The sequence below is a fragment of the Drosophila mojavensis genome, unplaced genomic scaffold (assembly GCF_018153725.1).
Source record: "Drosophila mojavensis isolate 15081-1352.22 unplaced genomic scaffold, ASM1815372v1 contig_81, whole genome shotgun sequence".
In the NCBI taxonomy this organism is placed as follows: domain Eukaryota; kingdom Metazoa; phylum Arthropoda; class Insecta; order Diptera; family Drosophilidae; genus Drosophila; species Drosophila mojavensis.
The window spans coordinates 7,312,968-7,457,146 of record NW_025318907.1 but is presented as its reverse complement, the minus strand read 5'-3'; the positions used below and the strand labels follow the sequence as shown (position 1 = coordinate 7,457,146).

General features: G+C 38.6%; 4 protein-coding genes across 7 annotated transcripts; 3 read left to right on the top strand and 1 right to left on the bottom strand.

Annotated features, from left to right (window-relative positions):
• The first annotated feature begins 44,053 nt into the window (after window positions 1–44,053).
• LOC6580982 lies at window positions 44,054–111,760 on the top strand. Of its 2 annotated transcripts, none has more exons than XR_006357910.1 (6): window positions 44,054–44,894; window positions 95,300–95,667; window positions 95,730–95,951; window positions 101,236–101,471; window positions 102,276–103,921; window positions 103,983–104,621. XR_006357910.1 is itself a non-coding variant. In XM_002006739.4 (6 exons), the coding sequence occupies exons 1-6, from the start codon at window positions 44,405–44,407 to the stop codon at window positions 111,189–111,191; spliced, it is 1,782 nt and encodes a 593-aa protein (XP_002006775.1). In that variant the 5' UTR covers window positions 44,056–44,404; the 3' UTR covers window positions 111,192–111,760. The 2 variants fall into 2 exon arrangements, 1 of the variants encoding a protein (XP_002006775.1); XM_002006739.4 differs by lacking the exons at window positions 102,276–103,921; window positions 103,983–104,621 and adding exons at window positions 110,592–111,038; window positions 111,173–111,760 and having other exon boundaries at window positions 44,056–44,894.
• LOC122757766 (mucin-2) lies at window positions 104,675–108,443 on the top strand. Of its 2 annotated transcripts, none has more exons than XM_044011174.1 (2): window positions 104,675–105,103; window positions 105,182–108,443. In XM_044011174.1, exon 2 carries the CDS (start codon window positions 106,052–106,054, stop codon window positions 107,141–107,143), a length of 1,092 nt encoding a protein of 363 aa, XP_043867109.1. In that variant the 5' UTR covers window positions 104,675–105,103; window positions 105,182–106,051; the 3' UTR covers window positions 107,144–108,443. The 2 variants fall into 2 exon arrangements, with proteins under 2 accessions (XP_043867109.1, XP_043867110.1); XM_044011175.1 differs by having other exon boundaries at window positions 104,675–105,128.
• Window positions 111,761–112,878: 1,118 nt separating the features above from the next.
• LOC6580981 lies at window positions 112,879–116,960 on the bottom strand. 2 transcript variants are annotated; one of them, XM_002006738.4, is made up of 7 exons: window positions 116,335–116,960; window positions 115,896–116,272; window positions 115,433–115,725; window positions 115,032–115,368; window positions 114,354–114,979; window positions 113,743–114,292; window positions 112,879–113,295 (listed from the first exon to the last, which is right to left on the bottom strand). In XM_002006738.4, the coding sequence occupies exons 1-7, from the start codon at window positions 116,358–116,360 to the stop codon at window positions 113,021–113,023; spliced, it is 2,484 nt and encodes an 827-aa protein (XP_002006774.2). In that variant the 5' UTR covers window positions 116,361–116,960; the 3' UTR covers window positions 112,879–113,020. The 2 variants fall into 2 exon arrangements, with proteins under 2 accessions (XP_002006774.2, XP_032585732.1); XM_032729841.2 differs by having other exon boundaries at window positions 114,354–114,970.
• Window positions 116,961–119,941: 2,981 nt separating this feature from the next.
• On the top strand, window positions 119,942–120,850 carry LOC6580980. The gene has a single exon (XM_002006737.4). It carries the CDS (start codon window positions 120,014–120,016, stop codon window positions 120,677–120,679), a length of 666 nt encoding a protein of 221 aa, XP_002006773.2. The 5' UTR covers window positions 119,942–120,013; the 3' UTR covers window positions 120,680–120,850.
• The last annotated feature ends 23,329 nt before the right edge of the window (window positions 120,851–144,179 follow it).

The window sequence follows — 144,179 nt, the reverse complement described above, 5'->3', positions numbered from 1 at the left end:
CCACTAAACGAATGATGCGACTCATTTATTTATTATTATTATTATTAATGAGTGCATTATTATTTGAGATGGATCTTAAACTGGTTTATATTGTTACTTTAACTTAACTTTTTACAGTTTTATTTCTGACAGAGCGGTATAAACTGGCTAAACTTCCATTTCACTTGCCTATCAATGTGGATTTTTGCACTCAAATAAAAAATGTTGCTCACTTGTCAACATTTTGCATTTTTAAAATAATGATTTCCCATAGCAAATAAAATCAGAAAATCTCTGCTTGAAAATTATTTGCACAAGTGCAGCAACAACAAATCATGACAAGGATGAATACGTATTGTTGAAGTAGTTGACTAGAAAATACCCTGTATTTAGATATATATTGGGTAGTCTAAAAAGTTTTTTCGTATTTTGCCAATAGATGTCGTTGGCGTCGTATATCTCCAGTGCTACCAATCACATTGTGTACACATTGTGGTGTTCGATTGGTAGCACTTTAAGCTTCGATTGCCAAAAAAAAAAAATGTAATTCAAAGAATTTGAAAAAAGTTACAGCTGTTCAAAAATGAGTGAAAATAAAGAAGAAATTCGCTATATTTTGAAATTTTTGTATAAAAAAGGGAAGAATGCCACGCAAGCCACTAATGAAATTTGTGATGTTTACGGTGACGATGCTCTATCAGTTCGTGTAGCACAACAATGGTTCGCACGCTTCCGTTCAGGAAATTTCGATGTGAAAGATGCACCTCGCTCTGGTCGACCAATCTTTGAAAAAGTCGATGAAATTATGGAAAGGATTGACCAAGACCGTCACATAAGCAGCCATGACATCGCAAATGAACTAAACATTCATCATCAAACGGTTCTGAACCATTTAGAAAAGGCTGGCTACAAAAAAAGCTCGATGTATGGATACCACATGAATTGTCTGTGAAAAATTTATTGGACAGAATTAACATTTGCGATTCTTTGCTGAAACGAAATGAAATCGAACCATTTCTGAAGAGAATGGTAACAGGAGACGAAAAATGGATCAAATACGACAATAATGTGCGAAAAAGATCATGGTGCAAGAGTGGTGAAGCTCAACAAATGGTCGCAAAGCCAGGATTGACGGCTCGAAAGGTAATGCTGTGTGTTTGGTGGGATTGGAAAGGAATAATCCACTATGAGCTGCTTCAGCCTGGTCAAACGATTGATTCGACACTTTACTGTGGACAACTGATGAGATTGAAGCAAGCAATCGAAAAAAACGGCCAGAACTGATCAACAGAAAGGGCATCGTATTCCATCAGGACAACGCCAGACCACACACATCTTTGATGACCCGGCAAACACTGAGAGAGCTTGGCTGGGAAGTTTTAATGCATCCACCATATAGCCCTGACCTTGCACCTTCGGACTACCATTTATTTCGGTCAATGCAGAACTCCCTTAACGGAGTAAAGTTGGCTTCAAGAGAAGCCTGTGAAAATCACTTGAAGCAGTTTTTCAAAGAGAAACCACGAAAGTTTTACACGAATGGAATTATGTCTCTAGTGGAAAAATGGCAAAAGGTGGTCGACCAAAATGGTGCATATTTGATTTAATAAAGTTTATTATAAATATTTAAAAATATGATTTGAAGTTTCATTACAAATACGAAAAGACTTTTTAGACTACCCAATATTATATTATTATATACTATTAATTAAATATTTGTATATTCAAATTTAGGTATTTTCTTACATACATGTATTACTATTATGATACAATTTTGCATTATTTTTATTGAAATATATATAGATATAAATAAATATTCATTCTAATTATTGAGAAAAATTAGAAATATTTATGTACCTTCTCGCTGATTGATTACAAATTCGTGATTTGTTGTTTAGTTTAAGCAACTTTTCAGCTTAGTTTCTTTTTCCACTAATTCATAATAATTATTGTATTGGGTGAGTAGGGTACTTGCACCTTCCAGAGTCTATTATCCTTTAAAGTATACACGTATCGAGGAACAGAAGTGGATCAATAATAAATAATGTTATTAGAAAATCTCTATGAAGGTATATGTACCACAATGTATTAACACTCTAGCTCTTATATGTAAAGGATATAATTATGTATTGTAAGGCGGTTCACCGATCGCCGCAATAATCATAGTTTGTAGTATTTAAGCAGTAGTAATAGTTTGTAGAATGTAAGTAGTAGTAAGCAGTCTTAATTATAGAATTTGAATTTTGATTTGAAAAGGGCGCCAAAGCGCGCTTAGGATATCGGCGATCGGCCGCGCAACCCTGCGTCGAGAGCGCATGAGTAGAGAGTTACGTTGCCGACGCCGAGTGGAATTGAGCGTTTTTTAGTTTTTTAGAGAGTGAGAGAGCGTGGTAGCGGTCGGACGCATGGCGGAGACCGGTCGTAGACAGACAAGCAGCCAAGAGGATAAAAGAAACGGAAAATTGTCGAAGTTTGAAGTTTGTGAAATGGTTAATAAAGAAGAGTTAATAAGAAAAGTCGGCGAATTCGCGAATATTCCAGAGCTCGAATATCCCAAAAACGCGCCGAAATATAGCGTCGGTTAGCCGGTATCAACGGTACACATGCAAAGATGATTATCTTGCCTTTGCAAGTTAATACAAAATTAGTTTTATATATTGTGAACGTAGTGTTCATTTTTTAAAGTCCCAATTCGAGCTGGCTACAAAATTGATCTTATACTGCAAGTCAGCTAATGTTTATGCTAAAGCTTCCCTAAATAAAACTCAAAACTCAAAAGCTCACAAGATTGGTTTACGTGATTCTATATCGGAATTGTGAAATTAAGAATTGTTTACATTAAAGCCTAGCTTTCTCAATGAGCTCATGGACACTGCGCAGGGAAATCTTTTGTTTATATTGAAGTTAAAACTGCTTACCCTGTGGGAATAGTGCAAGAAATATTTATGTCTGAGCTGAGTTTGCGTGATAATATAGCTTTGGAAGTTGTTTACATTTATCATAAGATTTGCTTGAGATCGTCTCTGACTCTTAACGATTTCACATAAGAAGTTCGATTTGACTGTTTATAGTATTTAGCATATCAGAGCTTTGAATATTTTGATCATTTAACGGGTTTGAAAATAAAAATTTAATAGGATTAAAATTGTGCTTTGAACAAAATTTAGAAGCTTTATACCTCATTTTTATACCTTGAACCCATTTCACAATAGGAAATCAGGGTATAATGGCTTTGTTAAATGTATGTAACAGGCAGAAGGAGGCGTGGCACACCACAAAGTGTATATATTCTTGATCAGGGGGACGAGCTGAGTCGATTTAGCCCTGCCCGTCTGTCCGTATGTTCGAACGCGTCGATCTCAGAAGATATAAGAGCTAGAGACTTGAATAGCACGCACATATCGAATTTTGCTTTAAATATCGATAACTTGACCCGTTATTTTGTTATCGATTAAAAACATTATCGAAAACCAGTAATAAATTTATATCTGTTACATCTTTAAAGCTAGATTCTCCAAATTTTGTATGTATACTTATATGCATTTTATACAATTTCGATTTTTGTCAAAATTTACCCCCCACCTCTAATTCACCCCTCACCCTCACTTTTATAAAAGGCATGCTTCAAATACTAGGGACTTGTGCTTTGGCATGCACATCTATGTTATATTCATAATCTGAAAGTTTCATGAAGATAGTCCATCCACAAAAAAAGTTATTAAACATATTATCCCATAGTAACCCAACACTGCATCCAATGCGTGTTTCTGCGTGCGTACGTTTGTCTGTGTGTGCATATGCGAATAATTATTGAAATATCAGTTGCTCGAAGAGTTCAGGGGATCTCGTAGTCGAGCAGTCTCGACTAGAGCTTTCTTACTTGTTTTTATTGCAGATTTCGCAATGTCGTATGTGTTGTTTTAGAGTTTTGTATAGCTTTGGCCAAAAATAATATTTGAGAATTTGTTTAAGATTTTCATCGAAACCTCTATGTGCGCGAGCATGTGTTTCCTCTATCATAATTTCTTGGTCGTTTTTGTTTTCGATATCTAAGACGAATTTTCTGGCAAATAAAATTTTATTTGTAAAGGTGGTTTTAAACGTATTTTGAATTTCTTATAGGTCTTCAATACTGCAAAGGATTCCTGTAGTTATATTTGGCTATAGGAATTCTTTAAGTATTTTAATTAAGTTATCTAGTGTATCGTATTCTATAATGTCTTATTTTATTGAAAGGGTTATATTTATCATGGATAGTAAAATAATTTTTTGAAATGAGTAGTTGCTGCTCAAATTGGTTCGGTGATTTTCTGGTTTCTTCTAATATGTAATCATGCCTGCTGTCGGCTGAATGTATAGTTTTAATATCAGATGAAGATTCATTGTATGATGAAGGTTCGCTATCGGGCATTACTTTCAGTGGAAATTTGGTTTACTTCTCTGGATAATGCGTCAGCAACAACGTTGGTTGACCCAGGTTTATAAAGGATAGTCCCCCACCATACTTTTATAAACCTTCATTCCTCAATGAAGGCGTGCCAATTTTTTCATTTTTATACTCATTCACGAAAGTGAAATGAGTATATTGCGTTTGTGCAATGTCCGTCTTGCTGTCCGTTCGTCCGTCCGTCTGTCCGTATGAACGCAGTCTATCGGGAAAAACTGTGATTTGTTAGAATATCGTTTGCCCTACCAGTGACTTTATTTCTAAGTATCTTCTACTGCCTTATTTATACATTTGCATTGCCCGCAAGCTGCTTCGCACCAGCTTACATTAGCGTTCAGGCTTCCTGAGAACTCAGATAAAGATTTAATTATTAATTAACGATTCGTCGCATCGAATCGCGTCATTGATTACTGTTGCTTTAAATTCTTGTTCATTATTAGATGATAATGTTAATTGTGATTTTAATTCTGTAATTTGCTCTTGAAGTACTCTAGTTGCTATCACTTGAGCTATTATATCTGCTATTCGATTTTTAGCCATTTCTGAATTATTCGTACTTAATTTTAATTTTCCTAAATTTTTAATTATGTGTGTGTTGTTGGTGGATATATTACTTCCCCATCCCAAAGAAATTAGCCTGTCCTCAGGCGGGAAATGTCGGGTATAGCTGTGGAGTGGATTCCAATGGTTCAAGAGGAAGGTTTTTGGGGGGTAGTTGTTCTTCTGGTGTCGAATTGCTTGATTTTACAGTTGTTTCATGTCTTATGATAATTCTTTTTGATATAGACTTAAATTTTACAATGATGAGCTTATTAAGGTTATTAAAAATGTTGTGGTTGTTATATTATTAAATATCTTATTATCTTTTGTGTTTTCTAAAACTATTTGTTTTGTCGTTATATTGTTTGTTACACAAATGCTTTGGGTAAATTCTGAAAGTGTATTTACAATTTAAATGTTGTTTATTTGAACGCTACAATCGTATATCTTAATTATGTTATTTCCTTGAATATGAATATTATTTTTATTGCAATTTTGAGTGATTTTTGTCTGGGATAATTACAAGTTACAATTATGTTTGGTTCTATATAGATAATTTGGTGTGTTTGAAATGCTTTTGTTTATTTGCATTCTGCTGATGTTTGTGTTATTATACTGTTTATACATTCGTTTATTTCTTGCTTTTTTTGTGGATTTTATATATACTTTATTATTTAGTGTATAGTAAGTTTCATAGGTGTTTTCTATTAGGGTATTATTTTGTTTTGCATCTGGATAACACAAAATCTGATAAAAAAGTAGGGGATGCCATTGATAAAAGTAAGAGTAGTAACATGGTGATTTCTGAAATTGGTGTTATATTTGCTTTTCAAAAGAAAAAAGATGTTTTTTACTTTGAAGTTGGATTTATAATGTGTGGTTTGTCTTCCTCTATTAAAGTACCTAGATTTCTTATTATATATCACTGCCCCTGAGGGCAGCAGAGCGAGAGAGCGCAGTATTTCTTTATGTATATGCAAAGGGCATATACATTAGTTCAGGCGGTCAAATGCTGACACAGCTATATGAGCCGATGCAGCGGAAGGCAACAGTGGACATATGTATATGTAAATGTATATAACTGGCAGCCGTTGGCTTGCCAAGCGATCAATTGCTGACGCGGCTATTCCCAAGCGTCTTGCATATGAGCGGCCTACTTTTGTGACCGATAATATTTAAAGTACATTTATGATCGCTTCTTGTATATATGTATATAGTGTACATCACTATATGTCGGATGTATATTATTATACGAGACATACTACACCTCCCGTTTTAAAAAAATAACGTAATCTATGGAGTTATTTAATTATAATATATAATTATAGTAGGAAAAAAACATATTTTTTTTAAAAAATGTGTTTATGTTTGTGGCTTTATGAAAATAGGTAATTTTAAAAGAAATTAATTTGTATATGTAACAATAAAAATGAAAGGTAAATAAATGGTATGTTGAAATGTAAAAAAATGTTTTGTTTTTTTTTTTCCTTTGGTTGATCAGACCGATTTCATAAAACCTTTTAATTATTGCGATATGTGTGTTTTTTTTAGAATAAGTTAAAACACATCTTGTTTGGTTTATTGCATTAATTCTTAAATCTATGAAAATTGTCAAGTACAGTTAAAATCGGTTGGCTGCGCTGCCAGTGACGCCGGCAGAGCAGCGGTCCGCTTATGTATATATGTTGCCGCCGTAGCGGGTGAGTGAGGATGTATCATATTACTTATTGCGACAGAGTCTTGCGCTTGCAAGATCTGCCTACTCAGCAATGTACTCAAAGGGCTTTGCACTCGAATGTTATATGCATAAATATTGTATCAAAGTGATAATATATTAATAATATTTTAATGTGTTTCACTGCGTTTGAAAATGATATATACATTTTTAATCTATCTTTATGTACTATTTGTTTTTTATTTTTTTATTATTTGAAATTATTATATTATCATTGTCTTTTACGCTTTCTACCTTGTAAGGTCCAGTGTATTTAAAATCTAGCTTATGACCTGTTTCGTTCCTTAGTAAGACATTATCTCCTACCTTTAATTCAAAATTAAGTAATTTCTTATCGTAATATTTTTTATTTTTCTCCTTATGTTTTTCTAACATTATTCTAGCGCGTTTATAGGACTGTTCAAGTCTATATCTAGATTACTTAGCATAGTCTTCTATATTGTAAAGTGGTTTTATATTATCTACGGTATTAAAGTGTTTTGGTAAGTTTGAAGGTTTACCAAATACTAGTTCATATGGACAGTAGTCATGTGCCATTGGAGGTGTTGTATTAAAACAATATACGAAGTATTGTAGCCATACGTCCCAATCTGTTTTATCAACTGATATATATGATCGTATGAACTCGTTAAGTGTTCTGTGGTTTCGCTCCACGGTACCTACTGTCTGGTGATGATGTGCCGTACAAGTTATGTTTTCGATGTTAAGGTTTTTACATAATTCTTCAATTATTGAATTTTTACATTCTGTTCCCATGTCCGTAATGAACGTCTTCATTGGACCGTACTTCAGAATAAAATCTTCAAATATGGCTTATGACATTGTTTTTGCATTTTTGTCTCTAATTGGTATTGCTACCAAGTATTTTGTCAAATCGCAGATTAGTGTTACTGCGTATTCATTTCGTTGTTCGGATTTGGGTAAGGGACCGATCGTATCCACGATTACCCTATCGAAAGCCAGTTGTGGCGTTTCAGTAATGGTTAATGGAGTTTTCGTATGTTTAGTTATTTTTGACATTTGACATTTTTGGCATATCTTATCTTATCATATTTTTCCAATAATAATGCCTTTTTATTTTTGCTATTGTTCTAGCTATGCCTGTATGACCTCCTTGTATTGGATCGTCATGATACGTAAACAGTATTGTTTCTTTCTCTTTATTATTATCATTTGATAATTGGGTCACCGGCTTGAGTAGCGCTACTCTTAAAGATTTCAATATTTTATTGCCCATTAATTTAAAAGATTCTATTGAGATGATCTCAAAGATCTTTTCGCTCGGTGCCACTTTGAGTTGGCTGATATTCAGTATACCGGCTTCTGTTTGAAGCCTTTGAAATATACGAATATACGAAGCCTCCAAAAGCCTTCGCAAATTGTCAAATTCAGACGTGAATTTTTCGGCAGTTTTCCGTTTTTGCATTGTTTTAGACAATTTTGCTTTTACTACATCGGATGTTTCACCAACTATAGTATCTTACAATTTCTTAATTATTGCATAAATTGTTGTTTCATCTTGGACTTTGTATAGTGTTGAGCCAAAAATTTTTGATTTTATAACTTCAACAGTTATTTCTTCGAATGGGCCTTTTGTCAAATTAACTAACTTCAAAGCTCTTACGAATCTTTGAAGATGTATTCTTTGTCCGTTGAATTATGGAATGGCATTCGAAATGTCCTTTGGGCACTTATGTCCGTCATGATGTTTTCTGTGGATTCTTCTATGCTTGTATTAGAGACAATTTCTTCTTCCTCTCCTAATTCATTATCTTGACCCGAAAATTTTATCAGTGCAGGAATTGTAAGATCGTTCAGATCTCTTTCTTTTATTTCAGTTTCAGATTCAGATTCAGAATCTTCATCTTCCAGAGAATCTATCTCTATTGATTTTTGTTTTTTGCCTATGTCTATTTCTAGAGGGGTGTTCAAAATTGATGGTATGAATATATCTAATTCATACTTTTCTTTGACATTTATTAACTGCAAACGTAACTTGATCAAAAGTTTTGAAATGTTTGACCAGTTCGTTTTATTTATTGTTTCCCTATTATCATGCACTAGTATTCTAGCGTCGTTGAATGAATCGAAGAGAATTTTTGTATGTTTGTTTAAAGTGTCTTGTTGTATGGCCCTATTTTGTCCTAAACATTTGTATGATTTACCAAAGTTTTCTTTTATTTTACGGATATGGAGACTGAGTTGCTCCCATTCCATGGATATTCATTGCATATATACTTATATAATTAGATATATGTTATGAGTCGAATAAATGCCGCAACATATGCTAACAGCAACGCTAATGTAAATTAAAAGACGAAGTCAAAGTTAGATTGAACAATAGCTTAAGACTAACAATTGTGTGTCTATTGAATTATAAATTGAACTATAACAGAATGTTTGCAACTTTTTTGGTGATGCATGTTGCTGGAAACAAATGTTTATATGTGGATGATGCATGTTGCTGAGAACGAATTTGTTCTGATTGTGCTTTTATTTCGATCGCTGTCGATCGTGAGGAGAAGCGTCGGTTTGGCCGCTCTCTGTTTACAATTACCAAGCTTGGGAATGTTTACATTAGTATATTTCCATCGATGCCAATCGATGGGGGAGAAGCGTTAGCTTGGCTGCTCTTTGTTTATAATTGCCAATTTGGGGAATATTTACATTAATTATTCGGCTATGGGAACAGCGTTTGGATATTGTGGACGTAATCACTATGATTATTCTATGATTATTTATTCTATTTTTTTTTTTTAATTTAAATTTAAATTAATTTTTTTTTTTATTTTGTCTCGATTAAACCCATTGTGGGTATAATAGATATATCATTAAATTTTCTTATGCTATTATTGAACATGCATACATATATGTGTAGTATTTGGTTTTATTTTGAAAAATTTTTTTTTTTAATAATTATAATTATAAATTTATATAAATATATATCTATATATATATTTTTTTTATCATATATATATATATTGCTATGAAGCCTATTTTCACTACTCGATCATCGCATTGATCTTCCTACCTATTTGTTGTATGACTTCACGGGCCACACGCTAGCGGGCAATGCAATTATCGCTTCCGCTTTACAATAAAATCAATTTTGATTATGCATCGCAGTGCAAATTTTTTTCTTCTTTTTTTTTTTTTTTTGTATCGTTGTGCACACTATGTTGTGGTGTCGGTTCACTGTTCCTGGGTCTGACTTGACGCGTCAGACGGTGCCGGTGCTGGCTGCACAGGCTACTTCTTTGCTGGAATACCGATGCCGGCTGAACAGGTTGCCGTGCAATGTTTGCACGTGTAGAGGCAATAGGCGCTTCCTAGTGGTCCCTCGCATATTTTTTCGTTATTTGTCTCATAAGTATTAGTGTATTAAAGTATTATTTGTAATGTGTACTGTCTTATTATTACAGTTTTTATACAATTTTTCATTATTTGTGTTTTTAACAATTATAGTTTTTTCGTCTATTTCTAATATTTCTATTTCTTCTTTTTTTATTAGTGTACATTTTTTTTTGAATATGCAATGCTTACTTTTTTCATTTCTATTTCTTCTGTTCTTGTATCTATGAGTGCATAACCGTCCTGGTCAAGTATTTGTTGCGTTGTCAGTGTTCCTGTTACTGTTGTCATCGTCGTCAGTATTAGTATTGCCATTAGCAACGTTCTCGTATTCACTTTCAGATGACAGATCCTTTGGTAGATTTGGTGCGGCTCCGTGTCTGGTCTATAGCGTAGCTTAAGTGTTGTTTTTATCATCTCCAAATCGTCCGGGGCTGGTATATTGATGACGACATCCTTCGCTTGTGCTTGAATAGTCTTGTAGTATATTGATCTGGTCGCTTCCTTCATGAGTTCGGGGTCAACTATACTCCCTAGCAAGTGTTCCACACTGCTGAAGAATGAGTTAATGGTTATGTCCCCAGTGCCGGTAAACGTCGCCAGATGGTTAATATTTTTGAACAGTCTTTCTTTTTGCGCTGTATTGCCATTGTTAGCTTGGAGTTGTACGTAAGCTTGTTGTAATTGCTCCAGTTGGCGCTCCCTGATGGCCAGCTGTTCCAATAAATCCGCCTGAGGCATTTGGGTGTTGTCCGTTGTCATTCTTGCCTCGTCGTATTTATGAGCCCTCTGTAGTTTCCTCAATGCCAGGTTTGAAACTGTTTACAGTGGCACTTGCCAACTTATTTGTATTTGGATTTTGTGTATTGGCACTGATTTGTAGTTCACGTAGCACTTGCCTACTTATTTGTAGTTGGGTTGGCACTGATCTGGAGTTGTTCACAGTATCACTTGCCCACTTATTTGTAGTTGGGTTTTACGTGTTCGCATTGTAAATATATATATATTTATGTATATATTTATGTATATATTTATGTTATTATATTTATTAACTTTGTTTCTGCCGTTTACTTTTATTTATTTTTCGGTTCGAATGCTTATCACTGAATCCTTTTTGATGAAAAAGGATCCTACCGGCTGCGCCAATTAAGTAAACTGCAAAATAGTTTTAAAACAATAATAACTTCACGGACACGACGTGTATTCTTCAGGGGTCAGAATCAACTCACTCGTGTATTCGAAATGTACTCAATATAAATGTTACATGTTCTTTTTTTGGTGATATCAAATACAACAGAACTCTTACTCAATGCTAAGGGATCTTTTATACCATTATTGGATACAATTATTAATGTTTACAATCTCGAATATTCTCTGTGAGTTGTCTTATACAATTCTCTTCTACAAACGGTTATGTTTATACAGACTGCCTTGCAGCTGGGATATGCTAAAGTATGTTTATATTATGCAGCTGAGCTGTGACAATAGTTTATGTTTACAATATTGGAGTTAGTGTGTGTTAGTGTCCGAAATTCTTATGACACTTCTGGTGCTGTATTTTCTAATTCTAGTGACACTTATGGTTAATGGATTTTTCACATTAAAGAAGAATGTAAACCTTTCGTGTCAATTGTAGTTATCGGTAATGAAGCTAATGGTATGGTGTCAGCTGATGCTGCGTATGCATGTGTGCTTGGAGGGTTCAGGGTATCTCTCAGTCGAGACAGCCTTCTTACTTGTTGTTATATTGTTTGTTACATAAATGCTTTGGGTATAATCTAATAGTGTGTTTACAATTGAAATATCGCTTGTTTGAATACTACAGTCGTATATGTTAATTATGTTATTACCTTGAATATGAATGTGGTTTTTATTACAATTTTGAATTATTTTAGTTTTGGGATAATTCCAAGTTACAATTATTTTTGGTTCTACATAGCTAAGTTGGTATGTTTTGAATATTTTTGCATTTTGCTGGTGTTTGTGTTACTATGCTAGTTATACATTCATTCATTACTTGTTTTTTGTTAATTTTAGGGATGCTTTATTATTTTGTGTGAAATAAGTCTCGTGTTTTCTGTCAGTGTACTATTTTGTTCGTGTGGATAAGGCAGAATTTTATAAAGTCGAGTTTTAGTTATTTGTTTTGGTACGTGCGAAATTATGAGTAGCTCATTACTGTCTGATTTATAGTCTTGGATTAAAAATTCCTAATCTGGTTAACTGCATGCCTAGTTCAATGTCTTCTATGTATTCTGTGAAATGTTCTACATATATTGAACATTAGATAGTTTAGTTTTTTGTCTGATTTTTTTGAAATGCTTAAGACATTATAGAGTTCTATATTTTTGTTTACTGAGTTTATTAAATAGCTTAGGTTATTGTCTTGTACCAAGTTATTGACTTTGAGCTCTAATTCTTCTTGCTCATTTTGATCTAAAGTGCCAAAAAGATATTTATTTACTGTGCCTATTGCGTTTATTAAACCTCTTTTGTTTTTTAATAATTTGTATTCCGTTCATATGACGATTCAATTTTTCTATTAAGTATTCTATGTGAGAAATGTTTTTGAATGATTCTGCTTGTTTTAGTAAGTTGTCGTATGTAGTTTGTATGTTTGTCAGGTTTACTGTTAGATAGTGGTATTCGTAGTCAGATGGTAGGTCCATTGTTCCTGTCTTGAAAATTAGGTAACCGTTCGGTGCTTTAATGGGGTTGATTTCGATACTTTGGTTAAAAGTAGGGGATGCCATTGATAAAAGTAATCAATCAATCATTTCGTAATTGATTCTGCTTTTATTGAGTTTTAAGATTTTGTTTAACTTATTAGCTTGTATGTCATATTGAGGTGTGCCTGCGTAAATAAATATTATTTGTTACATAGATAGTTTGTGTGTAGTCTGATAGTGTGTTTACAATTGAGATGTTGTTTATTTGAAGGCTACAGTCATATATTTTAATTATGTTATTACCCTGAATATTAATATTATTTTTGTTACAATTTTGAATAATTTTTGTCTTTGGGTAGTTCCAAGTTACAATAATATTTGGTTCTATATAATTAATTTCGTATGGTTTAAATGTTTTGGTATATTTACATTCTGCTGATCTTTGAGTTATTATACTACTTATACAATCGTTTGTTTCTTGTTTTTTTTTGTGGTTTTAAAATATGCTTTATTATTTAAGATGTAGTAAGTCTCAAAAACATTTTCTATTAATGTATTGTTTTGATTATCAGGATAAGGTAAAATCTTATAAAGTGAGGTTTTGCTTATTTTCTTCGGTACATGCGAAATTATGAATATTTCGTTCGTGTCTGATTTAAACCAAGTAGAAGTTTTTATGTTCAGAATTTTTTCAGAATTTATGTTTAACATATGCTGATGTTGTAAGAGTTTGGGATTGAAAATGCCTAGTCTGGTTAGTTTCATGCCTAATTCAATATCTTCTACGTATTCCGTGAAATGTTCTATATTGAATATGAGATAATCTAGTTTCTTGCTTGCTTCTTGTGAAGTGGTTAAGTTGTTGAGCAATTCTATGTTTTTATTTACTGCGTCTATTAAGTAACTTAAGTCATTGTTTTGTGTAAAATTGTTAATTTTTTGCTCTAATTCTTCTTTGTCGTTTTGGTCTAACGTGCCGAAAAGATATTTGTTTACTGTTCCTATTGCATTTATTAAACCTCTTCTATTTCTTTTAATAATATGTATGCCATTCATTTGGCGATTTAACTTGTCTATTAAGTATTCTATATGCGTAATGTCTTTAAACGATTCGGTCTGTTTAAGTAGGTTGTCATACGTATTTTGTATTTTTGTTAAATTCACTGTTAAGTAATGATATTCGTAGTCCTGTTTTGAAAACTAGATAGCCGTTCGGTGCTTCTATTGGGTTAATTTCAATACTTTTATTAAGGGTCGGGGATGCCATTGATAGAAGTGATAGTAGTAATATGGTGATTTCTGAAATTAAGTGTCATATTTACTGTCGTTAGTCTTCTTTTTTCTTTTAAATTTTGATTTGTAATGTGTAGTTTGCCGTCCTCTATTAGTTTCTATGTAATGTTTTTCGTCAGTTTGTGTTATTTGTCCTGTCTTCTTGAATGGTGTCGTTGTTTTAGTTTTAACTAATGGGGCGTGCTTATAGTCTGTGTCTATTTCGAAGTCGATTCGGTTTTTGTTGAGATTTTTGATTTGATCTATCTTGTTTGCTTGTGTATTATATTCAGGTGTACCTGCGTATATAAATATGTCAGCTGGTGTTCTGTTTGTTGTCAAGTGTTTTGTCTTATGGTTATAAATATATAGAATAGTTTCAAATTTAGTTTGTTTTCTATGTCCGATTCTGTGTTAATAATTCCTAGTTTTTCATTGATCGTTCGGTGAAATCTTTCTATGTCGGAAATGCCATTTTTACTAGGGGTTATACTAATGTTTACTTTTTCAGACTTTAGTCAGTTTTGAAGGGCTGCTGAATCTTTGTCTGCTTTGATTTCTGTGGGTTTTCCCATGTCATTGAAAATTTGTATGATAGCTCTTTTGGTTTCGAGCCAATCACGGCCTTTGACTGCTACTAAATTTCCAAATTTTGAATATATGTCAATACAAGATAGAAATTGTTTGTTATAGATCAAATCGATCCCTATATACATCTGAAGTGGTTTCGAAATTTAATTTTGTAAATAAATGTTCAAGGGTACTTCGTTGAATGCTCTTTATTCAATGATCGAATCATAAGAATCAAAAAATGTCTTAAGCTAAAAGTGCATTATATATATATAAAAATAAGACCGACGTTATAGTTTGAATAAAAAAATATTTATTCTCAAAAACTTATAACGGAGTACAATTATTCTTACGCGATGTAAGAGCGGTCTTAGATCTGAATTGAAACTGAACTGATGATTGAACATTTGTTTGTCTTATATAGCTAGAAATGTATATCGATGGTGGCGTGATTTTGGTGAAGTGAGTGGCCTGATCGCTCCTGATTGGTGACTCCCAAATATGCTGAATATGCAGTTCCCACGAGAAGGGTTCGATGCGTTGGAGTGCGAATTGTTTATATGAGTTGGCTTGCCCAGCGATCTTGCATATGAGCGGCCCACTTGTGTGGCAGATAATATTTAAAGTACATTTATGTTTGCTGGATGGCTTCTTGTATATGTGTATATAGTGTACATCATTATGATTATATGAGACATACTACAGCATACGTGCATTCGTAATGTCCTTGTTTTGTTTAGAGTTTTTCAAATAGAATTAGAGTCCATTTGAACTTGATGAAATCCCTTTGCAAGGTCAATAGTAGTGAAATACTGGCATTTTACTAATTTGTCAAGTATTTCGTCCATGATAGGTATTGGGTATTACTCATCTATAGTTATTTCATTAAATAAATTAAGGTAAAATAAAGTAAAGTAAAGTAAAAGAAAAGAAAGATAAAATAAAAGAAACAAAAAAGAGGCGAGAAACAAAACAATTAACAAAATAAAGCAAAGCAAAATAAAAATGATGAAAAGTAAAGAAAAGCAAAGAGAAATAGAAAAAAAAAGAAGAATGAATAAATAAAATAAAGAAACGAATAAAGATAGAATAAGTAAATAAATAAAACAAGCCGTAATAGGATAAGACTAGAATAAGCGGATAGGAATAGAGACACCATCGACACACGAGAATGGAAGGTGGAGAATAACATAACCCAGGATTAAGCGTCGGTTGGATCTACCAGCGGTGCAAGGAGGAGCTTATCGCGATAGCTCGAGAGTTCGGGCTGGACGGCGAGGGACAATTAGGAGATCTAAGGAAGAGACTCTCGGCGTCTATTCAGAGCAATAACTACACGGCGGAGGCCAAGGCGAGATTGGCCGAGACTGAGAAACGTTTCTCGAAGGGGTCCGAGTTCGCTTTGGGAGGCGCCGCGTCAAGCTTGGGTAGCCGCGCCTACCAAAAATCGGAGCCGGACCTGCGTAGAGCCCAGGAGCATGGTCCCGCGCCGTCAGCATCATTTAAACTGAGTGTGCATGTGGCGAGCACCACGACCGGGATCCGGAGGTGTGAGAAGCAGAGGGATGGCGAGGAAGACGAGGCGCTGCCAACGACTCCAAAGGCTAATCGGCAAATTCCCGTGTCCACGCATCCGCTGGAAGATAGGATAAGAGCGCGTCACCAGCGAGAGGGAAAAAGTTTCAAGGACTACCTGATCGAACTCTGGTTGTTGATGCGCCAAGCAAGATACAGCATGGCACGGGAGTTGTACCGAGCGTACGAGAACGCTGCCCCGGACTACCGACTGTACGTAAGGCGTCATGACTTATCCACACTGACACAGCTTACGCAGATGGCGGCGGAGTACGAGAACGTTCAAGTACAAAGGAGTGGACAGGGGCAAGGCCGTCTGGCCGAAGCCCGTCAAAAATCGACCTAACAACCCGTTCCGCGCGCCAGCGCAGGTTTCTCAGACAAGAGGACAAGTGGCAGACCACGCGGCGACGCCGACGGCAACGGAGAGGCTGTCCATCGGATGATGACCCATCCAGCCGAGGCTGGAGTGGGATCCCGGCGAGCATGTAATCTGTGTGGGCAAGCAGGCCAAATCGCGCGGGAATGTCAAAGTGGACAGGCACCGTCTTGCACGCGAGAGTACTGCGAGCGAAACGACGCGGGAAACGGACTAGGGAGCCCTCCGCAAGAGCGGGGCGGCGGCGTCTAGATAGCGAAAACAAGACGAGGAGTTCCCTTACGATTGAGGAGGGGAGGATCGTCGCGGAAGTGGTTATTGGGGGTCGGACGATGACGGCCACAATCGACACTGGAGCCACACGCAGCTTCACGAATGGGGATTGTGTGCGCCGGCAGACTATTCGAAGCGAACTCCAAGACGTACTGTCACGGTTTAGATTGGCCGACGGATTGGAAGTAACGAAGAGGATGAACGTAGAAGTGAGTCTCGCAGGAAAGGTGGTAAAGATGACGGTGCTTCTCATGCCGACGATGCTGGACCATCTCATCCTGTGGATGGATTTCTTGTGCGCCATAGATACCACGTTGCGCGGTATCAACGCGGCGCTCACGTTGAGAGTGAAAGAGGAGCCGAACGAAGAGTCGTCCCTGATACGGTCTGAAGGTCTGAACTCGCTCGCTCGACCAGAGGCTCGTGAACGAGAACGGAAGAGAGGCCCCGAGGCGCCGTGCTGGTTTCCGAGGCGAAAGGAGAGTGCGGTGTTAGCGGGCGGAGGATTGCCGGTCGATGTGCAGGACACGTCAAACGAGGACGAGCTGTCCACCTGGTCAACAAAGAGATGTCGAGGACGAAGGATCTGGAGGAAGGGCCTGAGGAGCGCCCTCCGGAAGTTAATATACTGGAACTAGAAGTCGAGGTCGAAGGGAGGCTACGCAGCATGCCCATCGTCTTGGTAAATGATGAGACTGGCGAATGGCGCATGTGCGTGGATTACTGGCAGCTCACGCCCGATTTCAAAGGATTATCCTGTTCCAGTGATCAGTCACACTCTCGAGAAGCTACGGTACGCCCGGTCCAGAAAGCATTAAATGACATTGTGGCGATTGGTGCCACGAAAGAGCAACATGTGGCAAATCTGAGGGAGGTCTTCCGCAGGCTGAGAGAAGTGAACCCCAAGCTGAATCGGAGGAAATGCAGTTTTTCCAAAGAGTCGCGACAATGCTCAAAGATGTCGTCGTGGTATACACGATTTATACCGGACTTCGAATCACCGCAGCGGTATAGGCATCTTTACCGCCGACGGAAATTAGATGTGGTGGCCGACGCACTCTCCCGGCAACCACTAGAGAGCCGTGAGCAAGCAGGCGTGGGAGGATCAAGGACGAAGAGAATTACGTACAACATCACGGTGGTGGCCACACGACACGTAGTCGTCTCCTTGTTAAGTAGGAGGGGGTGTAAGGCGGCTCGCCGATAATAATTTAGGGTGTAAGCAATAATAATAGTTTGTAGGATGTAAGTAGTAGTAAGCGGTAAGCGGTCTTAATTATTGAATTCGAATATGATTTGTAGAGTGTAAGCAGTAGTAATAGTTTTTAGTATGTAAGTAGTAGTAATCGGTCTTATTTATTGAATTTGAATTTGATTTGCGAGCTTAGGATACCGGCGATCGGCAGCGCAACCCTGCGTGGAAAGCTCACGAGTGGAGGGTTGCGTTGCCGACGCCGATTGGAATTGAGCGGAGATGGAAAAATAGTTTTTAGAGAGTGAGAAAGCGTCGTAGAGGTCGGACGCATGGGAGTGCGTAAGACACCACGGCGGAGACCGGTCGTAGAAAGATAAGCATATGAGGTCAAAAGAAACGAAAAATTGTCCAAGTTTGAAGTTTGTGAAATAGTTAATAAAGAAGAAAGAAAAAGTGAAGTCTAAATACAGTGTTCTCTGGAAAAACAAAGGGGGAGGAGACGAAACCGAAGGTGGTGTAAGTAAGTCGCAATTTGTATTATTCCCGCTTCCCGAAAATCCCCCTAGTGTCAAACATTTACAGCTGAAAATGTACTTCTTTACAGTATTTATGTTACATATATATCGCATCTGTTTCGTAATTGATAATTTGAGCTATCCTTCGTGCCACTGTTAACACAGGGTATCATCAGAGCCCGCTTGACCCGCTTTGCGCAACTCTCTTAAGAAACACATTTTTCCAAGGGCAAATTGCAAAATATTTTTGTTTTTTCAGCTTGAATTTGTTTGGATTTAAATCACGTTCTGGCTCGCTTGTCAGAGATTCGGATTTGATTTATATATGGCATTTATGGTAAATGGGAGTTTAATAGACTGCAAAGGCTAATTAAATTTGCATTTGCGCTGCGCAGCGGGGATCAGACAATAAAACGCCAGAAAATGTCGCCACGTGCGATTTGTCAGCCACGTAACATATGAATAAATTATTCAACATTTCTGACAAGCCGCCAAAAGGAGGAATTGAGGAAGAGCGAGGAGAAGTGGAAGTGAAATGCAAGAAAAAGTACAAAAATCAAATAGGAAACTACAAGCAAAAGTTGGAGAAAACTTTGCGCATTAGCCAAAAATGGCGGCCTGAACTTTGTCGTTGGCGGCAAATGTAATTTATCAGGCCGGAAATAAGTAAATCAAAAACAATTTAAAGGGGAGCAGCAACGTGGGGGTGGTGCGAGTGCCGAGAGACTGCTGCCATCATTAGCAGAACGAGAACCAGAACCAGAACTAGAGCCAGAGCCAGAAGCAGGCTAAGTCAGCAGCTGAACCGGGCGGCAGCTTTAACTTAATTAGCTCGTCTAAGCCAACTAGAAATGGGGCTGGCATTGTCTGCAAAAGTCACGCCAATGGCCTTCTCTCGTTCTTTGCAAGCTTGCCAAAAAGTTCAGCAAACACACACACACACACACACACACACGGAGCTAATGAAATTTTGAAAATTTTCCAACACGCAGCCGACGAACCTCAAAAGCAATTAATCACCTGCATTAAAGCGCGTTAGGTGCTGACATCTGAAGCGTGTCTCCCACCCCTCGCCCGTCCACCCTTCGTGTGCGTGTGTGTGTGTGTGTGTGTGTAATGATGTTTGCTCAAGGACCTGCCACCCTTGCTGAGTGGCCTGACAAAACTGAAATCCTGCAATTCAACAGCTCCAAAGAGCCCCCGTCAGGCCCGCCCGCCCACCAAAAAAGTTGAGTGCTTTGTGTTATTGTTTGCCCAGCAGCCAATTGTGTTTGCTTTTTGGTAGTTAATCGTATTAATTAGCCAACTGTGTGGCAGCCAACAAAATACTTGCGTATAATGCCCCCAAAAAAAGCAAACCCTAAGACAGAAATCAACACAGGGTTTTCATCGGTTTTTCAGTTCCGACCATCAAATTGATTAACGGGCTGTTGGAAAAGTTTCGCAACAACTTTTTGACAGCCACGAAAATTAAAACAAAAATTTTCGATTGAAGTTGAAGTGTGAGTACCGTTAGCTAACTCTTAAATGCCTACACATTTTTAAATACATTTCATTTCAGTGCATGTATAGCCGTGAATGATACAACTGTTATCAGGGCTATGAGCTTTCAGTAAGATGTAACACCTGTACAAGAGAACAGAGGAGTCTGCAGAGTATCTGTAATAAATTACCCATATATCTCGAATTTTCTGCAGAGATGGAGAGACTGTCAAGTCAGTTAGGCCTAATCTATTCATTGTCCCAAGTACTCTAATTTCATCTTGAGCAAAAACCCTTTCCTGCTTATTGATTCGGTGGAGCATCGAGCTAGGCCATCCCAGGAAGATTATTTGCTTTCACTCGTCCTTGCCACGTCAACGTCAACGTCAACATCAGAATCAGCATCAACGTCTGCCAGGGAACAGCCGCGACGAAAGTCTTGAGGCAGCAAAAAAATCAACAACATAATTGCGTTTAATGTTTATTAACTTGGCCATCAAAGGCACGCACGCACACACAGAGAGCGGCCAAGAAGGAGCGACAGGATGCTCCGCTTGGCATGTTGAGGCAAAATCCAATTAGCATTTGCTTCCCCTTTAACTGTGCCACAAGAAAGTGGCAAGCGGCAGCTGCTGTCGCTGCTCCATTACACAGTTTTCCATTTTGTTTGATAAACGCGCGAGCATTTCAAATTAAATTACACGCAACTAATTTGTTTTTGTGATTTTCCATGCCAAACAGCCATGTGTGTGTGTGCGTGCGTTAGAGTTAAGTGCGTGCATGTGTGCATATGTGTGTGCGTGTGTGTGTACATAGCCATGCCGCCCACTAAGTCAACAGTTAAACCCACTGCCAAAGTCGCTGAGCAAACATTAATTCATATATTTTACAATGTTTCTCTTCTTCTTCTCTTCATTTGTAATTCCAAGCATGGAAAGGGATATAAAACACTGCGAATGAGGAAAATGAGGTGTGATCACAATTTGTTTTATTCCTGTTTTTTTGTTTTTTGCCTTGCAGCGCAACTTGGCAACGAATTGCTTTAAGGAATCATGCTGCAAACTGTTGCAAGTCCTGGCACTTGCCACCAAATCTCAACAGCGAGAAAAGACCGTCCTATGAATAGGGCTTACGGTTGACTAGAAGGCGCTTTAGACTGAGGTCTGGGTTAAGTAAATATTGCTTAAAATCAATGAAGGTCAAAGTTGATATGTTAGCACAGCAGATAGCAAATCGACTCTTAGATATACCAGAAAATACCTAAATCAAAATGATAAGGAATATGAATATCTTCAAGTGAATTCAAAATCTATGAATATTGCTGTCTTTGAGATGGGACACAATAATTCAAAACAATTAAATATATTTGATAATATTTTCTATAGTTGATCAAAATAATAACAAATCTTATAATGCCGGAATGAGGTCAGTTATGTTCAATGCCAAATATATTTTTATTAATTGCTCTTTTCATAGATATAAGTAAAGTTCATTCTATTCAATTCTAAGAAAGCAACTTGATAGAAGTTGAATTGTACATTTAGTAGTTTGATTTGAATAAGTGAAACGGATTTTATTTATAGATTATTAATTATGTGTATGTGTATATGCATGTGCTATTTTTTGTATAAGCGGGAAAAGTATGTATTAAGTATTCTTCTAAGTATTTCCTCTAAGTATTTCCTCTGTTTTTAATGCTTAACGATCGATCACTTCATTTCTCTTTACTGCACTGCACGACTGACTGACTCCCAACTGACCTCGACGACTGAAGAAATGTTTCAGCTGCTGCCCTTTATATAGGGCGACTCTCACTCAAAGCCTAAGTTGCTCTCAAATGTTGAGCCCGACGTCAGGTAGAGGTCGTTACACTCGAGCTTTAAGTGACCAATGGGAACCCTCTCTGCTGCTTTAAGGATTTCAGCTTCGATTTACTTCAATATAAATACCTATTGAATACTGCTGCATATTAATATATAATATATATTATATAATATATATATAGACTGATATTCTGTAGTTCTTCTTCGTCCCTTGCTTTTCTTGGGCAGACAGATCGAGACGGTGCGTAATAGCAGGGAGAAGTTGAAGATATATAGAAAAACAAAATCGGATTACCTCATACGCTGTTCAGTAAAATATATATTATATATATACATATTTGATTTCTTGATATGCTGAATAGCTCATGCACATAAATATTTATAATTAATTCTATAGTTCTCTTAAGAACTGGGATTATTTTAATCCATTTCATGCTCATTATACCTTGCACCTTTTGCAAATCTGAAACAATGGTTTTGTTAGATGTAGATAACAGACAGCAGGAGACATGACAGATCCTACAAAGTTGACAAGAGGAAGAAGTACATAAATAACAAAACAATATTCGTGTTTTATAATTATGATGAATTTTAAGTAACTTGAATGAATTTATTTGCGCAACGTTTTCAATGTTTTCTCTAATTAAATATCTTTATTGAATTATTATAATACAATTATAACAATTATAAAATGTGCTTAGCTGAGCAAAAGGAAAATGTTCTTATACTCACACTGATTCCGTTTGATGCAACTTGCTATTCACATAATTATCATACACATAATTGTAGTAGACAAAACCTTAATTTATTCAAGGCAAAATTCAATCCTCCGGCATTTCCGATTCGAATTCAAATTCCAGCCAAGGTCTGTCAACTCTTTTTTGTGGGAACCCTTAGCGGAATTAGCATTAAGTGTGCATAAGTAATGTCATATTACGGCAAATAATTACAAATGTCAGCTTACGGCGACTGCTGATAATAATTACAATCGTAGTCATAGCGATGATGATGATGATGATGATGATGATGATGACAATGAGTTGGCAAGCGAAATGCTATACGCTGATAATTATGGCTGGCAGAAGAAGTGTGCCGCTGGTTAGCACAAAACGCTCTGTAACCCAATATAAATGCCATTTATCATGGCGGAGCATTGTGGTGCGTGCATGGTGCGTGAGTGGGCGGATGTGCCACTGGCACTGGCAGTGGCAGTGGCAGGGGGCGGGGCGCTGAGCTAGTCTATGCGGTGACTGTTGCTAATAAATTATAGTACTCAGCCGGGCCTGGACATGTGCCGCACACTCTGACTGGGGAAAGGAGTAACCGAATGAGATGGACAGAAAGAGAGAGAGAGAGAGAGAGAGAGAAGCAGACATGTTGTAAACGAGGGACAGGACTCTAGTCCTCGCCTGTCGCTGACAGTTTTAAATTACAAACGTTGGCATTTGGTTACGCTTTGGTTCCTCTGGCTTTGGTCCTTGCCGGGCTAATTAAGCCAAACATTTGGCAATTGCAACTTGTGTCCTTGTCATAACTTCTGCTGCTTATTAGATTTTTAATTGGCCAGGCAAAGGTACCAGCCCCCTCGAGCCGCATTCAGCCACAACAAATGCGCACATCCAAATCAAATTTGTTATTTATTGACTGCCTCGTTCGTTGAATCGTTTGCCCTCTGACACATTTATTTATTTATACACACTCACTGGGCCACGCGCCCAGTCTCCTGGCCATCAGCTGCCCTAACCTAGCCTCATTTTTCACAGCGCGTCCATTGAATTGCGCCAATTATGCGTCGACAGCCTCAAAGCGCCAAATGGGCTGACCCGGCGGCTCTCTAAGTGGCAACATATGCCCGTACAATTGGCCCATTGTAATCGTGGCCAAGAGATTTTGCTCCTTCATCATCATCTTCTTCTTCTTCTTCCTCTCCATGTGAAGTTGCTGTGGGGCAGGCTGCCAGCTCATGCTTAGTGTAATCTGTGGCAATTGAAGCTGCCCATAATGACATCGGTTTGTTTGCCAAAATCCTTACCAAAAGCGGATCCAATTTTTTTTATTTTTTTATTCAAGTTATTCATTTTATTCAAGTGGCAGATGATAAAGAAAATCGTGAGCTCGAAGAAAATCAAATTGTTTGTAACTTTTAACATTTAAGATATGATTTTATAAATGGAATTAGAATTAAATATGATCAAGGAACACAGAAGTGGTTTTTGTTAATATTATTACAATTATTTTATTTATTTTGTATATTTCATAACATAAGTTAAACAAGTAAAAAAGCTCTAGACGAGACCTATCGACTAAGAGATTGATTGAAGCCTTCGCGGATCTTACTAAGATCATCTTATGCTCTTTTCTGTTTACACAAGAGACAACACCAGAACACACACACATACGACACGTTCAAACATGTGGACAGACGGACATATGGAATTGGCTATATCGACTCAGCTCGTTGCTCTGATCAAGAATATACTTATATACTTTTCGGAGTCACCCACACTTCCCTCGGTCTGTTAACTACATTTATCTAAATCATTATAACCTGTTTTCACAGTTTTAATATATATTATAAGGTTATAAGAAGTTTTTATAATAATCCGTAATAATAGTAAAAGTCCGTAGCTTGAGTCAGCATATGAGTTATTAAAATGAATGAATGAAAAGAAATTTGCAAGTATGATTGACTTAGGATATCTCTGAAAAAAATTTATATTGGACTGGAGCATTTGTTGATTGAAATTTTCTGGCATAAAAAACATTTATTTTCAAAGCTACTTTGAAAACATTACACAGATCATTCCAGTTCACTTTTCAAGTACAATTATGTACCCCAAAAATGTGCCTTGCATATTAAGTAATTGATGTAAATCACTTAACAGCTTCATCCATAAGTCAGTAAGAATTGCTTACATTTTTTTTTTTTTTTTAGGTACATTTGATATGTGATGTTTATTAAAATATTAAAATTGTCTGCGCATAAATTAACAAATTCAGTCTGTTTTATAAGTGAGCTGAAATGATGTGCTGAAACTCAAAGGAAAAAGTATGCATGCATACTTTAAATTGTCAAATTATAGATAGGGATTGTTCGTAAGGTTAAATACTCCCAAGTGAATTAATTTTTTGCTTATCGCATGCGTTTGAGAAGATAATAAAACACTGCAGTGTCAGATGAGTTGTGGTTCGATAATTAAAAATTGCGTGAAGAAGTGCCTATAAATATTAATATCTGATAACAGCGAACTGAAGAAAGTGCTTCAATAATACATTATTTTAAAGGCCAATATTCGTAATATATTTCTATTTATTACATACACATACACATTAATGGATATATCTATGGTCTTGACTTTTCGCATTTACAGATGCATTTTTTAGGCTAAATTTTAAAAGGAAAATCTACGTAATCTATTTTTGTATGTTGCACATATTTATACATATGTAGACATATCTAAGCTCTTCGTTACAAATCGAGATTCATTTCTCATTATTCTGAGATTTCCCATCATAATTCCGGTTCGATATTTTTCTTTTCTATGTTCGTTTACATTAAGACCACTTCGCTTGGAAGACGTCGAAAATAAATCAAGTATTTCTTTTTGACAGGATTGCCCACTGAGCTGTCTTTATGCGCTGTTCGAGTGTGCTATGAGTATGTGGCAACATGCAGCAGCAGCAGCAGCAGTGTGTGGCATGTCAAGGCTGTTTCCATGAAATGCTGACAAAACAGTTCACAGAAACAAAAAACAACAACAACAAAATTGACAACAATTTTGCAATTTGTTAGTGTGCAACATAAAAATATATGAAGTGCAAGTTGTACACTTTTTCATCTGCCATTGCCATTGCATTGTTTCTATAAACACACACACACACATATATATATGCATGTATATGCATTTGTATATGTATTTGTATTTATTTAGTTTTTCTATATTTTGTTAGGTTTTATTTTGCTGTCCGCAATTGTGTCATGTACTTCAATATGCACGTCCATTGTTTGCGCAGGGCCATTGCCGTGCTGCAGGCTCCGCTCAGCCCCTCCCATGTCGGGCACTGGGGATTCCCCGTTGGGCGCCGCAGTCGCTCGCAGTCTTGTTCGCACTCAACGTATTCGAGCATCATCAGAATCGTCGCTTTGATGTTGCAGCAGCCAGCTCTTGTGCCATCTGGGTTAATGGCACGCATGCCACACGCGAATGCCACGCCCGCATGGCGCCACATCAACAGAAACAATCAAAATTTAACACAGGGTATTTGCGAGGCTCCATATGCCCGAAATATTGAACGTGCGCTCCGGCTCAGCTTCTGGTTTTCTTCTCAAAAAACACGACATTTTATATTAAATTACGTGTTTTGTGAGGCGCAACAGGAGACAGGAGACAGGAGACAGCTACAAGCCCCGGCATACAGCCGGAGGAGACAGGTGCTAGGCGCGTGCCTTGTCATATAAAATTAAACAGCGCCTTGCAAAACAATTTAAGTAGCTGCCAAATACTAAGAGCAGCCCCGAGAGAATTCCGAGAGCAGCCGCAAGTCGCACATTGAATACTCTTACTCGTGAGAGATGTACGAAGTGGATTAGTTTCGAACTGTCAAAATTTGATAAGAGGATTAACTGGATGTTAGGTATTTCATTTATAATTTACGTTGCTTATTTAACGAGAGACTTCCGAGAGCAGCCACAAGTCGCACATTGAATACTCTGTTCAAAGATACATGTATGTCCGTGTGATTTGTTTTGATATACAAATTGAAATGAATTTGATGAATACCTTAACTAAATGTTAAATATTTGTGTATAGTGCCATGTAAACTTAACTTTTAAGATATATCAATGTTCTGCTTGTTAAAATTGGACTAAATAGTTGGCAGGAATATAAGCTGCTACATATTTATTTTAGTATTTATTCGTTTAACTGTCTGTTGAATCTTCGACATGATATTTATATTGTATTCAAATGACTGTTTAGTTTGAATGTAATTATGTTTACATATATTTAACTAAAAGATAGAATCCATAAATTTTTAATAAAAATTTGGCATCTTTAAGCAACCATAGAAAACATTGATTCAAGAGATTATTAAAAAATATTACATTCTAGATATACCAATGATTTTAATAATAAAATTTATAATTTTTTATAACTTAGAAATAAGATATAAGCTAATTTATTACGAAATATAAACGGTACAAGAAAACAGTTTTAAAACTTTACTTATTTTCTTTTTAGGTTCTCTGTCGCCATTGATACATGAACAGAGTATATTAAAGCATCGTATAACACTTCCTCAAAAATATATTTAAAAAATTTGATTATTTATTTATTTGTTGGTTTGCTCTCGATATTTAGAAGTATATTTAAAATTGATATTTTACCATTGAAGCCTTGCGTATTGCGTGCATATATACATGAAATATCAAGAGAATATATTAATATTATGGGACTGCAAGAAAAATATATTTTGAGTTGATATATAATTGTTCTGTTATACAGAGAAGTTGCAAGCTTATTCACTTCATGCTATTTACTCGATAAATTATAAAAATCAGTTTATTGATTTACTATTTCTGTCTTTACTTTGATCTAACGTTCAGGCCACTCTATTTTCTGTTCGTGGCACAGGCCAATCCCATAGCCCCATATGCTCCATGTCGAACCTCTAAAAAGGGCATTGAACGAGCCCTTAGAAAGTGGAAGTTAAAAACAAGCGCAGATTGACAGTTAATAAAGTGGCGACAAGTTGCCGCTGGGTGGCTTAAAGGGAACGTGGCAACTGTGGCGTTGACAACTTGACCCACTGTGTGTGTGACAAGGCAGCCCCGCCCCTGGCTGCCGCCCAGCCGCGTCTCACTCCGATCGACCAACAAAGTTACGGAGCCAACGAAAAAATTTGTAATAAAGCAAAATTTTGTAGCTTCAAATTTCACAAGCTGTCCAAATATTCAGTTTCAAGGCGACGCGGCATCGGCTTCGCTCTGAGTGGGGGTTGGAGTAGAGTGAGGATAAGTGTGGGTGTGGGTGTGGGCGTGGCCATGGCGGTGTCGCTTTCAACGTTTACCAACACTGAGGCAATCTTAGTCAAAGCACAAGCAGCTGCATAAATTAAATACACATTTATCAACAAGAGGCAAAAGGAAGCAATTAAAACAAACAATTCCACTCAATGCCACATGTCGCATGTCGCATGCCATGCTGAGTCATGGGCCGTCCGGCATGCGGCATGCGGTATGCGGCACGCACTGAGCAACTGCACGTTGACATCGAGAACTTCATTTGTGGGCAGCTCCAGGTAGTTGTGTAGAAGGATTACAATTCATGTGAAACCCTTTATGGGACGATTTAATTTAGATATGTGGGCGTTTCCTTGGCAGACCGCTTCTATAATTAGCTATAATTGGATGTTGAAGGGGCATTTTTAAAATTGAAAACTAAATTCACAGCTCCTGATATCATATGCAGTGAGTTAGTGAAGCAACTTTGGTTTTACTTTTAAAGAAATTGCACTCAATCTGAGTGCCAAGGGGTCGACATGTGTATCTATCCAGAATGAACTGTATATTTATATTCGATGGAGTTGAATTTGTTATCAGATTTATAAACTGCGAGCATAAGACATTTCAATGGAGGTAGCACTTTGTGTCCTATGTTACAATTATACACCATATAAAACCGTGGATTGCCATATAGGTTATTATTATGAAAATCAGTATGAATTATTTTTCTAGTATTGTTAAATTTAAATATCGATATGTGTCTGTTATATTAAGTTTCGAGTTGAAATGCCTATCGATGGTATACCAAATCTATATTTTTGTGACAATTGGCTAAGTCTGTTGTCCTTATATTAAGCGTCTATCGATCGTATATCAAATCTTTACGGTAAGTGTCTATCGATTGTATACCAAGTATCTAAGTTAAGTTTGATTGTTTTGGAGCGACGATCATTTCAGCATTCATTCATCTGATTTTTTCGAGGGGAGAAAACTCATTCTAAAATTCTAAATTCGTTGTACAATCCTTTCCTTTGTTATGTCCACAAAATCATGCTATTAAAGTTAAGAAAGTTTAAAAAAGCGGATATTAAATTTATTTTGAAATACGAATAGAAAAAAAAGGAAATATGAACTATGTCTACAATAGTTTTAATATAATTCCATAGGACAATAAATATTTAATAAAGAAAAGAAAATATTACTTTCATGCAATTAAAAAAAATAATTAAATTCATGATTAATATATTCAGCCAATATTAGAAAAGTCGCTGCTGATACAAATTTTTATTGTAAGAGTAGAATTTACAAAAATTGAATATTACAAAATATTATTTATTTATTTCACTCTATTAAATATTACAATTTATCACAATATTCACAAATAATTGTAGCATTCGATTGGAGGTTAATTTTAGCCTTCACTACTTAAATTTCAAACATATTAATTACAATGATTACAGGCCTTTGTATCTAGTGTTTTAATTTGATATTTTATTTTATTTTCTCTAACTTTGAAGTAAATAAATAAATAATTATATTTTGGTGATGTAACTTGACCAAGCCAGAATTAATTTTGATTTAATTGTCAATTTGATTACATTATAATGGGCTTTTCTGTGGCTAGATTCCTATCAAATTCTTTATCAACAGCTATCGATATATTAGTTTTAATATTTAAGAAATATTTGAAAATGAGTTGCATGAATTTGCTCACCTTTGAGTTGCACATTAATTGAAAATTTAACCGAATTCATATTATGAAATGAACACAGCTGGAAAATGCAATGTGAAATGAATTTCCAATTTGGCAATTTCATTTCGAATGACCAGAACATGTGACACAGAAATACTATACTGGTTGAACCTGGCCAACAATCGATAGTGGAGTGCAGAAAGAGAGAGAGAGAGAGATGGGGGCACTAGAAGAGCAGCAAGCAGAACAATTTTCACGCACTTTTCAATAGCTGCAACAGCCAATTGAAAGCATTTTCCTTTTATGAATTCAGTTGACATTTGCCGCAACTGTTTTCGCAGGAACTGAGAACTGGGAGCTGGCTTAGGCGATAAGCGAGAACCCATATCAAAAGCGATTCAGTGAGGGCGTGCGAGGGACAGAGACGGGGGCAGAGCGAGAGAGAGAGAGAGAGTGAGAGAGAGAGAGAGAGGAAGTAAGCTAGCTGACTGCACATTACACGATAATTTTCAATAAATAGTTTTTGGCCAAATCATTTGCTGCGTGCCACGAACTTTGTGGCGCTGGGCACAGAATGTGGCACCGCCTGTGCCTGATGTCCCAAACGTGACTGCGAGCGCACACGAGACGCTTAAAATATCATATTTGCGTTGTTTTATTTTCGCTTTGGCTTGTTGTTTTTGTTTGTTGTTTTTTTTCTTGGCGTGTTCGGTTTTCAGTGGCTGCACAAAGTCAACAACAATAAACGAAATGACAGCCGCCATTGTGCAAACTGAAACTGTGGCAACTCGGATTGCTGCCCCACTTGTCACTAGCAGTTGTGAGCGTTTTATTATTAGCCATCCCCGTTCCGAAAGACAGTTTTCTCTCTTCTTCTTTTTTCCGCTGTGGACTGGGCTCATATCGATACAGCTGGCTGGAAAGGGTATGGCAGTGCCTGTGGAAGTGTCTGCACGGCAGGTCGGGCAATTAGCCTGTCAGGGCAATTAAAATGCTAAAGGAAAAGGAATTGCCGCTGACAGGCGAGGGCAAAGGCGAAGACAAAGGCAAAGGCAACTGCGTCACGAAACAGCAGCGCCAAAGGTAGCTGCCCCACGTTGCAGCAGCGACGCCACCTTCGAAGTATTTCGCTCCATTTAGCCGGCCCACATAATTCCAAGAAATTAGCCATAATCCATTGCAAGGCGACTTGGCCTTGCGCTGACGCCAAAGCAGACTCATGCAGCCCGCATTGAGCTCTAAAAATAATATGCATAAGTTTACAAAGTTGTGAAATGGGGTGAGCGAAATGACAGGCCACAAGATACCCAGTGCATCAATATTATAGATCGAGCGATATTGAATGTTGTAAATTGTTATTAATTATGAATTAACTGATAAGTTAATATGACATTTTCCCGACTAATTACATAGCCTATAAATTCCTAGGAGCTAGAAAGATGAAAAAATAGAATACAAACCATCGAATCCTGAATAATTAAACAATTACATATCCAGTTCAATATTGTATACAAGTCATGTGCATCAGCATACCCTGCATGTCACTATTAAAATCAGCTCAAAGGGGTAAATGAAGTTATTAAAGTCTGTAGACTAGACTAAACTAGATCAATTCGGTTTAATAACTAATTAGATTTTCATTTGCTTCAAAAGACCTCTGCTGTGTTTACGTCACTTGAGCCTTCCCTTTTAGTGTGACTTGGTTTATCCAGGGTATGCCAATTAATTCTTGCCTTGCTGAGATTCCTTATTGCATACTTGATCGGAAAATGTGTCATTAAAGTTGTTCTCCGGCTCTCCAGTTGCTGCAGCTGCTCGACTGCATCGTCTTCTTCTGGGGAAAACAAATTTAGCTGTTGCAAAAATTACAAATATTTAATAAGTAAATAAGTAGCTGCAGCTGCAGATTAAGCACAAATATTCCCGTTCGTTCGAGTAGGGAAAGCAACTCGAAAATCTTTGTAAAATTTAAATTCGTCCAAAGCATTTGACAAATAAAATTATAGCTTTATGGTGGCTCGTTTAAAGGAACAGTAAACACTCAAGTGAAGCATCAAAAATCAATTATTTAAAAATATAGATGTGTATTTACGTAAATATAATTCATGTTTTAAAAAGCGTGCAATGTCCTTTTATAGAAAGAGTTTTTCATATATTATTTATGAAACTTCCTTTCTCTCATAATATTATATTTGTTATTGGTATATATTAATTGCCAATAATAATAATTTCAGCTATTTATTTGGATTCTATGGGAGAATTCGCATTTTGAATAGTTGATAATACATTTTAAATAATAATCATTTATATATTATAATATAATTTGTTTAGTCTTTAAAGAGAGTCCCCAGAGGATCTTTGAGTGGTATGTTTTTTAAACTCTATGCCTTTTTAACATAATATTTCTTAAATTATATATATTTTGCTCTATCTAGACTTTGATTATCTTCACTATTCCTTTTTTATGCAGAAAGTATAAAATGATTTTACCTAGCACGTATATTTCTTGTTCAGCTTTGGTATTAAATGTGAAATTTACAACCCTCAAGCTTTAATTTCAGCTGAGAATTGCGTGCAGCTCTTTAATTGCTTAAGCTTTTCATTCCACTTGTCGAGTTTTTACTGTGCCACAAGCACATTTCAAGCATCGCCAAGAGCGTGCAAGAGCTCCCGCCTGCTTGGCCGGTTGCTGCTCCCTGGCAGACACCCACTCACTGAAATAAAAACGACAACTCATTTAGCTTCATAGAATCATGCCTTGGTTGACGTGAATCACTCACTCAGGCACTCAAGACGCCAGCGAGGGTGCTGAGGAGGCGCTGAGGAGGCGCTGAGGAGGCGCCTCAGTGGCATGGATGGGGAAAACTATTTTCGCGTCTAACTCGCGGCGGCCTATTAGCTCTGACCGAGATGATCCCAAGTAGCGCAACGTTGGAAAATTTAGCTCTCAAGCTGTCACTGGGGCGTCTGGCAGACGAACGAGGGTCTACTCAAGACGACAACAACAGCACGAAGTGCGGAAAATGCGCGGGCAAATGAAAACGCAAACAAGGGGCGAAAGCAACACGAAAATGCAAACTTTAGAATTGCTCATTAGATACGCTAGTTTTTGTGTTTTCGTGTACGCACAATACGCATGCCTAATATACCAAAAATATTATGTGTCTGCCCTAGGTGTGGCTGCGTGATAAGAGAGGTAAGTCGTGACACGATAAAGAAATAATAGCAATTAGTATAAGAAAGAATGGAAGTCTTAAGCAAAAGTTGTCTAATCCTAAAGAATAAAGTGTAATGTATATCTGATTAGCAAAGTTAGTCGTGATGCAAGAAATAATGATGGTAAGAAATAAGAAAACGAAAGAAAATCTTATGCAAATATATAAGGAATAAATAAAGATGTTGATTGATGTATTTCGATCAGACTAGTGTTGTGTAACGTATTGTTCTGTGATAATAGAAGTATTAAAATAAAAGACTTTGCTATGGAATACTTTTCCATACATGAAGACTAAAGTTGCTGATATATTTCAAAGATAGATTGATAGCTGTGTGAAAGTTATAAAATGATCCATTGGGTTACGAAATTTTAGGTTTGCTGAAAAGCATAGCTAAACACAATTTTTCTAATGTAATATTATGAAATATATTTTAACACTTTCACATAATAATTTTTTGAGTTTCAGCACTTTTTTGGAGTTACATAAGGGTAAAAATATTAAATAAAATTAAGAATTATAAATATATTTGTAATATTATTGAAAATGGATATATAGTGCCACGTAAGAGAAATTTTTCCAAAATTTTGGAAGTATTTGTGGCCGCCTTTCTCTTAAAACGCTGTGAATGTTGAGGTCCACGTTTTCTCTTTTATCGACGCGAGGTAGTCAACTGCCTTCACGCAAGTTTCATGGCATGAATACTATCATTATGAGTTGACGTAGTCCTTTAATGATCAATTTGTATTTGAAATAGCTGCTATGAAGAACTGTTATGTCTGCCATAATATAACCGAAGTATTAGTTTAAACATAACTAATTTGATATAATTTCAATACTTGGCATGAGTTGCATTCATCTTATCGATAATGAAGTGCTCAAGACTAAACTAAAAGCAATTATCAACTACACCTACCAACTCTATGCTGTAAGTCTTTAAAAAAGCACACATCACATTGCAGTGCGCAAAACGTTACATAGAGTTATCCAGGGCAGTGAATAATGAGACATTCGTTAAGCTAATCTGGGATTATTCAGACTGTTCAAGTGGGTAAACAATAAATTGGTAGAAACGTCATGCGTAATTATGGATTGATTAAAACATTCAAGAGCTTAGCTGGGATTCTATAGATGCATTTGTTGGAAGGTCTACAACTAAGTTGACTCCTAAATCTGAAACACTTTTGAGGATCTATAATTATATTTATCCTTATAATTTCCATTACAAAATTTTGATTTGCAAGAACAAAACCCTTAATCATATATTTATCTAGCCTCAGCCCAATACAATTTCGTACTATTTCGAGTACTCTAGATATATCACGCGCCCATCGCTAGACCCTGGTAAGGCCTAGTAAAAACTTTTCATAAGTTTTATGCGCCGCTGGCAAAAGAGAAGGAAAAACACATTTTGACAGACCAATACAAAGAGCTGGTTGGCTGGGAGGAGGCGGGAGGCGGGTGCTGGGAACAGTTGTAGTTTAGCTTTGGCTCGTGTCATGTGATGAGTGCTCCTACTTTTGACTGACTTAATGAGGCTGAGCACAGCATATGAAGTGTGTTTACTTACACGAAAAGTGCCGACCCGGCAATGTCAAGGCGCGCCCGAAGCTGTGAAGGTCCATTAGTGAGCGAAAGATGAGCAATGAGCCCGATGAACACGAGCTCGAGTCATAAGCAAAAGTATTTATGCACGTTGATGAAATTGTGGCCTGTCATGCGATTGAGGTTTAAATTTAGTTTGTAAATTCAATTAGCATTACAGTCGTGGTAGACTTTATGGTTAGGGTAGGCCCATATGAGAAAAAGAAAAAGAAATGAATGAGCATTTGAGTAGAATGAGAAAAGAAAGTAAAGGAATAGGAAAAGAAATGTGGATTGGACGGAATAGAAAATTAATTGGATATAAACTGAGGTAGATTTGTAAAAACAACGGAAAGGGATAAATTATAGATAAAATTAGATGCGGCATAGATAAAGAGAGTGTAAGTAGTTAACACAGAGTAAGGGGAATAGGTCTCTCGATGTGGGAACACGCATATGAATGGGGATAGGAAAAACGTCAACAGTATATAGGAAAATAATTAAGATAGGTATATTTATATAAAAAGTAAATATTGGGATTATTAAATATGTGGGTAAGAATAGAGGTATACAGATGAATAAAGGTACACAAAATAAATAATAGAATAACAAGAGCAAGTCATTAATTTGGTAAAATTAGTCAATGGCTAAGATATTGATCTAAATTTAATTTAAGTTTAATTTTTGTTTGTTTTCTATTATTTATTATTATTTGCATTCTAAAATGCAATTTTGTATATTCTAGATCAGATTTAATTGCTATACTACTATTTATAAATTAGTTGTTATGATAATTACTGGAGCTACGAGCAAGTATATAATATCAATTAATTTTGTTGAAATAAATAAAATATGTTTATTTCATAGGAATCGACTATACATTATTTATACAAATTTATTTTATTCTGATGCAAAATATGGAAAGCCAAAATATTAAGTGTATATATGTATATAAAAATATAAAGTGTATATATGTACATATGTATGTGTGATGCCCTTATTTGTTTACTAATTAATTTGGCAACCTTCATCAATTTAATCTAAATATTCCGATTAATTTACGACGAGTCCAATATATTTCTGGCATGTGTGTCCCACATTTTCGTACTAAATCTAACACACACATATATATATATATAGAGGGCATTTGCGTGTGTGTGGCCAGAGTTCATTAAAAATTCGTTTGCCACTTGTCGAATGTCTCGTTAAATGTGACTTAATCCAGTGCAACGTCAAAATTTGTCAGTTTTGAAAGGCTTAGCGCATAATTAATGTTATTTAAAGTTTTAAGTAAATATACGCCAAACACCTACATGCAAACACATGTATTCATCTGTGTGTCGATGACTGTGTGTGTGTGTGTGTGTGTCTATGGCCATAAACTTTCTAAATATGCTGCGGTCCCTATACCCTGTAGAGAAGCTGCTGATGCAGAGGTATATTGCGCTAAAAGGGTTAATTGGATTAAAGCGGGAATATAAAATATAACTGGATATGAGAGGATAGGCAATTCAATATTTTTACGTATCTAAATATGTATCTTAACAGTATTTAGCTATACGCTATATATATTTGGCTACCTATACGCTATTATATGTATTTACTTATTATTTATATTTATTACTATTTATATTGTTATTCAAAGTCTTTACAATAAAATTCTAGTTAATTTTATTCATCATGTTTAGTTTGTTTTTAAATTTAATTTAATTTTTTTTTTTTACTTCTGTTAAAGATAAAAATGTTCATTGCAAGCAGCATAAAATATTTATAGCGGATAAATTTCATTCTGGTAATTAAAAATAAATAAATATATTTATTACTCGCCAAATTAATATTATTATAATTAATTTGAATAATTTGTTTACTTTCCCTTAAGTACGAATGCTATAAATGATATTTTAAAATTTTTTTATTTTTCAAATTTATATTTGTATTATTTTTTTTATATCTGCTAAAGGCTTTATTCAATGCTAGCTTCATACTTTTCACGAATCTGCTGCTATCGTTTTCGCTTTGCCTTCTACTACTAAATTCTCTTCTCCTTCTTTTGACCACATTTCCGTTGAGATCGATTGCACTATACATAGCTAAGTATCAATGTTATAATTGCAAAGTATCGATAGTTAACTATACCGCCATCGCCTCATATTCTTATTGGCAACAGGTCGTTCAGCCCCATTACATTCATTTCATACCATTTCATTTTCATTCATTCCAGGGTATATGGGCCGTCTAGCATGTAGTCTCGCATGTCTCGCCTGTTGTTTTATGCTGTTTGTGTTGTTGGCTGTCAGAAATGTTATTCTTTGTGGATCTTTATGGGTCGTGCGGCGTTGTGTGTGTTCCGTTCCGTTCCGTTTCGTTTCGTTTCATTCTGCTTGCTTCCAAGCAAGTAATGATAAACACACATCTATATATACAAATTTATATGTGCGTATGTATGTAAATTCATTTTCGAATGTTTTTTGTTTGCCTGCACGATTATGTATATTTCAGTTTTATGCTTTTCCCAAATAAATTTGGATTTTATTTCTTTTCTTCTCTGCTCGGGCTGATGACGTAACAGGCGGTTGTTGTGAAATTATTTTATAATAATTCGATTTAAAATAATAAAAAATATTTATATGCATATTTTCCATGCTTTTGCATTCTGTTTTTCTTTCTTTCGTCTCGCCGTTTCTCTCTCTTTGATTTCATTAATTGCTGTCCAAATCATCGGAAATCAATTAAAAATTATTTATGCTCGCATAAAGGATTTCCAACTGTTGTTCCAATTGTTGTTATTGCCGTTGTTTTTGTTGCTATTGTTGTAGTATTGTCCATTGGCTGTTCAATTGGGCGACCGCAAATTGCATAATTTCAATTAGATTCGAGAGCGGGCGGAAAATGTTGTTACAGCGCGAAAATAGAGGAAATGGGTAGAACACATTTTCTATTATGCTCGATAATTACGCGACGGGCCAAATTTGAACAATCGACAAATGCGATTTGCTGTGTCATCATTTTAATTTAATTAATTATGACGCGACAATATCTGCCCGAAGCCATTTGAGCCATGGGACCCACAGACCCCACAGATACCTCGATGCACTGATGGGAGTTTCGGGTGAGCATAGATCTGAACAATTTGCATTTTGGCAATATGTATTTATTTATTTATTTTTTTTTTTTTGATAATCGTATTTCGATTATAATTGCTTGCTGTTAATATTTGTTTCATATTAACCATTTTTATAAAGCTGAGGACTTCTCTTTACTTTGTGGAATTATTCATTATAGTCCATTGACAACTCATAAAAATCCAATTTGTAAAAATCCCTTTGATATTTATTGATAGACACTTACTTAGTATTACATTTAACCGTTTACATGAATCAGGCTATAAATGCGCTCAGCTAAAGATCGATTTCGCTTTATATCTCCTGCAGTTATTCTGAAATGAGGGCTTTTTCTCTGAAGCTCTATCCCCCGATATGTGACTTTATATGAGTTTTAATCTATCACTCTTAATTTTTGGTCCATGTGTCTCTTATCTAACGCACTTTCTCTCACATTCTCTTCTCGGTGTTATTCTCGTTTTTTGTTTTGTTTTCAACCTCATGATGAGAGAGAGAGAAAAAGAAAGAAACAAAATCTTTCACTTTCTCTATCTCTGCCTTTCTCTCTTTTTGCTCTGCTTTGTCAGCATATCTCCCTCGGTTGTTGCTTCTTTTCTCTCATTCTATCTCTGTCTGCTTCCACCTTTCATCTTTTCTCTCAATCTATCTACCTGTTTTGTATATAAAGGCTAACTTTTATCGATCTCTTGGGATCGATTTTTGTATGATTTTATCTTCTTCTTTCTCTTTCTTAAGCTCTGTACTATCTGTTCACTCTCACTCTCTTTCTCTTCTTGTATCCTTTTGTCATCTCTCATAAATCTCATCTAAAGTCATCATATATACTGTTATAATGAAATATTCATAACTGTATTAAATTATTCAATTATTTTTTGAAACTAGAACTCCCCATCCATAGAGCATCGCATATAACTATATAACTTTATATATCTATATTTTTGTCTTAATTATGTAGGTGGCACGCAGGTATTCTATATTATAATGCACTGCCAACAACGACATTTCTGGCTAACCGCACATGACAAAACTTGTTGGCCATGTTCGTTGTGACCCAAACAGCAAAAACGACAACAACAACAACAACGAGTTTTGAGAGTAATAAACAAAGCCACAAATGCGTTTTGAGGCCGAACAAGTGACAGCAGCCATATCAAGGAGGGAGGTGGAGAGTGACAGATAGAGATGGCTATCTATATATACAGAGAGAGAGAGAGAGAGAGAGAGAGAGAGAGAGAGAGAGAGAGAGAGAGAGAGAGAGAGAGAGAGAGAGAGAGAGAGAGAGAGAGGGAGAGAGAGAGGTAGAGGGAGTGTTCGTAGAGAGAAAGCGCTATATCCTCTATGAGTGCTGCACTTCAGGACGAATGTGGGAATGAAGAGTGGATAGCGGAGTGGGGAGGGGCGGCTTACAAACTTTTTGGATGGGGCGTTTGGCACGCTTAATTAAAACGGGGCTCACGTAGACCCGAATCCAACCAAAATGCTGTCACTGTCAGTTTTTGGTCGAGAGCCGTTGCCGTTGCCGTTGCCGCCGCCGCCGCCGCCACCGCTTGGCTTCCACTTTGAGCCAAAGCTAATTTGGCCACTTTTATTTGGCAGAAGTCGAAAAAGAGGCAATGCGAAAAAAGGGAGGAAGGAAAAAGTGAGGCAAAATTGAGGAAAATGTTGCAAGTGTCAAAGTGCATGGGAAATGCATTGCGGCACATTAATTGCATAAATTTCGACGTTGCTTTGAACTGAATGCGGCGCAAATTAAAGAGCAAGCGAGACGGCGCACGGGCCGCGCGAGAGGCAGAAGTCATTAAATGTAGCTGCAGCACCTTTATAGTTGGTGCTGCCAGGCAGACTGCGGGTGGCAGTGGGCGTGGGCGTGGCCGTGGTCGTGGCGGGGTCGGGTGTGCCTTCTGTCATAATTTGATGCCTAACTGTGTCAGACGCTGGTCGGCTGCAGTTGCAAGTGCTCATGCATAACGCATTTTGGCTGCGCTGAAAAGTATGCTATGAAAATGCAACTCAGACCTGTTGCCCCACACCCACACCCACACACACACACACACACACACACACACTACACTCATGGAGAGGCACACGCACACAGTTCACTGGTTTTTGGGGCAGCGCTTTAAATCAGTTGCCATTTCATTAAAATGCACACAGGCAGCCGGCCTCTGCCTCTGTCTCTGCTCTCCTACTCTCTCTCTCTCTCAGACTCTCTCTATCTTTCTTTGTCTTTTATCCACCCACTCTAGCAGCGCTTTTTACCTTCAGTTTTAACGCTCGTTTGTTTTTTCTTCTTGTTTCAGCTTAAATTTACCGCTATGAAACAGCTTAATGCGCATCAGTTGCAAAAGCTTTGATGCAACTTTTTCATGGCTCGACGCAGCCTAACTTGATTTAAGTAAATGCCACAGTTTAATTAGTCTGGCAACGTCAAAAAAAATATCTGATGTTAAATAAGAGCAACAAATAGAAAAAAATGCAAAGTGTAATCAATCAAAGTGAATTAATAGATAAAATATGTAGATATGGATTTATTATTTTCAAAAATTCATATTGCTGAAAGGTTTTTTAATGTTTCAATTAAAGTCAATCATTTTTAATTTCAATTAACATATTTTGCGTAAATATTGAATTATTAAATAGGCCGACTATAATATTTGTGTGTGTTTGTGGGTGTGTTTTATGAAATAAGCCAATTTGTTTGCTATTAAATAAACGCATTTAAATTAAACAATCAGAAGACAACATGAAAAGAGCTTACTTTATCTTTATCAATATTATAACTAAATGGAAAATCCAAATCCAAAATAAATTGAAGCGAATATCCCCGCCTTCATATCGAAAAGCTGTCAAATTTACAGCACACTCAAATGGCAGACGCGTCGCAATCGAATGTTCCGAAATGGCCAACCACAAAGCACCAATAGCAGGGCCTCTCGCTCGCGCACACACACGATAAGCATTCAGAGTTTTTTGTTGTTGCTGCTGCCACTGTAAAGCTTTTGGTTGCCTCGCATAAATAACTGTAAAACGTAACGGAGCCAAAGTCGAAGTCTATGAAAACAAGAAGTAATGTGACGTCACACAAAATAACAGTTGCAGCCATGCTTACGGTTCTCGTTGTTGTTGTTGCTATTGCTGTGGTTGCATTTATTTTGAGTGGATTTATTTATTTGCTTTGCCACGAACAACAATAGCAACAGCAACAGCAAAAATTGGATAAAGCGCAATAAAACAACGCAAATCAACTAAAAAATGCGCTGCAATAAAAGAAGCAAGAACAGAACACAAAAAAAAAAAAAAAAAAAAAAAAAAAAATACCCAGCAGCACCCGCACAAGTTTTTATTTTATGCAAATGTAAGGTGTCCCAGGTGGGGAATGCACACGTATGCTACGATTCTGCATTGCTGCTGATGTGGCTGCCCCTGCCACGGCTGCTGCCTCTGTTGTTGCATTTGGCTGCTTTTTGCTCAACATTCAATAAAAGCAACAACAATAATGGTACAGGTGTGTGATGCGCGCAAGGTAATGGGAAGGGAAAGAAAGGGCGGGGGCAGCGGCCCTTGGGTTATGCTGTTGCTCTGTTGTTGTTTGTCTGCACGTCTGTGTCTCTGTTTGGCAAATGCCAACTTTATTAGGAATTTTGCAGCTGTTTGCGAGCGTGTGTATGAGTGTGTGTGTTGGTGTAGGTGAATGCAAGTCAAATAGATGAAAGCGGAAATCAAAGCCAGAGCCAAAGCTCATTGGCGCTGCTTGCATGCATATATCGCGTGTACGTGTGTGTGTGTGTGTTTTTAACTCAACTTATCCGTACAGCACATTTACGTGTAATATGCAGGAATGAATTTTTGTTTTTTTTTTTTTAGTTTCCGATTTCAGTTTTACTCAATGAAACGCAATGCCGCGTGCAACTGTGTGCGTGAGTGTGTGTGTACAGGTGTGGGAGAGACGAATAAAGGGAGAGAGTAAGCGAGAGCGAGTGCACAGTGCGCCTGTGCAATGGCTCTGCAGAGCGTAATTGCTGAGCGCAATTTCCCTATATATTGGCTGCTACAGCAGCTCACAGTGGTGGCACACATTAGTGTTAACAGCTGAAATGTAGGTTTAATGATCACATGGAAACCTGTTAGTTATTATTAAGGAATCGTATTGTTCAATTTGAATGTGTTGGATATGGATATGTATGTATGTATGGATATGTATATCCTACTAGATGCTCTTTTCTATTAGACTGCTTCAGTATTAGCGATTTCAAGGTCTAAATCATCCCACATATTACCCAAATTAATCACAATTTAGGCTTTTCTTTTGGTTTAGCAATGTTTTTACTTGGCCATTAAGCAAACAAAGCACAAAATGAACATTAGAAACATTAGCACATCATAAGCATAAATTTAACTGTGGCTCATAAAACAGTAAAGCTTCCAATTAATGGACGGCATTTAAGGCGCAATAAAGGCTCCCAAAGGGGCAACTGCCACACTCCCGCTCCCCCTTCGACCGTTAGCTACTCTCGCATGGGCACTACCAACCTGTCTAAGACAAAAAGCAAATTGTCCTTTATAATTGACCACAAGTGGGCGCTGTGGTCGTCGGGGGCGTGGCCACGACTGCCCGGACAATACGAATTGTAAATGGACAATTATTATTAACTGCAATAAATTTCACGCACGCACAATTTACATAGAGAAGCACGCGAGCGTGCAGAGGATTACAGTGTATGGTGTAAGAGAGAGTGAGAGAGAGAGGGTAGGTGAGTGCGGGGGTGGGGGGTAATGAAGCAAATGGGTGGCTGTTCGGTTGTTGTATTCATGTGGGAGTTGACGACACAATCTACATCACGTACAAATCGTTTAAGTGCAACACATAATTGTTCGAGGACCCCAAAACAGCCATTTTCGGATAGTATAATTGTGTTGAGCGTAGGTGTGCACGCGCGAGTGTGTGTGTGTGTGTGTGAGTGTTTGGTATTTAAGTGTGTGTTGGTGTGTGTCAATAGCAATTATGTGTGCAGCGTTTATAGAGATTGGGTGGAAAATACACTGAACATAACTGGAATTACCTTTACTTGTAAAAACAAAATAGTAATATTATTGATAATAATTAACTAATTAAATTTTACTATTAAATAAATAATAGAAATGTAAACAATTGTAATATAAAATAAAAAAATATAAATATAAAATATCTAATTATAAAAAGTATATATTTAATAGACATATTTGCTGAAGTTTATTAGCTTTAAATATTTGTCAAATTTAAACCAAAAAGAAATTGATTTTTCTTTTAAAATTCTTGCATGTATTTTTCAGTACTGCCATTTTCAGAGTGAAAAGGAAACAGAAAAAAAATTGAGATAAATAAATTGAAATTTACAAAATTTGAAAAGGATGCAGTTTTGTGCTTCAAATTATTATTTTAATTTATATCTACAATTAATCCTATCGTCCCAAAAATATAAAAGTATTGAATACTTCAAATAAACCTGTTGGCCAATGAATTACCGTAGATTTTTACTACCTTACGTTATTCCTATGCCTCGCTTAAACTACATTATTTTTTTCAGTGTTTTAGATCCAGGTAAGTGTTTTTTTTTTTTTTTTTTTTTTTTTTGTGTTTGCGTCTGGACTAAAACTTTCGGCTTGACAAGCTCCACTTAAGCTGCCACAAACAATGCGCAAAGAATTGAAAAGTAATTTCGACGCACAACTAACCAGAATTTCCCTTCATTCCCAACTATGTGTGTGTGTGCTTGTGTGCGTGAAGGCCCACGCTTCAAATCGATGTCATTGTTTATGTTCGGCAGGGCTTTGCCAAAACAATGGGTATTCAATAAATATTATTATTATTATTTTTCTTTTTTTTTCTCAGTCCTCACAAATTGAGTGAGGTTTGGCTCTAATTTTATGTATATATATGTGTTGTTAAAGTACTATATGTGATTGTACAGTTTCTACACTTAATAAACCAAAATTCAAAAAAAAAAAAAAAAAAAAATTGTTTATGTTGTTGCTGTTGTTGCTACTTAGTTGTGCATTGTCCATTAGCGCGTTGTTTAATTGAATTGTAGCAATTAAAGTGCTTCAATTGATTTTAATCGAAAATTGCGCTCATTGTTGACAACTGTTGTTGTTGTTGCTTTCTCGCTCGCTCTGTGAGTGGTTGGTGCCGCTAAGTACAGTTGGCATTGCATACCAGTCGGCGCTTTGGCAGTTACCGTTAATTGCATGACAAGTAGCGCTTCATTAACGCTGCCCATTCAAATGCCGAAAAGGAAATGTGCAATAATGTGCCCAAAGCCTTGAGGTCAACAACAGCAGCAGCAACAACAGAAACAACAGCAACAACATGAGCGATACGCACATTGCTGTAGCCAAAGCTCAACAGGCTGCTTTTTCGTTTTTCTGCTCGCACACAACACGAAAAGAAATTTCCCCAACACAGAGCGTAAAAGTACCAACCGGCGGCCACTCGCTCCACTCACTCGCTCGCTTGCTCTCTCTCTCTCTCTCTCTCTCTCTGCCGGGCTGTCTTGCTCACTGCTCGCTGCTTGCTGTTCGCTGCATAACTGCCGTTATGCTGTCGCTGGGTGATATTTGGCTGTCGCCGCGACTGCCGCAACATGCGCTCAGCATTCAGTACGCAACGAACTTTGCAAGCAAACGGTTGTCGATGCTCTCGTCGTAGCCAATAGGAATCGCACGCGTCGTCGCTGCCACGTGAATTTCAACAGGGAAAAAGGAACCCAAAAATAAGCACGCGCGCGTTACACATGTGCGCGCCTGCATGTGTGTGTGTATGTGTGAGTGACTGTGTCGGTGCGTGTGTGCGTGCATTTATTTATAAGCAGCGGCCAATGTAAAAGTGTACAACAAAGTTGAGAAAGATATAGAAAGCAGAAAATAATCCAAAATCTATAAATAAACCAGGCGGCTGCAGTTGACAAAAACAGCAGAAACACAAGAGATTCGAAATTAAGCGAAATGAAAGCGAAATTCAAATTCGAACAGCTGCTGGCAGCGATGCTCTGCTCGCTGCTTGCGTTTGCCGTCGCTGCTGCATCCGAAGCACAGTCCGGCAACAGCTACGGTGCATCCTTCATATCAAATCCGGCTATATACGCCTATACCGTTTCCAATCAGCAGCAGCAACAACAACAACAACAACAGCAACAACAAAGACAAAATCTCGACAGTCAAAACTTCATAAACTTCGACACTGGCAATTCGAATGCAAATGTAAATGGCAATTACCGCAATTACTACTACACGGATTCCAATGCCACGCCCACGCAGAATACGCCAGCCGTCAGCGCAGCCCCGGCCGCAGCCACGCAGCCAGCCCCCCTAACGGGCTGCACTCTGGACCGCCTGGCCGTCTATAAGGTCGTCCTGCACACCTATTGGACGCGCGAACTCTTCCCCAAGCACTATCCGGACTGGCGGCCCACTGCCCAGTGGACCAAGACCCTAGGTAAGAGCGGCCAGAGTTTATGTTTTCATTTCTCCTCGTTGAGCGCAATTTTTGCTTTGCTAAAAAGTTTCCCTTGTCCTCGTCATAGAAGATAAAACATAGACACACCTGAAAAAACATGTGGAAATTTAATCATTATGAAGTTTCGTTTGGTTCTTCAGCTGGAATAGTTTTGTATCGATTCATTTTTAGCTCTCGAGTAATTTAAAATGTGTAAAACGGGTATATTGGTGGGACATCGGTGGAAAATTTACCACAAAATTTTAATTAGGTTTACAGGAGGCTTTTACCAATTTAGGGAAATATTATTGAACAATTAAAATGAATAATATATATTTTGGACGTGCATTTTATGAGATAATGCAGATAATGTGTGAATCAAAATAAAATGTGAATATTATCTGTCTGAAAGGAATATGTATAGTATTCTTCTATGTAGTGTAGTATTTCCACTATGAAAATAACTTAAAAAAAGAATTTTATTTTTAGCTAAATTCGTATTAAAATTAAAATGTTTTGATTAAATTATTATTAATTTTGTATGTATTTTATATTTTAAAATGTATTTTAATTATATATTATATTTGTATTTTATGATTTATAGCTTATATTTCATATTTTATATTTTATACACAAAATAAAAAAAATGCATATTATTTTCAGAAAAATGATATATTTCCTAAAATAAAAGTACATATAAAAAGACTTGAATACCTTAGATCAATACTACACTTCGCGTCATCAGGTTAGCGCCCCCCCTTACACTCATTTTCTTTTACGTTTTTCTCTTTGCCTATTGCACGTAACTTCTTGGTTTTTTTTTTATTTCATTATCATCATATGAGATGTCTCTCATACCAAAAAAATGCGCGAGTGAAAACCCGTTATGTTTTATTTTCTATCCTTCTCTATTTTCGCAAAAAATGTGTGCACTTATTTTGCGTCATCAGATTAGCGCCCCCAAATGCAATTGTAATTATCTTGCTTATTTTGGCAATTACACTCACCAAATTTTTTGTGAAGCTCAAAGTATTCAATATATTTATAGTATGGGTAAAGAAACAGTTTTATCTTTGGTTAAAAATCAAAGATTGAGGCATACTTTGAATCTAGACTATGCAACCATAAAATTGCTGAAAAATCAGGAAAAAACACAAAACTAAGTAGCAATTTTCTTACAAATAGGGAAAACTATGGAAAAAACTATATAAGCGGCAATAATCAAGTGATTTCAGAAGGAAATAGAAGAGCATTAGTTCGAGAAGCTTCGAATTCCCACGAATCGACCACCAAGATTAGAGTTAAAATCAGTGTTAAGACGAGCTTATCAACGGTCTAAAGAGCAATTAAGAAAGTTAATTACTTAAAGAAACAGAATGTAAAAAAAAAGTCACCAGTCGATATGCTGAGAAAAGAAATACGCATTAATTTTGGCCGGGCGAACATGACGTGGCCTATCCAATGGCAGCATGTTGGCTTTTCTGATGAGAAAAATTGAATTTGGAAGGAACTGATGGCTATAATTATTATATCCATGACCTACGCATAGAAGAACATTATTTGGAACGGTTTCCAAGCCGTTGCGGCGGGGGGGTGGTGTGGCATTGATGTAGGGTGCAATATCTTACTACAGCGCTTGTAAGCTTCAATTTTTGACATCGCGCATGAACGCATAGGACCATAATATCGTGTTTAAAACTGCTGTTCCGCATTTCTATAACCTGTCTGAAAACCGGCATTAGATTTTCCAGCTTGATAATGCCCCAATTCAGACCGCCCGATTCCTGAAGTCCTGGATTCAGGGCCAAAAATTGATCTCATGGAGTGGCCACCATACTCACTCGACCTTAATATCATTGGAAACGTCTGGGGATGGTTGGTCAGGAAAGTATATGAGTCCGGAAAGCATTATAGTACAAAGACAGAGTTAATCGAAGGTACTGAACACGCTTAGTCAACCATATCCTTGAATAATATTGAACAACTTTATAATTCCATTTCTAATCGAATTTTTTAAGTAATTTCAAACAAAAAACGGCACTACGCACTACTAATATTACTTAAAAATAACAATAGCTTAAAATACAGGTGTTATTTTTGGTAATTGGCTTAAATAAATTGAATTTAATGCAGGGGGCGCTAATCTGATGACCAAATTTTTGTTACATATTTTTTGTACATTTTACAAAAAAAATTATTAAAAAATAATCCTTATTGTTACAGTAGCCATTCTTTTTGTATTTTAAAGAGAAATAAATGGAGTATAATATAAAAAAATTTCAAAGATGGAGCTCTGATGGTTTAGATTTTATTTAGCTTTGAGGTTGACTGTAAAGGGGGGCGCTAACCTGATGACGCGCAGTGTATTTACTTAGTATTTTATTTATTTTAGCAATAACATTTTCTATTTTAATTTTTGTTTTCCATTTCTTGTCCTTCAGAATTGATTCCGACTCTAAATTACAATTTAATATACTCCTTACTTTTCCAATATTATATATTTTAAATACATTAATTAAATTAAGTATCTCATGCATTAAATACATTTTATTTAATATTAATATGTTTGTTGTTGTTTAAATATTTAAAAGCGTTATAGATGTTTTTGAGTTACGATTTTCTTTCTAAGGTCTATTCGTAATTGATATTGAATTTAGTCAAATATTTAGTAATCATGTTGACACAAGATTGCAAATGATTGTTTTTTTTGTATTTCATATTTTCACGAATAACAAAGCAATAAATAAAATAAATTTAATTTTTTACCAGTTTCTCGTATATAATCATATATAAGGGTATAATCAAGAGTTTAATCAGTTGAATTTATTGGCCACGCTTAACTGAGAATCTAACTGTTTGCTCTATAGCATTGGGGACTGATAAAAATCTTATAAAAATTTGCCAAGTTGGCAAAAACAGAACAACAACAACAACAACAAACAATAACAAAGCAGGAAGAGAAAAAAAAGTTAAGACTAATTTGTCACAATGCTCGCAACTTGGCAGACATATAAAAATAAATCGAAAAGCAATTTCGCAGCCCAAAATATTTGGTTGTATTTGTTGCTGTCGCTGTTGTCGTTGTTGTTGTTGCTTATATTGTTGTTGGGTTAAGTAGATAGATATAGAGGCTTGGCCCAAATAGATGAGATACAGATATAAACACAGATAGCACACACATTGGGGCAGGGTTTCGAAGGGAGTCCTTGGCCGCATTGGCATGTCGCTAGTCTTATCATGTTTTTGCAGATTTAGCTGTCAATTTATAGCACACACACACACACAAACTTGGAGCATAAAGGAGTGAGCGAGAGTGGGTGGCTGACAGAGAGAGAGAGATAGAGAGAGATGCATAGCACCAAGGAGGGAGCGCGAGGGAACGGCAATGCGAGAGTAGACAAGTAAATCTGACAGCCAAACAAGCGTTGCCTTTTGCCGTAGCATACTTTCAGTCACACCCACACATACACGCATACACGCATACACCCGCACAGCCATAAAAAAGGATAAGACTAGCGCCTAAGAAATGCGATTTGTACGTGCTTAGGCGCTGTATGTATGCCTCAGCGTTGAGCAGAACCAAAAGGAAAGTAGAACGAGAAACAAAAGGAACATACATAATGAAGTTGAATTACTCTAACTTTTAGTTCATGAACATAGATCTATCTACACATAACTTATAAGTTGTTTTTGATACAGTAATCACACCTGGGCTTTATGTTTTATAGAAATTTATCTGATCAAAATCCGCCATTTTGCAGATTTATTTTGACAAGATAAATATATATGTATAACGATTTTATCAATATCATATTAGGCTACATAATTAGTTTCTGCTGAAGATAATGTAATTGACAAAAAAAAAAAAAAAAATAAATAAATAAATAAAAATATTAATATAATCGTTAAAGAATTCTATCACATTATATCATAATACTTTCTAAAACTCTTATGATTATACGACACATATATCTAATCAATTTATCTTAACATATATTTTGTACACATTCTCTGCTCCATTTTTGTCAAATGATAATTAAATTTATTTTTATAAGACACGCCTAACGTATATCTGGTTCATGCTAAAAATATCTTCGACCTTCGACCGTTACATCATTCTTCACACAGTGAACATGCCCTAGGGACAAAGCATGAGCGCAGCGAGAAATTGGATAAAGTTGTTGCTCAAAAGCTACTCTTGTGCTGCTTCTTTTCAATTATTGTTGTTGTTGTTTTTCCTCTCCTTCTTCTTCTTCCTCTTCTTGTTCTTCTACTTCTTCTTCTGTCTCATGCTCATCTTGTTGGGGCTCTGCTGAGTTTTGATGTTTTGATTTTTGCGCTGTTGCACTTCAGTTGAGTCTTTTTTTTTTTTTTTTTTTTTTTATAATACTTTTGTTTATTTATGATTTTGTTTGCCAGATTATAATCTGAGCATTACAAACGGTAAACAATGCATCAAGAACTAAACTTAAACTATATGTAAAATATGCGAAAACTTCGACTAGAAACTCTGTCAAGTTTATTTAAGTATCATTATTCTCAGAACTACTTTAAAGTCGTTTCTAATTAAATGCAGCATTGCTGAGTGCTCTCCCTCTCCTTCTTTCTCCGTCCTCTCACTCTTCTCTCGCATTTGCGGTTTATTTTCAGACTTAGAACGTCCTCCCTCTCCCTTCCCCTTCTCCCACATTCTCTCTCCTTTTGTCTGTGTTGTTTATTGTGTCGACGCTGTAATTTATAGTATTCACCAATTGGAAAACATTGCGTATACGTGATTTATACGCAACTCGTGCTAGTTGTGTGTCCACAGATTTACAGTCCGTACTCTCCGCTGGCCGTAACTAACCGATATAATGCGTATAATGCGCTTCTTATGCTTAAAATATTGACTGGACAATTTCGAGCATTGCGAGCGATAAATTTTTGATGCTTTTCGTTGAAAAGTTTTCCAACTTTCATTCCTTTCTTTTCATGTGAATTGCTAATAAATAAAAAATTTTACACCCACTCAATCTTTTATTTGTGCCTAGCTTTATATAGACTTTATTTTCGCTTTATTTATTTGAAATTTATTTGGTCTTAAAAAAATCGCTAATAAAGTTAGCGTGAATGGCATAAAAAATTTATGGGAAAACGCAATAAAATCCTTATGTGTAAAACCTGATCCGTGAACAAATTTCGCAGGTACTACAGACTGATCAAACATGTAATGTAAACATCAAATATATGTAATTTTAGCTGAAAAACTCATATAAATCTTATATGTAATAATAAAAATAATATTGATATTTGGTCTCCGATATTGTTTCTTCTTTTTGAAATTCTCTTTTTTGCAATATATACTAAGCAAAAGCGTGTATTTTTTTTCATAGTCTTTCAAGGAAAAAAAATCCAAATTTATTTGACTCAGGTTTTATATAGTAGTATAGTATTATATATGAAAATGAATCTGTAAACAATATCAATTAAACAGCTTACCCTCATTCGAATAGGAGGACTTTGAAGCAAATCACAATTAAAATTTCCGCTTTATTAAGGAGCCAAATAAACGACGTACAAAATGTATTAAAAATATAATCATTAATTATTTTTTAAATAATATATTTAATATATAAGAAATTCAAATTTAAGTAAAGATTAAAAATTAAGATGTGAGAATGAGAAACCAGCTTTGTATATATAGTTTTGGTCTTGTGAACAAGCAAATAGAAGGTTTTCAAGTAGATAAGGAAAGTTATGTCATGCTTAAAGAGCGAAGAAGCAAAACGGAAATCTTTAAGTTAAACAAATATGCTGCTATGCTGCTGAGCATCCTGAAGTATTTTCGCAGGATTCTCGTTTACATGCAACGCGCATATTTGTCAATAAATATGCGTAGCAGTTCATGCAGTGCATCAAATATTTAGAGGAACTGTTTTTGTTGCTCAACAGGCTCCGAGGCGGCGTTTAGAAACGCCCAAAGGCAGCCCGGGAAGCTGGAAGCACAAAAACCAGTTGAATTAGTAGAAGCTGCACTTGGGATAGCTGGCAGACAGCTTCCTGCTGCCTGTCATATCCTGTTTATGGATACATACATATCTATATAGCTATGTATGTATGTATAAATTTCAGCATCCGTTACATTTCAACTGGCGAGCAATGAGCTAGCACAGCAGCGGGACAACAAGGAAAGAAAGTGCTCTGGGAGCTGCAGTTGCAGTTGCAGCTGCTCTTGTTTTACTTTTCTTGCCCTGGGCTCGACCAGGGCGTGGGCGTGGGCGTGGGCGTGTGCTCTGCAAATTTATTATGAATGTTGAAAAACAAGCAGCGACAACAGCAAATGCATTTCTTGTGCCTTTTGTGCCAAGTCATGGCACCCAAGACGACGAAGTCGCCGACCGGCTTGTCCTTTGCACCCGCGCTCGTATTCCCAGCGAGTTGTTAAATTTCATTTGGTGACATTGCCCGCTGCCCGCTGCCCGCTGCCCGCTGCCCGCTGCCTGCTGCCCGGGCGCCGCTGTTTTGGCCAACTTGCAGCTTGTTTTTATCGCAAATTGAAACCAAAATAAAGTTTTTTGCCTCCATGGAACCCAACTAGCCGCCGAACCCGAACGCAATTCGGACACATTGCGCCAGTTGCAATGCCAACGACATATTTTTCCAGTACCCGCTAAAGCATGAAGTTTATAATGGGGTATATTCGCTATAAGCGTGGGCCGGCATACGCCATAGAAACTATTGGTTTAAAGCTAAATAGTAGAGGAAATGTGCAGTAGTTTTTGAGCATATTTTTATGTATATATCTGAAAAGCTCAAAAGCTCTTTAAGCAAGTTAACAGAAGAGATTTCTATAAGAGTAGTAGATTTTTATCAAAAGAGAGGTAGAAATAGATCCTTTGGAATTGAGAGATATCCTATATAAGATGGAAGAGGAAAAGAAGGCAATAATTAAACGGAAGATCTAATAGTATTATTGCATTTCTAATCTGACTACTACAATTGTGATTTAAAAATAATCCAAATGTTTTTAACAAATGATAAGGATAAGGAATAAATATAGATTGAATATGAATTAAAAACAAAAGATGTGAGGCCATAAATAAAATCATGCTCTTTATTGTATAAACAATAAAATATATTATGATTTACAATTTTATAATTAATCAGGAGAAACACTAATAATGCAAGCATAGTTGATTCAGTCAGCTTTTAATGATCACTAGCTGATAAGGATTTATTCCTTATATTATTGCATCTTCTGCTCCATCTAGGATATGTCTTAGTTGTGTGGTTCTTGACTATCTGCCAAGTATCTCATATTTTTATTTTATTATTTTTTTCGCTTTGAAGCTATTTGCTTTTTGTGCTGGATACTTTTTGGCCCGAATGGGGCATTCAACACTTTTTGTTTAGCGCAAGTTCTGTGAAAATAAATAAAATTTTTTCTCTATTTCGCCAGTTTTATTGCGTTGCCAGTGCTTTTTGTTTCTCAATTCTCTAGTGCTTTCGCCAGGATATGCTCGCTGCGCCTTTCCCTGCTTGCAGCCTTGATTGTGCCGCTTCAAATGAAATGCTGCCCGCTCGCAAGTGCATTTCAAATCGAGCCACTCGAACAAAAACTTTGATTTCTAGAGGGGACAAACAGCGCTTTGTGTCCTTTGCTAAATGTAAATTGTGCAGCCCTGCCTATCCGCCTATCTGTGTTAGGCAGCCAATGCTAATGCGAATGAGTGCTTCAATAAAACTAGATGGTAAATAACAAGAATTGCCTGTGTCCGTGGGCATAAACGAGGACAAGCTTCTTTGGCCTTGAAGAGCTTGAAGTAGGCCGTAATTCCTTTTGACATTTTACTGCAGCTACCACGTGCCCCTGGCTGCCTGCGCGTTGCGTTAATTGCCTGCGTGTCCTGGCCATGATCCTGTTGGGCCGTGGCCTCTGGGATGTGCGTGCTCCTGTAGTTGGTGTTAAATGTTGAGCCTGCGGCTTTTTCACGCCTCCTTTTTTCATTGTTCCAAGCAAGCTTCCTTACACCAACACCAACACCAACACCGGCCCACCTCCGCCCCGTCCTCTTGCCGACCCTAAGCCACCTAGTTACGCAAATGAAATGCCAAAACTGTTTGTTGCTTTTGGCTGCAAATGAATTATAAAAAGCTTTTGCCAGTTCCGCAGCTCTATATGTGTGCTTCATAAATATAACATGCGCCTAATTCCCACCCACAGTCTGAGCATGTGTGCGTGCGTGTGTGTGTTATATTTTATGCACCCCCAAAGGCACATATTCAGCCGGCAGCACTCTAGCTGCTGCTCTTCAGTCTGGCCTGGGCCATGTCATTGCACCTTTTGCTCTTGTTGCTGGCAAAGTTTTGCGTTTCGTCTCGTAACAAACTTTAAATGTTTGCAATTTTTTACACGCACTCAGCGCACAAAAAGGACGAGCGAAACATGAGACAAAGAGGAAATCATAAGGCGCTTGTCTGCTTCGCCCAATCAAACTCGGTGGAAAACTACAATAGCAATCAATTTGTGCATGTGTGTGCGTGTGTGTGAGTGCGTCTGGGTAGAGAACTGCTGTAATGCTCTTTCCGTAGGAATAACTTTTTGATTCATATAACTCGAGCATTCATGGGTAGGTCATACTTTTCTTCTAAATAAGTCAGCAAAAGCTAAACTCATGCTATGCCAAGGCAAAACATAAGAGAGGCAAATAATTTGTTATTTCGTGACCTTAGATTCGATTGCCCTCAGGACGACTTCGGGGGCTTTGGGTTCAAGGTAAAGTGAAATTAATTCTAAAAATAAATTGATTAACTTTTTATGGCTATTCAGCTAGACTGGCTGCCAGCTCTAATTTCTGCTAAGCAGCTTAATTTTGTTTGAGTTGAATTGTTTATCAATACTTAAATAAGAAGTGTATAATATTTATATTGATTTATAAATTTATATTAAATATTAACAAAGGGAATTGTTTGCTTTATTTGAGATAAAAAAGTATTTGTCTATCTGATATCTCAATATATACAGGTAAAAGTTGAACTGTGTTAACACTGTGTTAACATTTCTAAAACGCCATTAGCATTATGTTATGTTATATGATGTAAAAATGCTAAATATATTGCTACTCAACATATATCGACTTAATACTTAACTTTATGTTAAGGGGTGTTAACACTTGTGAGCTGCCATTAACAGAATGTTAGATTAGAATGTTAGGAAACATTTTCAACTATGTATATAAAGTGATAATAATACATATTAAAAATGATATATAATTTTTCTGTATATTAAAATACAATTTAATCGACATAGCCACAAAAAGGTTTTTTAAAGTAAGGAATATAATAATTTGCTCGAATTATACTTGAATTTTGCCTATAAAAAATATTTTCCTTAGTTAAATTAATCTTGCGCAAGCTATAAATAATAACAGAAACGAGAAAGCAACTCAAAATAAACAAAATATTTCTCGTACGAAGACAATAAAAAATATGAATTTATTTCAATGCGCTGATTACTCTCTGACTCTCTGCAGATGGTCTGCATCTCTGGGGATTTTAGTGTGCGTAGCAAACGTCATTACAAATTCATAATGCTCGCAGTAGTATACCTGTAATATGTGTGTGTGGGTGTGTGTTTATGTGCGTGTTAGCCAAGACGCACTGCTAAAATCATAGCACACAACCTTGTGCGCTGCAGCATAAGTACATTAATAATAAATGTAAATTTGCTGCTTCATTTTTGCTCTCTCTTTGTTAGCCATTCCAGCTTTGGCTTTATGGCGGGGCGTTGTCTTGCCACTTGCAGCTACTTGGCCAACTCTGCTCGCGCTCCGAGGTGTTGTAATTAGAAGCAACCGCTGCTTAACTTTCCGTCGCGCCTTTGATATGCTTAGCTGGACGTTGGCTTTCGAATGGCCACGCCTTGTTATGACTTACGCCCCTTCCGGCCCACTCCCTCGCTTACGCGCTTGCCCAGCTCCAGTTTCCGCTTCTGTAAGCTGAGCCGCGTTTTGCAATTTTTACTTGTCGTCCTTGGTAAATCACAGCGCACACTGGGATCGGCCAAAACAAATTTGTTGTACCACATTTTTTTCTTTTCGTAGGGTTCTTGTATGGCCACTAGCCTGACAGAGGGTACATCAGTTTTGTCATTCAATATAAGCCTGAAGTAGCTGAGTTATAAATAGAACTATGTCAAACGGGAACTGTACTTTGTGAGAGTATTAAGACTATCAGAATGGTATACGTTCCATTTAAAAGTTTCATTGAAGGAATCAATACTGTAGTCATGCTAAAAAGAGTAAATATGTAAAATAATATATAAATGCATGCAACGTCCTTTGACTGCAAGGATATTACGTCTTCGACCCAAGTTTCCCGACCAAGTTTTTCTTTTTACTTTTTCTTCAATTTCTACTTCTTCTCTATGCTGCGCATTTACGTGCATGAATAAATTTTGTTGTTGTTGTTGCTGTTGCTTGTCTTTTATGTCTACACATTTTGTGCTTTGTCAAATTCGTGTCATTATTCATTCATACATGATTAGGCAACAGAACAGAGCACAAAATACAACAACACAAAACAGACAACAGACAACAGACAACAGAAAACAGGCAACAGCAAACAGCGCACAGGTTTTGAATTACACGCTGCCAAGGAGCGTTGGACTCTGGGGTGTTGCCAGCGCATCCAGCCCCACCCTACCACCCCTGCTCCCCTGCCGAAACGCCCTGATGGATAGTCGGCGGCGATGTTGCTGTCTGCTCGCAGACGACAGGCGTGGCGGCATTGCCAAATGGAAATTAATGAATGAAATTTGATATACTGTCAGTTATCCAACACTGGCTGGCGACGCAACCGCTGCCGATGCCGATGCCGATGCCAGGGCTACCAGCCGCATCAGCATATAATTTAATTTATGCGCACGTGCTACGCATATAGCGGAAGGCTCAGCTTATTTTAATGCGGCATTTGAGCGCTTTAATTTGCCATCAATTTAAAATCGTTCTCTTTATATGTATACATACACATCTATTTATCTGACATACATACATATATGTATATTCAATTAATTATATTTACTTGTTAATTAAAAAAAAAAAAACATGCGAAGAGCTGACAAAAAATGAATAAACAACAATAAAAAAATAAAAAATAAATTTGTAAAAATAAAATAAACACATATAAATATAAATACATATAAAAAACGTTTACACACTTAACTCTTTTTTTCGCTTTCCGTTACGCAAATTGGCATAAATTAGCCGCGCTAATTACAAATAAATTGCGTAATTTGTTTTTGTAACACAGGCAACAACAACAACAACAACGACAGAAGAATCAGCAACAACAAATGGAGGCAATTATTGTTGTAATGTGATTACATTATCTATATGATTACAATTTAATTATACCTCAGATGTGATGAGCTGAATTTTCCGGAGTGTTTAAATTTACAATAATATTTTTGGAATGCATATTTCTATATATTTTTATAGATTAGAGCTAAAATAATAAATAATACATTTTTAAATTAGTAGTTTCAAATATCCGCTTACTTTCAATTTAAACATTTAATGTAATATTGAAAGCGGTTTGTAGCGGAGGCTTCGTAGATAAGTCTGAGAGTAAAACTAAGATTACATCGAAGCATTAAGCAGTTAATAACATGACTGACAATGCGGGGGCTTAGCAGCTGCTGTTAACTTCCATCCATGGAATCTAAAATTAACATAAGCTAAAGAAAACTGTTATTATTATTATATACTGTATGTTCTTTAGGCCTTAGTTTTTTGCACTTTTTAAATTAGAAATATTATTTTCATTAAATTTAAAAAACAAAAACTAGTTATATTAAAAATGTCTGTAATATAAGCAACATTAATCAGGCTTCTATTTCGAAATTCAAAATCTCGTTTGCTTGGCAAATAACTCGCTAAATAGTTGATTGGGATAATACGAATCTCATGTAAATAACTTTCCTTTAGGCTCTACTCGCTATGCTCTAGGTGTTTCCAAGGGTTCCATTTTTGCACAATTTTATTTTTGTTAAAGACCGAAAATGTAATTTGTTTCAACTATATTTTGTCATCCTTTTCTTATTTCTTTATGTTTTTCAATCTCAGTGATTTATACATTTCTAATTGTATTGAGCTAATTTCTTAAGAGGAGTACTAAATTATAGAATATCTATAAGTATTAATTAAATAAATCTTATAGTTTGCTTTTGGCATTATATATTTTAATTTGTTGACTCCTTTTGTTTACTTAGATTTAAAAAAAATTGTTCCCACAAAAATTTTTTTTGTTAGTTTTGCCTGTAATAAATTCAAAGTTTTTTGTCTTTCATAACAAATAAAAAGTCAATTTAAATAAAGTAAGATAAGCTATACAAAAACTATTGATCATTGAACACCCAATAAAAAACAGAGCTTCTATGAAAGATCCGAATGAAACTGTATTTTATATACAATAATAATAAATAAATGTTTGTAAATTATGTAAGTTATGCACATATGTATGGATATGTGTTTGTCAAAGCTCGCATATAACTGTTAGCCGTGGCATTCATTGATGTGAAAAAAAAAACTTTATAAAGAGGATCCTCTCCAATTGTAAATGAATTCGTTGCAGAATCGACAAAATCGGTTGGTCTCAGACTTTTTTGCAATATCGAGAAACGGTGAATAGTTATTAGAGAGCTATGATATATAGTACAAATATACATATATAGTATAAATATATATAAATAATATTTGTATTGCATAAATGCTTTTATTATTATTGATACTGACTAATATATATTTTTAAAATTTGAATTGATTAAGCAGTCGTTAATCTACTAGTACTTCTTTCTTTCCATACTATTCATTCATTTAATTTTTTTTAAATCAAACCCTTACTTATAAATAGATTTTTATCTAGCCGTAGAGCTTCCACTGTCTCTCATTGTCTGTATTACCCCATTTATTTTATCTATCGCACACAATTTCACCTTTATTTTATTGTGGAGCATAAAAATCATGACATTTTAATTGCAATATTTATGACAAAAATTCCACAAAAAAAAAGCAAAAAACAAAAAAACACCAACAACAAAAACAACACTGTGGCAGCTGGTGCTTAAGCGAAAAAGTCTGATTCTGATTCTGATTCTGATTTAAATGTTATATTTACACAGTTCTTGTTTTTGTTATTTATGCTATTGACTGTGTTTGCGTGTATATGAGTGTGTGTGCTTGTGCGTGTGTGTGTATTTGCGTGCGCATGTTTATTTTTTGTAATTTTATTTGTATTTAATGCTCGGCGCTTAAAAGTAGGCTACAGGCAGAATACAAATATATATATATATAAGCCGTTGCGAATGGAAATCCATTTGAATTCCGAAAGATCCTAATTAAGTGTCGCCCATAAATCATGAATTCTACAAAGCGCCTCATTAATAATGCATTTGCATGCGGCAGACAAATGAAACCCGAATCGAACAACTCCTTTCTTTTCTCCTTTCTCTTGTCGTTGGGGTTATTTATGAGGGCAAGCCTCTCCCTTCGTCTACCAAATCGGCCGAGATCCCAGAAACTTTTGACCACACAAACTGCCTAAATGCTCGCCATATAAAAAAATCTGGCCAAGATATTCTGGAGTTGGCTTTTGAGTTATGCCGGGGCCACAAGTTACAGTTGCTGCTAATGGCAGCCTAATTATGCTGACCACAACGAATGCGACCGCACACACACACACACACACATGCACACGCACACGCGCACACTCACGCCCTTTGTAACCCCTTCTGGTACTTTTTTCTCGTGTCTCTGCCCTTGTCTGGGGCATAAATTTATGCTCATTGCTTTTTCCGGGCAACTTTAAGACGCGCGCACCTTTTGGACTACATAAATCTTGGCCAGGTGGGTGCGTTTTGTGTGTGGGCGTGAACCTCACGCCCCCTGCGCGCCCCTGCCGCCCCCTCCGCTTTATGCGGCAGACAAGGCGCAGACAACATGCGTGTGGCAAAGCCAACGCGACGCACAAAACTTTGTCTGCCTTTGCTTAATGCGCTCTGATTGTCTGGGTGTGCATGTGTGTGTGTGTGTGTGGGTGCGACTCTGTTTGTGTCTGTGTTTCGCTTGCGCCCTACGGCTGGCTCTTCTATGCGAAATGTCTACAAATTATAGCTCAGTTGCTGCTTATTTGGGCCTTTATCGGAGCAGAAGAAGCAGAAGTAGAAGAAGAAGGGGAGCAGAATAAACCCCGACCAAGTGGGTATTACAAGTTTCGGCTCAAGTTAATGCGAGCTGTGAATCTCTCATTCATCGGAACAGCTTACTCGACTTGAGTTTTAGGCTCTGTTACAGTTGCGGCAAACAGTTTCGAGTTCGCTCTTCGCTAGCAATTCCACCGACCAAGAGCTTCGTTTCATCATAGTTGCAAAGTAATTTTAGTGCTTTGCCGTTAAATTATTTTAGCACTTATGGCAGCTCAGATAATAGCATAAACTTAACTACACAAATATTGTTGTGGTAGATGAATGAGTTATGAATTTAGTTAGAAGATTACAAACTATTAAGTATGACTGTATACATATATATTTATGTACATGAATAATCTCTTCAAACATGGCATTTTTAGTATGTAGATCAATGGATTCTGGGGAGTAACAACTTAATTTCTAACATAAAGAATAGCCAATTGATAAGCAGACTGATGACTTGATAACAGAGTCTATAAAGGAAATGGTATATAAATGGTTCGATGGATTCCTATTTAAATATGTATGTATTCAATCAAATTTTTTATTTTATGATAATGAATGGATATAGAGATATACTGATTTCATGATTGATGTGTTCAAGGAGAGAAAAATACCACGTTAGACTAGCTAGACTACCGCAGTTAAAAATACTGGTACACAAATACTGGTTCGCGATACTTAGTTAATTTCTGTTTAGATTAGATTGCCTTTAACCTGCAATCATTTCATAAATAAAAGATATCTCGAACTAATGGACTAGTTTGGTTTCTAATATATGATTTTAATATATATTTAATTAAAGATATATGTATATATTTTTTTTTTAATTCTAGAGTTTACTGTATTAACAGTACTCCTGTCTTTGTCATTTTCTTTTTTGCACTTTTTCCGTTTTAAGATATTCCCATCAGCATTCTCGGCATTTTTGTGTCTCCTACCTAACCCCAATCTAAAAATTTTTTGTCTGGGCTTCTATACACACATATTTGATACAAATATTTCATTTGCTTATGCCGAGGCACGCGTGTCCCACTCTCAGTGCTATCGAAGCGCCTGCGACTGTCTGGCACAGTTTAACGCAATAATTAAGGAAAGGCCGAAGGAGCAGCGCCCAAAACAGACGCTGCCTCGTATTAAATTCGATATTTATATGTATTTCTTTCTCTATGTATATATATAGATATTTATCTTTATGCATTGGAGGGAAACTCCGTGGAGAGCTACGTGACACGTCTGAATAAATTGTTGTTGGGAGTCGCCGGCGGCGCCTCGCATCAAATTTGAGTGCTTGCAATGAAGCAATAAAACATAAATTCATTTAATTAAGCAATTTGATGTGGCAAGACTCAAAGACATAGACATAAAAATAAAATTTAACAAGCTGCCAAGCCAGAGGGAAGAGAGAGGAGCGCGGTGCGGGGATACCGGAGAGTGGGCCAAAGTGGTAAAGTTTTGATAGTGAGCAATTGGTACGCATTCGACCCCAGGGAGTGGCAATATTTTGTGCCCCAGTTAATAGCGAAAGTGGATAGCGAATAGCGAATAGCGGATAGCGGATAGCAGGAAAAGGCACTGAAAAGAAGCTGGAATAACATCAAAGTGTGCTGTGTGAAAATTATACAACTTTTCATTTTTATGGCCATGCGGCGGCTCAATTTTGCTGGTCAATCAGGCGTATAATAAGATAAAGTCATTGCTATCGCATTGCCTGATGGCGCTGATGGAGCTGGGATAGATGAGATGATGGACTGCTCGGGTACCAAATTAACCGTTATCCCTCAAGTAATCGCAATGCATTTCAAGTGGGCGCAGCTAGCTGGAAGCCCATACAAATCAGCGCAGAAAGTCTCCAGCAAACAGGGTAGGGTAGCTGCCGTTCGGGCTCGGGTTTGTCAGCCCGCAGGAAGACAACAGCCATACCGTGGACAACTTCAAAGCAAAGCAACAGCAAATTAAATGTGAAAACTCTTCAGATTAAATATTGCCAACAATATTAAGTACATTTTCACGGCGTCGTCGTGCAAGTGGCTGACAAACCCTTCGAAGCAATCAAATCACAAATTTCTTTGGGGTTTGCAAAACCAATTACAGTGCGGCCTGTTGGCAATCGTAGGGTGCACGACTTTGTGGTTAGAGAATAATAATATAACAATTTTAAATTGTCTTAAAGCTGAAAGTATATACTGTAGAATATTATATTGCTTTGTTCTTCAACTTTAGGTCGTTAAGAGACATTTTGTATATTTTTAAATCAGATCATGCCTTAGATGTTCGAGTTTCATCATGCACTTGTTGTTTTTGGCTCGATTCGCATGTATATTTTTATAATTTAGTGCAATTTTTCTATTTTTCTATAGTACCAACTTCTCTTTTCTTTAAGAATATTATTCGAAGAGGTGGTATAAATATAAATAAATCAACCTTAAAGTTGATTGGCAACATGTGAGCCACTAATTTAGGTCTATTAGCGCTGGATCAATTCGAGGCACATTTTAAGTGCGTTCAAAGTTTTGGCCAATAAAAATAAATATAAGAACATGAACAACTTGAATGTACAAGAAAATTCGCTAAAGCGTCAAAAAATATACTTTGAGTGGGGGTAATAGAGGAGCAGGAGCTGGAGCAGGAGCAAGAGCAGGAGGAGGAGTGGAAAGACGTCTTCTTGTGTGTGTTGGGGGTCGGTTAGAAAAGTAAAAACTTGGCTAAGCGTAAATAAAGCAAATAAACTTAACGCAAGCAACGCGAACCTCAAAAAAGTCAAGTTGACTAAGCTGCTTGTTGTTGTTGTCACCGATGTTGTTGTTGTTGTTGTTGTTGTTGTTGTTGTTATTGTCGTTGTGTTGGCCAAAGAAAGTTGTGCTCAAGTTTGGTTTTGAGACAGTTTAGAGTTTGCTTAGCAGCCAAACAAAAACCATAGCATACAACGGGGCGTGTTTTGTTGAAAGACAGAGAGAGAGAGAGACAGAGAGAGAGAGAGAGAGAGAGAGAGAGACAGAGAGAGAGAGAGAGAGAGTGAGAGAGTGCGAGGCCGAGGTAACAGCCGTTGGTGTTGCTACTGTTGTTGGTGTGAATAATGTTGCTGTTATTTATGCCTCAATGCGTCACGCCCCAAAAGCCGCACCAACCGCCCCTAAAGAGTGGCAGCAGAAGAAATTGCAATTTCCACGCCCAAGTTTCGGGCACTTTCACTTTATGGGCAGGGAGCAAGCCCTGGCTGCTGCTGCTACTTTTTATTAAAAGTTTTCCTACGCCCAACAACAACAACAGCAGCAGCAGCAGCAGCAGCAACAGTGGCAACAACAACAACAAGACGGACGCATTTTTTAAAGTGTTTTTTATTGTCGCGTTAACCGACCGCAACGACTTGCAGCCTGTTGTGGCAAGGGGCGTGGCAGGGGCGCTAACTTTGCCAGCTGCGTAAGTGTAAATTATTGTTAAGGTCAGAAAGTTTTCTTCATTTTTTCTCACTCGCTTTTCTATTTTTTGTTGCCGTGACTAGTTTTGCTTAGTTTCGTTAACTGGGCTATAAGTTGATGGCTTTAACTGTAGCACGTGCTGGCCAGCCCCGCTGGCTGCATAATTTTCGAGCATATTTCACTTAATTAACGCGCTCATAAAAATGCCACATTAACTTACAATTAGCGACGCCGTCCACGCAGCGCTTTAGACCGAAAGGTCAACTAGCCGGCGCGACTTAAACAACCCCTCCCCCTCCCCATCTACGGGCTAAGCACTGCCCAGCCCCATCAAGTGGCAGTCTAATAAACTGCGTGGTTTGTTTGGTTCCTTAAGGTTGTTGTTGTGAGTCTCTCTTCTTCTTCTTTAAATATAAATTTATGTGCAGCCCCCGAAAAAGAGCACTTTCACTTGCGCCTTAAGCTCTGCCAGGCCCCTCATCCACATCCACGCCCTGCCTCGCTGCCCCAGCGCCCCCGCTCTGCATTTCCTTTTGCCCTCGCTTGACATTTGAAATATGTTGGCGCATTTTATGTTGGTCAGCCGGGGCCAGCAATTAAATGACACTGCCAAAGGCAAAGCCACTAAAACACCAGCTGAAGCAGCTGTTTGTTGTGGGTTGACTCGACGGCCGAATACGCTGCCGAATCTTCCAACATAAAAGCAAAAGGATTTCTATCGGAATTATACCTAAATTATATTAACGATATTAAAATATTAAAATTATATAAAAATAATCATAAATTATAAAACACACAAAAACTAAAATATATAATATGAATTAATAATAACTTAAAAAATATAATTTGTTTTCAATAAAAGAATAAAATAAATTGATTTGCTGTGATATATTTTATACGAAAGCGGAACAAAATTGTTTTTCAGAGTTATTTTGTTCGAAATTCTCTGAGTGAGGATCTAAAAATATCTTCAATATTGTCAATCACGCTTTGAATCTATTGTTATCATACTAATGTTAATATTGTAATATATCGCAATATAATAATATTATCTCGATCTTTAAAGCCTTTTGATTTGTATAGTAAGAATTTTCGCGATTTTTTTGTATCTATTTATTTAAATATTTTTTTAAATATTTTATTTGCGATCTTTTATGATATCAACAGTAAGCAAACTTTTAGGATTAGCCGGATGGTTTGACTTCCAGACAGCTCTATTCATATATAAAGAGAATTGAATTGAGAAACTTGTTACGAGTTTGACATGCAGCATAATGCACTTGAAGCAAAGACCTTTAGTTTCTTTTTGCAAAAGAGAGACCCCGACTATACCTCGTGCTCTGTCGCATATATATTCTGTGTAAGGCGCAACTTCGGCCTGCTAGCGCCAATCTATCATATGTAGCAAACAGAATTTTCTCTCATGTTAATCTCAAGTTTTACAAATAATATATCCAAATCACCTCGTGTAGTTCATCAGCCATGGAAAGAGTATTTGTAAAGAGCAAGCTGGGGCTGAGCGGTAGTTGTTGATATATATTTCGCTTGACAACTGTACTTTTGGAGCGCTCAGTGGAGCCAACTGCGCCAACTGTCGAGCTCAACTGGACTCGAGGCCAGTGGCTGAGGCTTTGCTGGCGTTGATGGGCCCTACATGATTTGTAGCCGACAATTGAGGGTCTTTTGGTGGAGGCATTCAGCATCAGATAGTCGGTCTGCGTCAGTACGCCCAGAAAAGGCGTTCCGCCCCCGTGGGCAGGGACGAACTGAAAGCAGAGTCAACATCAAATTTTAATGCTACTCATAATATTTTCATGCCCACAATGCGCAAAGGTTAAAAGTGCCAACGAAATAAATGCGAAATCAGCAAATACTCAAAAATGTGTGTGTATGTGTGTGTGTGTCGATGTGTGTGTCGGACATTAATGTCACAAAAAATGCCGAAAGATATGAAAAGTTTTTCCTTATTGCTGCGGCTCAATTATGGCTGAGTCTCTAATCGAAAAAAATGAAGGGGTTTGCGATGCGTCAAGCACAGTGACTGCGAACAAGTGACTCAAACAGTGATTCAAGTAGTGAATTCCCTAATATTGTATATCTATTATATTTATATATCTTCATATTTCTTCATATTTTTTTATAGACTCAAAACACATATAAATGTCTTAAGATTGAAAAATTATTAGTATTCTATTTAATATCTTATATTAATTTTGTATTTGTATTTTTATTATTATTTTATTTGTTTGTTTTTTACAGACAATTTTGTGCTGCCTTTAAGGCACCGTTCTCTGAACAGTAGTTAATCAGATATATTTTTTTATGGCTATAAAAGACCGTATACACTAGCACTGTAGTACCTAGACGCTATTATGAGTGACACTCTAGTCTCTGGGTGTATTTAAATATACACATATGAGGCCCACTTAGGCTTGAGTAAGAAAATACTTAACTATAATTGAAGGCAGTTCTAAATCTAGTAAATTCATTAAATGCAGACAGTTCTTAACATAAATTCGAAACCTTATACAATCACAGCTCCTGCCACAGTCAGAGTCACTGTCTCAGTCACTTTCACAGTCACATTCGTAGTCATTCACAAGGTTCAGTGCAACGTTCGTAAATGCTCTCATCTCTATGAAGCTGAAGAACTACCCACACACACACACCCACACATAAGAATACACACATGGCCATACAAACTGAATTGCCATATGCCATTTGGCTTTTGTGGCTAACTTTCAGTGCGCAACTTTCTCAAGGGTTATACAAAAGGCTCAAAAGGGTTGTCCTGATTGTTGTTATTATTACTGTTGTGCATGTATATATATGTGTGTGTGTTTGTGTTGGCTCCATTGAGTTATGTTCGACAGAGTAAACAAACAAACAGGCTTAAAAAAAGGAAATTGATTGTTGCATTGCTCAACTCGGTTTTTTCTACGTACATACATACACACGTATGTATATGTAAGTTACATGTGTATGTGTGTGTGACGGTGCGCAGGGGGAAATTTGAGATCATAAAAATTGATGTGCCCTTAACATACACAAACACAAACAGAAGCACACACACCCACACGCATACCATGGCATCAGTGTGTGTGAGCTGAAGTGATTGGCGAAGCAATACAGGGTATAAATATCAGCGCCACCTGTGGGCGGGCGGTGGCGCAACGTGTAGTTGAGCATGAAACGTAGAATTTATTATGTTATCGCTTCACCGATTTACTTTATCGATTTCACAATCAGCCAGAGAGCCAAACACTTTTGCTTCGGTATCAACACCTACCACCCCCGCCCTGCAGTTCGACCCAGACCCAGCAGCAGCCCCAACCCTTAACCCTGGAGCCCCACAGCCTTCCTGTTGAAGCCCTTTTTGCCGCCGTTTGACGCTGCTGTTCCCCAGATAATTTGCAGTCATGTTGTTTGTGTGTGTGTGTGTGAATGAAGGTGGGTGTGTGAGTGTGTATGTGTGGGTATTTGTTTGTTTGCCTTGGCATTTTACCGTTTCGCCTGGATTTTGGGCGAGCTCGGCGGGCTTGTGTTCGGCATTCGCCTGCGGCAGAGTGGCAAATATTATTATTTGTTTAAAATTTAAGGCCAGCTGACAAGTGAGTTGACTTTGATAAGTGTCTCCGAATCCGCCTTGGGGTAGGCCAATGCCCTTTGCCAGCTGCGATAATTCGACTTTGCACTTAATTCCATTTAATGCTAATAATAATAATTCTATTTATAAATTGTGAGATATGAAAACTATTGTTTGAGATAAAATAATTATTAAAATAGTTTATTATTAGATTTAGCTGTAGTAAGCAGGGCAGAAGATTTAATTGATTTAACTGTGAAATAACAGACTAGGATATTTGTATAACTGATGCTTAAAGATTGAAAAACTGAAAATGGAAATTATTTCTGAGCAAGACTTCTATAAAACACTCATGTGCTATGAAAGCCGTTGAAGAAGAACTTTAGAGAGACGAAAACCTGCCACCCTCTAATATATTAATATTTTCTGAATTAATATAAAATCTATTTTGAGAGAAACGTTAAAAAAAAAAAAAAAAAAAAAAAAAAAAAATTTAAGCCGTAATTCTTTATTTATTATGGTACATAGAAACGGTTTATTCAGCCATTATATCAATTTGGGCAGAGAGAAACTGAGAATTTATGCGCATTTTAAGAAAATTTTGTTTGCTATCTTAAACTCTGATCAGCGTTTGTTCAAGACTTATGCATTTTTAATGAGCTTAAATGGCAAACGGGAAAGTTTGCATTTTGGCTTTGATGTGGGCCAGCAGAAAGAGTTGCCAAGGACAAGGCAGCGCATTTGGCAATTCGGTAGCTAAGTGCCAGTCAAGTTAATATGAATACATATATATGCACACACACAGACATACACAGGTGTATATATATATTTCGAGTTATATATTCGTATAGCTTTCAGCCTATTTCTCATGCTACTCATGCCCATCTCTCACTCTCTTCTTTCTCTTTCTGTCTATTTGCAGGTAAGCAAATCTGGATTATTATATTCAATCAACTTGGCAGCGTGTTTATTTTTAACAATCGGCCGCTGGGGCAACTGCTGCCGATGTGGGGCGAAGCTCCAGCTATAGCTGGATGGGCGAGCCCTTCCTTCATCCTGTCACTGAATTGATAATAATTGGATTAGCGCATCATTTGCTGTGGAGCTGTCAGGGAGTTTTGGACAGTTGCGCAGCTCGCGGAGTTGGGTTAATAGTGCCCAGAGGGCTCACGGCACGTTGGCCACGCAGCGAAGCAGACACACACTGTGTGCGTCCGTGTGTGTGAGTGAGTGTGTGTCTGTAAAAATATTTCACAAAATGTTCAGGGTTCGCCATATTTTTCAATATTTTTGCGTGCAGGTTTATGGGTGCGGGGGAAACGTGGAGGAGGACGCAACGTTGCGCTTCAACAATTTCACAATTTATATGGCCAGGCACAGCGACCTAAATGCGAGTATGTATGTGTGAGTGTGTGTGTGTGTGTGTGTGTGTGTGTGTGTGTGTGTGTGGGGAGAGCTCTTTTGGCAAGTTTATGCGCCCTATGGAATTCATCACTTAATTTCCACGTGCCGGCAACGCTGCCATTGCCAAATTTATGACTTTGCCAGCGACGCTGTAGTCATGGGCTTGATTCTAGCATCAGACCATAACAGGACCCGCACGCACACACGCTCGCACACAGCCACCCACACATAGTTGTCAAGTTGGAAAACCCCTTCGGCGTATATTGTGTAGCGTTTGCCAGCTGTCAGCGCATAAATAGAATTATGTCAGCTAATTGAATTTTCTCTCAGCGACTTGACATGGATTTATGCACTAATGCAGTTTCGCCTATGCTGGTCGTAATCAAATTTCTCGTTTAACCCCGCCCACATTGCCAAACTGCCCAGCTCGCGCCCCGAAACTGTTTCAAAGTTGATGTACAGCAGAAAAGCTGTTCTGTCAAGTTCTAAATTGATGCATTTCACTGGGTTACAAGCATATTTAAAGCCATCAACTACGAAGCTAAACTGACTTCCCAGTTGACATCTGCACTGCACTTAAAGTCGTCATAAATACGACTTTTGGGTATTTAGATTGTTACATTGAACTCTGCAGACCATAAATGACCTTTTAATGAGCGATTCTGGATTGATAGAGAGCAACACAAGACAGTTTAATGTGGATATAAACCTTTGCAAGAGAATCTACGAATGAACTCTGAAGCAGCTATGCAATCAAACTAATGGATTATAGTATTTATTGTCAAGAGTACGAGGAGAATAATAAACAACTCTGCAGTAAATCTCATAGTAAACTGTATAAATTGACGGCTTCATCGTGGAAATAATCAACAAGAAATTTGTTTAGGGTTACAGTAAAATGATATCAATTAACTTTTGAGATAAAATATAAATATATAGATAAAATAACTATTATAATAGAGGCAGCATTTAATTAACGAAGATAATTTATCATTGATATTGGGTATTGCATTTACATTGACTTACAATTTGGCAAATTATAGAGCCAAAATTCAAGCTTATTGGCGGATATTGAATTTCAATTGCATTACATTTCATGCTGTACAAGTGAATATTGAAAATTGAATATGAAAGAGATTTTCAAAGCAAATCTATACATTCTATACAGTCATTAGAATTTATAGGAAAATCTATAGCCTAAATCAGAAGTCTGAACAAGAGCAAGAATATGTCTCAAATTAATTTCATTATAATTTCCAAGGTGATAGGCAAATATTGTGACCATGGAGTACCATGTAATAAATTAGAAAATCTATTAACTTTCTAATTTATCAAAGTCTAAAGGAAGAGATAAAGTTGCCTAAATATGCAGTCCTAAAGTATTGAATAAATGTCAATTTTTCCTAAAAATATAACCAGTGAGAGAGAGGTACCCTTTAATGCACTCATAACAGACAACACAGACACTCACACACATACGCATTAGGGCTCACTTTACACGACTTCTGCAATTGGGTTGAATTATGGTAAAATCATGATTGAATCATTTTTACCCAGAAAGAGCTACAGCAAATAAGTTTCTCAAGTTGAGCCTAATATGGACATCAAAACATCGATTTTTATCGATAGTAAGTAAATGAGTATGGAATTATCAATATCAAGCTTAAATTATATATTCGTTTGTATTCATTTCCTCGCTAGAACTGAAGGAAATGTCTTGATCAACTCAGCTAGTCGACCTCGTATCATAGTTATATATGTATGAATTATAGGGTCTGCCTCGCTCCTATTTTCGCCACAGCATCATACTTCCTTTTATCCAGGGATAAAGAGTATGACAAGCGATTGCTGGGAAAAGCTAAGCTCATTTCCAAAGGAAACCATTCTGGTAACTTCAAAATAAATAACACGCAGTCAGAGCCGAAGATGAACCAATTTAAAGACAATTTTGACGCTGCAGGAAATCTAAATTTAATGAGCCACATTGTTGCGGCTCGCTTTGATTTGATTGCATTGGAAAAGTGGAAATGGGAAACAATTATTTTGGTAAACTTTTGAGATGCCACGGGTAGGGTGGGGCGAAGGGGAATGCTGCTGGTTACTCTGCATCATTTATTGTCAGACTTTTAAACTGTCATTTGTCTTGCGGCTGCGGTTGCAGCTGCGTTTTTCGATTCATTTGCCATATAATGCTACAAGCAGCCATACTCTTTTGATTGATTTTGTGGTTATGTCTGCTGGCAGCGATGCTGGCCGAAACACGATACCCGACAGCAGTGCCCCTTAGCGCCCCTGCCGCACCTGCCACGCCCCCACCACAGGCGCACCCAACGAAAACAATCAGCATTCACAGTGATTGCAGTCACAGTTTACGCTTTATGATATACCGCACGCATTTCACCGGCAGCAGCAGTAATAATGAAGAATTTTGGACGGGTGGAGCGTTGTGGTCGTTGGGTGGGCTTTCTGGGGCTGAGTGGGGCCTTTTTGTGGGTTTACGTAAATCAAGCTAAGTTAGTTGCAATTCAATTTGCGCACTAGAACCCACCCACCCGCACTTGCCCAAAAGCATGTTACGCAAATTGTACACAATTATATTTGTTATGCCACACTCGCACACACACATACACATTTATACACCCACACAGCCGCACACCCACACAGCCGGTACGCAGCGATAGCTGAAATGTGCATGAAATCTATCGAAACGTAACGAATTGTATCGAACGTGCCTAACTGTTAATGCGGTTATAATACGCCAGCGGATTATCATTGATTATGGATATGATTGTGCGTGCGTGTGTGTGTGTGTATGTGTATGGGGTGTGGGAGGAATAATAACTGTCGAGCGGAACCGGGGCACAGCCGGCACTAAGTTCGCAGCCAGTTCACGAGGGGCATAAAAGTTTGTCCTGCGCATTTGCGTCACTCTCGAGTGTGGGGCATAGACATAATTTCAATTTTCATTTGGTATTAATATCTGTGCGAGTGTGAGTGTGTGTGAGTGTGAGTGTGTGCGTCCACAAATTGCCGCAACGTTGGTGTGCGGAACGTGGGCCCCATGTTATATATGACTGCAAAATGCGGCATTGGCAAAATCCCAGGAGTCCGCTTTAGATGATAGCAGCAAATGGCAGGACAATGCTAGTTATAAGTATCCGCAGCACAGTTGGTTAAGGGCACCAACTACCACCCAAAATACACACACACACACACACACACACACGTGCTTGTATGTGTATGTGTGCCTGATCTGTGACATTGGCTATGCAAATTTATTGAAACGAGCTGGGGCAACTTTTGTGCAATTGCAATTGTGAAATAACAATTTTTGGTTATAGAGCTTCAGAGCAATTGGGAAATTTATGTTGCTTTGATTAAATACATTTGGCCGAAATAGAAAACATAATGAATTATCTGCACTATTTGATGCTGATAATATGTATAATTATGTATGTATGTATTTATTTATTATAAATTATTATTTATACTTTTTAGTGAATGGACGTCAATTTAAAGCAGCAAGAAATTAATTAAATAGGCCAAAATACGGAAAATACGTTTATGGGATTAGTTCATAAATTTTAAATTTAGTGAGTCTTGAGTGATGGGGCATCTAAGTCTCCTAATTCTAAACCTAATTCTTGAGCGGAGCTATAAATTATATAACACCGTTTCTACTTATTATAGTAATTTTTTTTAACTCAAAATCTTCAAATGAAAAATAAATTGTTATGCCTAAAATTCAGAAGTCAGTCAAAAGACATCGGAAAGAAATTTTTAGCTTTCATGTTGTCGTATTACTTCAATGTTCCAGCAGGGTCAATTTTTTGACACCTAATTGGAATTTGAAATCCAATTAGAAAGCATTGTTGTTTTTTTTTTTTTTTTCGTTCTCCTGGCTTCTATTCGCTTTTCCCTTGAACGCTAATTTTGTGAGGCCATATAATTTGCTCGCAAATGGCTTTTAATTAAAAATAAATACAATTTTAATCAATGCCAGTGCTCAGAATTGTTGTAGGCATCTGCCCAATTTACAATGCAAATCAAAATAACAAAAATTGCAATTCCAAGCGCTGACAAGAGGCCATTAAGTAAACCAATCAAAGTCCAAACTTGGCTCAAGCAGAAAGAAAAAGAAAAAAATGAAAAATACAAAAAATAAATAAAAATTGAAGGAAAATACGAATTTCATAACAGGACCATCAAGCTGCGGTCGCGGCCAAATGCAAAACACAAACAGATTGTGTTCTTTTTGCGGCGACGTCGGCCCTTCGAAATGAAGGTGCCGCCCGCCACTTCCGGCCAAGATGGCGGCCCAGCCGCTGCTTCCGCCCGCCTGTGTCCCGTTGCTGGCCTGTGCGTCGTTGCGTGCTTAATTAAATGATCATCATTTGCGCGCAATCAACGCTCAAATAAATTTTCGGTCTAGCTATCCCTAACTTCCAGCCCAGCTCTCGCGCTCTATCTATCCCTCTTTCCCTCTCTATCTCTCCCTCTCTCTTTAGCTCCCTCGCAGACAACAGACCCTACTCCATTGCCATGTTTTGTATAGCCTAACCCAGGGCGCTTTTACGTAGTTTTGTTTGTTTGGCTGGTTTCCGCTTGAAATTATACGGCATTTTTTGCTGTTGTTGTTGCTGTTGTTATTGTTGTTATCGTTCTCTGTTGCTGCTGCCTTAATTAATTCCTAATTTCGCTCCAAACAACATTTGCTTTGACTCCTTTTTCGTTGCGCATCTTTAATTGAAAATTTTCTTCAAAGACGTTACGACCAAGGTCCGAAGTGGTCATGAATACAACTTCGCAGGGAGCATACTCTGATGTCCAAGGGTTCTTCTGAATTTGTGATGAGCTATGCAGCGCTTAAATAAAAATATATCATATAAATTACTTGCTTGAGCAATCAATTTTAATATGTGATCTACATATTGTCCAGCATTTGTATGTGTGTATATACATATATTTACAAATATTATTTATATATTATGATTTCAAATATATTCTCCATTCTTATAAATTATTTGATCTATGATGAAATGATTTATTTATATATTCTCATATATAATTTTTTTTTAATCTTTCTAAATTATTTGATTTATGATAATAATATTTGAAAATAATATACTTTATACATAATATATATTTTATATTTCTATGTATTGTTTTTTTAAATTAATTTTTCATTTGAAATCTCCATCTGCCTTTGACTGCAATTTTATTGCTCTTATATACCCTGACCCGGCAATCGCTTGGCTTAGGGTAGGTGGACTTCGGCTTTCACTTCCTTGTTGTTATCTGCGTTTATGGCCAGTCAGTCGTCTGGTCGTCTTGCCGTCTGCTCGTCTGGCTGCCAGCAGCTGTTTGGGCATTTGACAGTCGCTTTTCATTCATTTGCATATTGCTTTCGCACTTTGCTTTGTTATTGCGTTGTTTATGAATGCGTATTACGTTCCCTGCTTTATAGCCGCACTTTCAATTGTCTCGCATAAATTTGATTACGCTTCGGCTCTCCGAGGGGCTTACTAGACGGCCCATTGCTGTCAATTAGCTGCGCGCAGTCCCTGGGTATTAAAATTTAATGCAGCTGCTGCATTTGCTGCTGAGTTGGCTTGGGCAATTCAATTACTCATGCACTGGTCAGGTGGCCAGAAGAAGGCGCTGTCCCCGACCCCTAGACTTAATTAGCCTTTAATATTCATGCGCAGACTGCCCACACTCAGGTTGCTCATACGCCCCGTGGCCTGAGATATCAATCAAATATTTAATTATAATTTTCATAGCAAATGCGCCTGCATATGCGATTTGTTGTGCATTAATTTCTAATGCAGCTGCTTGTCTGCATTTGTTATTCAGAGGGCGAGGCCCTAACGCTCTTCATATATCATTTTAATCGCATTTCATCCACAACATTTAATATGCCATAATTTAATTCAATTTTTAACCGATTTAATTGCATTTGTTGTTGCACTCGCAGCAAAAATCTGCAAATGCCATTAAATTAAATGCCTGCGATAGTCATCAATTTTACAATTAACATGCACACCCACACACACACATAAGCGTATACAGCCGCATGTGTATGTGTGCCATACATTTTTGCTTGCAAGCTGAGATTTTCAATTGCCTTTAGTCAATTTGTAGCTAGCTGCCTAAGCAATTAACCCAAATTCACATGAACTTAATTTCACATGCAGCAGGTGCCATAATATGATTATGATTTCGATTAAGTTAAGGATAGCTCTGCAATTGGCAGCTAATTTTCCGCATTTGGGTCAGGGTTCAGTTTTTAAAATATCTGTCAACTTTCAATTAAAAGAGAAAATAAGATGGAAAAAGTTGTTTAAGTAAAAGGGAGCTCTAAAGATGATAGTTCCAGAATTCGTTTATTGCTTTGCCGCACGAATAGTTTCTATTAGCAATATCTACAGAGTTAAGACCTCAAGACATGAATTGTTTCTATAACTTAGCATTAGTAGTAGTAGTAAGAGATCTCTTTAGGCGATGCCTTTAAGGCTGATGAATTCAAGATTTGAAGTGTGTGCCGAACATAATATTACTTAGCGCATAGGAAAGGTAATATATGTATAAGCAATATATCTAAAGTAGATGAATTCAACACATGACTTGTTTTTATTGATTAAAATCATAGCTAACATATCCAATATGCAAATTATGGGAGAACTTCCTGGCATTGAAAAGTATTTTAGCTAAAGTTGCTGAGATCCTTTCTAGCATCTTTCATAGTATCGTTGGACATTAACTTTTAGTATAGAATATAGATGAGTGATAGTTAATATGATTAGCTAGTACAGTGATATATAATGTTAAGACATATTAATATTTAAATTTCTTCCAGATTAGTCTATATCTATATAGCTATTTTAAGAACCTTCAATATTCTTTAGTTTTCATTGATGTGGCCTGGATGCCTGTGTAATCCCAAAGACGCGCACATCACATTTACACTAATGTTTCAGTCTAAGTGCCACTACGGACTTATCTGATTGGCACTTGAGCAAAATAAATATATATTTACTTTTGAGTCGAAAGCTTCAGCGACAACAAGTTCTGCGCTATCACATATCCTTTGCCATGTTATTATTTTTTTATCGATTTTAATATGTTTTCTTGAGTGTCGGGCGCCTTTGTAAGTAGACCCAGGGGTGTGATAAGCGCGCGCATAAACAAATTCACACCCACACGCAGACACCTCGTTGCCTAGTGAGAAATCTTCGCAGGACTTTGGCTTCGCATGCTGCCAAAATGGCTGCCAATAAAAATTAAAACAAAAACATAAATTTTAAGTGCCCCCGCCGAGTGTGAGAGAAAATAAATGCTGAAAAGGAAAGCAAAAAAAAAAAAAAAACAGAAAAAAATGTTTTAAGCTAATTCGTGCAGCTTTATTTAACACGAGGTCGGGCAAGAAAAAGGGCGGCAATGACAAAAAATAAAGTGAAATTTAGAAAAGCAGCCGAAAGAAAACAAGAACAAAACGCAAAACAAGTCATAAAGATAAAGCAAATTTATGGCTAAGCATTGTGCGGAGCCTTGGCCACAAAAACAACTCCGCTGGAGCCGCTGGAACTGAAATTAGGTTAACGATATTTCACTCTCAAATGCTGTCGCTGATGCCGTCGTCGTCGCCGTCGCCGTCGCCGTCATCGTCGCTGCTGCTGCTTCTGCTGCTGCTGCAAACGTTCTAAAAACCATCTACAGAATCTGCTGAATATGTTTTTACAACAACAACAGCAACAACAAGAACGAGAAGAACAGCATGCAATATGTAAGCTAAGTAAGCTAACTGAGTGAGCAGGCAGTAGCTCGACTATCAAATATCCTGTACACGCTGTCACAATTAAGACTATTGGCCAAGCTAATAGTAATTCATTTTTTAGCCTTTTTTTATTAAATTGTATTTCATTTAATTATATATAATTTAATAATTTAATTATATACAATTCAGATGGAATAATTGACTCATATCTACCAAATAAATCCAATGAAGTATTTTTAAGCTTTCAATATCTCTCTTTTTTGCGGATTGTTTCTGTTTTTTTTTACTATCTATGCTATAGGAAAATCATAAAATAGGGTTATTTTTTTTATATTGTATATATTTTTTTAACAAACTTTTTTTTTCAGTTTTTATTATAGTCACTTATTTCTCAATCTCATATTCACATCATCCATAAATTGCAGGTTTCAATACTAATTACTGATTACTGGATAAGACTGTGTTCTGCTGTTGAAATGCTTAATTTCTAAATCTCTTTATCGATTAGAGAAACTGTAAGCCAAATTAAAAGACTCTTGTGCTTCAGAGCCTCAGAGTTCTTATAGAGTCAAAATTATCAGACGTTATCAACTTATCAGAAATTCAGTGTGTTAGTTCTACTCGGAATTAATTTTTCAGTTGAAGCAATGCGTGATCCTGCCTGCCCTACAGAGCATGTTCAGTTTACAGGGTATCTTTGCTGAAGTACATAAAGTGCGGACTATCTTTTGTTTTTGTGCCCAGTGCCAGTTTACAGTTAACAGTTTAAAGTTGGAGACAAACTGTTTGGCATGCCAAATGTCGCTTTTATCGCTAAACGACGCCTAAGTGAGGCGCTTCAAATGCCGCCCACTAAGGCGGCGAGTGGCCCGTCTTGGCACACTCCCGGGGCACATTAGTCGCCGGAACGGCACTGATATCCTTTTGCGCAAAGGTCCTTGCCTTTGTTAAGTGCTAGAGCCTTTTCGTATTTGCGCTTTCCATTTCATTTTCCGGCAGCACTCGTTGCGGTTGCTCCCCAATTTGAAATTAAGAGCAAAGCCGCCAATAAATTCCTGGAAAAATCTATTAAACTCGTGGCCTTCCTTTGCCTAAAAAAAAAAAAAAAAAAAAAAAAACAGAAATCTGAAAATAAAAAAGCACATAAAATTAATTAAAATTAATTGCCACAGCATATTTGCTTTGGTTTTCTTTAGCAGCCGACTTTTCTTTTGCCTTTGTCCTGAATAAGGAATTTTGCCATCTTTAAGTTCAGCTCCCACTGATTGCCTTTCCGCATGTGTGTGGGTGTGTGGGCGTGTCCCCTCAATTTACAAATATTTGTGCAGGCAGCACAAAACAAAACACAGCAAAAATAATAAAAGAAAATACGAAAAACAAAATATTGGAAAATAGAAACTCATATTGATTCATGCTTTGGCAACAGAAATATCAGGCAAGAGCGGCACAGGCACTGCGACATTGGACGTTGACCCACTTTCAGGCATCCACATGTGGTTGGCTGTGGCTGTGGAGCAGGTGGTTGCCAGTGCCTGGGAGCAGTGAAGATTTGCGTGGTTTAATTGCTTAGGGGCCTGTCTGATTACTATTCGTCTTCTATCACAAAATACGTGAATTTTCATTGAAATATAATTAGGCAGCAAATATGAAATATTTAAATCATTTTACGCAACCTTGCGCACTGTGGCAAATATATATATATAAATATTTCACGTAATATCAACGCTTGGCTAGCGACGCATACGGAATCATATATATTCCTTTATAATGTTCAATATTCTGCAATTTCATATTATTTTGCTCATTTCATTTTATTTTTATATTTGATGGCGTTCGATCCACCCGAGGGACATTGCTCTTCATCTTTATTAATATATATATATACATATAGATATCCATTGAATATCTTTGAGGCGAACTCGTTAACAAATTGTTAGCCATTTTAACAAAAATGAAAAAACCCGTTGCGTTCCTTTGACCAGTTGCGGTTTTTGCTTACCGCAGCTGCCTGCGTCAGTATTTGTGTTTGTATAAAAATTTGTTTTTTTTTTTTTTTTTTTCTTTTCGTTATTGGGAAATGAATTTTTGCTACGCTTTTGTTGGGCTTGTACAGCTTGCGGCAGCCTCACATATTTTACATACCCTGTAATTTGTGCGGAACGAGCAGCAGTTGCATGCAGCATAAAGCCACTTTCACTCCTGAAACAGGTGGTTGGCTGTGCGGGTGGAGAGTTAAGGGAGTTCATGTCTAATCATTTATAAATCTTTCTATTTATATAGGATTTCTATGAGCTGTTTCCATCTTTATGAACTTGTCACAAGATTTCTCATCTCTTCAATCCCAAAGTTGTGCCTAGATTTCGTTACAGAAGCCGGACAAACTCTATTTAGATCTACAAATTTAGCTAGTATAAGAACTTGAGCAAGCACATTTGGTATGCAGGCTTACCTCTAGCCTCATCCCTTATGCAATGTATGTTTGCTTAATCCGAGTTACTTAGCCCCAGCTGCAGGTCAACTTCGAGTCGTGCACTCTCGCCTTTATTATGCTCCCAAGTTTTCCTTTATGTGATTTTGTTACTCCCAGCTAGTTGCCCCTTTTTATATGCTTGTTCATATTTAGTTTTTTGCGCAACTTTTGTGCGGCCGCTGCTGCTGTTGGAGTTGTTAGTGTTGCTGCTGTTGTTGTTGTTGTTGTTGTTGGGGTGAAAACTTTGGATCCTTGCTCGAGGCTTTCGGACGCTTAAATTGCCAAATAGTTGCCATATTTCGATTGAGCGCAGAGTAAAGCAATGCAACTATTTCCATTTGCGAGCCAACCATTTAAACAGCTGGAAAAAACGCTGGGAAAACTCATTTAAGCTTTAGATGCAGCTGCGAGTAGGGGTCAAGGGGTTCGGCTGGGTTTGATTTTGAGTTTGAGTTTGAGTCTTGTGCACCTGCAGTTCGAAATTGAAAGCGTCGTCTAGCATGTCTAACATTCTGTTTGCATTGCAATTCCTTTACGGTCTGCTGGGCAACAACATGCCATGCCAAACACCAACTACAACAACAACCACTCGAAAAATCTGCAGTTGCTGACGTGCTTACCTTGTTGCTGCTGCTGCTGTTGCTGCTCCTGCTGGGACTGCATAAATATGCTAAAAATGTAAATACTGTAAAAAATATTGCACAATCCGAGAGCATGCCCGCACATGCACCCACATGCACTTGAAATTTGCTAGCGTATTTTGTTTTCATTTCAATTGGCCATCCGACGTGTGTGTAATATTTTCACATTTATCAATGCATATTCAGATTTATATATGTATGTATGTATGTATGTATGTATATGCCATATGGATGCTGCCCTCTTTTCCATATGCAAATTGAGAACAATTTTAATGCCATTTGGCGTGACCGAACTGCGTTTAATTAAAAAACGATCTCAGCAAGTAAGTTAAATAAATATTAAAATAAAAAAAAAAAAAAAAGAAATCTGGCAAAAATGCGGCTTATAGCCACACAGAAATATGGCGTAAATATTCAATAAATGTGGTCAAGAAAATATCTGCATCACACATATGAAAGTCCTGGCTGACTGACTTCAATGACTTGTCCAGCGATTGCTGATCAAGGTAGAGCGTAAACTCTGGTACTTTTCAAAAGTTAATTAAACTGCAAAAACTCTGCACTTGAATATGGCTAATTGATGGCCAGCAGCTGTTTGGTTAAGAGTCAAGTGGCTTTAAAAAGTCAGCTGAATTTTTAATAGCCAAAAGAGAAACTACAATGATACTCGATATATTCTGTATATGAAGAAAAAATACACATACCTATTTGACAATAGAGTTAAATATAATATAATAATAATATAATTTATAATAAGTTAACATTGCGATAGTCGAGGGCAAGAGCGTTGCCTTCAGAAAGCAGATTTCCAATATATATAACAGCTTAAGAAGCGTGGGGGCTTGCAGGCAGCCGAGCACACGTAGAGACAGGTGAAACTAAAAATATATATTTTAGAACAGCTACTATGAAATAAGAACTCGCTTTCACCTAGAGTTTTCGAGCTCAAAATGATTTTTGACTTTATTACAATATATGAGGATAGCATAATGAGAGACCTCTGGGCTGCTCCTGCCACCTCAGCTCTCGCCGCTCTATTCACATTAACCAACACTGAAATAATTCAAGTCAATAATATGTATTATATCTCCAGAAATTACAGTATCTGCCAATAGTCAATGTCAATCAAATGAATAAGCGGCATCATTTCTATGAATTTCAATATGCAGATGTATTATGTAAATATATACATTTATGTATGTGTAACTATGTATGTAAGCATATATATGGTTGTATATGTAGTGTACAATCAATATATATAGATATTACATATTGTATGTAAATGTATGTATGTATAATAATGTAATATGTAAACGTCATAAATAAAATTTCAACTATTTTCAGGCATATCTACCACATTTTGATAGCAAAACTGTCTACATTGGGAATAAATAATGCACTGAATATATTTGAATACTTTTATAACTGCACTATCAAAAATGTTGATTGAAATTGAAGCCCATGAAAAGATTATGGTTCGGTTTCTATATTTGGGTTTCTATATTTTAATAACAAAACTAAAACATCTTTAAGCGATGTTATATATTTCATGCATTGTTTTTATTATAAATCGACTTCTCTATAAATATTCGTCTGTAGCTATAGACGTATTCATGTAGACACTTAAGATTTAATAATAGTTATATTTATAGATATGAATATTATTATTACAGCACTTCAGAGCTTGGCATGAGCTATTTGCTTGTATATTTATTTAATACACATGTATATATATTTGCTACCTACAGGAAAAAGTTGTAGATAAACATAAACAATTCTCTGTGTGGACGCCTAGTTAGTATTTTTGCTTTGTATGCGTATGTGTCTCGAGGGCGCAACGTGTAAACAAAAGTTTTTTAGACCTTAGTAAGATAAGCGCTCAAGTGTGTAGACTCTCTCTCTATGTGTGTGTGTGTGTGTGTGTGTTTGTGTATTGTGCACGCAGTCGCTGACAGTTTACATGGCAGCAAAGTTTCAAGAGTTTAGCCAACAAAACAGCCAAAAGGAATTACACACAGAGCACACACAGTGGGAAAAAAGCCAAAAAGCGCCGCGCGGTCGCCTGATTACAAAAAGCAAAAAGACCAAAGAAAAAAAAAAGAGAAAACTTTGACCTGTTCTGTTGCTGCTACTGCTACTGCTCAGGTATGTCAAGTTCTGCAACTTTGATTAAAAATTCCACTAATAAACAAGCAACACGCAAACAAACAAATAAACAGTGAAATGGCATTTTCTTTGGCTCTGCTCGGCTGCCGCTGGCTCCACCTAGCGCTGACAATGTGCAAACACACCCACATGTGTGTTGGTGAGTGTGTGTGCGTGTCGAGATGATTGCGTGACATGAAAGTTGGCAAACACTTAAAATATATATATATATGTATGTATATAAATATGCAAGATCTACTATCCGGCTCAAATTGGCAAATAATTCAAATTATCTAAACTCTAATTAAATTTGTTAAGAAAGAAAACTCCTCAACTCCAATAATTGTTCATATTGATTTGAGTATCTAATGTATGGAAATTGAGTAAACAAATAACTTCTGTTGATTATGTATTAGTTTTGTTGATTAATTAAGAAGAGAGAATATGATGATTTTCAAACTCTTAAGCATCTCAAGGAACAAAATTTTAAAATAAAAGTCTTAATCGTATTGTCTGAATATTTATATATTAATCATATTCCCTTCCGATTTATGTATTGTCAATATGTTATCAATCATGATTAGCAGCTACTGTAAATATAAGCTGACTGAATTAAACAGAGTTTGGTTCAGTTTCCTTAAGCTAATACCTCTACTCTATCTATGCTATTCCATTATAAATTCAATTACAAATTTAGCTAATATTTCTATATGCACAAAGTGTATTTAAATTTCATGAGGCGCACTCACGACTCACTCACGCAGCGCGCTCATCTTCAGCTGGTTACCTTAAGATGCGTTCCAAACTTTGGGGACGCTCAATAAACATTGCGTTTAACAAAAGTTTGTTTTTATATAAAGTTGACTCTTTTTTCGTGGAGTTTCGCTGTGCACGCTGCACTTGTAGTCTGCGTACGTGGCGCCATTTTGTTGTGTAAACTTGTTACCCATTGAACAGGAGCAGGAGTAGGAGCAGCAGCAGGAGCAGGAGTAGGAGCAGGAGCAGGAGCTGGAGTAGGGACAGGTTGTTGGCCAAAGTTTGCGGCGCTGCTGTTTGCAGCCATTTGGTACATTTTATATATGTATAAAATTGGAAAATTTGCGTTGTTTATTTATGCGCGGGAGCGCAATACACACATCACACACCACACTCGCACACACGCACACAGCCACACAAACAATTGCACACACACACACATGCTGAATATGTGCGTTTGTGATTGCGCATAATGAACGAGCTTCAGTTGCACTTTGCTCTTTAGTTTCGATTGGATTTGAAGTCAGCTGCACTCGCCAGCGCCGAGTTCAATAATACAACCAATTTATTAATTAAATAAATGCTAATTAGTTGGGGTGGGCGGGTGCGCCCACGCCCACTGACTAGTGCTTCTAGGAATTGCAGCAATTGTAATTTAAATACATTTGTGCCTGACGCTTGACTTATTGATTGATTTTGAATCATGTGTGCGATGTGGCTGCGCTGCCTGCAGCTATACCCTGTAAATGTGCAGCTAGCGATAAAGGGGTAGTGTGAAATAGAATTAACTAGCTGGGATAGAGAGTTGAGATCAACTGTCGGGAACCAAACCATATAGAAGCTAAATATACAGATGTTCGGCAGCGCTGTCATCTATCGATAGGTCTAAATCGATTCATGCACATAAAAATAAAATTAATTGAATGTTTTCTTTCTATTTAGCTTTTTTTTATTTTTTTAAAATTAATAAATATACCTTAAAATACTTGAAACTAGAGGGAATCTTTATATTATTAAGGATATTTTCGTGATGAAATCAAGTGAAATGACTTGAGAGCTAGAGTAGCAAAATAAACAGTGACAGAATGCTTGATAAGCTGAAAAATTTAAAATTTAATTTAATTTAAATTCTAATATAATATATTAAATTATTCGAGAAATATTAGAGAAATATTATGTATTTTGTTCCTTGTTTATGAAATAGGAATTACCGTAAGTAACTTATAAAAGTCATTGTGTATTGAACTCTATAGAAACCTTAGCATTTGCTTATTTCTTTAATTCAAAATACTAAAAATTCAATATTTTAAAAAATTACAATAAAGACTCTTGGTTTCAGTATATGTTATTAACATTTTATATTTGATAAAAAAAAAAAAAAACTGTTTCTTATTTAGTATTTTTATATGTGTATGTGTATGTCTTATTTGATTCTTAATTAATATTCTTAATTTAAATTTCTAATTTAGTGATGGATTTTGATCTATTACATAGTAAGTAGTATCTCTTAGTTTAGCGTTTCAGGCTAGCATCGACTAGGATATTAGTTTTTCCTCTTATTTAAGTCACATTTGTGGCTTCCAAGTTGCATTTGGTAATTAATTGGACTTCGATCTCTACGACTCAACTGCAAATCCAAATTGGAATCAAAATTAGTTCCCCAAGAGCAGCTGCAAAAATGGTTTCCATGTAATTGATGTGTGGACTGCATCGATGCTGGTTGATTGCATTTGCATTGTTCGCAAATGAATGGACGAGCAGCAAGCAGCAACAACAGCAGGCAGTAGCATTGATTGAGAATATAAATACATATATTCTCTATATATATTTGTCCTGACATGTGTTTTCCATTTGAATTTTCAACTGCTTCGCTTCAGTGCATTTACTTTCATTTACTAAGATTGTGGCAACTTCTGTTGCATCTAAGCTGCTGCAGTTAAGCAAAAATCAATTCCAGTTCATGATTAACTATGTGGAATAAGCCAAGCGTGCAGCTATCTACCTCAACGGTTTCCGTTTATCTTAGCAATTGTGACTGGCTTTAGCCAATGCGATAATTGGCTTCATGTGGAGTCAATTTCTTTGGCAGTAGTTCAATGGCTAACTCGAAATAAAGCAATTATACAAATGAAAGTAAACTAAAAATGAAAGTAATGGAAAATGATTTATGAGCTGGTATCAATAATATCAAATATTTTTTAGAATTCAAAGCTCAAATTTGAATTAATTTTCTTGTTTTTTCTTATGTTGTCTGAGTATAACTAAATATATCTAAAACTTCTGGAATTTTCTGGGTTTCTATATTTTAACTGGAGTGAATAACTTATTTATTTCTACAGCTCTCCACTTGAAGTATCTCTTATAGAAGAGAATAAAAATACATTTTTATTGCAGCTTCTTCTTCGCAAACGAAACGAAACGAGCCCAGAGTATTTTTAGCTTTTCGATTTGGAAAATATGTTCGACTTGAAGCGCAGTCACTTGTAAATTGTGCTTTAATGTCATTTTGCTTTCTTGCAAGACATTTAGCATCACTCAAGTGCCAAACACACTCACACACACACACACGTCAGGCACTTTGAGTGCACACACACACACACTCAGACACTCACATACATTTATTATATTATGAATGTCTGGCACATACTCACACTTGATACTTGAATTGTACTCACTATTCGAATTGCTGTCTGCAATTTGCCAACATTTTCATGCTGCGACGCGGCGCAGCAACTGACACGAGAAAGTAAGAAAAGCATTTGCCACACCCCCAGCGACGCCCCCTCCGTCGCTGTAAGTAAGCGTTGCGAGTCAGTCAAGTGCCGGAGAGGCTCGCCAGGCAATACATCAATCGATGCGAACTGTTCTATATATATATACACTTTAAGATACATATACTTATTTATATACTTATACATCTTGTGTTTTATTTGTTTTACAATTTTGTTCAATTATTTTAATGCAACAAATGTGTTGACTGTTACGGCACGTACAAGTAACTTGGCTCTGAGGAATTTGCCAGTAACATTTTATGACTTTTACTTTTGCCAATTTACGACACAAACACACGCACACACACACACACACACACACACACATATATATACATATATGTGTGCATACACACAGATATAGAAGTGTGTCACTGTGCTGTAAGATTGAGCATGTGGCGAGTGGGCGCTGGCAGTTGGCAATCTGTGGGAGACGTCGCTGACTTGCCACAAGAAATCAATCAAAATTGCCGCAACACAAAAAAGAAAAAGTACATAAAAAAAACACACACAGGGTATATAAGAAAAATAATCAAAAGGAAAAAAAAATGAAAGTAACAAAAGCGCACGCGATGCTCATCAATTTGTGTGTAGTTGAAACATGTCCTTGCTAAGCCCTCTTCATATAGGAAAGACTCTCTATTTGTATGCGTGTGTGTGTATGTGTGTGTGTGTCTGTCTGGCTTTTGTGTTTGCTTAGTGCAATGCAAACAAAGGACAATGCCGTGACGTGCCTTGTAACTGTGAGCTGCAGTCAACTGTCACTGCAGCCCCCACACATTGCAGCCACGCCCCTTAGCCTACTGCCTGCTTCTGCTGCTGCCAAGCTTGTTTTTGCTGCCAGCATTGCCTTTGCAGCTAACACGACTGACACACTTTTCATGCTACAATAAGCCATTATAATGAATGTAACCAGAGTGTAAGCCAAAATACCAACACACACACAGGCACACACACACACACACTTTCCTATATACATACATACCAATACTCAATCACAGATAGAGTTTTTTTGCAGGCCAGCGAGTGGCATGAAAAATATAACAAACACACACATACCCACGCACACATGCATACATACACTCTTCATGACTTTATAATATTCTGATATCTAAATACATTTATTCCAATGCAATTTTCAGCCATGAAACCACAAATTTTTTCCGTTTTTTGTTCAGTTGAAAAGCTACAAAGTTTAAGGTCTTCGTTATGCGGTTTAGTAGGCATTGAGTGCAGCAAAAAAATACAGACTAAATATAGACATTAAAGCTAATAAATCATCTGAGTTTATTCAAATTCAATAAAAATTCATGATGAAAAACAAAAATTTAAACGTTGAAAAGGAATTTTTGAATGCATTCAAAAATATTATTTGTAATATATGTATATGCATGTGTAAATGTATATATAAAATAAATAAAATAACACAAATTAAGTACCTGATAAATTCCTAGAGAGCCAAATTTATTTTGATTGCTTTAAAGTTTATCTCTTAACATATGTATATGACATAATTTACATGCCTTGCGATAACTATCATTAAAACAAACACAAAACAAACACACACACACACGCACACGTACGCACGTTCACCTACAAGAGAACCAGTCTCATCATGACTTTGTCCATTATTATTTACAACTTGGTTGAAGACGCATGGCTGTTGGGCACTCGGAGCTCCAATAATTGGCTGGGACGTGCACCTACGTTGGGCCAAATCACATGTGGGCCATAAGACAAATGACAGCTGGCAGCAAGGACAAAACTAGGCGGTTAGTTGGACAGTTAGATGGATAGTTGGATAGTTGGATAGCTGGATGGACAAAAGGGGCTTAGCCAACCCTCATTTGTCACGTGATTTTATAAACTGCAAATCTAAGACAGAAGGCTCTTGCCTATTGCTCTGCTTCTTCTTCTCCTTCTGCTTGTTGTTGCTGCTGTTGTTGTTGTTGTTGTTGTTGTTGTTGTTGTTGTTGTTGTTGTTGTTGCTGCTGTCTTGTTATGTTGCTGGTCAATTTCGTTTGTAATCCCTTTGAGCCTGCTCACAGACAGACACACCCACACACACACACACATCAATAGGCGGAGTGAAGTGACAACTCTAATGCCAGCTTGTTTGTTTGTCTACATAATTGCCCCAGTTGATGGCTTTTTGGGGTGTTCGTGCGGGTGCAGGGTTCACTGTAGTTTGAGTCTCTCATTTGCCTAAATGCCGCAATGTTGGCCTAAGCCTTAGAGCTCGCCTAAGCCCGGTCTATGCTTCTATGTCTACGTTGTTAGCTCACACACAAGTACACACATACACACACACACACACATTAATTATAAAAGACATTGCTCGGGCCAAGCCACAAAACTGCATTCGGTCGGGCCCGAAAAAGGTTGCATAAGCCTCCAGCCAGCCAGCTCTCTGGGCTATTAAAGTAATGGCTAAATTTTATTTGGCTGCTAACTGGCCCGGGCTGCGGCTTACCCCACACCCAGCCGTTGCCCGTCAATCTCCGGCATCTAAAGAGGCCATGAGAAACGAAAGCGTGCACTCTCTCTCTCTCTCTCTCTCTCTCTCTCTCTCTCTCTCTCTCTGAGCTGCAGACTCTGTTACTCCCCTACTCCATCACAGACGTCAGCAAGTTGACAATTTATCAGTGCCAATGCCGCACTGCGAAATGCTGCAGCAAATATGACTCGAGATTACTATTAACAGGCTCTGTCTCAGACTCCCACCTACGCGAACCGCACTGCCAACATTTTGGCTGCTTTATGGGGCGCATCAAAATTTCAACATTTATATCTGAATGCCCTGTAACTAAAAAGTAACGGAGAATGGGAGTTTAAATGGATAGAGGTAATTCAGTTGAAATAGTAATTGTAATTGTAATTGAAATATGTATTTCTTATTATATTTATATCCTCTATCCATGTTCAGCAAATCAAGGTATTCCTCAAATTCTTATATTTGTAGGTACACAAGATAACTTTTAATTTTGTATTCTATTCAAATACCTCATTTCTAATATTTTGCTAACCTAAAGTTCAGCTCTAAGTAAACAAATCAATAAATATTTTATATATATTTCTATATAGTTAAAATCAAATTTTAAAAACTTTAAAATAGATAGATAAATTAGTTGATAATTAGCTAGTTATTTTTTGCATTATAACAGATCGTGAATAGAACATAAATTTAAAAAATTTATCTCTAACGCAGTTACAGGGTATTATAAAATTAAACAATGCAGATCGTGAGCATTTTCCTTTCTTTTGTTTTTTGTTTTTTTTTTCGACATTTTGCATATGTGGCGTATACGTAATGCGCACACAGGTCCTTTTAAGCCCGGCTCTGGGGTGACAGCCCACGCCCACACACACATTTCACATTTAGGCAGTAGCTGACTAGAATGAGAGCGAGAACATCTGAATTCTCGTATATGTGACAATGTCGCAGATTTCCAAATGCAGCGCACGAGTTTTGCATTTCAAATGGCTGCTGCAAGGATTTCTGATTGTGTGTTTCTGATGCTGACTTATCCGCTCCCATCGCCCATGCCCATGCCGGCAGTCACGAGTATCTCCTTGGCACGCGCTTTAAAATTTAATTTGCTGCTCAAATTGGCCTCCCTCTGCCTCGGCTGCTGCATTATGTAGCTGGCATATATTGCGCATACGCATCGTTGAGCAGTGAAATTAGCAAAATGCAAATATTTATACAGCCCCAAAAATGATATTTATACTCGAGTGTGTCGAGTGTGTGTGTGTTTATTTTGGTGTGTGTGTGTGTGTGCATCTGTCTAACAACTGTTTGTGCTCTTTGAGGATGGCGTATGCCATAAAAATATGCATACATACGTATCTTTCAATATATCATGCATACGCCAGGTGTGCACACACACACACACACACACATACACACATTTGTGTAATATATTTATAGCGTGCCGCTCAGATTTCGCTGCGTGCATGCGGCGCTCTGTTTGCATGCGAACTGACAAGCCAATTAAATTTGACATACATAATTAAGTGAAAATGCGGGAGAGCGCTAAAGGAGTTCAAACATTAAGTGGACAGGTGTATTGCATTTTTAATTAGCATGGAATTAAATTTATTGCATCGAACATCGAAGTGCTGTGGCGCTTGTCTATAGTACCATATATTGATTGTCTACTGTAGTTATTTAAATAAATAATCATTGTTGTAACGGATGGAGAGCGAACTCAATTGCCATTCAGATATTTCAAATTACTTAAATTTAAATATTGCTATAATTTTTGTATAGTGTTTTAGTGTATTTTTTGGACTAGCAGTACTTTATATTAGCATTAAATAATAGTGAACGTAAAATTACGATTTTGAATTGAGGAAAGAAATTTCATCTATGAAATTATTATTTTCTCTTGCGCAAATATTTATTTGTTTATCTACAATATTTATTTAAAATAAACATAAACTCTTGCAATTCAAATAATATTATTTTTATATATATTTCAAACTGCTCGATTGCACTGAAATAAAATGTGTCAATCCAAATGCCACATAAGAATAAATTACCTAAGTCCATTATATATTCATTTATACTATTTAAGCCTGTCTGGCGAAGCACCTGTGTTTTTCATATTTCTATAAATAACATTCTGTGTCTGAAAAGTGAATATCGTGTTTCATGGCCAGCAGCTCAAATAGAAAACAAATCATTTAAGCACAGGCAAGATACACAAAAGCAATTTCTCAATTTCTCACGCCGGCAAATGGCAAATGCCATAAATTCAACAGTCACCCAGGCATACATATGCATGTTTATATCACCAGAGATATATGTATATGTATATATCTGTCGGCTGTGACATTTCGCAGATCTGCTGCTGTCTGCGACTGATGGAGCACACGTGTTCCATTCAGGCTTGCAGCGTGAATGCATCTTCGAGCAGCTTTCAGCTCCATCAGAGGTTGGATATGCCGTGTTGATTCTTTTACTATTTTATTTAGTCATTTTTACGCAGCCTGGCTGAGCTTGGTGCTTAATGCCCGGCTATTAAAAACAAATTTATTGCCTATAATTAAAATTCGTGCCGGGCATGAAAAGAAAAAGTGTCACTGAAAAGAGAGCAAAGTGAAAATATTTCATAGCAATTTTTGCGGAAATTGTTGGAAATCGAGCGTGACAGCCGGGCAAAAAGTGTGCGTAATTCATTTTTGCACAGTTTAAGCGAAATTGCATAAAAATGAAAACGATGATGACGATGCCGATGCCGATGATCATGATCGTGTTCGTGTCCCTGCCGATGCCGATGCCGATGATGGCCAAAGTGTGTCAGCTGTGCATCAGCGCTTCAGCGAACTGAACAAATGTGTGTCATACAGCCGCGCGTTTATTAATACCTGACTTTCAGGCGTGCTAAAAAGTCGCGGCCCCCAACAAAATTCGCTGCCAATCGAGTCGCATGGCGACGCGGCGGATGAGTCATGCCTCGGGCAGTTCTGTAGAAAATTACTTTTAAATTGCTCACACGAAATGAAAATTTATATCCTATACTTTTTATGCGAAAATTTATTTGTTTTCATATTGATGGACATAATTGCCTTGCTTCTCCATTCATTTCATTATTGATATTACTTTATTTTCTGTTTGTATAAATAAATACTACGAATAAAATATACAGATGTGTTGATAATAACATAGAGATATGTAGTCTAATATCTACATAATTATATATTGTAAAAATAGCTATATACTTCTCAGACTTCTCAGTGGACATATTTATTGTTTATTATTTACAAATATTCCTATTTTAATTAATAATTTCATTTCAATCTGAATTTAAATATTTTATTTTTAAACTTTACATGTGAGTAAATATTAAAATTTACTACAATTTAATCAATACAAATATAGTTCGAAAAAAAAGACAATATTAATTAATTTGATTCATTTTACATGTAAGGAGATTTATTTAGATGTTAACAGTACTGCCTATTTGTAAATGCATTTAACATTTAACTTGCTGATAGGTCAAATGAATTTACATAACATGTAAAATACTCCTTAGCCAACTATAGATATTGTCATTTTATATATCTGATATTTCTTTGCTGTTAACCTAACATAGACAAAGACTTAATCCAGAACCTCGATTATTTTATTTGATGATAGCTGGATTCCAACTCTTCAGCTCTATATTTGTCCTCGCGCAAACTTTTTCAGCGAGTCGGCACATCTCTCTAAAGTTCAAAACTCACATTATCATCCTATTATTTATAGAGACGCCCATGATAGAATTATTGGCACTGCGCCACATTGCATTTCACTGCAATTTAGTTTTTTATTTGGCCTTTTTTATACCCATTGAACCACCCAACTCTGGGTATAATGGCTTGTTGAAATGTATATAACACGCAAGAGGATCCGTGGCACACCCTATCAAGCACTCCATATGTGTATATACCTGACGACCGGAGTCGATAGAGCCCTTTCCTACTTGCATTATGTCATTACATAAGATATATGTAAGAGCTAGACAATTACAAATTTGTTGCAGTTCGATATATATATATATATATTTTTTTTGTTAATTTTTTTTTTTTTTTTTTTCGTTAAAAACCCTGATCTAAAGCAATTATAAAGTAACTTCTACATCTTTAGAGGTTGGATCTGAAACTTTTACATATAAACCTATGTATATGAATTTAATATATGTAATTTGAAATTCTCACTCCCTTCCCTCCAAGCGCCAAAAGAAATGTATTTCATATACTAGAGACTTGTGCTTTGGCAAGTATACACTTGTTGTTATGAATATTGACCATCTACCAGAAAGTTATAAAACAATTAAAAAGTAAAGTTCCCATAGTAAACCTTCTTCTGTTTGCAGAAAAAACTCGAAGAATAATTGAAATTTGAATTCCTCGAAAGGTTCAGGGGATTTCGTAGTCGTGGAGTCTCTATATGTCTTATTTGTTCCCTTAGTTTCTTCTTTTTTTTTGTCGATTCGGCAAGTCTGTATTAATGGATTGCAGTTTGCGATTCCCAATTATGATATGAGCAAATAGTTTTGATTCGATATTTGTAAATAGCTTTGCAGCTGCCATGGCAGTTCGACCCACGCTCCTTGCGGCATCCGCACAATAAAGTTCTATGGGAGGGGTGGGGGGAAGAGAAAAGCGTAATTTATGGGCCATACGTGGCGCGCATTTATTACGTGGCCAGCGGTGTACGGAGCAGCCGTCCTGTCAGGTTTTGGCTTTTAATGTGCATAATTAAGCATTAATTACACTCACGTCCTGTTGGATCTGTCGCTCCTTCTCTCTCTCTCTCTTTCGTCTCTCTCGGCCTATTTCGGTCGCTCGCATTGGCTTTTTCATTGTTTGCTTTTACAGCGCGCATTTATCTCTTTCCCAGACGGCACAGATCTATCTGCTGGCCCTTCTCTCTCCCTTTCGCTGTTGCTCCCTCTCCCTCCTCCTCTGTTGCTTGCTTTCGCTATGGTCATTTAACCAATGACCATTTGAGCAGCGCTGACTGCACCACAATCAGCATTACCGCATTGGCAAACCATTTGCACAGTTTAAGCGTTTAATTGCAAATTTATTATGCTTATTTTGTGGGCAACACAATGACCATTCCGTAATTGATTGAGCTGCTGCCCATATCGGCATATTGGCCAGAAAGCGAAAGTGGCCATAAGCTCCAGCCGAACCCAGCCCCAGCGCTGATACGAGTGACAGATGTGCATTTGTCATGGCCTAATGACCTTTATGTGTTTGAAATATGGCAGCGCATTAAAAGAGAGAAAATATTATTGATATTGTATTATCTGCTGTCCCACAATGATGCCGATACGAGATGATAAAATGAAGCTATTATATATACTGTATGTTAATATTAATATCAGGCGTCATTAAGGTTTCTTTGTTTAAAGATGTGCGTTTAAATAACTCAAAAATTCATTTTATTCATGCAGTTAATTATTGTTATTTTTTTCAATTTTTGGTAATATTCAGATAGTCTCTTCCTCTCACTTGATTCTACTCATGTGGTAGACTTAACTCATTGATTTAATAATCTACCCTTATAGACTTTTTGAATGCCTCCTCGGCTTCTCTCTTTCTCGCCCTCACATTCTTAATCTTATCTTATTGAGGTCCTACTGTGGACAATGTCCCCATTTCTCAGATATCCAAGCAATGCATTACAATGGCTGACAGACAAACATATCCGAGTGCAAGGCAAACGGACGTAAATTCTTTTTTGTTAAGGCTGCGGCACAGAGGCTGGCTAAAATAATGGAAGTAAAGCAGCCATCCACTGACCGTTTCTGGCTCCAGGCTTGAAGATATTCTACCTGTGCGCAGTACAGGCAGCACGTCTTGTATTGTATACACATATTTAACTACATTTGATATTATTGACGCCATCATCAACCATTTTATAATTGTACATATATTTCTTATCCATATGTATGGGTTAGGTATGTTAGGTCGGTTCAGAGTACCTGATAGTATGTCACGTCCACATTGAATGTATAGGGCTTCTCTGACTTCTTGCATAATTAGTTCAATAATGTCATTTTTCAGGATTGCTCTTCTAACACTTGATACTTCATCTTTTTACGACTTTTCAACTGATTTCGTTCAGACTTTTTTATTCGCCAAAGCCTCATAGAATATTCATGCTTCATATATAGTCTCTCTTTTTCTCTCACTCCCTCTATTCATATCTATTTTCTTTTCTTTTGTAAGAGAAAGAAAAATCATGTCCATTGCCACAAGTAATTTAAAATGTTGCGCTCCAATTCGCCTTCGGGCAGAGCGATGTCTTTTTCTGCTTTTGCTTCTGCTTCTGCTTCTGTTTCTGTTTTATTTCTGTTTGTTTTTTAGTGGCTCAACGAAATTGTCACACGCTGCCGCAGTGGCTGCTGCCCACTGCCACGCCCACTCTGTCACATACGCTGCAGCGCCTTTGAAGTTATAGCCGCAGCGCAGCGGCTGCTCTTGGCTGCGGTTTTCCGTCTGTTTTCATCCACATCTTCTCGGCCCACCTTCCCCATTCGGTCGCCCTCTCCCTCTCCCACTCTTGCTATCAGTTGTCTCAGTCGGCTGCCATTGCTAGGCTTTTATTTGTCTTCAATTAACATTGCAACATGCCACTTGTGCCACATTTCGTGTTTCTTTTTTTATCTCGCCGACTTGTCTTGTTTTCCTGTGTATTTGAGATATTTTCTTTGCTTTCCTTTCTTTGCCATTTGCCTTTTCAATGGCTCCCACAGTGTGTCAGCTTATTTATTAGTTTTATTTTACCTCCCTCCCTCCCTATCTGTTTCTTTCTCCTTCTCTTTCTCTGTCCGTCTTTCGTACTTATTTTTAATTTACAAGTTTCTTCTCTTTCTGACAACGCTCTTGGCTAATGAAAGCCCCAACTACAAAGCATATTTTTGCCTTTTCAACTTTTGCGTTTTTATGCAATGCCGCCAGCGAATAGAGAGGGTTGTGGGCGGAGACGGCAGCGAGGGCAGGGACGCGGGCGGGTGCCTATGGGCAACCTGTTTGAAAACTGTGTCAAATGTAATATTATTACTTATGCTTCAGCTTTTTATTTTCGCTTCTCCGTCTTCTCTCGCCCATTTTTCGCTTATTTCTGTTTATTTGCCCTGCACTTTGTGTAATTGACAAGTTTGTTGCATACTTTTGGGTCGCTTGCCAATAATTGCAAATGGCGCTTTGCGCAGACTTCGAAATTGGCTTTGACTCCGCAGTCCGGAAACTTTGCCCGTGGATTCCTGTTGCCATGAAAGCAATTGAGATTGAAAGATGTTGACGGCTTATAAGTAGAAGACGTTTTTTATGGCCCTAATTAAGTAGAGCACGGCTAAAGTTTTTGTGTGCCAGCTCGAGCGAAGCCAAGAACTGCCCAAGGAATGGTGAATAGCCATTTGTGCATTTTATGACTTAGATGTTCATCTCGGCTGACAAAAACTGGGAATGGCCCCATATATATCTCAATGCAAATCTTTGTTTCGAATAAGTGGCAAGAGAATTTGATTGATTAATTGAGTAACTTTGAATGGGATTGCCCCACTGAATGGGGGATGATTGAATGCAACACTTGTACGTCTTCCATATGACAATTAGAATAAACAAATGCTTTAATTACTCATGTATGTACATATATATGTATGAATATATAAATGTATGTGTTCATCCATGAACATAATACATATATACAATAAGTGGCCAATGTGTGGACTGAGCCCCTGAGCGATATGAATATGTAAGAGACGAATTCCGAGCCTTACAAACTTATCACTAGATTAAGGATTGAGTCTAGGTATAAACATCCTGACTCAGACGAATGAATAAACTAAACGCCATCATGGTCACATATATTTTTTGGTATGTATGTATATATGTATTTGTGTATGTGAATGAGGAATAAACTCATATGGCTTGGTAAAAATTAAGAAATTTATAGTGTATGATATATATTAGGTATCGAATGTTATTTCATATTTTTTTCTCTTTACTAATCGACTTTCAACTCAAGCAGTAAAGTTTTGGTCAGCTCTTTATTTCTCTTTCTTTGACGCTCTCTTTCCATATATTGAACTGGAAGTAAATTTGGCCATATCTAAAATAGTTTTCCACTGCTCTTTGTCTTTGATTTACTTGACAGATAATGTGGAATATTTTTATATTAATTCCAACAGTGTTTAGAATATTATTATATCATTATAATCAATCCATCAATTTATAATATTTATAAATATTCCAATTTCATATAACCCGTATGAATGCTCAGGTTGTTTCTTCTAAGAGCATAGTGCCTACTCCATGCGCTTTTTCCAGCACCTGCCATAATGAACGTATCATATATGAGCAGCGAAAGCGCCCTGCTAATGACATACTTTAGCTCGCACACATGAGCGTTGCTCTAATGCAGCTGCGGGGGCAATTTGTGCCACGCGGCGTATGCTTAATCTGATATTTAAGCTGACGGCAAATGAAAGCAGCTGACGGCAGTGAACCGAGTCTCCAGTCTCCTGCTCAGAGTTGCGAGTGTCGAGTGTCGCGTGCCGGTTGCAATGCAAATGTTTGCGCAATTTGGTGCAATTGTTTCATCTTTTTCTCTCTTTGTTTTTTTTTTGCGAAAGCTCATTAAATGTAAACGACTCAACGCCTTTCAGCACCCTCATTTACTCACTCCCTCTCTCTTTCTCACTTGCAGGTCGCACACACAATGCCAACTATGCGCTATACCACATCGGACAGCCGGCAACGGGAGGCGTAAAGCAGTTCGCCGAGACGGGCAAAACTGAGCTGCTGGACAGCAATGCCGGCGAGCAGCAGCAGCAACAGATGCAGGCACAGGCACGGGCAACCTCAGCGGCAGCAGCAACCGGTGCTGGTAGTGCCGGATCTGCTCCTGCAACGGCCGAGCGCAGCGTGTTTGACGAGTTTAGCCTGCCGGCCATCCAGCTGGGAGCGGGGCGCAGCGAGGCGAAGGTGTTTGTGGACAGCAATCACAGTTTGGTGTCGCTAATGACACGCATTGTGCCCTCGCCGGACTGGTTCATCGGCGTCGACTCGTTTGAGGTGAGACCCCGCAAATCAATTGCGATGCGCTTGACCCAGCATTATTCATTTTTTTCCGGCAGCTCTGCGTGGGCGGCTCCTGGATTGATACGGTGACCGTGGAGCTGGATCCACTCGATGCGGGCACCGACAACGGCTTCACCTTCACCGCACCCAACTGGCCAACGGCGCCCCAGGGCGTCATCTATCGCATCACCTCGCGCTATCCGGCCCATCCGGCGGGCAGCTTTTACTATCCGAAGAGCAAGCGCTTGCCGCCCATCGCCACCTTCCAGTTTATCAAGGTAAGGGAGCTGGACGCGCACAGAGTTAACGCTCTTGAAAAAGCTTAAACAACTTAATTAACTGCAAATTAGCAGTCAAAATGGTGCCCCCGTTTACAGCCATAATGACTTTTCATGTGCGCCCTTCAAGGACTCCACTCCCAGTCCACAACGCAAAAAATCAAAGTGCTAATGAGCCATTAGCATTACAATGGCGTCAAACATGTGTAACGCCGTTGCGTGTGTGGGTTTGTGGGTGTGCTCCGAGGTACCAGACCGTATTCCTGTGGCTGCGTGCTAATGCGCTTTATAAATCAGCTGCCTTCGCCGCGCAGCTGACGCTAAGCAGGCCGAACGAAAAACGCGAGCCAGAAGAATTTGTTCGGCAAAAAAAAAATGAAGGAAATTGTGTTAATTTCATTTAAATGAAATGTTGAAAAGCTGTGACCCCAACAATGAATATTTAATGACTGAATTTGGTTTGCCCTCCTTCGTAGGTGCTGGCCAGACAATCGTATTATGCCATCAGGGTCAAGAGTAGTACAACAAGAATAGAATAGAATAGAATAGAGGAATATAAGTCAAAATATTGAATTTAATTCAATACATGAATATAATAATAAAAAACATGAATATAATAATATTATATATGAATGCATGTATGATTGAAATAATTATTAATGATTTCTTTGACTGTTCAAGCCTTAAAGTTCAAAGGCTTTACTTGGCATGTTTTTTAGGCTGACGAGATCAGTTTCATTAATTTGAATATTCATTAATTTAAGTAATTTGAACTGAAATTCTATATATGTATATACATATATACAAATGATACAAGTTTAAAGTTATTTCATGGCTCTGACTTAATTCGTAGTTAGTATTGAGATTAAAGGCATTGCACACGAGAGGTGATTGGCAGCATTTGATGAGACGAAGAGCAATTTGTCCGTTATGAATGATATCCCTTTAAAGTTTATAGTTTGTATATCATTTACATGTGATTCATTCAATGAATGCCTCATATGTCTCCTAAATGTAAGCAAATACATCAAATTCCGGAACCCTAACGAAATGCAGTTCCCTTAATATAGTCCAGTCAATATTCCGCTGGCTAGCTCGAAGTACTTCATATAACTAGCAAATGGTTCCCATGGTCTCCAATCAATTTCGTAAAATATAACCCAGGCGCAGGCCTATAAATGCAGTCCCCGTAGTGCGCGCCAATTACGGCAATACTTGTATTCAATAAATTATATATAAATCGCCATTACATTACTTAGTTACATTTGGCCACGATCTCGATTGGCCCCCACCAACCAAATGGGGTCTGTCGCATTTCCATGGGCTCCATTGCCATTGGCCTTAATAAGCGTCTATCCATTAGTTGCCGCAAATCGTGGAACCTAAACGTGAAACATTTCAGCACCATCTGAATGCTAAATTTCTTACGGGTGAAAAGGCACCCTCACAAAAAGCCCAGTAACAGTAAAAACGTCTACACAGAGAGTGAGAGTGAGAAAGAGAGAGAGGGAGAGGGCGGCTATTCAGGCATTGTAATTATATTGCTGGACGTACGTTGCTCAGAAAGTGCGGCACTTACACTTCCACCATGCATAAGGAACACTGCACATAGAATCGTACCACTTGCCTCTCGCCTCCCGCTGCTTGTCCCCCTCTCGGTCGGGGGGAACGGACCGGCAGTCGTTGGCGCTCATCAAAATTGCTTTTATGTGCGTCTCTAGGCCGCACATAAAATTTACGCCCAGCCCTCGTCAGGCAGCTGTTTCGACTACGTTTGCATAGTTTGAGCCTTGGGTGTGGGCGTGGCACTTACACTGTACGTGCGGTCATTATTCTTTATTTGCCGGCCAGCCTCAGCGCCAGTTGGCCAAAGCCTCGTTCTTGTGTGGGGAGGCTGTTGTTATTGTCATTGTTGTTGTTGTTGTTGTTGTTGTTGCTGCTGCTGCTATTGTAACGCCTTTTTGACACTACTAATTCTAGTTTTATTTTCTATGGTTGGAGGCGTGGCACTTGTGGGAAGAACTGAAGGCAGTAAAAGTGGCTACTCCTTTGTTTGCCCTAACACCGAGTTTATGGACTATCGCATAGCGTTTGAACTATCAGTGGCTATATCTTCTAATATTTCTATATTTTACACGTAGAAGACGAAATTTATTTTTTTTTTTTAAATGAAAGTGTATTTCCTTGTTTTTTATTTATTTATTCATTTATTGAGTTAATTATTTATTTTTTTAAACATAATGAGCAGAAAATATTTATATTTATATTAGAGTCCTGCTCTTCTTAATTCATATGCTTTTCCAAGACAATTTAGTAGAGACGAAAGGGTATACAATATCCGCTGTTAGTGGTACTCTTGCATTTATTCAGCTTATTTTTGTCTACTTTTGTTTATGGCCAACGAAATGGAAAGTTATTTACTTAGGCGAAATGTGCGTCTGCTTCATTTTATGGCCAAGACATGTGTGAACCGAGCCAAGCTCCAGTTTCGCCCACTGCCCCCTGCTCGCTGCCTGTTGTCCTCTAACCACTGCCTGCTATTCGGTATAATTATGTGTTGATTTGGTTGGGTATTAAATTCTTAAATTCTGTGAAATACAAAAGTGAATGCCAGAAATGCTCTGTGCGCTATTTGCCGCATGCCAAAAGGGCATGAAATCTCGGATTGGAATGGAATGTGTGTGAGGCTAAGACTGAGACTGAGACTGAGACTGCGAGAGCCGAGAGCTGGATTTGGATCTGGGTCTGTTTTTGTAATCCACAAGGAATTTCCCAGTGTGCAGATTATGTCTGTATATGTATATGAGTGTACGTGTGTGTGTGTGTGTGTGTGTGTGTGTGTATTTTAATGCCACAATAGCTAGCTCGAAGTACTTCATATAACTAGCAAATGGTTCCCATGGTCTCCAATCAATTTCGTAAAATATAACCCAGGCGCAGGCCTATAAATGCAGTCCCCGTAGTGCGCGCCAATTACGGCAATACTTGTATTCAATAAATTATATATAAATCGCCATTACATTACTTAGTTACATTTGGCCACGATCTCGATTGGCCCCCACCAACCAAATGGGGTCTGTCGCATTTCCATGGGCTCCATTGCCATTGGCCTTAATAAGCGTCTATCCATTAGTTGCCGCAAATCGTGGAACCTAAACGTGAAACATTTCAGCACCATCTGAATGCTAAATTTCTTACGGGTGAAAAGGCACCCTCACAAAAAGCCCAGTAACAGTAAAAACGTCTACACAGAGAGTGAGAGTGAGAAAGAGAGAGAGGGAGAGGGCGGCTATTCAGGCATTGTAATTATATTGCTGGACGTACGTTGCTCAGAAAGTGCGGCACTTACACTTCCACCATGCATAAGGAACACTGCACATAGAATCGTACCACTTGCCTCTCGCCTCCCGCTGCTTGTCCCCCTCTCGGTCGGGGGGAACGGACCGGCAGTCGTTGGCGCTCATCAAAATTGCTTTTATGTGCGTCTCTAGGCCGCACATAAAATTTACGCCCAGCCCTCGTCAGGCAGCTGTTTCGACTACGTTTGCATAGTTTGAGCCTTGGGTGTGGGCGTGGCACTTACACTGTACGTGCGGTCATTATTCTTTATTTGCCGGCCAGCCTCAGCGCCAGTTGGCCAAAGCCTCGTTCTTGTGTGGGGAGGCTGTTGTTATTGTCATTGTTGTTGTTGTTGTTGTTGTTGTTGCTGCTGCTGCTATTGTAACGCCTTTTTGACACTACTAATTCTAGTTTTATTTTCTATGGTTGGAGGCGTGGCACTTGTGGGAAGAACTGAAGGCAGTAAAAGTGGCTACTCCTTTGTTTGCCCCTAACACCGAGTTTATGGACTATCGCATAGCGTTTGAACTATCAGTGGCTATATCTTCTAATATTTCTATATTTTACACGTAGAAGACGAAATTTATTTTTTTTTTTAAATGAAAGTGTATTTCCTTGTTTTTTATTTATTTATTCATTTATTGAGTTAATTATTTATTTTTTTAAACATAATGAGCAGAAAATATTTATATTTATATTAGAGTCCTGCTCTTCTTAATTCATATGCTTTTCCAAGACAATTTAGTAGAGACGAAAGGGTATACAATATCCGCTGTTAGTGGTACTCTTGCATTTATTCAGCTTATTTTTGTCTACTTTTGTTTATGGCCAACGAAATGGAAAGTTATTTACTTAGGCGAAATGTGCGTCTGCTTCATTTTATGGCCAAGACATGTGTGAACCGAGCCAAGCTCCAGTTTCGCCCACTGCCCCCTGCTCGCTGCCTGTTGTCCTCTAACCACTGCCTGCTATTCGGTATAATTATGTGTTGATTTGGTTGGGTATTAAATTCTTAAATTCTGTGAAATACAAAAGTGAATGCCAGAAATGCTCTGTGCGCTATTTGCCGCATGCCAAAAGGGCATGAAATCTCGGATTGGAATGGAATGTGTGTGAGGCTAAGACTGAGACTGAGACTGAGACTGCGAGAGCCGAGAGCTGGATTTGGATCTGGGTCTGTTTTTGTAATCCACAAGGAATTTCCCAGTGTGCGGATTATGTCTGTATATGTATATGAGTGTACGTGTGTGTGTGTGTGTGTGTGTGTGTGTGTATTTTAATGCCACAAAAGCAACACGCGGCTCTGAGCCGTGCGCTGTCGACGCATTTGCGAAAAGGTAGCCCCTGATAAGCCGCTGCTGGCCCAAAAACTGTGGCAAAAACAGTCAGCCCAGCAACGACAACAATGTGGCAATAACAATGCGAGGCGCTGCTATATAGAAAATGACAGCAGCCCAAACAAATAAATTAAAATGCGCGACAGCGCGCCAGCAAAAGTTTTTTTCCCTCTCCTTCCCTGCTTTCCCTCCGCCAGTCGCTGGCAGACAGACCCAGTAGCCAGGAAGAGCTGCCTCTCTGCCTCTCCGCCTCTTTGGCCTCCTCCCCGACGGGCACACCTGCCGCAACGTCCTATTCTGTGCTGTGTCTGTGTCAATATTTGCCACAAATTGAAATTAGCAGCGCGTTAGCTGCACCTGTACTCATACATACACACACTCATACACACACACAAATACGACTTACACACTCACATACACACTTGGAGCTATTCATGCACCTGTTTTGTATTTAGCTGGAAGCATTTGCTTTGCTCATGCCAGGCACATAATCCGCGTAAATTAATATGCCGCACACACACATGGAGGAGCTCATGTATGTGTGTGTGTGTGTATGTTTAACATTTGCTTTGCCCAGTCTGAAATTCCGTTATTTTCCGCTCTTGCAGCTAAAGGAGTACGAACTGAGCGAAGTATTCAACATTGCCGAGGACGATCGCAAATATGAAACAGTTCAGACCCAAACCCACCTCGACGCCGAGCACAATCACGTGGAGATGAACAACGAGCTCTCAGCCAGCATCGAGCGGGAGAGGCAGCGGGACAGGGACTGGGCACTGCAGACACCGTTCACTGATGAGAGACAGCGCATTCGCTCCCAGCTGCTGGCCAAAATGAACCCCAAGTGAGTAGACTAAGGGAATTCATTATATATTTGAAATTGTAGCTAAGGAAATACTTAAAGTAAATACGGCTGGAAATGTTTAATGTTCCTATATATTCTTAAGCATTGAATATTTACAATTCTGATATCTTAACAAGAGTACGGTAAAGCATAAAAACCCAAACCAAAATAATAAAATATTCCATAATAATTTGTTGTGCATCTCACTCCACATTTCTTAATTTACCAGTGCCTAAAAGAATTTTCACATTAAGCCAATCAATTTAAATGTAGTATATCGACTAATGTGCATAATTAGCTTTAATGGAGTCTCTTGGGGAGCAATCCATAACAATTGAGCTCAAGGCCAGAGCTAATTATAATTATCGGGAAATTGTATATTTAGAACTCAGCTGTTCATGAATGCTGAATAATTACATTGAAGCTAAAAATAGAAAAAGTGGTTTGTTAGTAGATGAAGAGTAAAGAACCAACCAGGCGTATGCGTAATGCCGTGGTTCCCTCAGAAGCGAAAGGCTGCTTCGATTGTCAGTGCTTAAACTTTAAGCTCTGTCAATGCATGTCTATCTACAGATATATATGAATATGTCTGTACATGTGCATAGAGCCAGCCGTAAGCTGCTTAAGCAGCTGCGTGAGGTATGCGCAATGTGAATGACGGAATGCAGCCTGAAAGGCAGGATCCGTCTGCATATCCTTGCCAATGCGAGCCAAACATCAATTTGCCATACTTAACATATGCGTCAGGTGTTTGTCTGCGACGTGGAAAACTGCTTGCAGCACATTTCAAGCAGCTGCCTGCAGCTACAACAACAACAACAACAGCAACTGCAACAGCAACAGCAACAGCAAACAAAAGCTGCTCTCCAGCCCAACACACTTCAAGGCACATTACACTACGCCACTGCAAGAAGGTTGCAAGTGGGCCCAAGACACTGACTGAGAGCGAGGCACGTAGCTGGGCTAATGTTGCAACTTTAAAGAGAACTCGCCCCAATACCAAAGCAGCAGCAAAGGAAGACAAAGAAGGAAAATGCTAGTGTTGAGCGAAAGAGACAGCTAAAGAATACCCTACCATGAGATTTAACAATTCGATAACTCCGGATCAGATTGACTAAAGATAGTTGAGCGAAAGAGCCTCTCGAGTACCCTACCATGAGATAGTTGGATGAGTAAATACGTTTCACAATCCGCATTAGCAAATATATATGCAAGTGCATGAAGTGATGCTGTGATGATGATCTCCTCACGTCTGTTCAGATAAATTTACTCGGTTCCCATTTTATTTAATGGCAGGCCTGGCCTAAGATCAGTTATTGGGTTATATATATAGACAGTCGTCGGCAAAAGGTTTTTTGGTAGAATATAATGTGTGCTTATTCATTTAATATTACTCGGCATATCTGAGTTCTACTAAATTTGTAAACTTTCAATTTATAATATCAATAAAGGTTAATTGGTTGTCATCTGCTTAAAAGCGATTAATTTAGCACGCAGATTCTGATAAGGCTCTTATGTAATGAACTGGCCAGTGCTTAAGTTGTTAATTTCAATTTTATATTAAATTTCATCTAAAATATACAATATTAACAAATATTTTTAGTTAATATATTACTTACAATATATTAGGCAAAAAAAAGAAAACAAAAAAAGCCAAAATTCTCCAAACTGAAATTTAAGAGTTTCGCTAAGAAATATTCGAATTTTATATTGCATTGATAAATTTGCCATCGACTGCACATTAATTAAGTGATATAAGATCCAGCGCAATTTATTTACCGTGGCTCGACAGGGTATACGAATGGGCTCGAAAAACTTAGTACAGGATTTCAACTCGACATAGACAACAGTGTCCTCGACGTGCAGGATGCGAAGCGCGAAGGCGACAACTAATCCAGTGCCACGCCCATCACGATGCATCGTGCAACTGGAGTGGATTTTTGGCACCATTGGCACTGCTAACCTGCATATTTAATGACAAGCCGAAGCCGGAGCTAAGCAGGAGGCGTTGCACGGCTGGAGGGTGGCTGCGTACGTGTCTGAGTGCCAGCTGGCTAAAGTGCCGATGGCCATGCGTGGGCGTGGCTGGCTCGCTTCAACAGCAATTGGCAAGCTGACAAAAGCGCCAACAGCGCCAAAGCAACCAAAGCAGCCAAAGCAATGCCAAGCGCCAAAACCTGCTCGGACAGTGTAATTACTCGCAATCTTATCAATGCCAGCGCGCGCGCCTCCGCTGCTCTGTCTGTCCATAAAAGCCGAGGCACTCGAAAGCCACCCACAGCACTCACTCGACCCAGCTCTCTGCGGCCACAACATGTTCGCATTGGCACCGACTATCACGCTCATTGCTATGAACAGCGCATGCAACATGCAGGGGCAGCAACAGCAGCTGCCGGGACGCATGCAGCAGATGCAGATGCAACGCCAACGCGAGCTGCAGCTGGCGAAAAGTAAGCTCGAAACTTGCAAGAAAAACAGTATTCAATTATTAAAAACATATCAAATCTGCAGCTGAGCGAAAGCAACGGCAGCAGGCAAAGCAGCAGCTGAAAGAAAATACCAAGAAAACACATAGAAAGTGGTACAAGAAACTGTTGAAAGGGCACGAGAAAAAAGAACCCGACATGGAAAATGCAGAAGATAAGACATTGCCAATTAAAGAAGGAAGCGAAAGAAAATTATTCATGCCTGATTAATGATGAAAAAAGATTAAAAAGAATTAATATCGATATAGAAGCTAAGAAGTTCTGTAGCGATAACAATTCTAGAGTCAACACGTAGAGCTTCAATTCAGTTAAGCAGATAATCTAACTGTATCTCAATAGTATTCTATTATTTTAAAAGTAGAGCAATGATATAAAAGCAATTCAAATAATATAGAAATTGAGCAAGTGAAAAATCTGTAAAATATTTATGCGCAGATATAAAGAAACAGAGAAAAATCTTATATTGATTGACTTGGGTTTTACTATATTTAGAAGGTTGTTTTTATAGAAAATAACCAATAAATAACCAAATATACGCAGCACACTAAAACGATAACATCAAGCAAGAGATCCCCAAGAGAAGCAACGAAAATTCCCAGAAAACTCAATTCCACTTCCATTTATATATAACGAACGATATAAGAAAAAAAAATAGAATGCAATATATATAAGACAACCTTAGTTGAACAAAATTATATGTATGAATACAAATAAACGGAAGAGAAAAAATAAAATAAAAATCCATAGTACATTGGAATAGTCAATAATTTATTATAAAAATATCTATCAGTCCATAATGGAGTGAATACCCTCAAGAATATTTTCGCACTTGAATTGCCTTAAGCCCATGACGTCATTAGTTATCAATTATAGTACCTTGGCAGGCGGAGCATATGAAATGAGCCCAGGCATTTGGACAGGTATGAAGTATCTATCAATATCTTATCAGGCCGTAAAGCCTCTGCCTTGTGCGACTAATAAAACTAAGGCAAATGCCTGTGAGTGGCAACAGTAGCCTCAGCAGCGCCCAGCCTAAAGCATCAACAATCCGGGAGATGTCCATACCACCAGCGACACTTGTGGTTATTGGAGCGAGTGCAACCAATGCACAAAGACAGCGCCAAAAACAAGAAGCGAAGAGCAGCAGTTAGACAGATAAGAACTGATCGAAGTACATGGAACGTATATCGAAGTAGTCATATCAAAAATTAATGCAATTTCCAGAGAAAAATGTACAGCAGCAACAGCAGATGAAGCAAGCCAGCAAGGCAGAAGGTGCAGCTGCAGAGAAAATGCCCCAGCAGCCACCAGAGATAAATGCCAAATCAAAAAGCTGCCAAATAAGCTAAAAACTGAAGGCAAAAAATAAACCGAAATCTATTTCAATAAGCCGAAGATTAAATACTCTTATGGAAATGGGGCTAGCGAGTAAATTGATAAGAAATCTATTTTTAGTGGGTTATGTCCAAAAAGAAAAATATAAATATTTAGATTTATATATATGTTATGACTTTTTATATATCAGGCAACCCAGCTATGATAGTAATACTGCAGGTAACCCTTTATGTGAATTTATTAAAAACAAAATAACATTCCAAATAAAAACTTTTTTTATTTCCCGTGGTAAGGTGATATTAAAAGTATTCAATTAGATACATATGTATTAGATATATACATATGTATATATTATTATTTTTAAAGAATTTTGCTGTCGGTTGTTGCTTTTCTGAAAACAACTGCACCAATCCATAAAATGTTTTCTGATTACATCTTCAAATTTACATAGAAATGGTTATTGTTTGCTTTTGATATAGTTATAGGAATGTTATAGTTTGTCAATGAACTGCCATTTCCGCCTTTGTCAGAAACTCAATTGGCGTCGCCAAAAGCGAAATAAATGACAAAATAAAAGCTAGTTTTGGCAACTATCTTATCAGTTAACTAGCCACCATTGGTATGGATTTGTGGCATGAAAATACATTTGCTATGACATAAACATTAGACTATAAATTGTCGGGGTCGCCACTGTGAAATTTTAGTCAGGCAGCGCAGAGAATACCCAACGGACAGCGGACCGCGAGTGCAAGGAATACAATGGAAAATACAACAACAACTATGCGAATTGAAGAAATTAGCTCAGAAAGGATAAGTGGTGCCACGACGATAAATGAAGAGATAGAAATAACCACAATTGAAACACCACAAGGGATACGTGAACATCATCATCGCCATCATCACCACAAACATCATCATCGGCATCATCAGCAGACGAAGGAGGAGGAGGAGGCAACGACTTTGACCATAACTGATGTCAGCGACGAGCAGGAAGTTATGGGAGTTATGGAGCAGCTAGAAGAAGCAGAGGAAGAAGAAGAAGAAGAAGAGCAGCACACGCATCACCATCACCACCACCACCAGCATAAGCATAAGCATAAGCAGGCTACACCACAGTTAAGCTTGCCACCACCACTGCCAGACAGCTCACCGCCATATCTAACGCCCACCGAGGAGGGGGATCAGCTTGTATGGCTAACAGATTTGGATGCTTCGCCACAACAGTCAATGGCATCGGCTGTTCAACCGAATCCACCTGTAATTCAGACACCCTCACCCACCAACTTCAGCCGCAGTCAACCACCAGCCACCCCCTCGCCGACGGGCACTGTGAGGCAAACAGCGTGCATAATTGAGTCCCAGCTGCATCTGTCCGCACCTCCAACACCAGCTGCAACCACTGAGCAGACAGTAGGGCCACTGGATTCGAATACGCCGCCTCAGCAACCGGCGCCAAAAACAGTTCAGCAGCAACCACAACAGGTACCATCCACACCCAACAGTTCGGGGTGGGTGGTGCAGAGACTGGCCGTAGTCAGCACACAACCCACATCAGCAGCAACAGCAGCAGCAACAGCCACAGCAGCAGCAGCAGCAGCAGGAGCGAGTCCACCACTAACACCAGTTACTCCACCAGCGGCAAGTCCATCAAGAGCGGCTGTTAGCCAAATGGAGATTATTACAGTGACGCCGTTGCGAACGGCTGCACCACCTGCACCACCCATGCTGCTCGTCGGCAAGGTATCCGTGGACCACAACGACACACGCAGCAAGAACTACAGAGTTAGCATGGATTCCAGTGCGGCCGCATCGCAGGGCATCAAGAAGCGTTGCTGCTGCGCCATTTGCTAGGCAACAATGCAAATCCAAACTGAGTTGAGTCTGTATAACTATACAAGATTAGATAGAAACAGCCGGAAAATCGAATTACATAAAAACCGTTTTTACGTAATTAACAATATTGTTAATTATGCATATTGCTTAATACGATTACATACGCATATGATTACAAAATCAGGGTATAATAAAAAAAATAAATAAAGAAAACGAATAAAATACATTTCTTACGTAATTTTTGGCATACATAAACTATGTAACATAGTTGAAATCAATTACATTTATATAGCAAAGTAAACAACTGTTAACATAACAGTTACACGATCGTGCATTTTAACAGTGTTGCATTTATATAGTTAACAGAGTTATCAATACGTACATAACATTACGCAGTTAACTTTAAAGGAAATCCGAATGTTCAGAGAAATAACAGTCAAAGCTCTGTTAGGCGCACAGAACTTCCTTCTTCTGTTAGGTGTTAGATTCGAGTGCTCAACTATCGCTATCTCCCTTGCACTACAGCTACTGTTCTGTTAGTCAGAATCTTCGCTTACTTAACATTCAGCTCTCGATTAGAGCAGAGTGGCTTGAGTGGCTCACATTCCATTCGCTGGGGCAGCACAGTCATCGCTTATCGATGACAAAGCCGTCTTATCAGCAGCATGTGAAGTTAAGCCAGCGCCACTGTCGCGCAGCGTCTTATCTAATCGAAGGTGCAAACAAAATCACCGTCGCTGCCAAAGCGTAATTGATAATTAATTAGTTTACCCACTCGTGGGCAACTCCACAGTGAATGACCATTGCGATAAAAACACTTGACGGCATTCAGTCAGCGGTCAGTCAACGGCCGCGGAACTATACTCGAGGATCTGAGCGATGCCGCCACCAGGACGCGGTTACGGGCCCGGCCCAGCGCAACGCCCGCCCCCGCCGGGCTTTCGGCCCGGACCACCGCCACCCGGACGAACGAATGTTAATGTGGATGTCAACATTGGCGCTCGGCCACCGCCCATAGGCGTGGGCATTAACCTTGCTCCGCCGCCGGTCGTTATTGGCGCACCGCCAATTGTTGTCGGCGCTGCCCCACGACCACCCGTCATTGTTGAGAGCTACGGACCGCCAGCACCCGGCCTAGCCACAGCCACGGTCTACACCCAGCCGGAAGTTTGTTGTTGTATCATAATGTAGACCTCTAGTTACGTTCAGCGTGTGTGAATCTGTGTGTAACCCGTAATATCTCCTATATGTATATGTTTCATTTCTATCTATCCTTATGTTATGACTGTGAATAAATTGCTAAGTTTTTGAAGCGCAATTTCGTTGTTGTTATGCAGGAGGGAGTTATATGTATATCTATAGTGTGCTATCTATATATTTACCTAAACTTGAAAAAATATTCCCCCAAAAAAATTGCTTTGACACTGACACTGTTCAAGTAGATTTGTTGACGGATTTGACTAAATCTGAAGCAGGAGAATATCATATAATGAAAACGGAAAGACAAGCGAAACTATTTAAACTAGCTCTCACTGTCAACAGCAAATAATTTCTGAATTTATTTTCATTTATTCCTAATCTACTATTCTATCATTGAAATTCACTTTAGCAACAGCATCAGCATGTAGAACGAATTTTGACTTGTATTAAGAGTTTGCTTATAAATCGATGGAATTGCCTTTATGATTGCGTTAAGTAGCTCACGATATGTAAAGCTGTGTGGCTTACTCCTTAATACACCTACGCCCACAGTGAGAATTACCCATAACAGAGAGAGAGAGAGAGAGAGAGAGAGAGAGAAAGAGATTACGTATTCGCCATGTTGTTGCAAGGTGTTTTGCGCTGTGCGCGTTCTTATTTCAGCACGTCAGCTGTAGACAATTTCAATTTAAATTTGCCTTTTGCAGTTCGCCCGCTGTGCTGAGCGAGGCGGAACGGAACGGGACAGGTCAGTGGAGGGCAGGGTGGGCGGGGCGGTGCGGGGCATGTAAGCAACATTTGCTGTGCCGCCGTCAGGTTCCTTCCTTCCTTCCTTCCTGGTTGGCTTCCGTGTTTTGTTTCCTGCACTTTTCGTTTATTTGCATACACATGCCGCGTGTATGCCGTGCAAAATCGCGCAAATAATAATGAAAAGAAAAAAAAAAGAAGGAATCAAAAGAGCAGGAGGGGGCTTTTGCTCCGCCCCGCAAAAATGCCAAGCAAATTGGCGAAAATATTGAAAACGTGTAGCAACAGACTAAAGAGTCCAACCGAGTCGACAGACTGAAAAGCCTCAGAGCCAAGCGAAGAAAACTGTGCAAAAGCGACGAAAACACTGTCGCGCTGCCAAAGGCCGCAGCTGCCTCGCGACTGCCGACTGCCTGGCGAAAGTAATGAAGAAAATTCCCCAAATTGAAATTACAAACATTACTTTTTTCCTCCAGAGTCAAAAATGTACTCCAGCACAGCGTATGTGTGTGTGTGTGCATATGTGAATGTGTGTGTGCGAGTGTGCTATTAGCAACAATTTGCGCTGATCATATTTATGGCAATTACCGTTAGACGAGCGCCTCAAACTTTAGCAAGTAAATGTTATTTTATGCGCAATTTGGGCTCGTTCACTGTGTCTGCGACAAGCGACCAAAAATATCGCTTAGATCCATCCAGACAACTCTCTAATGATGCCAAGGAATACCCGATTCTACTGTGCACAGTGAGCGGCATTTACCGGATAACAGTTTTTAGCATTGAGTACATAGAAAACCCCAATCAGTCTATTATATTCCAAAGAGGGCTTTCAAGTTCTGCTTCCATCCATCAATTAAAAGTTTATTATAAATATTTTTAAGATTTTTTTTTTTTTTATAAATGTTTCAGGTATTTATTTGCAACACTAACTTCATTATTATTAATATTATTATTATTTCACTTTATTTTAATTTTTTCAAGATTTTTTACTGCGTAATTTTGTCTTTCATTCAATCATTTCATGTAATCATCACCACTCACTCATCGTCATTCAACTCATTCATAACTCATCAACGCAAAGTATCTCATTTATCTACTCAACTTTAATAGCACTTATTTCCACTCCAACTCACCGTCATTTTAGGTATCTTAAGTTCTACGGAATGTGATACTCGAAACTACAAGTCTCTCAAAGAAAAATTAAAAAAAAAAAGAATTTAATTAATGAAATAAATTATTGAAATATCACGTTTGATTGAAATATTTACAAATACATTGAAATATTATAAATTCTGATTAAATATTTTAGTAGACTTCAGACTATATTTATATATTTATATACGTATGAAAAGATATCAATTTATTCAGATTTATTTTCCATCATATTGTTTTTCATATATTAAATAATAGATATTTATTCCTTAATGAAATACATACTATAAGTGTAGCTTATCGATATTATGTATCTTCCATTTAATTAATTTCACATCCGCTTCTGCCTGCTCTCTCGCACTCGCAGCTACAACAACAGCCAACTGCCGGGAGTGGGCAACGTGGTGCCCAAGAATGATAAGCATGCACTGCTGCAGAGCATTGCGAGCAGCTACAGACGCAACGATGCGGCCAACAACAAGAACAACATCACCGGCTACCCGGCAAAGGTCGCAGCTTCGGCTGCGGGTACAGCAGAACGCGTGGGCTCTGGAGCGGGCACTGCATCGGAGTCCGGCGCAGGCTCGACGCGGCGTCGCGCTTCATTGGCGTCGAAGCGGCGTCGCGACTGCCGCGTCAGCCACTGGTCCGAGTGGACGGCCTGCAGCAAGAGCTGCGGCATTGGCGAGATGCATCGATATCGCAAAGTCATCAAGCATGGCAAGCGCGGCGGCCGACCCTGCCCGGCGCTCCAGCAGTCCAAATGGTGTGGCACCGAGCGCAACTGTCACGGGCCGCAGAGCTATTTTAATTGGTAAGTGCCGGGCAATCACCCCATCGTCTCTAAACCCTAGCACCCTGCGCCCCATCCTAGCCCATCCCCACTCATTGCCCAATGTGCTCAATTGTATTCAAATATGCATTTAATTTCTTCCATAATGACTGCAGGTCCGACTCAGACACATGAACGCGCTCTGCCCCAGCTCAGGCCATATATATATAATTTTAATTTAAGGCGTAAGAATTGCTTTTCGTGGACAACAGTGCAGAGAGGAAGGGAGAGACAGAGCGAGAGAGCGAGAAGGAATAAGGCAGTGAGACCAGAGAGACCAGAGAGAGGCAGAGACAAACCCCAACAACTGCTGAGCGATTTTAATTTAAATTTAGATTACGATACGAAATTGAAAATTGATTTTAAAAGTGCACGCAAATGCAGACAGTAACATTTTCGACATATATACATACATATATATAAATGGAAAAATAATGAAAGGGAAAATCATGGAAATTGCATATGAAACCGAAGACTACTGACAATATTAAAAGCAAAAAGGATTTAAAGGAATGGAATCGAGTGAAGCAAGAGAGCTCTCACTCATTTGGCTAACACGAAACAAGAAATGATGAAATCAAGAAAATAAAAAGTCCCAATAGATTGTCGTTAAGTTCTTTAATTCAGTTGCTTAAGCTAATTTTAATGTATAAACAAATCAAGCGAATCTTTCAAATTATGTGTCATATATAAATATATACATATATATATATACATAAATAAACACAAAAGCGAACAACCAAATCTTTATAGTAGACGTACAAATTTAAGATTCAAAGCGACGATGCGAGAGCGGCTTAGTAAATATTAACAAAATACTTCGAATAAAAACAATTAATATACAAAAATTAGTTTTTCATTTATCCGAAATTTTAAGAGATTTTGTAACCCTTACCTTTGGCATTTTATTAAACCGCCCTCGCATATCAAAGTATATTAACTAAAAATCAAATCAAACCAAAAAAAAAAATAAATAAATAAATAAATAAAAATAAAATAAAATAAAAAACAAAGCGTGAACATTTGCGTAACCAAACAAGGTAATAAAAATAAAAAACAACACACACACACACACTCTTACACTATGAAAGTGTGCGTGTGTGTGTAACAGCAATTAAGCTAACATTAGATGTAAACTAAGTTAATTAAACTTTAACAGAATGCAATAACAGAAAAGTAAATGTCAAGCAACTGCAGTCAATGAAAATCTAGCAAATTCAGCTCAAGTAAGCCACAAACAGTTTGGGAGCCGCAAACGAAATACATGTAGAATGAAAAGGTCAACAATTAATTAGAAAAGAAAGCACTTTCATTGGAGATTAGAGACCAAAATAAAAGTAAAGTTTGACAGTCATGTTGATTAACTGACAGTTTGGGAGTCACAGCGTAGGCAATATGAACAAATTTTATCTAAAACTCAGATATCGAAAATTGTGAAACCAACATAGATTGTACGTGAGGTGTCAGCTATATAAGTTTCAAGTCAGGATATTGATTTGATATCATCTCTGATCTACATCTAGCACTTACAGTTCGAGAGTCACACAGTAAGCATTGAAGGGCACAGCTCGAGCTGCATAGATCTTTGGGAATAGCCAACTATTGAACCTACAATTGCCGATAACTGAACAGTTTGAGAAGCCTAGATAGAGTCAGTCAATGAAATGTAATGTAAAAAATACAAATATTCCGTTTGAGCTTAGTTATAAAAGTCGAAGCCGAGTTTGGACAGTTGGACATGCACAGTGCGCGCCACAGTTTGAGTAGCCAATAAAATGTAAAATAAATCCATTTAGACATTAAACAGACATAACAAAAAATGTAAAAACAAAAACCATATATATTGCAAGAACAGGAAAACGAGCGAGTCGTGCAAGTGCATAAAATATTTTGTAAAATACAACAAGCTATAAGAACAAAGCAACAACAATAATTAATAAAACCAATGCATCGTAAACTGTACTTTAAACGTAAACAGCCTTTTTCTTTAAGCGATTGTTTCTCGACTTTATCAAAACAGGTAAAATCAGCTTCAGCATTCCCGACATTATTATGCACAAGCCGGCGAACGCGAATGCAGCCATGAAACCGCCAGTCGTCTCCACCATAACACTGCCCAAGGTGGTGCCCAGGAATACGCCTACCCCCATGACCAGGGCGGTAATGCCAAAGGCGGTCGTCAGCTTCGAGAGGCCCAAATACCGCACATAGATGAGGGCTCGCAACGTGGCATAGACAGCTGAAAAGAGAGAAACGCGAAAAGGTAAAAGGTGTGGACTGCAAGAATGCCGACTGTCTGGGAATACTCTGTTCAGAAGTTTACAAAAAGGGTATACTGGTTGTGTGAAAAGTCCGTTAGTCAATATTAACGAATGAGTATTACGACTACGACTTAAGTTCGTTACTGCAAGAGTGAGTGAGGAGTAACCCTTCGTTGGCAACTAAGCTGTAAAGACGAAGATCTGTTAAAATACAGTTGAATCTGGCTATGACGACTCCGCTTATGAGTAGACTTATACGGTTATAGCATCTTCCGACGGTCGCTATAGCCGGATTCTACTGTAGGAGATTCACTCAAAGTCAATGTTCTTGATTAAGAGTCAAGTGCCGGTCAGTCATCAAACATTATCTTGTGAACAGGGTATCAGAGCGTGGTCTCTGTGCTGTTTTAGTCAGGGAAAGGCACCTGGAGCAACGCCGTAGCAGAGCCCGTAGAGAACTTGAAACCAGACCAAGTCGCTGCCGAAAAAGGCACTGACTAAGACCGCGATGCCACCTAGGACCATGCCACCCCCACAGATGTAGTTCGTCCAGTTTCTCAGCTTGTAGGCCACAAAGCCGCACAGAATGCGCACTATGAAATTGGAGGTGCCGATGGCGGGGCCAATCATCTGGGCGTATTGGTTGGGAACCGTGGTGCGCATCTTGGAGTAGAGAAAGGGTATATTGAAGCCCATGGGATACAGGAAAGCGGACGCCAGCAGCACACGGAACTCATAGCTTTTCAGCAAATGCATGTCGAACAGACGATTCATGGCCTTTATGATCTTCTGATGGATCCAGCAGCGACTCTTGTATGACACGTGGCGTTTATGTTGAGTAGAGACGGGGGTCGCGGCGCGCTTGTGAATGACCGGACGGTGCTCAACGTAACCGTCAGAGACGGAAACCCACTCCGACATGTCGGTGCTGTCATAATTGTGAATATTGTGCAGACCATAGGCGGCACTTTGCAGCTAGAGAGAGCAAAGAAAATGTGCTGAGATCCTTGGCCGGGCATTGATGAGGTTCGCTTACATGAGTCTCGGTGCCCACCAGCTCGAGCTCCTTGCCATCAAACTGCTCCCTGCGATGCGGCTCGTCGTAGTCAATGGGGCCCGTGTAAAAGAGATCGTCGCGCTGCATAGGATCCGGCCGTACCAGATAGTTGACTTCAGAGCGCATGGACTTGTCATCGTCATGATCACGCTTGGCACAACAGGGACAAATGAGGTTCCTACATCGTTTGCGCTTAGTCTCCTTCTTCTTGTTGGGCTCGAAAGTATCTAGCACGGGATGGGATCTCTTCATGGAGAGGTCTTCGCTCAGAAAATTGTGGACGTAGAAATTGCCATAGTACTCGGAAGAAGTGGAGCTGATCTCCGGAAAACGATGAACTACGCCCACTGGCGATGGCTTCACCTCCAAATAGGCCATCGACACAAAAATCAGAAGACAGACGAGGAAGGCATGACACCGTACCGTATTTCTCCAGCCGATCTGTTGCTCCATCAGATTGTTAGTAATCGAGAAGATCAAAATGCCAGCACCAGCACCAGAGCAGGAGAAGCCGCTGGCCAGCGCACGATAGCGCTCGAAGTAGAATCCAATGATGAGCTGAGAGCTCACCCAGATCATGCTCAATCCGGGTCCACCTGCGGCGACTGCGGCCTTTGTAGTTGGGTGTTAGTACACACAGTCCCACTTGGTACCTACCAACGATGCCATAGACCAATATCATGACAGTCAAATTCGGGCTGAAGCTGGCCCCCAACAAGGCCAGCGTTGAGATGGCCACGCCCAGCATGGCCACAGGCCGAAATCCGTAGCTGTTGATCAGCGCACTGGAGAAGGCGCCGCCCATGAAGTAGCATCCAATCTGTATGCTGGCCACCAGGGCCACCGCGGAGGTGCTCACTTTGAAGTCTTTCTCCATGGCGGGCAGCAGAATGCCAATCGAGAAAATGATGCCATCCACAATGAGCTGGGCAAGAAAGCTGAGAATGAGCACGACCCAGCCAAAGCCACCGTCCGGCGGGATCGCCATGTAGATCTACGAGGTAATTGCAAGCGAATGTCAGTTGCGACTGACTAACGTCCTCCACTCACCCACTTACGAAGGCCAGACCGGACTCCAGCCTCATGTGCGGCGGAAGATTGCCCTGCTGAAAGTCGACTGGATCGAGATCCATTAACTCCGCTTCGGTGAGAATTATCGTGCCGCTGCTGCTGTACATAGGGCTGCTGCTGCTTTCGGTAGCTCTTCCCCTACCCGATGCTTCAGACTGCGGAAAATCTGTCATATCATTTCCTGATACTAACTGTGAATTGTATGCACGGTGGGAGGACGTGATAACATCAAGAATCGAGTCGTCCGATTTATCGACAGCGGGATTTTGTGATACACCTCCTAAAAACATCGAAAAAAGGGGAGATGTTTAAGAACGGAAGATTGGTCTAGCCGAAGCACTCCAGAAGTGAGTTCTTAAGAAGCCATTGCTAAAGTCCATTCACATCCTCCCCAACTTACGGTTGCCAAGACTGAAGTATTCTCCACAAATTCAAACATATCAAACGTACTTTTTTTGTATACCTTAGTCCTCTTGGTGAGCAGCGGCTCTTCTCTGTCATATTCGTAAGAGTTGCTGGAGGATCTCCTCGTCTGCACACCCTGACTCTGAGATGGCCCCCTTCGTGCGCCTTCAGTGCCACCTGGCTCGTGACTGCGCGGGCGCTCAGGATCAGTGTTGGCCTCCTCATTTTCAGGTGGTGAAGGACCAGCCACCAGGATGACGGGCGCCGACAGAATCTCTGGTAACTCTTGTTGGCCTTCATCGGCGCTGAGGTTCGTCGCTTCGGAGGGCACCGTCTCAGCGTCGGTCCTAGATGCACTAATTCCCCGTGCCGTGCTGTCGCCTTCCTCTTCGGGCGCGGAATGTTGCGTCGGAGACGCTCGACTGTGGATGGGTTAAGCCGGTGGTTAGCTGGGAGCTACTACGCACCGCCAAGGCGTACTCACCTACCCTGACTACGTTTTCTGCTCATTTTTCGACTCGAAGCAAGCTGACATTTTTCTCAAATCCCTGTGCTGGCTGTCACATCCAGTCCCCCAATCTTAACTTCAATGGCAGCGCGTGAACTATCAGCATAAGACAGCCGTAAGGCAGCAGTCAGAGCAGTCGCTGAGTATGGCCTCGTCCCAGTCCCGGTGCCGGTCCCGGTGCCTGTCCGGGTGCAACGTGCTGTTAGCCAGAAATGTCCCGGCTGCAATATGAGAAATTCCCGGCTGCAGACCGCGAGACCCAAACATTGACGTCGACCCGGCATCTGTTGCGGCAGACAAACAGGCAGGCAGACAGACAGAGAGACAGTCAGGCAGTCTGCAGCAACCCGCACCCGCATTCCTGCAACAGTTGCAAGTAGCAAGTTGCAAGTTGCTTTTACTGCGACTGTTACTTTTGCCATTCCCCACTCCAGTTGTTGTTTATTTTGGCCCGGCGAAATTGCATCAGTGCAATTTCATTGATTGCAAGTAAATGAAATCATTCCAATCTCCCGCACACAACTTCTTCTACGGCTCCCACGTCCGCCACTCTTTGGCTGTGGCTCCGGCGGAGAATGCGCGCATGTTCGTCTAGGAAAGTGCCAAGTGCATTTGTGCTCTATGTGAATTTTGAGTAGTGAGCTCTAGTTACTTAATTTACAGCATTATTTATTCAAACGGCAGAAGAGCTATTTGATGGGAAACCATGGGCCAAAGAGACTCGCACTGCCAGCCAAATGATGGATGATACTATATTATTCTCTTATATGATATATACACATTACACAATCTTTGTAACTCTGTCTATCCCTCTCTCTCTCGCATGCTCACATGCCTGATTAATGAGAATGTTACACATATCTAAAGAGCTTATATTAATCCCTATGTAATAACTTCTCATTGCTCGTTTTGTATCTCATTCATCTCGTAGTATTAGTTATGTGTAGGTCAACCCATAGCACTGGCAGATCAAATTCATTTCAAATATTTGATAGCTTTCTCCAATTCAATATAATAATATAATATTGATATATTCAATAGGTATTAGACTACAGTTATATACTTTCTAACTTCTATTCTCCCTAACATGCTGTTTTAGCTTTAAAGCTGAAGGAGTTGGATATTGATATATTCAATAGGTATTAGACTACAGTTATATACTTTCTAACTTCTATTCTCCCTAACATGCTGTTTTAGCTTTAAAGCTGAAGGAGTTGGTCAAATTGCCCATGCTGAAGCATGAAAAGACTATTCTAGGGGCAACTGGAATTCACATCAGTTGAAGGAACTATCCATCAAAATTTCTGTCGTTCCTTAGTTTCACTTTGATATCCGCAAATGGGGTTTCGCTGTTTAATTCGTTAACTGTTAACTTGATTAGATAAATGCTCTCTGCAAGCAAATTCATTGAGTACTCTCGTTTCTGTGGCAGCTGCTAAGCCACTCCAAGGCTCGGCACAGCAATAAAAGCCAATGAAAAATAAAATCAGGTAAAGTGTAGGCATAACAGTGCTCTCGTTCAGGCTCATGCATTTTTTTGGTTTGCTGCGCACGTCAAAAAATAAACAAACAATAAAAAAGACACAAATAAAAAAATAAAAAAAACAAGTAAGAACGTTGCAGTCGGGCGTTACCGACTGCGGATTACTCATTCACATCCCATCAGCAATTTAGTAGATAAGTTTCGCTCTAACACTATAGAAAATGCAGTTTTCCCGATTTGTCATGCCCCTACTGGGCGTAGACACCTCATTGTTGGTCAGTTCTTAGAACGTGATAACGGTACCCTAACTGCAAAGTTTGAATGCTTACCCTCAAAAAATGTGAAAATTACAGGGAATTTTTCGATATGTCACGCCCCTAAAGAGACGTAAAAATTATTTTTAGGTCATCGATAAAGGAGGTTACTGGTAACTTAACTATCTAGCTATCTAGCTAACTTAACTATCTAGCTATTATACTTTAGGAGATATCAACTTTTGCGGTTTGCCACGCCCCCTGGGCGGACATATATCCGACAAAACTTTTTGGTCTTGGGTGATCAGCCCGTGTATATATACAAAATTTGAGGTCTCCGGCATCAATAGTGTCCAAAATATAGCAGAATTGAAAAAATCACTATATATTCAGGTCCGATTTGGCACGCCCCTAATGGGCGTAGACATATAATTTTGTCATTACTCTTTATAGAATCATAACATTAATTGACGTGCGTTCTAGCTGTAAAACTCTTAGAGATACAGTTTTATCCGATTTGCCACGCCATCAATGGGCGGAGATATATCTGCCATAGGTTGTGATCTAGGGTGGTCGACGCGGACTTACATACCAAATTTGAGCTTTCTAGCTCTTCAACTAACATGATTTCTGGCATATCGGAAAATGCATTTTCCGATTTCCCACGCCCCTAGTGGGCGGATCGGGAAAATTTTAACACTTTATAAATCGGAGATATACACGAGTATGTGTTCCAAATTTCAATCCTCTAGCTTCAATAGCGCCGAAATAGATTGCGTTCATACGGACAGACGGACAGACGGACGGACAGCAAGACGGACATTGCACAAAACCAATATACTAATTCACTTTCGTGAATGAGTATAAAAACGAAAGCAAACCCAATCCTGAGGAGGGGCGCAAAAATGCACGGAAAAAACATTAAGTTTACGCCGTGCCGTACGCGCTGCCTGGACATTCAACGGACTCCGGCAGTTTTCGCTTTTACGCCGCATTCGCCTGCCATACTTTTCCTCCAGCTCATGCGAGATATGCATGAGTGCAGGGCCATAAAATTGGGTCAATTGCTGTTAACAATTTGGCGGCGCAATCTTTTGGCCGTTTCGATTTCAAGGCAGCTGCCCCGGGCCCAATTTGGCAAGCCTGAAATTGCTGCTACCAGTTCAGAAAAAAACGTAGGACCATCCATGCCTTTTGCAAAAAAAACAATTTCTCATAGAGTTGTTGTTTGCAAAAACGGAAATGGACGAAAACGAAAATTCGCACCCGGGCTCTGGGACGCGTTGGCGAACGGGCAGGCGTCTATTGGCCCAGAGGGCACAAAATGCCCACTCACTAATTAATTAGTGCGTTTTGTTTATTGTTTGCTGTTGAAACTTTCCCCAGAATTGCCTCAACAGTGCCTCGGCTGCCTTGCACCTCAGCTGGCCTAGCACCGGGTCCGGTCCGCAACTGCGATTCAACTCTCTGAATGCATTTCAAATACCAAGCTGACTCTCATACTCAAAAGTATTGCATAATTTTTGTATATATATATATATTTTTTTTTTTTTTTTGCTTTTTTAGTTTTGCTCCGCATTATTTGTTGAGCTGTTCAAAGTGTATACATACGTTAAATGAAAGCCTTTAGAGCTGTTATATTATATAATGAGCATTAATAATAAAATTTAATTTTCAATTTAACAATAATTTCAATAAAACTAACCCAGATTATGTAACGGCATGGGAAAATATGTATGTACTATGTCAATTTTGTTTCTTTCTTCCGACTTTAATTCTCTACAATCTACAGTTGGTATTGCTTTTGTTGTCACTCGGCGAGGCCACATAGAGTTTTTTGGTAGGCGTTAAATCAGTATTCTGTTGGGTTTCATACATTCGTTTTGTACGCATTTGAAAATTTTCCACTTTTTTCATCATGAGTTTAAAAAATTTTAGTAACTCGACGGCGTTTTTTAGAGATCTTCCCAGAATATGTTTAAAAAGGATACCGACCCGTCGCATGGTTAGCGCCAAAGTTCATGCTCCACATGCAAAGAAGGAGTCGTACTGGGTACAGAAGACCATGAAGCCAGTGGATAAAGAGCAGGTCCGGCCACAAAAATCAGATGTCGGGAGTAGGGCTAAACCTCGTCTAGGGTTTCCGAGCTTTAGTGTGCCCAACAGACCAGATGGTATAGTCCCAAATTTCGGTAATACGCGACTTGATACGCGCTTATACAAGCCTAGCAAGAGTTTAGATCGGGCATTCCAATCCAACTGGGTGGACTGTGCCCCAAGAAGGAAGACCATCAAACATATTCAGATGATACCACCAGAGATCAAACGTCGCGTCAAGACGCCCAAGCCGTACTGTCCCCCCGATACTCCCGGCCAGCTACCCACAGATGCCAAGGGCCCCGAGTCCGAGGGCCTGAAGGGTACAGTTGAAGACAGAGCAGTGCAGAAAGCCAGCAAGAGGCCGCGAACCCGCTATCCGAGTTTCTCAGAGTATAAAGCGGCATGGAAGCCAGTATCCTCTGATAGTCTCCATCCGCGATCCGTTTGCGATGTGTGGCGCTACTACCAAAATTTATATCGGTGAATACAGAAGGTCAAGCAACGTAGGCCACATGTTAGACAAGTTTATAATTGACGTGATCCAGACTGAAAAAACAAATCGTTTTGTTTATCATATTTAATACCAAATTGTCAATCCATATTGAGTTGTACAGAGAAAATATAATAGATTAAAGTCGTGTATGTATATAATAAACAGTGTCTATAAGTATACATATTTATGTAAATATTTTATATAGCACATATATTGAATACTCATTGCTGAATTTGCTTATGGATGCTTGTATTGGCTGTTATAACTAATAACTGTTAATTTGTTCGGTGCTATGGATAATATGTCGGACGAGGGCAACAAATCGTTTCCTGACTGTCTCAGTTATTTTCTAGGGCTTCTTAATTGTATTTGTGTCCTTGAAAGATTATCAACTGAGGTATGATTTGTTCAAATAGGGCATTTGAATATTACTCATTTGTTTGTATTGAACTTAATGCCCCGATTCCGACTAATTTGATCTATTATAGTAAATTGGCTTCCTTATGCATTCGATGCTGGACAAGATGTTTTGCGAATGGTGCTAGTAGCAGAGCTTGCCCTGGAGGGGCATAAGTGAGGGGATTTGCAAGGATGTTACGCAGTTCTCCTGCTGTTTATATGACCTCACTCATTGTAAGTACATAAAAGTAGTTTTGAATGGGACTCATTGCAGATGCTTTGAAGTATTTGCCATCATTTGTGATCTCTTGTAATGACTTCATATATGTATGTAATTCTGTTTATATATATATTTAATTCGATTGCTAGTGCATTCAGCTAGGCTTCCTTGGGCGCAGCTTATAGCTTGGCTGTCTACTCAATTCGAGTGCAATCTGAAGTTGATGTTAATGCTGCCAGTGTTGGTTAATGCCAAGTCGAAAGGGATGCCGCACCGAGCATAGAGCTGCAGCTACTTTGCTTTGTGGCGCGCCTCTCGAAATGGCGAAGTGTACTTCTGCGCCTGGTGGCATTCCTAAAAGGGATTTGCATGCCGCTGAGATGTTTATCGCAAATTGTTGCCCTCAACGTCGACGTCGACGTTGTCGTTGTCGTTGTCGTTGTCCTTGTCCCCGCCGACTGTCGTCTGGACGAACACAAATGTCAACAGCACAAAGCGCTGACGTTTACATTGAAAGTCACTTTGGGTGCCAGACAACAGCAAGAGCCGCAGGAGCCGCTGCTGCCTTTGCTGCTGCTGTCCTTGGGGCCTGGCTAATGAAAAGCGCCAACAGAAATGCAATGCATTTTATTTCCATTTAATTTTTTATTTTCTGCAGCTTTTCACATAAATGCAAATGTTTAGCCAGGCCATGTTTAATTGCCAGAGATCTGGCATTGACGGCCAGCCGACTGCCTCCTCGGCTGGGAATCCGGCGTGTCCTGAACCTCACTTGCAGATTTGCCAAAACATGTGTCCTTGTTGCTGTTGTTGTTGTTGTTGTTGGTGGTGCTGCTGCTGCTGTTCAGTTGCTCGGTTGTTGGGCAAAAGTATGCCCCAGAGTGACATTTCGCACAAATGAAATGTATGGCTGAAAACTTGTCTATTTGGGCCCAAACAAATAATTTTATTATAAAACTTTTTTATGCATGTTTGCCTGGCTGCTTCGCCCCCATCCCCATGCCCCAGCTAACTGAGCTGGGTGCTCCGTGTCACATGACTCACCACCTAAACAAAATGAGGCTTTACGACAGCAATGGGCCACTGATGCAGAGAGCTCTGCGAGTCGCATACGGACCTCAGCCACCCGCCTGGCCAGTAGCACGATATGTGCTAAGAGCTAACCACAAATGTGCGAGCTCCACAATGTGTGCTCTCTTCTATGAGTGGGCGAAAGGATGTTTATCCTGAAGCGCGCTCTATTAGCTTTAGTGATATATTTTTGTAAATGTTCTTTAAACAAAATATAATTGTAGGACTCAGATTAGATTTCATGTGGCAATTAATACGTTGCTTAAAATACTAGAACGATATAAAACTTCTCAATTTATCAAACTGATCTATACAAAATAATAATAAATAAATAAATAATAAAAGAATTCCTTGTATAAATTCACACAAAATAACAACTTGAGGGAAGTAACGCTTAACATCGGCAGGATTTGAATTGCACGGGTAATTTCAACTTGATGTGCATCGGCTCAGGCTCAGGCAACGGCGAGAACGAAAAAACTTCGTTTCAAGAGCGCCACGTTCAAAACAAAAATCGAAGCAGTGGCTAAAAATAGAAATACAATTCGAAGGCAATAGAACCATAACTCAATACAGATCGTGTTTCGTAGAATATGCTATTATGCTCTCAAGCTCTTATAGCTGCTGAGTCGAAAGACAGACAGACGAACAGGTCTACATCGACTCAGCTCGTCCTTCCGATGAAGAATATTTAAACGTTATGGGGTCTGCCACACCTCCTACTGCCTGTTATATACATTGAAAAGAAACATATCTCATCTGCAGTGGATTCAGGGCTTACATATGTAAATTTAGCAACACTGTGACAAAACTTTATTTCAAACTATATCAACTAAAACCTAAGAACACAATTTGATAAAGCTAGAGTCCTATGCCCTAACTGAGCTGACTAAGCGCCTCGTGCAATGTGTAAAACGATGCAACAGGGTGCAGATTGAGTGTTGAGTTCCTGTTGCCTCTGATCAATGATCAATATATACATAGATATGATTGGTTGATCAGTGAGCAGCTCTTCATTTCATGGGCCACGCCCACTTTCGTCAGATCATACATTTCAGTAGCTGCGCTACAAATTCAGACAGTTTGTTCCACTGTCCCGCTCACTCAAATTAGGCTCGCACGAGCGACAATCTAGAAAACAAAATTAAGCTATGGCCAGAATGAAGACAGAGAGAAAGAGGGGGGCGAGAGAGAGAGAGAGAGAGAGAGAGAGAACGGGAGAGAACGGGAGAGAGAGAGAGTCATAGAGAGTCGTACAATTAGTCGGGGGTCTTAATTGCTGCTGCTGCTTAAATGCAGTCCTGGCCTTTGCCTTTATTACCTGCCGCCATTTGTTGCTATTTGCAGTTTGCAGCTTGCAACTTGCAACTTGCAGCTTGCCGCTTTAGCCTTTAAGCCCGCCTACAGTTGCCACATACCGCAGCAGGTCGCAGGTCGCAGGTCGCAGCGGACTGCACCCACACAACCATTAACGTAGAATGGCACTTTCTTCTGCTTTTATATTTTGGTTTTTCATTTATTTTCTCCTTTTTTTAGATGGCTACACTTTATACACTTTGTTGAGTCTGGTTCGTGGTGCGGTGCTAAATGCTTGCCTGCTCGGCCATAGTTGTTGCTGGATTGTTAATATTATTTTATAATTTCTTTTATTGCCGCTGCATGGCCCCGGGAATGGCAGCCATACTGTTTAAAAACATCTCGGCCCAAGTGCTGCAAGTGTGCTGCCAACTGTTCAGCGAATGCAGCCATTGCCATAAATTGTTAGTGCCGGCTAAGGGGCGATTTAGCCATGTTAAGTTCATTTATGCAGCTGTGATAGACGTAACTGTGCGTGAAGGACATTCTCGGAAACATGTTTAAGGCTTTAAGGAAAACAGAAACTGAAACGCGTAGGGCAGCTCCAGTAGGGAGGGCCAGAGTATGAGCTACCCAAAGCCCGTACGATCCGCAATCTTAATAGGAAATCACATATTCATTAAAGTGGGAAATTTAAAAGTTGTAGAGAAATATAATTGAAAAGCGAAAGTAATTTAAATGCACTTAGATAGTAACACATGTACGTCAGATATGTGTATATAAAATTAATATTATATAAGAGATACATATTATGTATTAAATAAATATAATAAATAAAGATATAGCAGATGTAGTTTCAAAATATTTTGTTTTTTACGTTGAAAGAAAATTATATTGAATTATATTGAAAGAATGTTAAATTAAAGTTTTTAAATGTCATATCTTTAATATATTTTTCCAGAGTATTTTTCCTTTCAATTGGCCAAATATAATTAAGTTTTTCCCATTAAATTGTTTTCGATTATTTATCTATATTACTCAGAGATGAATGGGAAATAGTTATTTATTTATTTATTTATTTCAAAAGTTTATCTCTCGACAATATTTGTCCTCTTTTTATAGTCTTTGTATGTATACATTTGTATGTTAATTTAAAATATTATTCTATGTGCAAAAATAAAAATATTTTTCGAGGCCCTCTAACGTAATATGTCGACATATCTTGAAGCAGCTCAAAATAGCACTCAACACTCGAGCGAGTGGGTGCTCTTCAGCATTTGCTGCTGTCACAAGTGGCTGTCATGTTTATTGACATTTATTTGAGATGGCCTAGGAGAGGGAGCGGGCGCAGCGCGTGCGATTCTATTGACAAACTCGTAATTCAAATAGGCAGCAAACGTGCCGCGCAATTCAAAGCGTCAAGCGCGTCAAAATGTAAATTGGTAGCACAGAGTCTGGCAAGGGCCAGAGCATAGCGGGGCAGGGGACAGAGATATCTACGTGCTGCCTGTGGACAAATCAATTTGACAAAACGCAAAAATTTGTAATCAAGCAGTGTGTGTGTGTGTGAGTGTGGATATATATATGTTTGTGTGTGTGTGTGTGTATGCTTGTGAGTGTGTATGTGAGCACAAATTTTTGGCTATTGTGACAATGACAATGACGGCAAAGACAAAGACACCAGGCAGATAAAAATGCCAGCCGCAAGCTTAACAAGCAGACATTGAGGCAACTGGAGCAACTGAGGCGGATGGGGCCAGTCATTGTTTCCAGTTAAGCTGGCATCATAAGCCCCAGCCCAGCGGGGCGGGCTGTCGGGGGTCGGTCGGCCGTGGCATTGGCTGTGGGTACTGAGCACATTATGCGCTAAAGAGTTTAAACAGCTGTTGGCTGTGGCGCGTCTAACTGTCGCTCATTTTGCCCAACAAACATCACGAGAAAGGCCAGAGCGGAAGGGGCTGAGCGAGGGGATGTTACGGAGTCACTGCTTTGGCTTATCTACAGCACTTTGACAATTGCCATGGCGCGGTGCTCTGTTTAATTATGACATTAAATGCGAGTTCATTGTGTGAAGCTATGCGAGATTTTCGACTGCCCACAAAAGTATGCAACAGTTTTTTGCTGGCTTCGCCCTTGCTATTGCATGCAAATATTTTTGCCTGCTGTGTGTGTGTGACTGTGTGAGTGTGTTTGAATGCCAGCTGCTGCTGCACGTAAACATTTGTGCATGTGCGGAAATTATATGTTGTATTACAACAGTCAGACACTCACACACTCACACACACACACAGACAATCACTGAGCTGAGCTGAGAGCTAGCTGTTGAGCCTGACAAAGTCAGCAGAAAAAGCATTAATAGAAATTCATATTGTATGGGAAATGTGGTAAGCGGGCTGCCTACATAATAAACCCATTTCGTGCGGCTTTAAAATGCCATTTATGAAACATGTGCTAGCATTTATGCATATTAAATTAGTTAGATTGCCCCGGCACGAAAAATAAACTGGCAAAAGGCATCCAAAGTGCCACAATAAACTGACATAAACATAAACATACACAAGCTCGCACACACACACGCACACGGAGAGACTACGAGGGAGAGAGAGTGAGGGAGAGAGACACACACACACACTCACATAACGACTCCCATACAAATTCCAAAGTGCGAACCCTTTTTTATGGGGCAGCTCCTCCGACCTAACATTATGCACGCACAAATGGCGCTGGGCGCCGGGTTTGCAGCTGTTTTCGGGGGCGGCCATCAGCTTCATATTCACACACATTAACACGCCGAAATGCGCAATAATGAACCAGGCTTGGATATTCTTTATGCAAAATAAAATAAAACATTTTCCTACATCTATATTTAACATATTTTCCACATTAATAATATAATTTAGCCGATTTACTTGCGCTATTGATGACTTGATAACTTCTTTCATTTCTTAAATATTTTATCTTTCTTTATTCCTAAACTGCATTCTTTCACAGCAGGGATTAGATATTGTACTATAAAATCCTTACGTTCTTGGGAAGCATCTCATTCTAAAGCATTTTCCAGCCAGTTTTGTTTCTCTTTTCCTTTTTAATTTTTTTTTTTTTTTTTTTTTTTGCAAAGGGTTAAACTGAACAGAATATGTAAAATTACTAAAATGGAAATATTATATATGTATATGTATGTATAAAATAGTTGGGTCGCCTTTGTGTCGGACTTAAAAACGCATGTAGAAACTTTTCAAGTGTGAATTGCTCTTCATTTTTTGCAGCAGACACAAAACTCGTTTCGCCTCGCGCCCATTTCGTTGCCTACTTTTGTGCGCAGCAAAATGTAAGGCAGTTGGGTGAATGGGCACGAGTGTGTGTGAGTGTGGGGGCGTAAGTGAGTGTATGAGACGCAGTTGTAACAAAAAGAAGCATAAAATAAAATGGCAGCGCCAGAGATGTTTTATAAAAATTTATATGAGCATAATTTGTAAGAGACAAAAAAAAAGCGAACGAAGGAAAAAATATGTATGACATGACATGATATGTAAGGATATGCTGTGTGCCTATGTGCAGGAGCATGCCCAGAACAGACAAGCCAGCCGAGAGTGAAAGCAACAAGGAATTTCGATACAGCAGCATGCAGTACATGCACATGGAACCAGTAACAGAAAATCAAATTTAATAAAGCTCAACTGGAATAATTGTAAAATATTCGAGGTAGTTTTTCACATTCACTTTACAGACAATATTAGAAAATAACTAGATAAATTGTTGCAGCAATTTATATTACAATTAAAAAATGCATCTATGTATTTTAATATCCAATTTTAAAACAAGCAACAAATGTTTGTGGGGATAGAAGTGTGTGTTTATTATCTGAGTATATATATGTATATGAATATATGTTTGCATTTATGCTTGCTCTCTTACTAAACTTATGGAACAAAGTTTGTATTGTTGTAAAATTGAATTGTTTGTACATCTACGTTGATTGTTTTCATTTGATAGCAAACTTGAACACATCGATGGTCATTATATCAGGCCAAGCCCAAGGCTAATAACCAGCCGTACTGACATCGAGGCTTTCAGACAACAGCTAGATGACTCCATTCAATTGAATTTGTGTCTGAACTCCGGCGAAGACATCGAGAATGCGGTTGATAATCTCTCGGAGAACATACATATATAGAGCTGCTGCTACTACAACGCCGCTTAATCCTGCGCCTCGTCCCAATAATTATGGCATTGTTCTAACGAGAGAAGCCAAAGAACTCATCAGAACAAAAAGGCGCCTTCGTAGAAGAGCAATTCGATCCCAAGATCCTTGGGACCGCCTTTTGTGGAACCGGGTAGCAAGACAGCTACGTAACCTTTTAAGGGAACTCAGAAGCGATTTCTTCGAGCAAAAACTGGCTTCCATGGACTACACTATTGATGCAAACTATTCGTTATGGAAATGTACAAAATCACTCAAACGACAACCTTTTAGACAGGTACCTGTCCGATGCCCTAACGGCGAAGTTGCTAAATGCGAATTGGAACAGGCTAACGCATTCGGATGCCATCTAGAAGAACGTTTTACTCCATTTAGTTATGCTACGACGGAGCAGACCATGGAGATACAGCTATATTTGCAGACCCCCTTGCAGATGTCTCTGCCTATTGAGCCTATAAGGATTGAAGAAATTACCGAAGCGATCCAAATATTGCCGAAAAATAAAGCTCCCGGAATAGACAAGATTTGCAACGCAACGCTGAAGGCCTTACCTACAAGAGCGCTACTTTACATTGTACTAATCTTCAATGCCATCATCAGGCTCCAAGTGTTCCCAAGGCAATGGAAATTAGCTGCTATCTTGATGATCCACAAGCCTGGCAAGCCGGAAGAGGATCCAGAGTCATATCGGCCTATAAGTCTACTGCCCTCCTTGTCTAAACTATGGGAGAGGACCATTGCCAACCGCATTAACGCAATATTTAGACAATTCAATATCCTACCGGATCACCAATTTGGATTCCGGGAGGGACACAGCACAGTGGAACAGGTCCATAGACTGGTGAAACACATCTTGCAGGCTTTTGATGACTCTGAATACTCCAACGCTGTCTTTATCGACATGCAGCAAGCGTTTGATAAGGTGTGGCACGATGGATTACTGTACAAAATAAAAAACCTTCTACCTGCTCCGTACTATGGCCTCTTAAGATCTTATCTAGAAGACCGTGTGTTCCAAGTCAAGGTAAAAGATACACTCTCGTCCACATACCCTATGAGAGCAGGAGTGCCGCAGGGCAGTGTTCTTGGTCCGCTGCTGTTCTCCTTGTACACCTCTGATATACCTAGCCCGTCCTCTCAACATATGGATGCTCCCTCGAAAGCTGTCATTGCCACATATGCTGATGATATTGCCATCATCTATAACTCAAAAAACGTGGTTGAAGCAAGTACAGGACTACAGAGATATCTGGATACTCTCGCTGATTGGTGCAAGCGGTGGAATCTCAAAGTTAACCCGCTAAAAACATTGAACCCTTGCTTCACTCTAAAAAGGCTGGCAATGCATACCCCCCCAATCCAGATGTCGGGAGTAACCCTACAGCAACCTGCTCAGGTGAAATATCTTGGCATCACACTGGACAAGCGCCTCACCTTCGGTCCACACCTCAAAGCTACGGTGAAAAAATGTCGTCACAGACTGCAACAATTAAGATGGCTCACCAATAGAAAGAGCACCTTACCGCTGAGATGCAAAAGAGCTGTCTATGTGCACTGCATCCTACCAATATGGCTCTATGGAGTGCAAATCTGGGGGATCGCTGCAAAATCGAATTATAAAAGAGTGCAGGTTTTGCAGAACAGAGTGTTAAGGCAGATAACAAACTGTCCCTGGTACATACGCGGCTCAACACTGCATAGAGACCTCAAGCTGTCTACTGTCGAAGAACAAATAAATAAACACACAAGCAGATACTCAGACAGACTTGTACGACATCAAAGCCTACTCGCAAGAGGTCTAACACCTGCCAGACCCCTAAGACGACTTAAACGGCAGGGCTTTGCCAAAACAATGGGTATACAATAAATATTATTATTATTATTTTTCTTTTTTCTCAGTCCTCACAAATTGAGTGAGGTTTGGCTCTAATTTTATGTATATATATGTGTTGTTAAAGTACTATATGTGATTGTACAGTTTCTACACTTAATAAACCAAAATTCCAAAAAAAAAAAAAAAAAAAAAAAAAAAAAAAAGCAAACTTGAAATAAAATCACTTCCATTTGCATAGCACAAGGCATATATTGCCTTACTATGTGATTCTCAAAAAAAATGCGAGCTGGGCCAATATGTACGACTCACGATTAAATGAAAAAAAAAACTATTTTCACAAATATTACCAACACTGTAATCCTCTAAAACCTATTCTCTCTCTTTCTCTCTTTTTGTCTCCTGTTACCTTTCCTTCTCCCAGCCTCACTTTCCCCATTTCGATATCAAAATTGTAGAAGTAGCTGTTTTGACCAACCTGTTTACATCCTTCTAATATTTTCTCGCTCTGCTTGTCATGCAATTAAGATGCAAATTGTTTGCGCTTGAAATCAAATTCCATGCACTGGCAAAACAGAGAGCTTCGCTTCCTATTGCCATCTATCGTTGCTGTTGTTGCTGTTGCTGCTGCTGAAATGTCGTGCAAGTTTTCTAGTGAAGTGCACTACGTATGCAATCGACACATGTGTGCAACAAAACTCGTTAACACTTGAAAAGTTTCATGGCCCTGGGCAATTGTAATGCGCTCTACTTGGAACACAGCACAGCGAGCAAGGCGAAGGGCGGTGCTGCAGGAGTAGGAAATAAGGAGTAAGTAACGTAATGCTGCTAAAAACACTTAAGCAAAATCTTGTAAGCAGAAAATAACTCAGAATGTGTGCAAGTGTGTGGCCTCTGGCATAAGCAGCCTGAGTTTTTGTGGGAGTAGTGTGTGTGTGTATGTGTGTGTGTTTGTGGGGATCACCTTGACTAGAGTTTGCCTGAAAACAAGCAAAGTTCAAGTACGTGACAGCTGTAAGTAAAGTGTTGTCTATATACATTTAAGTGGTTCTCCTGCGGTGCTGTGCCGTGTTTGAAAATCAAACCATGAGCTTCGTGGCTTAATGGCAGTTAATTGGAAAAGCCCAACTTCAAGGGAAAGTCTCTAGCAAGTTTCATGGGAAAGACCCCAATGTAGATCGAATTGCCTAAAGAATTGTCTTCTGTGCAACAAGGTTACTTAAAAGGAGTTGTAGGCCTCGCAGATGGTGGTCTCCAACTAGGTGATGCCCTAAACCACAACCGATCCGCGCTTTGAAACATACAACATAACTTGTCTATATATATATAAAAAAAAAAAAAAAAAAAAAGTAAGAAGGCTCTAGTCGAGACTGCTCGACTAGGACATACCCTGAACCCTCTAAGCTGATATTCTAATCATTCTTCACTTCTTCTATGCACACATACATACACATGCATCCAGACGCACGTATAACAACGCGCTCTGCTAACGGCGCAGTAAGCAGCGACTGCGCTTGGGCAGCGCTGCAATGTGGGCAATCTTATACGAATTTATTTGTTGAATAATTTAATTTCTAGACGTACAATCTTAATGGAACTTTCAATTTAATCATAATGTTTAAATGTATGTACATTCTAAAGAACAAGTCTCTAGTACTTGAAATGCGTTTTTTACAAATTGGCGGCGAAGAGGGCGTGGTATCCAAAATCTATAAATTACAAAATGTTTGTATTCATCATAAGTATATACACAGTAAATCTCCAGATTTAATAGTATTCCAATGAGGCTGAAAAAACAGAATCAATTTTTCGATTATTCTCGATAAAAAAGTTATCAGATGATTTATCGAAAAAATAAGACAAACTCGTACTGCGTATGGTATACACGAGTATGCATGAAGGAAAGGGCTATATCGACTCAGCTCCCCATCCTGATCAAGAATATATATACTTTATGGGGTCTGCCACGCCTCTTTCTGCCTGTTACAAACTTACATTATACCCTGATTTCCCATTTTCAATGGGTTCAGGGTATAATATGTGTGCTCATATTTACCAAAAATGCTAACATCTTGCGTTGCTTGCTGTTCTATTGATTAAATGGATTTATTCCTAGCTGAATAACTTGATTTTGACTAAATAGGTTTTATTAAAAATGTTCAGTATATAATCAATATATTCCTTTTAATATTTGTCTAATTTGAAAAATAAAAACTCTTTCCCGCAATGCCTTTATTTTCAACTGGACTAGAATTTTAAGTTAAGAGACCATGCTTTCAGATAATTCAAAGAGCTGCAATGGAAAGGAATCATTTCAGCATATATAAAATTAATAAAATTAGAAACTCGTCCCATAAAAATAAATATTGTTATTTCGGTTGGGGAACTTTTATGATATCCTGTAAGCAGTTCGATCTTTGCTGGCTGCGTGCTTGGGAACAGTTGTGAAAGTTCTTCGGCCACAGGAAATAGACAGTTGAATTGTCGAGGAACTTTTTACGAGCTGCCTCCCGATTACCAGCTAGCGGACTCATTTTTATGCCAGGCCTGAGGTCTGAACTCTGAACTTGGTGTCAAATGTAAATGTCAAACAGACAAGGAGGCTGAGCACTGGTGCTTCCGTTGGACTGTCGGTCGGTCTGGCTTGTGCCGGCTACCACTAATTTCATTGACTTGCACACACACACACACACACACGTACATAGAGACTAGAGAGAGTTGCACGCACACGCCAGAGGGGACACGCACGCACTGCTCAAAGTTGAGCTGCTGCAGCGCGGAGGAGAAGTCATCTCTCAAGTTGATTGCCATCAGCTGTGAGTGTAGCCAAAAGGAACTGAGCTCAACTTTGGCTTGGCAATGCTTATAATTAGAAACTTTATTATTTGTTTAACTTGGCCCGCAGCTGCTGCATAATTGACACACGCGTGGCAAACTCTCGCTGCAGACTTGCCACATAAACTGCCAAAACTGTGCAGCAATTATCGATGAGTGAAGTAAAGGAGTGATAAAGCGACGACAATGAGAATGGGAATGAGAATGAGATAGGGATAAAGGGAGTGAGAGAGAGGCAGTGCGAGGTGGACAGAAATATGAATAGCCAACAGTTTGACAGCCACTGGCTGAGCAAAGACCTTCCCAAAGCCACTTTAAAGATTCTTTTAAAATGTAAATTTAATGATTAAACTTTGATGAGACCGGCGCACGTTTGCTAATTCGCAAATTCATGAATATAAATTGCTTTTCAAATGCCATATAAAATAATCAAATATGCAAATTTTTGCCCGTATGCGTAACGTAACCAACACCCATAACAATCCCATACACAAACACACACACACACACAGTCACTTTCACACCAAAAAATTGTTATTAGAATTGTTTAATACCGACACAAGCTGCAGCTGCATGGGACACCCTCACACAACTCTATTCTGACAAACTCCTACAGAGACCAGCTGGATGCCAGATCCTTTTTTGGATGGCAACAGTTGCTCAGCCCTCGCCAGGCTCCCAGGCTGCTGTAAACAATGACCGGCAGAGCCCAAAGTCAAATGCAGTTAAGGGACATGGACAAGCCGCAAACTGCACAACAGAACCAAAAACCAAAGCCAAGTGTCCAACACTGAACAGCAGTTCGCACACTGAAGACGGGACAGTCGAAAAGTTAAATCGAACCTATTATGCTCTATAAGTTTCCAACAAATACTTCCACATCCCGCAGATACTTTTGTTACCACAAATGGTCATGTGGTCATGTGGAATTCGTTACTTTACAAACTGTTTTGTTCCTTAAAATATTTGAGAACGTTGCAGATAATTTAGCCCGATAAATAGCAAAGATAGTTTTTGTATGGCCAAGTATGGCCAACTATGGCAGAACAAGTTTTTGATTCCTTCTGGGAAATTTAAATATAGCATAAATATTAATATATAATAAACGACAGATACTTTCAAGTATAATACAAAATTATTTTCCATTTCAGAAATATCAAAATGAGCTTTGTATCTCTTAAATGCCCATACAGTATAATATGTATATCAATAGCTATGTATATAATAGCTTACAATTTTTTATAGTCTCTGAGTACTAAACATCGTTGCATCTTGATATACACAAATGCATTAAATATATTTGAGATACTTCTAAATAAAACACAGATTTTGTATCTATCTATTTATTAGACAACCTCATTAAATATATGTGAGATACATCTCAATAAAATTAAAATTTATTTATTTATCAATTTATTGGACAGGCAATAGGGCTATAAAATTAAAAACTTAAAGCTTAAGCTCTGGCTCTTAGGCCCTTATGCTCAACAAATTCAAAGAACTTTTTACGATCCATTCGAATAACTTTTGTATTGTGGTTAAGAACAGGTTCTAATATACCCTCTTTTTCTGTTTCATTGCCTACTAGGTAAAATAACCAAAAACTGAAGTTCTTTCGGCATGTATTGTTGTGCTGCTGGATGGGAACTGAGAGCTGAAAGCTGGGAAATGGCAGCTGGGGGATAGGAGTTGGGAGCTGGAAGTTGGAGCTGGGAGCTGGGAGCTGGTTAGTTCCGCATGCAAATGGCATATCAAAAAGTGCAAAAGGATTGCGTAAAATCAACGCGACATGCGGCAGGACAAATAAAGTGCATAAATTTATCAAAAATGACGGAAAAGAAGTAGAAGAGAGAGAGAGATAGATGGAGAGCGAGAGAGAGAGAGAGAGAAAGACTTTGGTCAATATGTGGCACACGACATGGACGTGGCGAACGTGGACAATCGATGCTGATGATGATTAGATTGCTGATGCTGCAGGCAAAAGTTGAAGCTTAATACGGGGTTGGCTCAAGTGGACATATTATAACGGTTATATGCAAGCGGCTGGCGCGGAGCGGAGCGGACTCGGCATTAGCATACGATATGTGGGCAGTCGGGCGATTGGCCATGTTGTTGGCTTATGCACATCTCTGCTGTCTGCCATGCAGCGTTTCAAACGATCAAAGTCTCAAATATGCAGACACGCTGGAATTTTGTTGTTGTGGAGATACATCGAGTTGTTGTAACTGCTGTTGTTGCTGTTGCTGTTGCTGTTGTTGTTGCTGTTGCTGTTGCTGCAGCTGCAGTTGTTGCTGCTGTTGTCTAGTTAACCCCATATAAAGGCCATATTACTATATTTTGTTCACTCTGTGCATATGGCTGTGTGTGTGTCTATGTGTCTGTGCTTGAGTGGGTGTCAATTACAGAAACGCTTTTGAACGTGTAAACAACAAAAGGATTTGGGTGGCTGAATCAAGGAGCTCAAAGAGTATACAGAGAGAATACTTTATAGTCGAATTTGCTGTTGAGGACTTGAAGCTTATGCATATAATTGAATATTGAGAGCAGATAAATAAGTAATTTCTAAAAAGTTTTCAATTCCAATTTTTCGGCTTTTCTCGCTGAACAAAACAATTTAGGCATTGTGAAAATATTCAACTCGGGCATTCGCAGTGCGTCGCTATAATTTAATTAAAATATAATAAATGCATAATGTAATTAAAAAGAAGGAATTAGTTACGATTTTTAGCCTACTAAATTATTGAACAATTTATTTGCGTGCTCCAAAATTAAATGTAAATACAACTAGTTTTCGCCCAATTTTCCTCAATTCATTTCCCAATTTCTAAAGCTTCATTATGCATGCTCTTCGATATGCAGTTCATTAGTTACCTTTACACACACACCCACCCACACACACACACACATACACACACGCAGCTAAACTGTTGTGAGCGATTGCAATTTGTGTGGCTTTAACTTTAATGAAATTGTGTTTGCAGCTTTGCATACGATTTGCCTTTTGGCTGCAGATGCGAATGCGAATGCGGATGCGGATGCGGATGTGACTGCGGATGCGGTTGCATTGTCGGCATCCGATTTGGGATCGGTAAATTAAAATTTATACCATATGCTTAAAGTGCTTAACAATGCAAGCGATTCACAATGCGGCAAATTTGTTGTGGAATCATCAAATTTAATTTCTAAACAAATTAATGTTGACAAAAGTTGGCGAAATGCAATTTGCGCAAATAAGTCGTAATTTGGTCAGGCAAATTGCACAAAATACGACAAGATATGTGTGCTTAGTCCACACACGCCCATACAGTATAGAATGTATTGTGAATTTATTGCCAGAGCGAGATGGGGCGCGTGCTGTGCGAGCGAGAGGTATCAACTACAGTTGCAGCTGCTGATTTGTCGCTGCCAGCAATTTCACGTTCATTCACCACTGCGCGTTACGGCCCCACAACAACAACAACAACAATGACAAGTATAACAACAACTGACATAAGGACATGGCATTGCATTCCCATCTTCCGGCCAAATCATATGCAAATGCATGCGTATGACATTTCGGTTCGAATTTTATTGCCCGCCCGGTTGCTAAATTATTTAGAGCCTGATTCCTGCTGCCATGACGAGTCATGCATTTTGAGTTTAGCCCACACCAACACACACACACACACACACACACACAGACACTTGGTAAGTCTTAGTTGCTCTGTCGTCTTTCAATTTGACATAAAACCTTTTTGGGCTTTTACTCATATGACGTTTTATGCAAAGTGCTCGCGTGTGTGTGTGTGTGTGCGCGTGCCTGCACGTGGGCGTATTTCACGCCTTTTGCCACCGCACATCAAAACAAGCACAGGCCAAAGTGGCACCCAACCACCCGCAACAAATGAGCCGAATGTCTTCGTCTTTTATGTGCCACGCAGGCGAGCGTAAAAAAGCAAAACAACAAAAAGGTAAAACGAGAAATTCATTAAATTTCAAATCCTTTTTTGGGTATCATCAGAAGTCGCAAAAGCTTTTATTAGATTGTGCCCAAAAACAAATTCAATACACATACACATGCCCGTGCATGTATGCGCCGTAAAACCAAGCCATTCCGTTTGCTCAGCTCATTATATCGATGTGCCTGATCGAATGGACGGGATGTAATTTTGAAAGGATACGTCGATTAGCTAAGTGGATTTTAAGCAGGGCAAACAGAATATACGAAGCTGTTGCTACTCTCTCGAATTATTACATTTGCGATTCTGATTAACACTCAGTTAACCAACACTGACAGTAAACTGAATGCCTAACTTCATTTATAATGGAAAGATTGGAAAGAAATGCGAATAGCTGCAAGCTGATTCATATGCAGTTAAGCAACACTGGCCAAGGATAAAAAACTGAAGAGCTTTAAGCTACACTTCAGCCTTTACGGAAAATGTAATGAACAATTGGAAAAAGAAATCCGATTTGGTAGATGGACATGAGAAATTCCGCAATGAAATAAGAACAAAGGCAATAATGAGTCGGATTCCCACTCAGTTAACCAACACTGGCTGCGAGCAAAAAACTCCAAAGCTCGGAGCTACATCTCAATTGGAAGTAGAAATCCGATTGAAGTAGATAAGTTGCATTTACTAAATGGATTCATAACCAACACTGGCTGGTGGACTAACTCGAACACTTAAATGAATAAGTACTGAGAGCCGAAGAACTAAGAGAATAAAAATGTAAGGAACGAAGTAAGAATAGATTCATTAAACCAACAGGTAAGAAATTGTAATGAAAAATTGTCAGTAGAAATCCGATAAACTATAACTAATAGTTACATTGACGAAACGGATTCATAGCCAACACTGCACTAAGGAAATCTTAACTGGAAACCTAAAAGCTACACATATTTTATTTTACGAAAAGCGGAATTGAAATCAGAGAGCCGAATAATTAAGTAGATTTTAAACAGTATGGAATTAAACAAGAATGGATTCATAAACAAAACTGATTCGTGGTGCACCCAAAGTCATCCATAAACAATGTTGAAATTCGAGCTATAAACAGTTGATATCCAGCATATTTAAAGCAAGACTCGCATTAACGAGACGGACTTACACTCGCTTATTAATAATGACTGCAAGTCTATTTAAAATCTTATCTGCTAACTGCTGTCCTCACACGCAGTCCAGTTCATGCTTTTCAAATAAACATGACAGCTTTTTTTTTTAATGAATTCAATACGCTTGATTGCAATCTGCTTTTAATTATGAAAAATGTTTGTCTAGAACATTTGAAGTATTCAACTGCTTATCTGATGTGCATTTGCTCAAAAGCTGACACAGTCGCCAGCCTCGGACTATTCATAACTACGAATGTGCGAGTGAGTCTGTATGTGTGTGTAAGTTCTGTGCCAGACATTCTCATATACATGTGTGTGTGTGTGCGTTATAAAAGGCTCGTTAGTTAACTGACGTGGAAATTTTTAGACGGTAAAATGTGAGATATGGCTAAGAGAGAGAAAATAAAAAACAGAAAAGAGCAGGGAGCTCAACTCAGCAGAGGAGATAAGAAAATTTATGTGCGCATAAAAGGCAACAGTTTTGGTATTTTTTTAATACCAGCAGCAGACATTGTTGCAGCTTTAAAAATGAGAAGCAAAAAGTTGAAGGATGAGCAGCAAATACTCAATTTACATAGAGATGGCCTTTCCGAAATGTAATTAAAATGGGCCAAACAAGCAAGCGACTGTCAAAAGTCAGTAGCTGAGGGAACAGTTGACGTCCATTGTCCATTTGACTGTCCGGCCGTCCACACGTCCAGCTGCCCGCAAATTGACAGCTGGGCATGGGCATAGACCATAGGCAAGGATGGACACACACAGAGAGAGTGAGACAGAGAGAGAGAGACAGAAACACATATGTACGTTCGCACACAATAATTTACTACGTAATGGACAGAGGACTCAGACAGATGCTAGACAACAGCTCCAGTTGCTGCCGTGCTGTTCATTAACAAGAACATAAGCTGCCAGACTACAGACTACTGCCGGCAGTCGGGCAGCCTTACAGCTGGGTAAGTTATGGCTCGAAACGGTGTCTGGGTACATCATAAATGCAGCAGGATACATCAGCCAGCGAGGCTGAGAGAGATCATATTTCCAAAGTTCAAGCTGCATTTCGAATGCTATTAAAATAGCTTTCAATAATGAGACGAGCCTCTGCAGCGTGAGTGTGTGTATGTATGTGTGTGTGTGTGTGGCATTGTTGGAAGTTTGTGCAACAAATTAGTGCCAAGTTGGCACTTAGTTTGCCTCATCGGCTCACACAAGGCCAGGCAAATATCCGGTGCGGAAATTGCAGCGAGACACGTGATCAAGGAACAGGCATGCACCAAGCCGAGCAGCCAAAGGGACGAGACGCGTTCTGGACAGACAGAAAGACAGACAGACAGACAGACAGAGAGACAGACAGATAGACAGACTATCACTATGCATGGCTCTGCTGTCTATGAGTTCCGCTTGCCAGACATATAAATCTTCATTTTGCTTCAACTTTGCACCGCAAGTTTTGCGGCCCAGCGAAAAGTTAACTTCGAGCAGACACCAAATTAACAGCTGCTGCTGCTCCTCTAATTGTTGTTGTTGCTGGCGGGTTGTATAAATAGAAATTGTTACTTCTGCTATGATTCCTTTTTACTAGTGCAATTGCTGCTGTTGTTGTTGCTGCATCTGCAGTTGCTATTGTGTCTATTACTTGTTGTAGTTCTGCTGCAATTGTTGTTGCTGCCGATGCTGATGTTCGCATAGCTCTCGTTGAAGTTGCTGTTGCTTGTGCCACTGCTACAGCTTCTGTTATAACTGTTGCTGTTACTGTTGGTGCTGTTGCTGTTGGCGTTATTGCTGCTGTTATTGTGGCTGCTGCCAATGCCGTTGCTGTAACAATTGCTGTTCTTGTTGTTATTCATAATGCTGTTGCTGTAGCCGATGGCCTTGCTCAAACTGTTACTGTTAATGTTACTGTTGTTGATACTGTTTCTGTTGTTGGTATTGCTGTTACTGTTATGTTAGTATTCATGTTTCTATTGTTGCATCTTTTCCACTACTGTTGCCATTGCTGCTGTTATTCCTGTAGCTGATTCACCTGCTGTTGCTGCTGTTCTTCGAGAGAAACAGTAACACTCTTTAAATAACTGTAGTTGATACTGTTACTGCTGTTGCTGTTACTGTTGATATTATTTATGTTACTATTGTTGTTACCATAGCTGTTGTTATTCCTGTATCTTCTGTTGCTGTAGTTCTCAAGTTGTTGTTGTATTTCTGTAGCAGTAGATGTTGGTGTGTATATATCTGTATTATTTCTGTTGCTGTACTGCTCCTATTTCTAATGCTGTAGCTGTTGCTGTTACCAATTTGTATTCAAATTGTTGCTTTTCCAGTATCTTATACAGCAGATGCTGAGGCCGCTCTAATTGATATTATTGTGTCCGCTACTTTTGTTGTATCTTCTAATACTACTAGTGATGTTGCTGCATTTTGTTTTTATATTTTATTTTTTACATATAGCTTTTATTTGATTTTTTTTTTTTTTTTTTTTCAATATATTGATATTGTAACTTCTTTCTATGTTTTTTGGCTGCTTCTGCTCCATTTGCTGCACCCGATTATGTATCGCTGCTGCTGCTGCTGTTTCTCTTACAGTTTCCATTGCAGGTGTTTTTCTGCTTTGGTTATTATTACTACTGCAAATATTTACTTTCTGCTGTTAACCTTTCTTAAGGTCTTCTATTTATTTATTTTTAATGCTTCCAGCTGCAAGTCTTTGTCTGCTGTTGCTTCAACTCGTACTATGGCTGTCGTGACTTTTGATGCTATTTAGACTGCTGTTGCTAATTCGACTGCTATTGCTCTCCTCTCATTTCATTCTCATTCTCATTCTCATGGTGCCAAGTCTGTTTCTGCATCTATTTGGTGTTTTGCAGATGCTTAGGTGGTTGCCACTGCCACATTTTCTTGAGCAACTGTTGTTCGTGCAGTTGTTAATGCTGCTAATGTGGCCGCAATTTCAAGTGAGGTTGCTAATAATATTGAATGTTTTGTTGTATTTGCTGTTATTGTAATTGCTGAAATTACTGTAGGCGAGCAGTAGTTGCTGCTGTAATGGCTGTTGCTACAGCATTTACACTTATTGGTTATGTTGTTGCTATGACTATTTTTAATGGAACAGTTGCTGTTGCTACTGTTGCTGCTTGAATTGATGCTGCCGTTGCTGTTTGTGCTGTGGTTGCTGCTCGTAAGGCTGCTGACGTTACTATTTGTAGTATATGTTGCTGCTGTGCCTCTCATTACTGCTGCTGCAGCAGTCATTGTTGTTGTTGTTGCTAATATCCTTAGTCGGTTGTAGCTGGTTTCCACTTACTCCTGCTGCGACTCCTTGTACTATATCTACTGCCATTTAAACATATGTAAAAGCTATTGCTACTCTTGCTCCTGCTGCTGTTACTCCTGCTCCTGCTCCTTTTCCTGCTCCTGCTGCTGTTCGATTCTGCAACCTCTTAAGCTGCCCGAGAAGTACCTCTGTTTCCGCTGCCGTATTTGCTGCTGCTGCGGTTTTGATGTGCAGGTGATTTACGACCAACGTAACAGTGTCTGCATAATAATATGGACCAACCACTCGAACCACTCGCTTCGGCTCTTTACTTTCATTTATTCAGTGCACGCAATTTCAAGCCAAATCCCAGCCAAATCTGACTGGCGAAACTATTGGCAATATGTCAGGCAGTGCTTGGCCCTTGCCAAATGATATTCAACAATTGCAACTGTTGATGTTGTTAGTGTTGGTACTGCTGCTGCTGCTGGTGCTGCTGATGTTGCTGCTGCTGCTTCTGTTATGCCGGCCAATTTGTGACAAGTGAGTGCGTTTTGCATATTATATAAAGCAAATTATATTTCATATTCCGCAGTGCTCAGTCGACTGGTTGCGTCTCAAGAGTAGCTGCAATGACGTTAAAGTCGACGTCTGGGCCCTGTTGGGCAGCAGCAATTGTCGATGTTGCTGCCGTTGTCGTTGCTGTTGTTGCTGCTGTTGCTGTCGTTGCTTGGGTTTACGTGACCATGGCCTTTTAAATTGTTGCTCCAAAGTATGCTACAATTATTTTCATCAAGCGCCACAAACAACTTTATACACATCCAAATATACTTTTATTTAAGTCGCAGTGCACCACACAAAAATGTCGGAAATGTTATTAAACTTGTGCAATTATTTGTTATTGAGTGAACAGGAATAGTTACAAATATAATAAGTTTTAAAAGAAATTGAGTTCAAGTAAAAATTATCACAAAACTAAAAACTGTTTTTACCTGTTTAAATTATTGATTCAACTAAATTGAAAATCCTTTATTTTGTATACAACTAAAATTAAGAATTATTATATTTCACTTAGAAATTGACTATGTTATATTTCATTGAATTATGCTACAAAACCATTTACTCACTTTCTCCAACTCTTAACTTTATTTTACCAAGCGATAAGAGTACGTTAGTTCGGAAGATTGCGACTGGCTTTAAACTTAAAATAAGCAGGTGAGCTAAAATAAACCAATTTTTTTCTAAAACTAAATTTATTAGGTTACAAAAAAATAACAATTTATATTCAACAGGAAAGGAGATTAAATATTATACATATGTATATATAAAGGGGAAACAGGGAATTAAATACGGTGCGGTAAACTTTGGTTTAAAAATGATAAAGACAAAGCCATTTTCTCTTTGACACGGCCGACTAGCATAACTCTTCGTTTCACCACACCTCTGGGGCCTCTAGCGATGGCTACAAGCAAATTTACTTTGCTCAGTGAGAGTAGCTGAGCTAAATTTTGTTAAATATTGTAAAATTCGTATATTCCCTAAGACAATTTCAAAACAATGTTCAGAAAGGAGGAATGGAGTACATGGGTTCTTATATCTTATTTTCTAATATATTTTTCTGTATTCTGTATTATTTAAGTACATTTATATGCATTCATCATAGCAAAAACGAATCTGTTCGGTTTGTCGCCTGTGCGAGTTTTTCGTGCGCAAACAACAGGCAAAAGCAAAAGTGCACTTGAAATTGTTGATGGGACAACTAAGCCGTGCCCTATTCGTGCCTCTCCGGCTCTAAGTGTGTGTGTGTGTGCGTGCTTTGTATATGTATATGTTTAAGTTGTGAAGTTTCCTTTTGTTTTGTATTGTTGCCCTGCTCCGTAGCGCCCATTCCCAATCCCTGTCCCAATCCCAATCCCAATCCCGACGACCATTAAACTCCTCACTTTCAGTCTGCATTCGTTTGCAAAAAGCATTTCAAAAATGTGCAAAACTTTTGGTTGCAATGTCGACGGGCAACGTTGTTGATGTTGTTGTCATTGTTGTAGTTGTTGTTGCTGTTGGGGCAGCCGCATGCATAAAGAGCGACAGTCCGCAGGACATTTTATATTTAATTTACAGTGTAACCGCAATCTACAGCTCGCTTCGAATCTAGCTGTGTGCGTGTGTGTGTCTGTATGTGTGTGTGTCTGTGATTTTATCCAGCATTTAATAGAGTGCATTCTAGGATTTGAAGTGGCAACGACTGATGCATGATTTCCCATTTATACCGAATGCATAGCATAGATTTTAATCACTGTTGTTGTTTGTGTTTGCATTTGTTGCTGTTGTTGTTGCTGTTGCTGTTGCTCCATTTCAATTACTAAATGTTAGCGTTTAGCCACATGGCCAAAAATTAATTTCTAATGCCGCTTTTGTCCATTTAAAGCGATGTCTATTAAATAAACACGCCCACACACTCGCGCTCAGTTGATTTTCAAATGAAAATGGCATTAAATAAAGTTGAAAACGGACTCTGACCGGGCTTCGCATTGCCAAGTGGGGATTAGCGAGAACATGACCCAATCACAGCTGCCACACGAAATGGATCGAATAAAAAATTTATCTGAATTGGCAGTGCCAAATCCGAAACGTGTATGCTCTGTCATATAATCTTATTGTATGAAATTAGAGTCTATCTCTGTTAATGCTCTATCTCTGTTAGAGTTATGCTGAACATACACCGGTCCATTAACAGGCTGCTTTGACAGATCGATCTTTACATTAGGTTGCGCAGAGTAGTTCCGTTACTGACATTTACTCAGTCGAGAAATAACATGGCTGTAATGTTCATGCCTAATTAGTCTGTTAATTTGTGATTTTAACGATAATAATAACTCATAATAACCTTTGTTAATCTATTCCCATTTGATAGACATTTACTGCTTCCCAACTCTCATTGTAATAAATCTTTGTGACATTTTCAATGTTATTTGCTTTAGATCGATTCACATTCGTTACAATTGCTGTAGCTGAGTCTTTATACCCTCTTGAAAATGTTTTCTTTAAAAAGGCAAACAGAAGCAAAGCCAAAGTGCGCTTTTCAATTATTTTTTGCCGTTCACTCGACAACTTTTTATACCCTGAACCCATTGAAAATGGGAAATCAGGGTATAATGGTTTTGTGAAAAGTATGTAACAGGCAGAAGGAATCATCGCAGACCCCATAAAGTATATATATTCTTGATCAGGACGACGAGCTGAGTCGATATAGCCCTGTCCGTCTGTCCGTCCGTCCGTCCGTCCGTCCGTATGAGCAAAAG

What these genes read in the sequence shown, in the direction of transcription:
- LOC122757766 (XM_044011174.1), top strand. Translation starts at nt 106,052, where the DNA reads ATGGAAAATACAACAACAACTATGCGAATTGAAGAAATTAGCTCAGAA.
- LOC6580982 (XM_002006739.4), top strand. Translation starts at nt 44,405, where the DNA reads ATGAAAGCGAAATTCAAATTCGAACAGCTGCTGGCAGCGATGCTCTGC. An exon ending in CCAGTGGACCAAGACCCTAG is followed by an intron (nt 44,895 to 95,299) that starts GTAAGAGCGGCC and finishes TCTCACTTGCAG; the next exon opens with GTCGCACACACAATGCCAAC. An exon ending in TCGGCGTCGACTCGTTTGAG is followed by an intron (nt 95,668 to 95,729) that starts GTGAGACCCCGC and finishes TTTTTCCGGCAG; the next exon opens with CTCTGCGTGGGCGGCTCCTG.
- LOC6580980 (XM_002006737.4), top strand. Translation starts at nt 120,014, where the DNA reads ATGAGTTTAAAAAATTTTAGTAACTCGACGGCGTTTTTTAGAGATCTT.
- LOC6580981 (XM_002006738.4), bottom strand. Translation starts at nt 116,360, where the DNA reads ATGAGCAGAAAACGTAGTCAGGGTAG. An exon ending in GACTAAGGTATACAAAAAAA is followed by an intron (nt 115,726 to 115,895) that starts GTACGTTTGATA and finishes CGATGTTTTTAG; the next exon opens with GAGGTGTATCACAAAATCCC. An exon ending in ATTGGTCTATGGCATCGTTG is followed by an intron (nt 114,980 to 115,031) that starts GTAGGTACCAAG and finishes CAAAGGCCGCAG; the next exon opens with TCGCCGCAGGTGGACCCGGA.